At 44.1% G+C, this 144,179-nt stretch overlaps 3 protein-coding genes across 6 annotated transcripts; 1 reads left to right on the plus strand and 2 right to left on the minus strand.

Moving 5' to 3' along the window:
• Positions 1 to 13,690: 13,690 nt before the first annotated feature.
• Positions 13,691 to 18,472, minus strand: LOC138676733 (uncharacterized). Its single transcript, XM_069766287.1, has 2 exons — positions 18,112 to 18,472; positions 13,691 to 18,067 (listed from the first exon to the last, which is right to left on the minus strand). The coding sequence occupies exon 2, from the start codon at positions 18,010 to 18,012 to the stop codon at positions 15,988 to 15,990; it is 2,025 nt and encodes a 674-aa protein (XP_069622388.1). The 5' UTR covers positions 18,013 to 18,067; positions 18,112 to 18,472; the 3' UTR covers positions 13,691 to 15,987.
• Positions 18,473 to 20,889: 2,417 nt separating this feature from the next.
• On the minus strand, positions 20,890 to 39,736 carry LOC138676734 (uncharacterized). Of its 4 annotated transcripts, XM_069766288.1 has the most exons (9): positions 39,632 to 39,736; positions 32,476 to 32,593; positions 32,130 to 32,205; positions 27,215 to 27,356; positions 22,793 to 22,867; positions 22,579 to 22,665; positions 22,284 to 22,494; positions 22,041 to 22,197; positions 20,890 to 21,908 (listed from the first exon to the last, which is right to left on the minus strand). In XM_069766288.1, the coding sequence occupies exons 4-9, from the start codon at positions 27,308 to 27,310 to the stop codon at positions 21,005 to 21,007; spliced, it is 1,530 nt and encodes a 509-aa protein (XP_069622389.1). In that variant the 5' UTR covers positions 27,311 to 27,356; positions 32,130 to 32,205; positions 32,476 to 32,593; positions 39,632 to 39,736; the 3' UTR covers positions 20,890 to 21,004. The 4 variants fall into 4 exon arrangements, with proteins under 4 accessions (XP_069622389.1, XP_069622391.1, XP_069622392.1 ...); XM_069766290.1 differs by lacking the exon at positions 27,215 to 27,356; XM_069766291.1 differs by lacking the exon at positions 27,215 to 27,356 and having other exon boundaries at positions 32,476 to 32,557; positions 39,632 to 39,701.
• Positions 39,737 to 39,925: 189 nt separating this feature from the next.
• Positions 39,926 to 103,584, plus strand: LRRC28 (leucine rich repeat containing 28). The gene is made up of 10 exons (XM_069766292.1): positions 39,926 to 40,049; positions 59,939 to 60,160; positions 60,546 to 60,586; positions 86,164 to 86,201; positions 87,464 to 87,601; positions 91,623 to 91,829; positions 97,909 to 98,011; positions 100,968 to 101,143; positions 102,106 to 102,265; positions 103,320 to 103,584. Exons 2-10 carry the CDS (start codon positions 59,957 to 59,959, stop codon positions 103,390 to 103,392), a joined length of 1,140 nt encoding a protein of 379 aa, XP_069622393.1. The 5' UTR covers positions 39,926 to 40,049; positions 59,939 to 59,956; the 3' UTR covers positions 103,393 to 103,584.
• The last annotated feature ends 40,595 nt before the right edge of the window (positions 103,585 to 144,179 follow it).

Below are 144,179 nucleotides of genomic sequence, written 5' to 3' on the forward strand. Positions count from 1 at the left end.
TACACTGTCACTATATACAGATCTCCTGTATATAATGTCACCGGTGATCACTGTGTTACCTGTACACTGACACTATATACAGAGCTCCCGTGTATGTCACTGATGATCACTGTATTATCTGTACACTGACACTACATATACAGAGCTCCTGTGTATAATGGCATTGGTGATCACTATGAGGTGGTAATATGTGGTCTGGTCATGGTGTGGCGGTATTTGTCCCTCGTATGTGATATTAGTCACTATGTGGTGGTAATATTTGGTCCAGGCATAGTGTAGCGGTATTTGTACCATATATGTAGTATTATTCAGTCACCGTGTGGTGGTAATATGTGGTCTGGTCATGGTGTGATAGTATTTCTCCCTTGTAAGGTATTATTGGTCATTTTTAAAAAGTGCCACAAGAGTCTACCTTGTCGTTTTGGCAGTTTAAAAATTAATGTTGCCAAAACAAAAGATTCTGGCTATGTATGTGAAACAGTGTTCAATTTGAATTGCTAATGTGTAATTGGTGAGGAAGTGGAGCAGAAGTGGAGTTTTTCCCAAGAGTGGGTGGTGAGACTGTAGAAGGTTTGAGGGGTGAAGGCGGGGCTGGGGTGGAGCCTGGCCAGTTTCAAGGAGGCCTAAAATTTTTGCCAGTATGGGGTCCTTAAATTCATGAGGGCAGCCCTGGGTGCCTTGTTCAAACACTCTGCATGACCCGGTGAGTCTACTGAGCGATGACATCACTCAGAAGCAGACAAGAACGGTTCTGGACATCGGATAAAGCAGGGGTATGTGAGTGTATTAATAAACTCACACTACATTACATGCATATACACACATTTAACCACTTCAACCCGAAGCCTCTTTTCACCTTCCTGACAGGCCAAATTTTAGAATTCTAGCCAGTGTCACTTTATTTGGTAATAACTCTAGAACACCTCAAAGAATCGCAGTAATTCTGAGAATGTTTTTTCAAGACAATGTACTTTATGAAAGTGGTAGATTTAGGTCTTTTTTTGCTTTTATTTCTGAAAATATGGAAAATACAGTGGGAAAAAAAACTATTTAGTCAGCCACCAACTGTGCAAGTTCTCCCACTTAAAAAGATGAGAGAGGCTTGTAATTGACATAATATGTAGACCACATCTATGAGAGTCAAAATGAGAAAACAAATCCAGAAAATCACCTTGTCTGAATTGGCAAGATTTATTTTGCAAATTATGGTAGAAATAGTGTAGTTACTTACCGATAACGGTATTTCTCAGAGCCCATGACAGCACTACCAGAGAGGGAATCCGCCCTTCAGGGACAGGAAACCTACAGGATAAAAAGGGCGGTACCTTTCTCCTGCGTCAGTTTAGTTTACAGAGCATCAGAGGTCCTCCAGGTTAGTCACAAGAAATATACATTTTTAGCAAAATACTTATGAAGATTACACCGTGTCTAAATCAAACACACACTTCGTATAATAAAGTGCTCACCGCACGCGTGATTTTGGGGAATAAGCAGGTGCTGTCATGGGCTCTGAGAAATACCGTTATCGGTAAGTAACTACATTATTCTCAGTCGCCCATGACAGCACTACCAGAGAGAATTGCAGAGATAATTTCTTTAGGGAGGGACCACAGCCTGCAAGACCCTTCTTCCGAAGGTTAGGTCAGATGAAGAGGCTAGGTCTAAGCGGTAGTGCCTAAAGAAGGTTGAAGGTGTTGACCAGGTGGCCGCCTTACAGATTTTATCTATCGGTACCTCCGACCTTTCGGCCCAGGAGGTCGCCATAGCTCTTGTAGAATGCGCCTTGAGCCCCTCAGGCACTGCGTTTCCCGTGGACGAGTATGCTAAGGCTATCGCATCAGTTACCCATCGAGCTATAGTGCTTTTGGAGGCTTTGAGTCCTTTTCTAGGCCCCTGAAAACAGACAAAAAGAGACCCTTCCTTCCTACACTGTCGGGAGGATTCTAGGTAGTGTATTAAACATCTTCTCACATCTAATGTGTAGAATTTTTCCTCTTTTTGATTTTTCGGGTTTGGACAGAAGGAAGGATTATTTCCTGAGACCTATGGAAATTGGAAGCAACTTTGGGTAGATAAGCAGGGTCTGTTCTCAATATTACCCTATCCTCCATGATTTGCGTGAAGGGAGGATTCGCGGATAGAGCCTGGAGGTCACTAATTCTACGGGCAGAAGTTAGAGCTGTAAGAAGGGCTGTTTTAAAAGATAAGATTTTAAGTGGTATTGAATCTATCGGTTCAAACGGGGGTTCAGTCAGAGCTGATAACACTAAATTTAAGTCCCAGGATGGAGGACTTGATTTTTATGGGCCTGGAACGTACAGCGGCTTTAATGAATCTTGATACCCATGGGTTAGTGGCAATATTATCATTGTATAACGCCACTAAGGCCGCCATCTGTACTTTTAAGGTGCTCACCGAAAGGTCCATATCTAAGCCTTTCTGTAGAAACTCTAATATTTTCACCAAATATTATGATGGAATATAGGCTGAACTGGATGGACAAATGTCTTTTTTCGGCTTTACTAACTATGTTACTATGTTACCACAGGGACCCCATCTTGTAGTTTTACCCCTGAGGTGGACAGAAACTTTTTCCAGGTTTTACCATAGATTTTAGTTGTTAGTTTTTCTACTTTTTAGTAGTGTAGACACTAAATTATCTGAGAACCCCTTTGACCTTAGCAGTGACCTCTCAAGTTCCACGCTGTCAAGTGGAGATTTGCTGACTGAGGGTGAAGCACCGGTCCCTGGTATAAGAGATCCGGAAGGTCCGGGAGAACCCAAGGGTCTGTAACCGATAGGATTCTCAGCCAGGAAAACCAGGCCCTTTTGGGCCAGAAGGGGGCTATTAGAATGATCCTCGCCCCGTCCTGTCTGATCTTCCGTAGGACTGCCGGGATAAGTATATGAGGGGGAAAGGCATATGCAAGACCCTGAGTCCAGGGAATCGTGAACGCATCTAGTGCTCGAGGGTTCCCCCTGGGGTTTAGGGAGCAAAATTCCTTTACTTTCCTGTTTTCTATGCTGGCAAAGAGGTCTATTACCGGAACCCCCCAGATTTTGGTAATCTGATCGAGGATGCTTTGGTTGAGAGCCCACTCCCCCTGTTTTAGTTGTGTACGGCTTAAGAAGTCTGCTTTTTGGTTCTCTATCCCCTTTATATGTAGCGCCGAGAGGGATAGGAAGTTATTTTCGGCTAAGGTGAAGATTTGGGAAGTGGTCTTCATTAGGGCTCGGGATCTGGTCCCCCCCTGGTGGTTCAGATAAGCTACCACCACCTGATTGTCCGAAAAAACCCGGACATGATGCCCCCGCAGGCTGGGAAGAAAAAATGACAGAGCATGGCTCACTGCAGAAAGTTCTTTTTGATTCGAGGATACCTCGTATTCTCGGTCTGTCCAGACCCCCTGAGTAAAACCGTTGTCCAGGTGAGCTCCCCACCCCGTGGGACTGGCATCCGTAGTAACTATTCGATGTATATCTATCACCCACGGAACCCCCTTTGCTAGGTTGTTGGAATCTAACCACCAGGCTAGGGAACGAATAGTGTTTGAACTTAGAGTCAAGCGACCCTCTAGGTGTCCCCTTAGTGTAACCCGACTCCTCAGGATATCCCACTTGAGGTCTCTCGTGTGGATTTGCGCCCACTGTATTGCTGGGAGACAAGCAGAAAGGGACCCCAGTAATGACATTGCCCCCCTCAGGGTCATATGAGGATTTGAGCGAGCTCTGGACACAATAGTTGATATTTTTTGTTTCTTCTGGTCTGGAAGACGACATTCCTGTAAAACAGAGTCCAAAGTCAGGCCCAAAAACTCTTGAACCCTGGTCGGTTCCAGTTTTGATTTTTGGAGATTTATGAGCCAACCTAATTCCGTTAGAGTCTCTATTACTCTGTTGCATTGTTGGCGACAGTTTTGGGCTGAGTTGCTGACAATTAGGAAGTCGTCGAGATATGGTATTATAAGAATGTCTTTTTCCCTTATGTGGGCCATCATTTCCGCTACCAATTTGGTGAATATACGGGGCGCTATGGAAATGCCAAAAGGGAGGGCCTTGTACTTGTATTCCTTTATTTTCCCCTCCATGACTACTGCTAGTCTGAGGATTTTTTGTGAGTTTTGGTGGATGGGGATGTGATAGTACGCGTCGCTGAGATCCAACACTACCATGAAACAGTTCGGAAACAGGTTTATTATTGTTGATTTTATTGACTCCATTTTGAAAGTCTGATTCTTTACATATCTGTTTAATTTCCGTAGATTTATTATTGTGCGGAATGAACCGTCCGGCTTTGGGACCAGAAATAGTGGGGAAAAGAAACCTTCCCCTCTTTCCAGTAGGGGAACTTCTTGAATCACGTCTTTGACTGAGTTTTGAGATTTCTTGTTCCAGGGCTTGTTGTTGCCGAGGTGAGGGTCTTAGTGGAGTGACCACATAGTTTTGGGGAGGAAGGGCGGTAAAGTTTATCTGAAGTCCCATCTTTATTAGGTTTAAAATCCAAGTACTGGATGAGATTTTTTCCCAGGCCGGAAGGAATTGAGACAGTCTCCCTCCCACTCTGGGGGAGGTGTCACTTAGGGATCTTTTTATTTCTTGGGGAATTGCCAAAGAGGAAGCCCCTATCTCTATTTCTCCCATCGTCCCATCTGTTCTGTTCTCTTGGGGGACGCCTCCGGAAAAACTTCCTATTCCGAAAGGGCCGCTTAACAAATGGTGTGTTCTGGTTAGGGAACCCCTTCTTCTTATCTACAGCTTTTTGTAAAATGTCATCTAGGGTCTCCCCAAACAAAAATTTCCTCTCACATGGTATTGAACAGAGTTTTTGTTTTGTCTGTAGGTCGCCCGGCCAATTTTTAAGCCATAGCGTCCTACGAGCTGCATTAGATAAGGCAGCTGATTTTGAAGTGAGCTTGATAGAGTCGGCTGATGAGTCAGCCAAAAACTCTGCCGCTCCCCTAATCCTGGGAATTGATTCAATTACTTTTTGTCTGGATACCCCATCTCTTAATTGTTTCTCTAAATCATCTATCCAAATCATTAAAGAACTGGAGGTACATGCGGCTGCTATTGCGGGTCTTAAACATCCCCCCGCCGACTCCCAGGCCCCTTTAAGGAAGGTATCGGCCCTTTTATCGAGGGGATCTTTCAGCGTTCCCATGTCCTCAAAGGGCAATGCAAACTTCCTTGACGCTTTAGCTACTGCAACGTCAAGTTTAGGGGCCTTGTCCCATGACGTAGAAGCCTCCTCCGTGAAAGGATATTTCCTTTTTAGGGAGGGCACAGATGAATTTTTTCTTTCTGGTTTCTCCCACTCCTTTTTGATTAAGGCCTGCACGTTCTCGTTAAGTGGAAAGACTACGTTTTTTCTGGCCCAGACCTCCAAATATAATGTCCTGTACTGTTTTATCAGGACGTGGCTCTAGGACTCCCATTGTAGATCTTACAGCTTTCACAAGGGCATCTACTTCGTCTAAGGGGAAGCAGTGGCGGCCTCCACTCTCAGAATCCGAGGAAGAGGAACCCCGTTTGTCTGACACACCCTCATCAGAACTAGAAGAATCGGAGTGAGAATAGGGCATAGGTGTTTTATCCTTAACCCCCTCCCCTTTAAGGGACTTGAACGCTGTTTCTACCTCTGATCTTATTACTGATCGTAATTCAGAGGCAAAACTAGGGGTTTCTTCACAAAGGACTTGTCCTATACAGGAACCGCATAATTTCTTATCCCAGTTGTGACAGGGGTTCTCCACATAAGGGGCAGTTCCTATGTTTAGTTTTCTCCGTTTTTTTCCTTGCCTAAAAATAAACGGAAAAGGGGACCCCAATTATTCGGTGAACTTTCACGAAGATCACTCACCCATCTTGCGCAGCTACAGGTACCGGTTCTAGAGGAGGTATGGGATCTTGTATGAGACCCGAAGTAGATGGTGTCAGCTGGCTAGAGGCTTTACTCTGCGGCGTGGAATGGCTCCTGGAGCGTGTACTTCTGGTGCCTGCAGAGGTCCTTCTCTTTGGTTAATTTGGCTTGCGTTGGTAATGGTGCTGCTGTTGCGGCTGTAATGGCTGCACCGGCTGGAGCTGCTGGTCGCTGTCCGCCATGTTGGGACTGCATGCAGCAAAGGGCGCTCCCGCAGCTGTGCCTTTTTAAATTATCGCGCCGATTCACCCCCTCCTCCAGGCTGCGACCCAGGGAAGTGCTGGTCCCCCTGCTCCAAGTGCGCATGCGCGCTCTGCTCGGGACCCGGAAGTAGCCGTATCTATATCCGCTGCGGCGGCCATCTTGGTGCTCTCACACACACCAGGCCGCCGCCGCTCCGGGCAGGAAGCGCCTCCACATGGCGCACGTCGGGTCCCAACGGCCCCTACCCCACTCCGGGGAGGCAGCCACGCTTCCCTCCGCGCGCTCTGCAGCCCCATCGGACCCAGCAGTGACGGCGTCGGACACCGCACCAGCGGTGACAGGGGCCTCCCCGCCGTCATATCTCCACTGGCCGGCTCCGGATTCAAGGTACCGATCCTGAGGGTTCCCTGTCAGGGACAGGAAACAAAACTGACGCAGGAGAGAGGTACCGCCCTTTTTATCCTGTAGGTTTCCTGTCCCTGAAGGGCGGATTCCCTCTCTGGTAGTGCTGTCATGGGCGACTGAGAAATAAGTATTTGGTCACCTAAAAACATGCAAAATTTCTGGCACTCACAGACCTGTAACTTCTTCTTTAAGAGACTCCTCTGTCCTCCTCCTCTCATTACCTGTAGTAATAGCACCTGTATGAACTTATCAGTATAAAAGACACCTGTCCACAACGTCAAACAGTCACATTCCAAACTCCACTATGGTGAAGACCAAAGAGCTGTTGAAGGATACCAGAAGCAAAATTGTAGTCCTGCAACAGGCTAGGAAGACTGAATCTGCAATAGGCAAGCAGCTTGGTGTGATGAAATCAACTGTGGGAGCAATACTAAATTTTCCCATAAATAGTAAATTTTCCCACAAAAATGTTACTTTAGCCCGAAATTTTTCATTTTCACAAGCATCACAGGAGAAAACAAAGACCAAAATTCATTGTGCCATTTCTCCTGAGTATGCCTATATCCGAAATGTGGGGGGAAAACTCCAATTTGGGCACATGGCAGGGCTCAGAATGGAAAGAGTGCCATTTGACTTTTGAAGTGCAAAATTGGCAGCAACAAACAGCAGATGCCATGTCGCATTTGCAGAGCACCTGATGTGCCTAAACAGTGGAACCCCCCACAAGTGACCACATTTTGGAAACTATACCCCTCAAGGAATTTACCTAGAAATTTGGTGACAGAATTTCCTAATGTTGAGCTATGAAAATGAAAAAATTTATTTTTTCCCACAAAAATTTTGCTTTACCTTACAATTTTTAATTTTCACAAAATTAGCAGGAGAAAAATGACCCCAAAAATTGCTGTGCAATTTCTCCTGAGTACGCCAATATGTGGAGGCTCTGAAGGGAACAAGCATGATTTGACTTTTGAAATGAAAAATTGGCTGCAATAGATGCCATGTTGCATTTGCAAAGCTCCTGATGTGCCTAACCCCCACAAGTGACCCAAATTGGAAACTACACTTCAAGGAATCTGTCTAGAGCTGTGGTGAGCAAACCCATAGGTGCTTCACAGAATTTGATAACGCCGAGTCATGAAAATTTGCTTTAGCCATACATTTTTCTGTTTGCAGATTTTTGTAAACATTTTTAAGTTTTTTTTTCCTCAATAAAAATTTACTGTTAGCATGATTTTTTTTGCCTTTGCTCCAGTCCACCATTTATTTGTATGATATATCATGAACAGAAACCACAACGCAAGTGTGAATAGAACTATGCAAATAATTACAAGGCATATCCAATCGTAACACAGCCAGCGATGCGGACACTCACATGTTTAGACAGCACATATACATGTAGGATATATGTACTTACTGCAGCTTATGTAGCGTGGTATTTGAAGAGAACCAGAACACGGAAACAATCCTTATACTATAAATAATATAGTACCAGCTACAGTATATTATAAAAGACGAAATACGCACATTAACAGTCTGTTTATAGCAACCAGCATAAAACCATCAAAGCAAGGAACAAAGTATGCAATCCCTATAAATAGTGCAGGAGTTCTGGTATATAGGACAGTGGTGCCCTCTACTGAAAATTTTTGGTACAATCAAGATACAGGAAAGATGTATATCTTTGTACCATGTTAGCCAGTAGATAGAAAAATATTTAGTTTTGAAAGTCCTCAGTGGTTGATGCCTCTTAATGGCTAACTATCTAAAAAGTTGGTATCAAATTGCAAGCTTTTGAGACTACTCAGGTCTCTTCACCAGACATAGACTAAAGGCCCCTTCACATTAAGCGACGCTGCAGCGATACCGACAACGATCCGGATCGCTGCAGCGTCGCTGTTTGGTCGCTGGAGAGCTGTCACACAGACCGCTCTCCAGCGACCAACGATGCCGGTAACCAGGGTAAACATCGGGTAACTAAGCACAGGGCCGCGCTTAGTAACCCGATGTTTACCCTGGTTACCATGCTAAAAGTAAAAAAAAAACAAACACTACATACTTACCTACCGCTGTCTGTCCTCCAGCGCTGCGCTCTGCTTCTCTGCTCTCCTCCTGTACTGTCTGGAAGCCGGAAAGCAGAGCGGTGACGTCACCGCTCTGCTTTCCGGCTCACAGCCAGTACAGGAGGAGAGCAGAGCACAGCGCCGGGGACAGACAGCGGTAGGTAAGTATGTAGTGTTTGTTTTTTTTTACTTTTAGCATGGTAACCAGGGTAAACATCGGGTTACTAAGCGCGGCCCTGCGCTTAGTTACCCGATGTTTACCCTGGTTACCAGTGAAGACATCGCTGGATCGGTGTCACACACGCCGATCCAGCGATGTCTCCAGGGAGTCCAGCGACGAAATAAAGTTCTGGACTTTATTCAGCGACCAACGATCTCCCAGCAGGGGCCTGATCGTTGGTCGCTGTCACACATAACGATTTCATTAACGATATCGTTGCTACGTCACAAATAGCAACGATATCGTTAACAATATCGTTATGTGTGAAGGTACCTTTAAACAAAATCTGAAGAAACACATTTATACACAACAGGCCACATAAATAATGCAATAGATAAGACAAGTGACATGATGCAGAACTATCATTATGGGAGAGAGATACAGTGGTGGCCGTAAATATTGGAACAGTTTATAGATAAGGAGTGTGAAAGTTTTATTGTCCTCTGATTGGGGTCTGGTTCTGTGTGTGATGATTCCACAAGATCTGAGTAGCAAATTCCTTAACTGATGTAGAAAGACATAAATCAATGCGACACCTTCATTCCTGCACTGAGTGTGTCAAAGGTTGCCATGTGTTTATCAGTCTCTCTGAGATTTGAAGTTACCTTTTAATACAAGTAATTTCACGTCCAAGGTGCGGTGATCAGGGATACAAAAGTGTTTGGCCACAGGTAGATCCATTCTTTTTTCTCTTATTGTGCGATGAGAATTCATCCTTGTTCTAAGCTTTTGCCCTATTTCCCCTACATACAGACCCCCAGTTGGACGCTTAGTACAAATAATTAAGTGCACCGCATTAGATGTGATGCAGCTGAAAGTACCTGGGATCTTTTAGTCCTGATGTGAGTTGGGCATCTTTATCTTGTCCGTAGTCATTATAAATGGACAGGTTTTACATTTTTTCTGGTTGCAGGGAAAGGTTCCTGTCACTGATGGGGAGGACAGGGAGCTTCTGACAATGATGCTTCTTAGAGTTGGAGACTGCCTAAAGCACAGAAGTGGGGGGTCTGGAAATGTGGATTGTAAATCGGGCATCTTTTTGTAGCAAAGGTTGTAATTTCCGTGCAACTCATCTTAGTACCTCCAGATTTGGATTGTAGGTGACTACTAGAGGCACCCGGTTATTTTCTTCTTTAGCTTTGTAATGTAGGAGATGATTCCTTGATATTCTAGTTGCTCTTGTAATTTGGTTTTGAATTGTTCTTGGATGGTAGCCCTGATTCAAAAAGGTCTTTCTGAGGCGACCAAGGTGTTCATCTCTATAAAATGGGGTTGGAACATATACGACTGTATCTGATGCCTTGGCTGTGAACAATAGAGTTTATGTGTTTTGGATGGAAACTGTCCCATTTAAGGAAAGTTGGATGGTCGATTGGCTTCTGATACAGGGATGTCTCTATTTCATTATTATGTAGCTTAATGATGGAGTCCAAAAAGTTAATTTCAGTACAGGAGTAGTTGAGGGTTATGTTGATGGTGGGATGAAATTGATTAAACTGATTCATGGAACATCTTTAGCTGTGTCTCAGACTCCGTCCAGATGATTAAAATATCATCAATGTAACGGTAGAAGGCCAGAGGCCTCATGGGACATGAGGACAAAAAGTCACGTTCAAGCTTGGCCATGAAAAGATTTGCGCACTGTGAAACATTTGGTATAATCAAAAAATCTAGATTCTGCAACCTTGAAGCTGGTCTGTAACACTATTTATTACCAATTTCTTATTGTATATATTGAATAGAGCTAATATGCTCTGGAACATTGTACACAGAATGGAATCTTGTCATTCCCAGTCATCTCTGTTGTAGCCTGTGCTATGGTTATTGCCATGCAGTACATAGCGCTGACTACTTTGACAGCACCGACTACATGGATGATTCTGTGAGTGATTGGGAGAAGGTGCTGTGCTCAGATGAGACAAAAATTGAGGTATTTGGCATTAACTCAACTCACCGTGTTTGGAGGAAGAGACATGCTGCCTGTGACCCAAAGAACACCTTCCCCACTGTCGAGCATGGAGGTGCAAACATTATGTTTTGGGGTTGTTTCTCTGCTAAGGACACAGGACTACTTCACCACATCAATGAGAGAATGAATGTGCCATGTACTGTAAAATCTAGTGACAACCTCCTTCCCTTCACCAGGACAATAAAAATGGTTTGTGGCTGGGTCTTCCAGCAAGACAATAACCAAAAACATACAGCCAAGGCAACAAAAAAGAGTGGCTCAAAAAGAAGCACATTTAGGTCATGGGGTGGCCTAGCCAGTCTCCAGACCGTAATCCCATAGAAAATTTATGGAGGGAGTTGAAGCTCTGAGTTGACAAGTGACAGCCTTAAAATCTTAATGATTTAGAGATGATCTGCAAAGAGGAGTGGACCAAAATTCCTCCTGACATGTGCGCAAACCTCATCAACTACAAAAAACGTCTGACTGCTGTGCTTGCCAACAAGGGTTTTGCCACCAAGTATTAAGTCTTGTTTGCCAGAGGGATTAAATACTTATTTCTCACAACAAAATGCAAATAAATTTATATAATTTATACAATGTGATTTTCTGGATTTTAATTTTCATGTTCTATCTATCAATGTTAACCCCTTAAGCCCCAAGGGTGGTTTGCACGTTAATGACCGGGCCAATTTTTACAATTCTGACCTCTGTCCCTTTATGAGGTTATAACTCTGGAACGCTTCAACGGATCTTGGTGATTCTGACATTGTTTTCTCGAGACATATTGTGCTTCATGATAGTGGTAAAATTTATTCGATAAGACTTGCGTTTATTTGTGAAAATAAATGGAAATTGGCGCAGATTTTGAAAATTTTGCAATTTTTCAACTTTGAATTTTTATGCCCTTAAGTCACAGAGATGTCACACAAAATAATTAATAAGTAACATTTCCCACGTCTACTTTACATCAGCACAATTTTGGAACCAAAATTTTTTTTTGTTAGGGAGTTAAGGGTTAAAAGTTGACCAGCAATTTCTGATTTTTACAACACCAATATTTTTTTAGGGACCACATCACATTTGAATTCATTTTGAGGGGTCTATATGATAGAAAATAACCAAGTGTGACACCATTCTAAAAACTGCACCCCTCAAGGTGCTCAAAACCACATTCAAGAAGTTTATTAACCCTTCAGGTGTTTTACAGGAATTTTTGGAATGTTTAAAAAAAAAAAATGAACATTTAACTTTTTTTCACAAAAAATTTACTTCAGCTCCAATTTGTTTCATTTTACCAAGAGTAACAGGAGAAAATGGACCCCAAAAATTGTTGTACAATTTGTTCTGAGCACGCTGATACCCCATATGTGGGGGTAAACCACTGTTTGGGTGCATAGCAGAGCTCGGAAGGAGCACCTTTTGACTTTTTCAATGCAAAATTGACTGGAATTGAGAAGGGACGCAATGTTGCGTTTGGAGAGCCCCTGATGTGCCTAAACATTGAAACCCCCCACAAGTGACACCATTTTGGTAAGTAGACCCCCTAAGGAATTTATCTAGATGTGTGGTGATGAGCACTTTGACCCACCAAGTGCTTCACAGAAGTTTATAATGCAGAGCTGACAAAATAAAAAAAATCAGATTTTTTCACAAATATGATCTTTTCGCCCCCAATTTTTTATTTTGCCAACGATAAGAGAAGAAATTGGACCCCAAAAGTTGTGCCATTTGTTCTGAGTACGCCGATACCCCATATGTGAGGGTAAACCACTGTTTGGGCGCATGGCAGAGCTCGGAAGGGAAGGAGTGCCATTTGACTTTTCAATGCAAAATTGACTGGAATTGAGATGGGACACCATGTTGCATTTGGAAAGCCCCTGATGTGCCTAAACATTGAAACCCCCCACAAGTGACACAATTTTGGAAAGTAGACCCCCTAAGGAACTTATCTAGATGTGTTTTGACAGCTTTGAACCCCCAAGTGTTTCACTACAGTTTATAACGCAGAGCCGTGAAAATGAAAAAAATTTTCACAAAATTATTTTTTAGCCCCCAGTTTTGTATTTTCCCAAGGGTAACAGGAGAAATTCGACCCCAAAAGTTGTTATCCAGTTTGTCCTGAGTACGCTGATACCCCATATGTGTGGGGGAAACCCCCGTTTGGGCGCATGGCAGAGCTCGGAAGCGAAGGAGCGCCATTTGGAATGCAGCCTTAGATGGATTGGTCTGCAGGCATCACGTTGCATTTGCAGAGCCCCTGATGTACCTAAACAGAAATCCCCCACAAGTGACCCCATATTGGAAACTAGACCCCCCAAGGAACTTATCTAGATGTGTTTCACTACAGATTATAATGCAGTTGTGAAAATAAAAATTATTTTTTTTTCCCACAAAAGTTTTTTTTAGCTTCCCAAATTTTTATTTTCCCAAGGGTAACAAGAGAAATTGGACCCCAATAGTTGTTGTCCAACTTGTCCTGAGTATGCTGATATCCAATATGTTGGGGTAACCCCCTATTTTGGCGCACGGGAGAGCTCGGAAGGGAAGGAGCACTGTTTTACTTTTTCAGCGTAGAATTGGCTGGAATTGAGATCGGACACCATGTCGCGTTTGGAGAGCCACGATGTGCCTAAACAGTGGAAACCCCCAATTCTAACTGAAACCCTATCCCAAACACACCCCTAACCCTAATCCCAACCATAACTCTAACCACACCCCTAACCCTAATCCCAACCGTAAATGTAATCCAAACCCTAACTTTAGCCCTAACCCTAACTTTAGCCCCAACCATAACCCTAACTTTAGCCCCAACCCTAACTGTAGCCCTAACCTTAACCTTAGCCCCAGTCCTAACTTTAGCCCCAACCCTAACTGTAGCCTTAACACTAGCCCCAACCCTAACCCCCAACCCTAACCCTAGCCCTAACCCTAATGGGAAAATGGAAATAAATACATTTTTTTATGTTTCCCTAACTAATGGGGTGATGAAGGGGGGTTTGATTTATTTTTATAGCGGGGGTTTTTTAGCGGATTTTTATGATTGGCAGCCGTCACACACTAAAAGACGCTTTTTATTGCAAAAAATATTTTTTGCGTTACCACATTTTGAGACCTATAATTTTTCCATATTTTGCTTCACATAGATGAGTGAGGTCTTGTTTTTTGCGGGACGAGTTGACGTTTTTATTGGTACCATTTTTGGGCATGTGACTTATCGCTTTTTATTCTGATTTTTGTGAGGCAGAATGACTAAAAACCAGCTATTCATGAATTTCTTTTGGGAGGGGGGGGGGGGGGGGCGTTTATACCGTTCCACGTTTGGTAAAATGGAAAAAGCAGTCTTATTCTTCGGGTCAGTACGATTACAGCAATACCTCATTTATATCATTTTTTTTATGTTTTGGCGCTTTTATACGATAAAAACTATTTCATAGAAAAAATAATTATTTTTGCATCGCTTTATTCTGAGGACTATAACTTTTTTATTTTTTTGCTAATGATGCTGTATGGCGGCTCTTTTTGCGGGACAAGATGACGTTTTCAGCGGTACCATGGTTATTTATATCCGTCTTTTTGATAGCGTGTTATTCCACTATTTGTTCAGCGGTATGATAATAAAGCGTTGTTTTTTGCCTTGCTTTTTTTTTTACGGTGTTCACTGAAGGGGTTAACTAGTGGGCCAGTTTTATAGGTCGGGTCGTTACGGACGCGGCGATACTAAATATATGTACTTTTATTGTTTTTTGTTTATTATTTAGATAAAGAAATGTATTTATGGGAACAATATTTTTTTTTCTCTTTATTTAGGATTTTTTTTTTTTTTTTTTTTTACACACATTTAATTTTTTTTTTTTTTACTTTGTCCCAGGGGGGACATCACTGTATAGTGACAGATCGCTGATCTGACACTTTGCAGAACACTGTGTCAGATCAGAGATCTGACGTGCACTGCTCCTGGCTTACCAGCGCCTGCTATGAGCAGGCACTTGGTAAGCCACCTCCCTGCAGGACCCGGAAGTAGCCCCGCGGCCATTTTGGATCCGGGGCCTGCAGGGAGGAGATGCTCGGTACAAGGTGAGCACATCGCCTTGTACCGATTGTCTCAGGGAAGCCCGCAGGGAGCCCCTCCCTACGTGATGCTTCCCTGTACCACCGGAACACTGCGATCAAGTTTGATCGCAGTGTTCCGGGGGTTAATGTGTCGGGAGGGGTCCGTGACCGCTCCTGGCACATAGTGCCGGATGTCAACTGCAATAGCCGACACCCGGCCGCGCTCCCCCCGTGAGCGTGGCCGATCGCATATGACGTACTATCCCGTCACTGGGAATTAAGTCCCAGGTCACCTTGACGGGATAGTACGTCATATGGGATTAAGGGGTTAACTATCGGTTAACTAGAGCCAGACGTGTGGTGGAGTGTGCATTCGGTATTTTAACGGCTAAATGGCGAGTGCTGCTAACCGCAATAAAACTGCAAACTGTGAATGAGGTGGTCAAGGCCTGTATGGTGCTGCATAACTTCGTCATTTCCAAGGAACCGGTTGCCATGGAGGAAGAGGACTTGTAAACCACCTTGTGGGACTATCAAAGTGTGTCTGTTCGTACCGCAGTTGCGGTTTCCAGAGTGAGGGACAAATTTGCCGATTATTTCATGTCGCCTGAAGGCAGAGTTCCATGGCAAGATGATATTGTTTGAGATGTGTATTTGATGTTATGTATGTTTATGTACAGAAACATTATTGCCAAAGTCACTCTACTGGTTTTCTTGACAACAAGTTTTACTTTCCCAAATGTTTGGCATGTTTAGTAATAAAAAAAAATAGGTATTAAGCTTACCGTTAATTATGTTTCCAGGAGTCCATCCTGACAGCACTCTGGAGGACGTCCTTCCTCCCTTACTGGGACAGGAAACACACGAGAGTTTAAAAGGTCCGGTCCCACCCCCAAACCTCAGTGTTGTAACAAGAACCGCCTCAAGGAAATGCAGAAAAGACATTTTAATGGTCAATTGAACATATTACATTAAATATCAGATACATATTACATCATATGCTAGGAACACACTACAACTCTGCCAGAGTTATATTATGCCAATCCATATTACCAGGGGGGGAACTACCCGTGCTGTCAGGATGGACTCCTGGAAACATAATTAACGGTAAGCTTAATACCTATTTTCCAGGACGTCATCCTGACAGCACTCCGGAGAGTACCAAAGCACCTCCTCAGGGTGGGATTACCGATTGGAGAACCTTTCTCCCGAAAGCAGTATGATAACCAGACAAAACATCGAGTTTATAATGTTTACAAAAGGTATTAGCACTGGCCCATGTTGCCGCCCTACAGATCTGTTCTAGAGAGGCACCAGCCCTCTCTGCCCAAGATGTAGCTATCCCTCGAGTAGAGTGTGCACGTAGACCCCCCGGAGGAGGAATCCCCTCTGAACGGTAGGCCTCAGAGATCACCGAAGTGATCCAACGAGCGATAGAAGCCTTAGAAGCCTTTTTGCCCTTATTCCTCCCACCAAACAAAATAAACAAATTTGGATCAATACGCCAAGAGTTGGTGGCTGCCAGATAGTCAAGGACAGCCTGTCTGACATCTAGAGAATGCAAAGTTCTCTCCTTAGCATTAGCCGGATTATTGCAGAAGGATGGTAACACGATTTCCTGGTTCCTAATTTTAAGAGTTGCTACTTTTGGAATAAACGAGGGATCAAGTTTGAGGATTAAGCTTTCATCTCTAATCTGAAGGTACGGATCCCTAGTACTCAGAGCCTGAATCTCCCCCACTCTCTTAGCTGTGGTAATAGCTACTAAGAACGCTGTCTTTCGTGTTAGAACCGAAATGGGCATATTATCAGCTGAGGCGTAAATATCTTTACAGAGAAACCTGAGGACCAAATTAAGGTCCCAGGAAGGCGACAGTTGCCTAATGGTGGTGCGTAACCTCTGGGTGGCTCTGATAAACCTGACTATCCAAGGGTGAGATGCTAGGGGATAGTCAAAAAAGGAGCTAAGTGCGGAGATCTGCACTTTCAGGGTGCTTGGTTTGAGACCTTTGTCAAACCCAGCCTGCAGGAAATCTAGAATTCTAGGTAAGTCGGGAGTGCCTGCCGCAATCTCAGACCTGCCACCCTCCAGACAGAATCGTCTCCAGATCTTCAAATAAATTGCCGACGTGACAGGCTTCCTACTGGCCTTGATTGTGGCAATTACTTGACTTGATAGCCCTCTGGCCTTCAAGATCATCCCTTCAGGATCCAGGCCGAGAGATGGAGCTTCTCTGGATTTGGGTGATACACCGGACCCTGGTGGATTACATCTGTCCTGAGAGGCAGCTCTACTGGGTTCTCGACTGCTAGGTCTACCAGACGGGAGAACCAACTTCTTTTCGGCCAGTATGGCACAACCAGAATAACTCGAGCCCGGTCTTCCTTGATCTTCTTGAGAACGGCAGGGATTAATGCCAGAGGAGGGAAGGCATAAGAGAGAGGTTCTGTCCAATCCTGGCTCAGACCGTCTATCCCTTCCGGAAGGTCCCGCGGGTTCAGAGAGAAGAATTTTGAGACCTTCGAATTTCTCCTGTTTGCAAAAAGGTCTATACTGGGAGTTCCCCAGAGAAGACACAAATCCCGGAAGATATCCTGGTTGAGTTCCCACTCTGTTGGAAACACTCTTCTCCTGCTCAGGAAGTCTGCAATGATGTTCTGGGAGCCTTCTAGGTGAACCGCGGAGATGGAAAGGACCAATCTTTCTGCCCAGCGAAATATTCTCCCTGCCAGTTCCTGAAGTCGATAGTGCCTTGGACCTCCTTGATGCTTCAGAAAGGAAACCGTAGTCACATTGTCGGATAGAATCCTGACATGTCGATTCTCCAGAATCTGATGGTTCCTTTTCAAGGCCTCCCAAACAGCATACAGTTCTTTGAAGTTGGAGGAGCTGTGAACGACGTCTGAAGGCCATCTGCCCTGTAGAATCCTGCCTTTGAGCACCCCAGCCGCTGGCGTCTGTTGTGATTACCACATAGGGATCGGTGGACCATAGTACCCCGTTTCTTAACTTCTCTGGGTTTGTCCACCAAAGGAGAGACCTTCGTACCTGATACGTCAGCTTTAAAATATTGTCCAGAGAAGACTGACGCCGGTCCCATTTGGAGAGGATTAATCTCTGCAGAGGTCTTGAATGGAACTGGGCCCATCTTACACATGGTATGCATGCCGTCATTAGGCCTAGCATTCTCATGGCCATCCTTACTGAGACTGTGTTCTAGTAAGAGTCTGACCTGGATCCGTATTGCCTCCAGCTTGGACTCTGGTAGAAGCAATATTCTGTTTACCGAATCCAAACACACTCCCAGGAAGATCTTCTTGTGTTCCGGAGTTAAGTCGGATTTTTGCCAATTTATGACCCAACCCAACTGTTCCATCACAGATAAGGTTCGGTTCCTGTGATCTACTAGAATCTCCGGAGTACTTGCCACCAGGAGGAAGTCGTCGAGATAAGGAATTATTCTGATTCCTTGGTTCCTTAGAAAAGCGACAATCTCCGACACCAACTTTGTAAAAATCCGCGGAGCCGATGCAAGGCCGAACGGAAGGCTCTGAAACTGGAAGTGACAGGTCCCAGATGGCAGCACTACCGCAAACCTCAGACGCCTCTGAGAAAGAGGGTGAATGGGAACCTGATAATAGGCACTTTTCAGGTCGAAAGTGCACATTACATCGTTCTGATCTATGAGGAGGATTGCCGACCGAACTGACTCCATACGGAACCTCTTGTACCTGACCCAATGGTTCAGGGGTTTCAGGTTTACTATTGTGCGAGAGTCGCCGGAGGGTTTCGTTATTGAAAATAGGGAAGAGTAGTGACCCTGGCCTACTTCTAATGGTGGTACTGGAATTATGACTTGAGAGGAAAGCATCCCCATTAAGTCTATCATCATGGGCGAGTCCCGAGGAACCATCGTAGGAACAATGTATCTGTCTGGTGGAGGGGAATAAAGCTCGATCCTGTAGCCCTCTGCCACAGTCCGAAGAACCCACTGATTCTTGGTGATTTGGGCCCAGCTGTCTGAAAAGTGACGAAGCCTCCCCCCTATAAGGGTGGCGTCATTGAGACTTAGATTTCGAGGAGGGGCTGAAGAAAACATTTCTGTTTCTATTACCCTGGGTACGTGAGCCCCTGTTGAATCCCGTTAGATCTACCGCCTCTGAAGTCTGACTGTCTCCTGAAGGGGAACCCTCTCCGAAAGGACTGCGACCTCTTAGGCTTGTCCTCCGGAAACCCTTTTTTCTTGTCAGAGGCTGACTCTAGAATAGTATCTAGAGATGGACCGAATACCCTTGTACCTGAAAAGGGGATTGAGCATAGCTTGGTCTTAGAGGCATTATCTCCAGACCATGATCTTAACCAGACCGCCCTCCTAGCCGCATTAGATAATGAACTATTTCTGGCCGAAAATCTGACGGATTCAGCCGTCATGTCAGACAGAAAAGCCGTGGCAGATCTCATAATAGGGAGAGATTTTAGGATCTCGGGGTCTTATTAGAGAGATGCTCGTCTAATTGACCCAACCAAAGGTACATAGACCGGGCTACTGAGGTAGCTGCAATGTTGGTCTTAATTAGCGCCGCAGAGGATTCCCAGGTCCTTTTTAACAGTACGTCGGCTTTCCGATCCATGGGATCGCGTAAGTTTGATGAGTCCTCGAAAGGAATAGCAGTCCTTTTGGCAACCTTTGCCACAGGAACGTCCACTTTGGGGATCTCGTCCCAAAGTTTTACTTCCTCTGAGTCAAACGGCAGACGAGCCTTAAAGTCCTTGGACAATACCAGCCGACGTTCTGCCTCCTTCCACTCTTCGAGTACCATGGCTTTGATATGCTCGCTAACTGGGAAGACTGTCTGCCGACACGACATAAGTCCCCCAAACATCAGGTCCTGCCTGGATTGCGGTTTAGAAGTTTCTTCTATTTGCATTGTGCTCCGCACCGCTTGCACCAGATCATTCGTATCCTCAGCCTGGAAGAGGTACTTCCTCTGGTGGTCCTGGCTTCCCGAAGGAAGCTCCCCTTCCTCTTCAGAGACAAAGTCTTCAGAATCAGACCTATCTTCAGAGGAAAATTCTGGTTCTTTAAAGTCCCGTTCCTTTCTGGCCCTCTTGCGGACAGGAATAGGGCTAGATCTTTCCATCATACTAGACAGAGAGGACTGGACTTCCTCTCGTATAAGGGACCTCATTTCCGATAGCAGTGAGGGCTGCTCATCTCTCATAACCTTGGATGTGCAATCTGCACATAAGGTTTTCCCGTGCGAGTCTGGCAGCTTTACGCTACATATGGGGCATCTACTGGACTTCCCAGAGGCCTTGCCGGATTTCTTAACTGGACCAGGCGGGACAGCGGGGGTACCCTTATCCTTAAACGATATAAGATAGGGAATAGGTAAGGAGCACCTGTCTGTGCGAGCCGGTGGGGAAGTTTGCGCTATGCGCACTTACCCCCTCCTCAGGTGGCATGCTTCTTTCCATGCTTGCAGAGGTCCTCAGAGCTCCCAACAGAAGCGCTACAGCCGCCGACTGAACCGCGCTGGAATGCACACCTCCCCCGTACATCAGCGTTACCGGAAGTGACGGTAACGGGTGCCGCGAAACCGGAAGTGACGCGGCCCCTGGGAACTTCCGGTCAAAGACGCCGATCCGGGCACCGCCGGCCTCCAGGAACCGCGTCCGCAGCCGAGAGCCTCCCTCTGGGAGGAGCGGCTGCCTCCAGGAGCCCTGTCCACTCCTGGCCTTTGGAGCAGAGGGACCCCCCACTGGAGGGTATCTGCCCTGAGCCTCTTGACAGGGGGAAGGGTATTGGACGAGCCGCACGATCCCCCTGAGCTCCGGTAAGTTGCTCTCATGCGTCCCTTGCAGGGACAGGAAAAACACTGAGGTTTGGGGGTGGGACCGGACCTTTTAAACTCTCGTGTGTTTCCTGTCCCAGTAAGGGAGGAAGGACGTCCTCCAGAGTGCTGTCAGGATGACGTCCTGGAAAAACAAGTTATACCTTTACCACTTGTGTTGTTTTTGTAGCCTTTTTTTTTTACCATAGTTAAATGAAGACACTTGACAATTAAATTGTTTTTAACCAAAATCAAATTTTTATTACCAAATTTTTTACTAACAAATTTTTATTAAACACTTTTTTTAACAAATTTTTATTAAACTATTACATTTATCCAACTGAAATGTTATTGATTTACAAATCTGTAATGTGTGGGGTGGATATACCAACGGAGGGGCTGGAAGGTTGGACCACGTCGATAGTGGGGGAATGCCTATTGGGTTGGGGTTGATCTGTAGTGGAAGAGGGGGAAAAACCATGAGGCTGAGCAGTGAGGACAGGGGGTGGTGTTGGGGTAGGTGGAAAACTATATGGGTAAGGAAACAGGGGGGAGGACATTTGAAATTGGGACTGGGTTGGGATTTGGGACTGGGATGTGACTTGGGACTGGGTTGGGATTTGAGACGGATTTTGGAAATGGAAAGGGTTGGTAGGAGAGACAGTGGCTGTGTGGGGAGGTGTGGGAGTTGGTGTGGCTTGGGCGATGGCTTCTGCTAGAGCAGCATGGCAGCTTTGCATTAACCGCATCTGCTGGTCAAGAGTTAGCTTTTCCATGCTCACGAGCATTGACTGGAAAAAAAGAGTTGGCAACTGCATTGCATCTGAATGCAGCCTATCCACACAACTGTCGAGTTCAATGATGCTTTTATTCACCATGTTAAACCCAGCAGTCGTTTGCTCAGCAAAAAGCTTGATAGAGCTCTGTAAGGATGCATTGAGATGCAAAAACTCGGGAGCATAACTCCTTTCCTGACCCCTCTGTTGCTGCCGCCCAGAACCTAATGGTGTTCTAGAGGTGGCAGGATCAGAGGGGTGGGGTAAAGGGAATGCTAACTCGTCACCAGCAGCTTCATGTAACAAAGGCTGCAATGATGCTCCAGCGCTTGTGGATGGGGCCGAGGAACAGGAAATAAGGGAAGGGTCAGACGAAGGGTCAGAGGGGTGGGGTCTACTGACGTGGCCCACGGTGGCGGACTCCTGTGGGATCGCTCCAGAGGGGTCCAAGGTAGCAGCAGGCTCCCGAGTGCTACAGATGGTGCTGTGAAAGAAAAGAAAAAACAACAATTAATATATTGATAGGAAAAAGCCCTGCCTGAAAAAAAAAAAAAAAAAAAAAAAAGGTTAGACAGGAAAACATGGTGAATTAGTAAATGGGCTGTGGAATATTTACCTTCTGCTCAACATCGTCGATCGGAGGAACGACAGGGCCCTGCCATATTGATATTTGCTCCTGCGTCGTCTTGAGCCACTCGGGGCCTTCATCTCCTTGTTAAACTCCCTCTTGAAGCGATCTCTGAGTGACCGCCACCGCTTCATTACCCTTTCACCTGTAAAGAGAAGAAGGAGAAAAAAAAAGGGTTAAGTACAACACATCCCGTCCTGCTACCGAAATTACTAAAATGTGATTACTTACGTGCTCGAGTCTGCTGCCTTGGTTCAAGGTCCTCCCAGTTGTCCACAACGTTCTCGCATATTTGCTCCCAGAGCCGACGGGTAACAAATTGATCTGCATGGCTGTGGTCAGCCATGTTCCACAGTGGCTCCCGCTCACGGACCTCCTCGATGAGGCGGTCCACATCTAATCCGCCGTCCTCACCATCTGAGTCGGGAGCACGCTGTGAAGACTGTGAAAAAAAAAGAAAAAAAAAAAAACATTAGTACACAAATACAAAACTACCAAGAAAAAAAAATATCAAAAAGGTACTTACTGGTGGCTGACCGCTGCGACGATCACGACGCCGACTCTGGGAGCTGCTGGGAGGGCCTTCACGGCGTTGGCCAGAATGTGCAGCAGACTAAAAAAAGGAAAATGAATTATGTTTGATGTAGGCATATGTTGTATGTGTACTGTGATGTATGATGATCTGTTTTGTATGTGTTGGGTGCACTGTGATGTCTGAAGCAAGTTTCTGCACAACTTACACTCTGTGCGCCCACTCCTGGCATTTCTCCACCCACCCAGTCTCCTTCTGAGAGGCCCTCGGCTGCTTCAGCTTCCTGTGAAAACATAATTAATGCATATAGTGTTTAACCAAAATTTTAACAAGAATAAAGAGACAAAAATTAACCCCTTAATCCCATATGACGTACTATCCCGTCGAGGTGACCTGGGACTTAATTCCCAGTGAAGGGATAGTACGTCATATGTGATCGGCTGCGCTCACGGGGGGAGCGCGGCCGAGTGTCAGCTGACTATCGCAGCTAACATCCGGCACTATGTGCCAGGAGCGGTCACGGACCGCCTCTGGCACATTGACCCCCGGCACACTGCGAGTGTTCCGGCGGCATAGGGAAGCATCGCGCAGGGAGGGGGCTCCCTGCGTGCTTCCCTGAGACCCTCGGAGCAACGCGATGTGATTGTAAAAAAAATTAAAGTACACATATTTAGTATTGCCGCGTCCGTAACGACCCCACCTATAAAACTGTCCCACTAGTTAACCCCTTCAGTGAACGCGGTAAAAAAAAAAAAAAAAAAAAAACACAAGGCAAAAAAACCACGCTTTATTATCATACCGCCGAACAAAAAGTGGAACAACAAGCGATCAAAAAGACGGATATAAATAACCATGGTACCGCTGAAAACGTCATCTTGTCCCGCAAAAAACAAGCCACCATACAGCATCATCAGCGAAAAAATTAAAAAAGTTATAGTCCTCAGAATAAAGCGATGCAAAAATAATTATTTTTTCTATAAAATAGTTTTTATTGTATAAGAGCCAAAACATTAACCCCTTTACCCCCAAGGGTGGTTTGCACGTCAATGACCAGGCCAATTTTTACAATTCTGACCACTGTCCCTTTAGGAGGTTATAACTCCGAAACGCTTCAACGGATCCTGGTGATTCTGACATTGTTTTCTCGTGACATATTGTACTTCATGATAGTGGTAAAATTTCTTTGATAGTACCTGCGTTTATTTGTGAAAAAAACGGAAATTTGGCGAAAATTTTGAAAATTTCGCAATTTTCAAACTTTGAATTTTTATGCAATTAAATCACAGAGATATGTCACACAAAATACTTAATAAGTAACATTTCCCACATGTCTCCTTTACATCAGCATAATTTTGGAACCAATTTTTTTTTTTGTTAGGGAGTTATAAGGGTTAAAAGTTGACCAGCAATTTCTCATTTTTACAACACCATTTTTTTTTAGGGACCACGTCTCATTTGAAGTCATTTTGAGGGGTCTATATGATAGAAAATGCCCAAGTGTGACACCATTCTAAAAACTGCACCCCTCAAGGGGCTCAAAACCACATTCAAGAAGTTTATTAACCCTTCAGGTGTTTAATAGGAATTTTTGGAATGTTTAAATAAAAATGAACATTTAACTTTTTTTACACAAAAAATTTACTTCAGCTCCAATTTGTTTTATTTTACCAAGGGTAACAGGAGAAATTGGACCCAAAAAGTTGTTGTCCAATTTGTCCTGAGTACGCTGATACCCCATATGTGGCAGTAAACCACTGTTTGGGCGCATGGGAGAGCTCGGAAGGGAAGGAGCGCTATTTGACTTTTCAATGCAAAATTGACAGGAATTGAGATGGGACGCCATGTTGCGTTTGGAGAGCCACTGATGTGCCTAAACATTGAAACCCCCCACAAGTGACACCATTTTGGAAAGTAGACCCCCTAAGGAACTTAAGGGCTTCACAGAAGTTTATAATGCAGAGCCATAAAAATAAAACAAAATTTTTCTCCCACAAAAATTATTTTTTAGCCCCCAGTTTTGTATTTTCCCAAGGGTAACAGGAGAAATTGGTCCACAAAAGTTGTTGTCCAATTTGTCCTGAGTACGCTGATACCCCATATGTTGGGGTAAACCCCTGTTTGGGCACACAGGAGAGCTCGGAAGGGAAGGAGCACTGTTTTACTTTTTCAACGCAGAATTGGCTGGAATTGAGATCGGACGCCATGTCGTGTTTGGAGAGCCCCTGATGTGCCGAAACAGTGGAAACCCCCCCAATTATAACTGAAACCCTAATCTAAACACACCCCTAACCCTAATTCCAACGGTAACCCTAACCACACCTCTAACCCTAATCCCAACCCTATTCCCAACTGTAAATGTAATCTAAACCCTAACCCTAACTTTAGCCCCAACCCTAACTGTAGCCCCAACCCTAACCCTAGCCCTAACGGGAAAATGGAAATAAATACATTTTTTTTTTATTTTTCCCTAACTAAGGGGGTGATGAAGGGGGGTTTGATTTACTTTTATAGCGAGTTTTTTAGCGGATTTTTATGATTGGCAGCCGTCACACACTGAAAGACCCTTTTTATTGCAAAAAATATTTTTTGCAATACCACATTTTGAGAGCTATAATTTTTCCATATTTTGGTCCACAGAGTCATGTGAGGTCTTGTTTTTTGCGGGACGAGTTGACGTTTTTATTGAAAACATTTTTGGGCACGTGACATTTTTTGATCGCTTTTTATTCCGATTTTTGTGAGGAAGAATGACCAAAAGCCAGCTATTCATGAATTTCTATTGGGGGGAGGCGTTTATACTGTTCCGCGTTTGGTAAAATTGATAAATCAGTTTTATTCTTCGGGTCAGTACGATTACAGCGATACCTCATTTATATCATTTTTTTATGGTTTGGCGCTTTTATACGATAAAAACTATTTTACAGAAAAAATAATTATTTTTGCATCGCTTTATTCTCAGGACTATAACTTTTTTATTTTTTTGCTGATGATGCTGTATGGCGGCTTTTTTTTTGCGGGACAATATGACGCTTTCAGCGGTACCATGGTTATTTATATCTGTCCTTTTGATCGCGTGTTATTCCACTTTTTGTTCGGCGGTATGATAATAAAGCGTTGTTTTTTGCCTCGTTTTTTTTTTTTTTTCTTACGGTGTTTACTGAAGGGGTTAACTAGTGGGACAGTTTTATAGGTCGGGTCGTTACGGACGCGGCGATACTAAATATGTGTACTTTTATTGGTTTTTTTTTTTTTTATTTAGATGAAGAAATGTATTTATGGGAATAATATTTTTTTTTTCATTATTTTGGAATATTTTTTTTTTTTTTTTTTTACACATTTGGAAAAATTTTTTTTAACTTTTTTACTTTGTCCCAGGGGGGGACATCACAGATCAGTGATCTGACAGTTTGCACAGCACTCTGTCAGATCACTGATCTGACATGCAGCGCTGCAGGCTTCACAGTGCCTGCTCTGAGCAGGCTCTGTGAAGCCACCTCCCTCCCTGCAGGACCCGGATCCGCGGCCATCTTGGATCCGGGGCTGGAGGGAGCAGGGAGGGAGGTGAGACCCTCGCAGCAACGCGATCACATCGCGTTGCTCCGGGGGTCTCAGGGAAGCCCGCAGGGAGCCCCCTCCCTGCGCGGTGCTTCCCTGCACCGCCGGCACATCGCGATCATATTTGATCGCGGTGTGCCAGGGGTTAATGTGCCGGGGGCGGTCCGTGACCGCTCCTGGCACATAGTGCCGGATGTCAGCTGCGATAAGCAGCTGACACCCGGCCGCGCTCCCCCCGTGAGCGCGGCCGATCGGCTATGACGTACTATCCCGTCCAGGGTCAGATAAGCCCAGGGCACCTCGACGGGATAGTACGTCTAAGGTCACAGAGGGGTTAAAAAATGATATAAATGAGGTATCGCTATAATTGCACTGGCCCGAACAATAAAACTGCTTTATCAATTTTACCAAATGTGGAATGGTATAAAAGGTAACTCACACACCCTCAAGATGAATTAGGCCAAATAGCCACAAGACACCCATATGAACCGATGGAGACAGAAAATCCCATTCATAGGTCAAAAGGGTATAATACCTGTAATAGAACACAAGCCAACCTATATACTGGCAAGCCGAAGTATCCAGGGGACTGGGTGGACCATAGCCCCACGCGTATCGCCTCCCAAATGAGGCTTCGTCAGGGGAAGTATGTGCCCAGCCAATAGACGAGTGTTTATATAGGATCCTCAATTATGCTTTAGAACTCTTACCGGTGTGTATATGCGTCTGGCCATGAGAGCTGCAGCGCCACCTCTAAAACCGGAAGCGGAAATGACCGAATTGAGAGGCTCGAGAGCCCGGCATATAGAGTGACCGCAGGAGGGTGCATACAAAACGCGCATGCGCAGTAATGTCCAGAGAAGCGCAGTTGCAGCAAGAGCTGCGATCACCCCCAAGCCATAGACAGCGCACCCAAGCGAACACAAAGCCCGGCGCACCAAGCGCCTACATATAAGCGCCCGCATATAAGCAGAGAGGCACACACAAAGCACACCTGCGTAATGCAACGCCGTGATAGCAAAGGGGCGCAGTCAGAAAAAGAACTGCAGTCTCCCCCCAACCGAGAACAGCGTACCTGGAGGGCTACAAAGCCCAGCGTGCCCAGCACCGCATATAGGCAGAAGGGTGCATCTGGGACAATCCCACGATGAAAAAAAAATTCCCATAACATCTTTTTGACGTATTCGTTATCTTCCTCCTCAGTCACCTTCTTGGATCTGGAGGTGGTAATGGAAAATGATACCATTATTACGAAATTGTATCGTAAACCGACAGCAACAAATGGTCTCCTGGATTTCAGAAGTTTCCATCCCCAGCACACGAGACACGGAGTCCCTATCGGACAGTTTCTAAGAACAAGAAGGAATTGCACACGTGATGAAGATTTTAAGTCAGAGGCCCTGGCGTTAACTTCCCGTTTTAAAGAGAGAAACTACCCTCAGAGGTGTATATCATTGGCCTTCCAGAGGGCGAGGAGTGAGACACAGGAGTCTTTATTGAACTCGACACGTAAGGTACGGGACAATGTTTCCAAGTTCATAACCAATTATAACACGCACTGGTCACAATTGGGAGGCATTTTACGTAGACATTGGGGCATTCTTACCACGGATTTGAACACCTCTAATATTGTTGGCGAACGGCCTCTCTTGGTAGCCAGGAGGGCACCCAATTTGAGGGACCTCCTGGTCAAAAGTCATTACATACGACAGACTACCCGGCTTAATCGTGGGGTGAGGCTTAGGGGGTCTTTTCCCTGTGGGGACTGTAACATCTGTCCTCACATGGGTCCAACTAGGGAATTTTTTCAAAATCCCGTCGATGGTGTGACATATAAACTTGGGGGGGTATATCAACTGCAGGACCAGATATGTCATTTATGCCCTTATCTGTCCTTGCAAGATGGTCTATGTGGGCCAGACCTCTCAGGAATTACGACGGAGGGTCCAAAAACACTTTTCTACTATCAACCTGGCAAGAAGTGACAGTGATAAAGGGAGGACCCTGACCCCGGTGGCGGCCCACTTCCTAACACACCACTCTGGGAGTACCATGAATACACGGGTGGTTGGACTAGAAAAGATCTTTATGTCGGAGAGGGGGGGCTCCCCCAGAAAACGCTTACTTCAAGTAGAGTCACGGTGGATTTTTAATTTGGGATCTGTTGCTCCTACAGGTTTGAATGAGGAGCTGCTATTCACCGGATTCCTTGGCTAATCTACGTACATGTGGACTATTGGATTATGTCCTTTCCTTCCTCTTGCCCCTCTGTGGAGTCGGAGAAAAGATGCTACTTAGGATGAGCATGAAGCATACATCATGGACGGTTCTTCATCTGGGTATCATTCCCATTTTTGGATTCAAGGCTACTGTGGGATTAACAATAGTGGCTTCATCCCCAATACTGACTTTGTGTTTCCTCCTTGGATATTGTGCCATCTATTACATAGTATATGCTTGTTTGGCTCATGGGGGCAGTATTGGTGATTTAGGTTGGCTCATGGGGACAGGCATGTATTAAATGTATATGGGTGTGTGTGGGGTGGTCCGTGGTATGGTTTTTGGATATGTGGGATAGTATTTTAGGCAGGTCTTTTGAAGTATAAATAGCCTCATAAAGGATGGGCTGGTCCCATATTATTATTCTCCTTCGGGGCCTGAGAGAACTATTTTGGACTGGTGTCTATTCAAGATATATTATATACAATAAATATTTAATTATTATGTTAGTTGTTTATAATTATTATTGGTTTAGTGTGGTGACTTATGTGGCTGTGTGATTCTCCCCTTCCCCATCCACCTTCCTACCTTTTCCCTTCCCTTCCTCCCCCTTCTTAGGTGTTATGGGATATGTGTGGTTTTGTTATGGGTACATGTTGTATATATGGGTTGTTTTGGGTATGTGTGGTTGTCATGTGTTGTGTTGTGTTGTGTGTATGGGTATGTGTGAGACCCCTCACATGGATGGGTTATACATGTGCATGATTGCATATGTGGTCTCTTGAGTCTATATATGTGTGGATTGGTATCCATGTGTGAGTGAGATATATTATGCCCCCTGGTTTGCAGGTTTGATCGTTCTTGTGGCATCTATATATCTGTGGGGGATTGCAGCGTTACACACTCTCTTCTTTTCTCCTCTACATGGGCCCTTTGTCCTTTTCATTCATTTTTGTACCTGTCTGCGCTGGCTCGGGAATATTTCCCGGGCATGCGAAGGGAGGGACTCCTGTTATTTGGTATACATCATATGGGGGTAGCACTGTTTGATACTAGTCGCGGACGCGCGCTAGTTTATCTATATGGTTTCTGTACCATGGTGCTTGGGGTTTTTTTGGCATGCACACGTTAACATTTTACTTATGTGGTCATGTGTGGTTTTTTTCATCGTGGGATTGTCCCAGATGCACCCTTCTGCCTATATGCGGCGCTGGGCACGCTGTGCTTTGTAGCCCTCCAGGTACGCTGTTCTCGATTGGGGGGAGACTGCAGTTCTTTTTCTGACTGCGCCCCTTTGCCATCACGGCGTTGCATTACGCAGGTGTGCTTTGTGTGCGCCTCTCTGCTTATATGCGGGCGCTTATATGTAGGCGCTTGGTGCGCCGGGCTTTGTGTTCGCTTGGGTGCGCTGTCTGTGGCTTGGGGGTGATCGCAGCTCTTGCTGCAACTGCGCTTCTCTGGACATTACTGCGCATGCGCATTTTGTATGCACCCTCCTGCGGTCACTCTATATGCCAGGCTCTCGAGCCTCTCAATTCGGTAATTTCCGCTTCCAGTTTTGGAGGTGGCGCTGCAGCTCTCATGGCCAGACGCATATACACACCGGTAAGAGTTCTAAAGCATAATTGAGGATCCTATATAAACACTCGTCTATTGGCTGGGCACATACTTCCCCTGACGAAGCCTCATTTGGGAGGCGATACGCGTGGGGCTATGGTCCACCCAGTCCCCTGGATACTTCGGCTTGCCAGTATATAGGTTGGCTTGTGTTCTATTACAGGTATTATACCCTTTTGACCTATGAATGGGATTTTCTGTCTCCATCGGTTCATATGGGTGTCTTGTGGCTATTTGGCCTAATTCATCTTGAGGGTGTGTGAGTTACCTTTTGGTTACCAATAAAAACGTCAACTCGTCCCGCAAGATGACAAGACCTCACATGACTCTGTGGACCAAAATATGGAAAAATTATAGCTCTCAAAATGTGGAGACGCAAAAACTGTTTTTTGCAATAAAAAGCGTCTTTTAGTCTGTGACGGCTGTCAATCATAAAAATCCACTAAAAAACCCGCTATAAAAGTAAATCAAATTCCCCTTCATCACCCCCTTAGTTAGGGAAAAATAATAAAATTTAAAAAAAATGTATTTATTTCCATTTTCCCATTAGGGTTAGGGCTAGGGTTAGGATTAGGGTTAAGGCTAGAGGTAGGGTTAGGGCTAGGGTTTCAGTTAGAATTGGGATTTCCACTGTTTAGGCACATCAGGGGCTCTCCAAACACGACGTGGCGTCCGATCTCAATTCCAGCCAATTCTGTGTTGAAAAAGTAAAACAGTGCTCCTTCCCTTCTGAGCTCTCCCGTGCGCCCAAACAGGGGTTTACCCCAACATATGGGGTATCAGCGTACGCAGGACAAATTGGACAACAACTTTTGGGGTTCAATTTCTCATGTTACCCTTAGGAAAATAAAAATTTGGGGGGCTAAAAAAAACATTTTTGTGGGAAAAAATGATTTTTATTTTCACGGCTCTGCGTTATAAACTGTAGTGAAACACTTGGGGGTTCTAAGTTCTCACAACACATCTAGATAAGGTCCTTGGGGGGTCTAGTTTCTAATATGGGGTCACTTGTGGGGGGGTTTCTACTGTTTAGGTACAATAGGGGCTCTGCAAACGCAATGTGACACCTGCAGACCATTCCATCTAAGTCTGCATTTCAAATGGCGCTCCTTCCCTTCCGAGCTCTGCCATGCGCCCAAACGGTGGTTCCCCCCCACATATGGGGTATCAGCGTACTCAAGACAAATTGGGCAACAACTTTGGGGTCCAATTTTTCCTGTTAACCTTGGGAAAATACAAAACTGGGGGCTAAAAAATAATTTTTGTGGGAAATTTTTTATTTTTATTTTAACGGCTCTGCCTTGTAAACTGTAGTGAAACACTTGGGGGTTCAAAGCTCTCACAACACATCTAGATAAGTTCCTTAGGGGGTCTACTTTCCAAAATGGTGTCACTTGTGGGGGGTTTCAATGTTTAGGCACATCAGTGGCTCCCCAAACGCAACATGGCGTCCCATCTCAATTCCAGTCAATTTTGCATTGAAAAGTCAAATGGCGCTCCTTCGCTTCCGAGCTCTGCCATGCGCCCAAACAGTGGTTTACCCCCACATATGGGGTATCGGCGAACTAAGGAAAATTGTACAACAACTTTTGGGGTCCATTTTCTCCTGTTACCCTTGGTAAAATAAATCAAATTGGAGCTGAAGTAAATTTTGTGTGAAAAAAGTTAAATGTTCATTTTTATTTAAACATTCAAAACATTCCTGTGAAACACCTGAAGGGTTAATAATCTTCTTGAATGTGGTTTTGAGCACCTTGAGGTGTGCAGTTTTTTGAATGGTGTCACACTTGGCTATTTTCTATCATATAGACCCCTCAAAATTACTTCAAATGAGATGTGGTCCCTAATAATATGACATATCTCTGTGATTTAAGGGCATAAAAATTCAAAGTTGGAAAATTGCGAAATTTTCAAAATTTTCGCCAAATTTCCATTTATTTTCACAAATAAACGCAAGTCTTATCGAATAAATTTTACCACTATCATGAAGTACAATATGTAATGAGAAAACAATGTCAGAATCACCGGGATCCGTTGAAGTGTTCCAGAATTATAACCTCATAAAGGGACAGAGGTCAGAATTGTACAAAATTGGCCCGGTCATTAACGTGCAAACCACCGTTGGGGCTTAAGGGGTTACATTTTTAAATTACCTCAATACGCAGATGCTGTGAAGGAGGGCTCTCAGAAGAACACATGGTTTCTTGGGCTATGTGGTCCCTGGTGGATCTGTAAGTATAAAGATACTTGTAAGCTACTATCCAAATTATATTCAAAGCTTTGTGGTCTTTAAGGGTTCTTTTTCACTTACGAGACATACGTCCGAGTATCGCATGTTAAAAGCAAGTTCTGGCGCCGGCACTCCGGAGCAGAGCGTGCAGCTCCATGTGTTGCTATGCAACTGCACGCTCCACTCTGGAGTGCCGGTGCCAGAACTTGCTTTTAACATGCGAGACTCGGCCGTATTTCTCGCAAGTGAAAAAGAGCCCTAATACTTACATCAGGAAACCGGCTTGCTGTGCTGGCTCTGTGGTCCCTGCTGGCTCTGTGGTCCCTGGTGGCTCCGTGGTCCCTGGTGGCTCCGTGGTCCCTGGTGGCTCCGTGGTCCCTGGTGGCTCTGTAAGTATAAAGACAATTTATACTTAGACCCACAAACCCCCCAAATAGCTAATGTAATAGATTTAAAAACCACCCTGCTCAAATGTTATATCTCAGCAATGTCCAAGCAGGCCAAAAAACAACGTTTAGAGAAACCACCAAAAAAATATACCCAAGGCACACTAGTCTGAGCTGGATATCATAGCTTAATAATATGCGCAAGCTGTAAAACCATTTCCCCCCCACCCACAAAATTTTTTTTTTTAACAAAATACCCTCATTTAAAGTTGAAATGCATAAACACCAGTTGAAAATGTATTGACCCCATATATGATTTGAAAAGATCCCTTTAAAAATTACGTGAAAAAATACATCTTAAAATTTTCCAACACCTTTTATTTTAAAGGGAAGGTGCCATAAAAAAAAATAAAAAATTCCAGCAATTGAAAAATGTAAAGAATTAATGTTTACATTTTCTTAAAAAAAAATATTATCATTTGTTTATAATTTATTAAAATATGAAAAATAAGTTTGGCATTTCCACGTTTAAACACTAAGGGGAGCAGCTACTGAAATTTGACAAAAACCTAGTGTACAACTATCTCACATTACTGCACTGCAGTAATTATGGGCGGAGTCTGCTGACGTGTGTGATGTCTCCTCTCCTCCCCTTCTGGGTGTTTGCTAAGGGATAAGAGAGGATGATATTCAGGAACACAGTGAGCAGCCATTTTGTTGGTGATTGCAAAGTTATACTGACAAGTGAACAGTCACAGAGGATGGCAGGCAGCAAGGATTCTGGGAGACATATGGTGGAGGGAGCAGGGTGACCGCAGCACAGAGCATTTCAGGAGAGCGGTGTGCTGGTCTATGGGGGGCACCCTGTTTGGTGCGCGGAGCAGCCAGGGATTATACATAGAGCGCTGTCTTTTATACACATGGATGGACCGTCTGCTCCACAGAAATCCAGGAAACATTTCTGCTGATTGATGGCCTGGTCTGATCCAGACATTGCATGCAGACCCCATTCCCCTTCTGTCCTGGCGATGTGTGAAAGCGAGGTGACAGGCGCAGTACGGGGTGACACTGGGAAGCAGGCTGGAGGGAAATGTAGCCACATAGCAACGATAAAAATGAGACCCCTCTCATCAGCTGCCTCACCAGCCCTCCCATGACTCCACCTAACTGGAGGTCATGCTGCCCCCTCTATTACCATAGACGCGTGTGAAGGTGCTCAGCCAGAACCACCCTAGAATGGGTCCCCTTTCTGAAGATAATACTGCCATATAGCTCACACATAATACTGTCAAATAGTTCACACATAATACTGTTATATAGTTCTCACATAATACCACCACATAGATCTCCCATAATACCGCCATATAGATCACATATACCACCATAGATCACACATAATGCCGCCATAGTGCTCACATACCACCATATGCTTCTCACATAATACCGTCATATAGATCACCCATAATGCCGCCATATAGATCTCACATAATACCGCCATATAGGTTACACATAATACTGTCAAATAGATTACACATAATGCCGCCATAGTGCTCTCACATAATACTGCCATATAGATCACCCAAAATGGCGCCATATAGATCTCACATAATACCACCATATACTTTTCACACATGCTGCCATATGGATCACACATACCGCCACATAGATCACACATAATACTGCCATATACTAATCACATAATACCGTCATATAGATCACACACAGTACCACCATGTAGATCACACATAAAACCACCATATAATTATCACCTAGTACTGCCACATAGATCGAATATAATCCCACAATATAGCATTTCAAAAAAGAAGAAAAAGAAATAGACCAAAAATCGGGGATCACCAGAGGCACGGATCAAGTAAAAAGAGCAAATTTTATTCAAAAGTGCATAGACGGACACAGAAAACCACATAGAGCACACATTAAAAACATTTAAAACATTGGTCATCCATCAGGTTCAAGAGGCTCTGGTAACTGTGTGTATACCTCTTCAGCATGGGAGTCTCTGCAGCTTTGGCACATTGAGTCTCGTACTTACTCTGCTAATAGATATACTAGTCTTTGAACCTGATTGTGCCCTCAGCTGGGCTGGCTATCTACATCTCTATATGTATCTTTATTTATTTCTATGGCAATTGGGGTTCATGTCTAGATGACTCATTTTTTCATGTGTTTGCACCATGGATATTGTCTTCATTATAACATGGTGCATCTAGGCAATGTGGATCTCCTTACAAGTCATTGTGACACATGCTGAATGTGCTAGCTATATGACTATATGTGTACTTACCATTTAGCTCTCTTTAATCTTTTCTTTGTATGATAAAATAAGGTGCTGTTCACATAGACATCACACTCAGTAATAGTAAGGATTTTCTTTATATTTGTCATCTATTGATACTGGGGAGTTGGCTCATACAGGGGGATGGCTCCATTTTGGGCCTAAGTGTACCATGTATAGGTCACATGGATGACCAATGTTTTAAATGTTTTTAATGTATGCTCTATGTGGTTTTCTGTGTCCGTCTATGCACTTTTGAATAAAATTTGCTCTTTTTACTTGATCCGTGCCTCCGGTGATCCCCGATTTTTTGTCTATTTCTTTTTCTTCTTTTTTGAAATGGTTCATATCATATAGACCTGGTTGGATCCCTTGGTATCTGTGGTGCCCCCTCTCTTTCTTATCAATCCCACAATATAATTCTCATATACCACCGTCATATAGTTTTTACATCATTCCACAATACTGATCAAACAGAATACTGCCATATAGATCACATATAATGCTGTCATATAGATTACACAATACTTGGCGGCATAATATGTGATCTATATGGCAGTATTATGATATACAGTATATCTAATATGTAAAAGTGTGTGTGTGTGTGTGTGTGTGTGTGTGTGTGTGTGTGTGTGTGTGTGTGTGTGTGTGTGTGTGTCTCCCCGAGAGCGTCATAGGCTATGTTGTGAGGCGGAATTTTAACCCCACGCGTTCCAATTCACCAAACAATTTTGCCCCCATCTACATAATGGGGAAAAAGTAAAAGGAAAAGTGTTGGAGGCGAATTGACAGCTGCCAGATGTGAACAAGGGGGGCTTAAAGAATGAGAGCGATGGCGCCAAAGAGTATTTACCGTACAGTTGCTAAGGTGGTGCCCTGACATGGGATACTCACCACACACAGGGATATGAACACACACACAAAATGCGCCATACACTGCCACGTGCTTCAACACATATCACCCTCAGCACACATTTCACCACACATATACCAACCTCACCACATAAAAGTCGAAACACAAAAGTCGCCGCGCAAAACTCGCCACATGCAAAACTAGGCTCACGCAAAACTCGCCACACATGTAAAATTCACCTCATGGAAAACTCGCCACACGCAAAACTTGCACATGCGGAAAAATTGCCACATGCACAAGAGTTGCAACACATGCAAAAGTTGCCTCACACAAAACGTGCACATACTCAAAACGTACCACAAATGTACCATATAGGAAATACGGCAGCTGTCAGTCACATGACCTGTCTATTATCTGTATGCGTGAGCTAATATATATACTGCCAGGGGGGAGGGCTTCCTGCTGGCTGGGGATTTATCAGGCTGCCAATTTAGCTTACAAATATTGAGGTAAAAATACTAACCAAAAACGTGTGAACGAGGTCTAATAAGGGAGATGACAAACATGTATATACTGAGGGGAAAATGAGAGGTGTGAGGTGAAAATGAAAAGGTGTGAGTGCAAAATAAGAGGAGTGAGGGAAAATAGTGGAGTGATCCAAAAATGACAGATGCGAGGTCGAAATGACAAGTGTTAGGTGGAATGAGAGGAGTGAGGGGGGAATGAGAGGAGTGGGAAAATGAGAGGTGTGAGGGAGAAAATGACACATGTGAGGAGGAAAATGAGAGGCGTGATGGGAAAATGAGAGAAGTGAGGTGCTATAACTAACCACAGATATTTACTATGCCCAGGCAACGCCGGGCTCTTCAGCTAGTATATAATATATATAGCGGCATAATGTGTGGTCTTTATGGGAGTTTTATGTGATAAATATATGGCGGCATTATACGTGATCCATATGGCATTGTGCTGGTCTAGGGTGGTCACAGATGTATGGTGGAAGGAGCAGGGTGACAGGAGCGCAGAGTATTTCAGGAGAGCAGTGGTCTATGAGGAGGGGGGGGAGGAATGTGTGCTCACACTCACAACTGTATACTTAGCCTTTACTAGCTATTAAAATGGGGGACACCCCCCCAAAAAAACTTGGGGGCCCCCTATAATTAATAACCAGCAAATGCTATGCAGACAGCTGCGGGCTGACATTTAGGCTGCGTGCACACGTTGCTGATTTTTCGTGTTTTTTTCGCGATAAAAACGCTATAAAACCGCAAAAAAAAACAGCATACAATATGCATCCCATCATTTTGAATGAATTCTGCATGTTTTGAGCACATGATGCGTTTTTTTCCGCAAAAAAAAATGCATCACGGTAAAAAATGCAGCATGTTCATTAATTTTGCGGGTTTTTTTTTTTGCAGATTTCCCACTATAAAATGCATTGGGAAATGTCTGGGAAAAAATGCATCAAAAACGCGGCAAAAATGTGCAAAAAACGCATGCAGATTTCTTGCAGAAAATTTCAGGATTTTCTCAGGAATTTTCTGCAAGAAATCCTTAACGTGTGCACATAGCCTAATAGCCTAGGAAGGGGCCATGGATATTGTCCCCCCAGGCTAAAAACATCAGCTCTCAGCCGCCTATCAGATGTGCCTTTTCTTGCACTTTGCCTGGCAATCTCCACTTGCCCTGTAGCGGTAGCAAGTGGGGTTCATATTTGGGGGTTGATGTCACCTTTATATTGTTCGGTGACATCAAGCCCACGGCTTAGTAATGGAGAGGCGTCTATAAGGCACCTATTACAAATCCTATCCTGTGTGATACTTACTGCTGAGCCGTGTATTTAAGGCCTCTTTCACATTTGCATCGTGTTAGATCCATCACAATGCGTCGTTTTGGGGAAAAAAAACGCATCCTGCAAATGTGCCCGCAGGATGCGTTTTTTGCCCATAGACTTGTATTGCCGACGGATCGCGATGTATGGCCATACGTCGCGCGTCCGTCGTGCACTGGATGTGTCGTGTTTTGGCAGACCGTCGTCACAAAAAAATGCTCAATGTAACATTTTTTCGTATGTTGCATCTGCCATTTCCTACCGCGCATGCGCGGCCGGAACTCCGCCCCTTCCTCCCCGGGACTTAGAATGGGCAGCGGATGCGTTGAAAAACTGCATCCGCTGCCCACGTTGTGCCGAATTTTCACAACGTCCGTCGGTACGTCTCGTCGACGCTTTGCGACGGACCCGTACTGACGGAAGTGTGAAAGAAGCCTAAGAAGGCCTCTTTCACACTTCCGTCGTGCACTCCCTGTCACAATGCGTCGTTTTATGAAAAAAAACGCATCCTGCAAATTTGCCCGCAGGATGCTTTTTTTCCCCATAGACTTGCATTAGCGACGCATGGCCACACGTTTCGTCCGTCGTGCACTGGATCTGTCGTAATTTGGCGCCACGTCGTCTGGAAAAAGCGTACAATAAAACGTTTTTTGTCTGCGCTGGAAAAACGTGCGACGACGCATCCTGCGGCATACGTCGTTGGCTAGAATGGAAGCCTATGGACTCATGATCCGTCGTGGCACGTCGTATGATGGAATCCAGCGCTGGAATACGTCTTTTTACACTGAGCATGCTCCAAATCAGTATTTAGTAGCCAATTGGCCAGACAGCCCCAAATCTATAATAAACCTGGCCTGTGGCTTCATTCCTCAATGTGCCAGCAAGACTCCTGCCTGACATCCAGCCAGAGGCCTGCCTGCCAGCGTCCAGCCAGCCAGCATCCTGCCAGAGGCCTACCAGCCAGCATCCAGCCAGAGGCCAGCCAGCCAGCATCCAGCCAGCCAGCAGCCAGAGGCCTGCCAGACAGCGTCCAGCCAGCCAGCATCCAGCCAGAGGCCAGCCAGCCAGCGTCCAGCCAGCCAGCATCCAGCCAGAGGCCTGCCAGCCAGCAAGCGTCCAGCCAGCCAGCATCCAGCCAGAGGCCTGCCAGCCAGCAAGCGTCCAGCCAGCCAGCATCCAGCCAGAGGCCTGCCAGCAAGCGTCCAGCCAGCCAGCATCCAGCCAGAGGCCTGCCAGCAAGCGTCCAGCCAGCCAGCATCCAGCCAGAGGCCTGCCAGCAAGCGTCCAGCCAGCCAGCGGCTTTCATAGTTTATTTATTCCCTTTTATTTTTGCCACTGGAGGCAAAGATACGCCGCCTCTGAGCACCTATACCCGGGATGGTGCACGGGGACCCGAGACTCAGCACAGCCTCCCGGCCACAGCTGACGAAACAAAGTGCCCGTGCTCCTATGGTGGCGGCCCCGTGCTCGCCCCCTGCGGCCCGCACCACACGCCACTCTCGCACTCATCACTACACGGCTACTCGCCTTTTTATTGCGCTTGAAGTCCTGGCAAATCTATTAGCACCAGCCATGAAACCCTCATCCTGAATCCTGATTGGCCTTGGGGGCAGGGCCACCAGCTGATTGGTTGGAACATAAACTGGGCAGGCTTTCCGTGGACCAATGATGTGTAAGGTAACAAAGCAAACAGTTCTATCTAAGCACTGATTGGCTGCAGGTCACAGCGGCTATTCCGATTCGCTATTCCTTATTGGTGGCGGGTCTGAGCTGAGGTTTTTATATGGCCTCATATAATTGGTTGTTTTTTTTTATTGACAGCGTCGATAACCCATCATTAATTACTATAATAATTAGAAAAGTAAAGCATAGCAGCTGCCTGGATGCTCTTCCAAGACGACATGGTCACGATTTGCCTGCACCACGTGACTTGTGTGAGAGCGCAGACCGCAGAGTCGACACTGACAGGCAGCTGCCATGGACCATGAGCTGGAGTAGTCCGTGCCGACCACGTCATATACTACAGTTTGTAACAAAACCGTGCGCTCTCCCTGCTTACCTCACACCTGAATGCACCGCGTCAGGCAGAGCATCCGCTCCCGAGTTACCCGGTTACCACGTGACTTGGTAGGACCGTGCTACAAACTGCTTTACTTTCCTAATTATTATTATAATTAATGATGGGTTATCGACGCTGTCAATCACAAAACAACCAATTATATGAGTCGATATAAAACCTCGCTCAGACCCGCCACCAATAAGGAATAGCGAATCGGAATAGCCGCTGTGACCCGCAGCCAATCAGTGCTTAGATAGAACGGTTTGCTTTGTTACCTTAAACATCATTGGTCCACGGAAAGCCTGCCCAGTTTATGTTCCAACCAATCAGCTGGTGGCCCTGCCCCCAAGGCCAATCAGGATGAGGGTTTCATGGCTGGTGGTAATAGATTTGCCAGGACTTCAAGCGCAATAAAAAGGCGAGTAGCTGTGTTAGTGATGAGTGCGAGAGTGGCGTGTGGTGTGGGCCGCAGGGGGCGAGCACGGGCGCTTTGTTTCGGCAGCTGTGGCCGGGAGGCTGTGCTGGGTCTCGGGTCTCCGTGCACCATCCCGGGTATAGGTGCTCAGAAGCGGCGTATCTGTCACTGAGCTTAGTGCATCGGTCCTGGGTGCACGGAGAGGCGGGGGTGCGAAGATGGAAGGGGCGAAAACCTTGCAGGATCCATAAACGGCATGAAAGCCCCAGATCCAGCAATAGGCGCGGATTCATCACAGTGGGTGGGAGCTGCTGCACAGGACCCGGTCCACTGCCCACATCAGTAATGGTGGACGGGACCCCTGAGGGCCAGCTCTCACCTGATGGCATCAGCCTGTGGGGCGGCTAATCAGCAGCTGAGCCAGGGATGCCATCATAGAGTGGCCTCAGGGGTCCCGTCCAGGGGTCAAGCCTGGGGCACGTTCACACATTGCAGTAGACCTAACATGTGTTGCTATGAATTGCTGCAGTTTTGCTATTATTGCTTGAAGTCCCCCCCCCCCCCAAGTTTTAAAATTCTGACCCACATGTAAAAACTGACCGGTCAATTGTAGGATTGCCTCAGTGTGATTGGATGAGGGAGAGTGCCTGCAGGGTTATCACACAGCAGCTTCCTCCATGCTGTGATCTGGCCCAAACATAGACATTAGTTTTCTCTGGAGGAGCCCGCGTGATGTGTGCTGTGTCTGGCCCGTGTTGCTGAGTGTCTGGCCCGTGTTGCTGAGTGTCTGGCCCGTGTTGCTGAGTGTCTGGCCCGTGTTGCTGAGTGTCTGGCCCGTGTTGCCGAGTGTCTGCTGCGCACTTCATTACTAGTGATTGGGAATATAGAGGGATATGGTGCAGCGATCTGTATGTGGAGCCGCTGCCATTGTTCGGACCTTTGTGTTGCAGATGTGCCACAGGTTTCTTCCTATGCCACATCTGTAGCATGGCTTCACTGCGTGGCCCCCAGAATCTGACCGCACACTCAATCAGCATTTACCATTAAATGGGATGTCCACACACAACAAAATACCCTTTTCTTTTATTGCAGGAGCCATTCTTGTAAATCATCATTTTTGTTTAAAAATAAAAAATAGGCACGCTCCCTTGGAGGACTAACCACGTTCCTGTATTATGCCGAATTCACACAGCATTCTTTTTTTAGTGTGCTAGAGCCATTTTTGGTCCGTGTCAGTTTTTAGAATCTTTGTCTTTGAATTTATTTTTCTTCATGCAAAATTAAAACAAAAAGCATCAACTACTCAGTGGAAAAAAGGACAGCACTTGGGTGACACGCAGATTAGATCAGCAAATCACAGTAAATCAGGCCGACAGATGTGTATACTAGTTGAAATGACAGGGGTGGTCAGGCGAAAATAACATCCTCCTTGTAGGTAATAACTGATCTGTGGAGGTCTGACCGGAGGGACCTGCAGTGATCACAATGGGTACGTGACAGCATGTGCAGTGCCGGCCATTCTGCTGATCAGTGCGGGAGCCCGGAGGCAGCCAGTCACCAGTCAATATTTTATCACCTATCCTATTGGTTTTACTGGACAACCCCTTTCACCCCTTAATGACCGCCAATATGTCTTTTTACTGACCTGAGAAATAAGAGACTAGCCTCCCCATACAGGAGACAATCCAGCAGCTGTCGGCTGTACACTGTAGCTGACAACTTGCTGCATCAGTGTTGACGCCGTCCATATCTGTTTAGCCCCTTAGATGCTGCTGTCAAATGCGATTACATCATATAAATGGTTAACAGATTGTGGGGCTTCCTATTTAACTACATCGGCACCCTGAGATCATGATTGTGAGGTCCTGATATTTGCCATTGCAGTTCACGCCCAAATATCGGTCTTAGGCTACTTTCACACTAGCGTCGGAATCTCCCCGTCGCAATGCGTCGGGCAGAGATTCCGACGCTAGCGTTTAACGCACTGCACAACGGAGGCAGCGGATGCATTTCTCCGGCGCATCCGCTGCCCCATTGTGAGGTGCGGGGAGGTGGGGGCGGAGTTCCGGCCGCGCATAAGCTGTCGGAAAAAGCGGTCCGTCAGGAGCAAAAAACGTTACATGTAGCGTTTTTTTGCTCACGACGGTCCGCCAAAGCACGACGCATCCATCGCACGACGGATGCAACGTGTGGCAATCCGTCACAATGCGTCGTCAATACAAGTCTATGGGGAAAAAACGCATCCTGCAAGCACTTTTGCAGGATGCGTTTTTTCTGCAAAACGACGCATTGTGACGGATTGCAGTTAACGCTAGTGTGAAAGTAGCCTTAGAGTCTTCCGGCTATAGCGGTCTGTTCAGAAGTTAGCGACATTTAGGTAGTAAAAAAAAAATTAATTTCCATCATGCCAGTTTACATTAATTCCTGAAAATCACCTGAAGGGTTAATAAACTACCTGACAGCAGTTTTCAATATGTGGCCTGGTGCTGTTTTTGAAATGACACCGTTTTGGGGGATTTACAATATATAGGACCCTCAAAGTCACTGCAAACCTGGATAGGTCCCTAAAAAAATAAATTTTGTAAATTTCCTTGAAAAAATAAAAAATTACTGCTACATTTTTAAGTATCCTAAAATGCTAACAAAATAAAATAACATTTTACAAATGGTGCTAATGTAAAACAGACATGTGGGAAATGTTATTTAATAATGTTTTTCTATGGTATGACCATCTGGATTAAAGGGACAATCATCAAAGTTTAAAAATTGTTGTTTTTTTTTAAATTTTGTCAAATGTTTGATATTTTTCTAAATAAACACAAAACATATCGACCTAAATTTACCATTATCATAAATTATAATGTGCCACGAAAAAAACATTCTCAGAATCACTGGGATTTGTTGAAGAATTCCAGAGTTATTACCACATAAAGTGACACTGGTCAGATTTAAAAAATTTGGCTCTGTCACTAAGGGGTTAATGTGTCCATGCTTCCTCTGTCAAAACAAACAAAAAAAAACAGATTGCTCCCTAAACTGTAGAGTTTCCCTATACATGGTGTAATGTTTCATTTGTCCTGCAGAGGCACTACAGGATAACTGAGCAATTACTGCTCCTCATTGATGGTCCCCAGCTTAAAGGGAATCTGTCACCCCAAAAATGGCCTATAAACTGCGGCCACCGGCATCAGGGGCTTAATCGACAGCATTCTGTAATGCATTCTGTAATGCTGTAGATAAGCCCCTGATGTAACCTGAAAGATAAGAAAAACAGGGTAGATACTCACCCAGGGGCGGTCCCGCTGCGGTCTGTTCCGATGGGTGTCGCGGTCCGGGTCTGGCGCCTCCCATCTTCATACGATAACGTCCTCTTCTTGTCTTCTTGCCACGGCTCCAGCGCAGGCGTACTTTATCTGCCCTGTTGAGAGCAGAGCAAAGTACTGCAGTGCGCAGGCGCCGGGAAAGGTCAGGGAGGCCCAGCGCCTGCGCACTGCAGTACTCAATAGGACAGACAAAGTCCGCCTGCACAGGAGCCATGACAAGAAGAGGACGTGATTGTATGAAGATAGGAGGCGCTGGACCGTGACCCCCATCGGACGGCAGCGGGACCGCCCCTGGGTGAGTATAATCTAGCCTCTTTTTCTTATCTTTCAGGTTACATCGGGGCTTATCTACAGCATTACAGAATGCATTACAGAATGCTGTAGATAATTCCCTGATGCCGGTGGCTGCAGTTTATAGGCCATTTTTGGGGTGACAGACTCCCTTTAATGGCTGGATTCCTTGCACCACTCCTTATACTTCTGTGCTTTCTTGGGGTGACTCTCCACCAAATCACCAAAAAATCCAGTCTACATAGCCATGACCCTGAAATTCTTCCTCTATTAAATCCTTTATTTTCTTATATATGCGGCAGAAAAGCTTGCAATGTTTTGTCCAGAAAACAGCCATAGGGCTCCTTTCCATTTGCAAGATAAATGCCCGTGTCTCGCATGTGAAAACCAAGCTGTGGCGCTGGCACTTGGGAGCGGAGCGTGTGGCCGCACAGCAATACATGGAGCCGCACACTCCGCTCCCAATTGCCGGCGCCAGAGCTTGGATTTTACATGCGAGACACGGACGTTTATCTCGCAAGTGGAATGGAGCCCTTAATCAAGCACAAACATGCCCTATCGAGTTACTTATGCTGCTGGACCAGTAGTCCACTCTTCCCATGATCCCTCCATCATTGGCAAAGAGACCACGTGCAATTAAAAACCCCATTGTTAAATTCACTAATTGAGATAATTCAAAGAAGATTTCTAGAAGGATAGGCCATCAGTGTGTGATCATAGACAACAATAGGAGGAAGAAAAGGAGTACCAAATCAATAAAGTAAAAAAGTACAAATTTTATTAAAGTATTAATATATAATAAGAAGTAAAGATGACGGCAAAGCAAGACAAACACCAAAAGATTGGGGTCACGTGCAATGACTATAGCAAATAACAGTGCAGCCCATAGGTAAACATAATATAGCATTAGGAATGCACTATAGAAGATTCACACTGGCAGGCATAGCCCAAAAATAGGTATGAGCCCTATAATCAAAAATATATATATATATATATTAAACCCCAAAGTGGGATATCACACATATATAATGGCAAGGCTTACCAGCTGACGTATGCACGGACCCCAAACGGATGGTGAAAACCCCCGACGCGCGTTTCGCGTACACACAGGTCGCTTTCCCCTTGAGCAGGGGTGGGCAATTAATGTTGCCAAGGGGCCACATGAGAGACCGTGACTGTTGTAGTGGGCCAAACATATTGTAGGCTGAAATTAATTCTGCTCAGTATTAATATCAATACATTAATTATTATATTATTGATAATTATATTAATTGTATCACTTAATATTGAGCAGAATTAAGTACGCTGGCATCCCCTTTATATTGAATGAACCCCAATACAGACCCTTATATATATGAGCGCCCCACAGCCCTTTATATACTGTAAGAGTCCCACACAGCCTCCCCATATACACCGTGAGCCCCACACAGCCTCATGTCCGGGGTGAGGCCCCCATGTCCAGCGTGAGGCCCCCATATCCTCCCCATATCTAGCGTGAGGCCCCCATATCCTCCCCATATCTAGCGTGAGGCCCCCATAGCCTCCCCATATCTAGCGTGAGGCCCCCATATCCTCCCCATATCTAGCGTGAGGCCCCCATATCCTCCCCATATCTAGCGTGAGGCCCCCATATCCTCCCCATATCTAGCGTGAGGCCCCCATAGCCTCCCCATATCTAGCGTGAGACCCCCATATCCTCCCCATATCTAGTGTGAGACCCCCATAGCTTCCCCATATCTAGCGTGAGGCCCCCATATCCTCCCCATATCTAGTGTGAGACCCCCATAGCCTCCCCATATCTAGCGTGAGACCCCCATATCCTCCCCATATCTAGCGTGAGACCCCCATATCCTCCCCATATCTAGCGTGAGGCCCCCATATCCTCCCCATATCTAGCGTGAGGCCCCCATAGCCTCCCCATGTCCAGCCAAACATCCCATACAGATGAAAAGAAAGAACACCACATACTCACCTCGGTCCCGTTCTGCCGGCGCTCTGATTCTGTTCCTGTCCTAGGGGAACTCCACTAATGAAGTCAGTGGAGAAGGAGACAGTGGGCAGGCTTGGGATTGCAGGCCGGACTGGGAAAGCCAGAGGGCTGGATATGGCCCGCGGGCCGCACTTTGCCCAGGTCTGGATTGGAGTGTTATAGGTGCTAGATGTATATAATTCTGGTATTTATAGTGTAAATTATCCAGGTTTTCTGTACTACACCAGTGTCCATTTGTTGTGCCCTGATTTACCAGTTCAGTTTGTCTGCCTCTGTACACATTGGAGAACGCCATGATGGCGGCTCAGGCACATTCACGTGACTGCATTATAACATTATTGCCGTGTTCATGGGTCAGGACTTCATATTTCCTAGAACCTGGCTGATGTTTGCTCCATGTACATATGTTTGTACAGGCGTCTACGTAGGTAACATGTCCAGGGTAAACCACGTGCACACTCACCGCAGGCACAGGGACATACACGTAAGCCAGGCTCAGACATTGTTGATACTGCGAGGATTTAGACACAGATTCCTGAAAATCCACAGAGGATTTGCCTAGTGCGAATCCTGACTGTGCAAACAAAGCCTAAATGATGGAAGACTCCTGCTCCTAACTAATGCACGCTTTTATTTTACTGCACTGAGAGGAGGTATCAAGTCCTGGAAATGAATTCATGTGTAATGTACAAAACATATTGTGATCTTCAATACAAAGCAGTTCTCCACTATCATCTCAATAACTCAAGAAATGAGACTTCTGTGTTTTATGGTCCGTTTTCTGGCCGGGGCTTACTCCGGGTCAGAAGATCTGTGGCTGGTCCGGGAATTGTGGTCCAAATGCAGACTATGAAACATGGAAGTCCGATTTCAGCCTTAGGCTCCTCTTGTGTCTACCGCAATGGCAAAGTACTTTATTTCTCCTAAATGATATTCTGAGCCAGGAAATTCACCCCAAAGTGCTGTCCCCTCCTTAATGTCAAGGGTAAGCCTTTTCACACCGCAGACACAGAACAGAAAGGGAGCAGGGCTTTACATCTGCTGTTCTGCCTGCAAAATTACATACAGAAATTGCAGGGCGGTGGGCTTTTAGGTCAAGGCAAGCCAGCTATTGGCATGAGCCATGCATGCAGGGAAGTTATGGAGAGGACATTCCAGCACCTATAAAGCTGGCAGGATGCAGCTGTAAAGAATGGATGGCAGGTTACAGAGCATGAGATATGGGGTATTTCATGGCCATATTAGGCTGCAGTGCAGCTAAAGCAGTTTTGACCTGATGTGGGGCTGAGGCCAGCAAGTCTTGTGCTTTTACAAATTTTGTGTGGAAGGATAGCAATGTCTTAAATGGGTTCCCCCAAACTAGAAACTTGTCCACAGGATAGGTGATAAGATGCTGACCTCCGGGGTCCCATCAATCCTAAGTACAGCACTCGGCAATGTCTAGCAGTCCCGTGAGCATTTATTGGAGTGGTGGTGCGCATGTACAGCCATCGCTCGGTCCCAAGTGGGTATTTCAGAGCTTGAGGATAGGTGAGAACTTGCTAAGTGGGAACAAACCCTTTATAAAATGTATAATTATTGAACATCTGAGCCAAAGATAACAACTTCTACAACATGGGTCAGTATTAGGGTAAGTTCACACAGGGCGGTTTTCCTGCTTTTTTTTTTTTGCAGCAAAGCCTGATCATTTTGGCAGGAAAAAAGATGCGTCAAAAACGCCGGTTTAGGAGCGTTTTGGTGCGTTTTTTGTTGCGTATTTGGTGCGTTTTTTTAGTGCGTTTTTTTTTCTTTGTCCATGCTAATGTCCTTGAATTTTCAGCAGCAAATAATGATACCTGCGTTTTTGCTGCTTTTTTCAACACCCATTCAAGTCAATGGCTAAAAAACGCTGACAGAAGTGACATACTCGATGTCCAAAAAACCCAGCAAAGCACAAAATACTGATCACACAAAATACCAATGTGTGTGCACGAGATTTCTGAAATCTCATAGGCTTTGCTGGTACTGTAAAAAGCAGCTGAAAATTAGCATAACAATCGCAGCAATAACGCCCTGTGTGAACTTACCCTAAATAGTCAAGGCCAAAAGTGTTGGGACCCTTCAAATTATTCCAGAAAATGAAGTATTTCTCCCAGAAAAATTATTCCAATTTCACATTTTGTTATACACATGTTTATTTCCTTTGTGTGTATTTGAACAACATAAAAAAATGAGAAAAAAAGTTGTACGTAATTTCACACAAAACCTCAAAAGTAGGTCACACAAAATTGTTGGTGTTCTCAACTTAAAAGGAAGGTGTCACTAGTTTTCTTGTAGTTTGATTTTTTGTGAAATTAAGCTTAAAATAGTAATTAAAATGTATTAGTTCAATGTTTGCACGGTTTGCAAACATTTCTATATGAAAAATATATATTTTCTTACAAATATATATATTTACCACTGGGGGGAGCATTTTCCGTTTTAGACCTCAACAGCTATAGTGAGACTTACCAGCTTTACTGTTAGGGCTCTTTTCCACTTGAGAGAAAAAAAACGGTCCAATTTACGGAGCGAAAAAACAGAGGTAAATCATGCGAGTGTCATGCAATTTTTTTTATCGCAATATCCGTATGACATCCGTATTGCTGTCTGATTTTTACACACCGGTGTCCTTTGAAAAGGCGGCAAATCAGTGCTGTGTACAGTAACATCACACTGACAGATTAGAATAGAAAAGATAGAATAGATATATACACATAGAATGAAAGATTAGAAAAGAAAAGATAGAATAGGTATATATACATATATATATATATACTAGCTATTGAACCCGTTCTACGCCCGGGTGGCGAGCATTTATATTGTGCTGCTCCATCCTGCGTCCCCATCCTGTCATGTGCTGCACCCATCCTGCGTCCCCATCCTGTCATGTGCTGCACCCATCCTGCGTCCCCATCCTGTCATGTGCTGCACCCATCCTGCATCCCCATCCTGTCATGTGCTGCACCCATCCTGCGTCCCCATCCTGTCATGTGCTGCACCCATCCTGCGTCCCCATCCTGGTATGTGCTGCACCCATCCTGCGTCCCCATCCTGTCATGTGCTGCACCCATCCTGCGTCCCCATCCTGTCATGTGCTGCACCCATCCTGCGTCCCCATCCTGTCATGTGCTGCACCCATCCTGCGTCCCCATCCTGTCATGTGCTGCACCCATCCTGCGTCCCCATCCTGTCATGTGCTGCACCCATCCTGCGTCCCCATCCTGTCATGTGCTGCACCCATCCTGCGTCCCCATCCTGTCATGTGCTGCACCCATCCTGCGTCCCCATCCTGTCATGTGCTGCACCCATCCTGCGTCCCCATCCTGGTATGTGCTGCACCCATCCTGCGTCCCCATCCTGTCATGTGCTGCACCCATCCTGCGTCCCCATCCTGGTATGTGCTGCACCCATCCTGCGTCCCCATCCTGTCATGTGCTGCACCCATCCTGCGTCCCCATCCTGCGTCCCCATCCTGCGTCCCCATCCTGTCATGTGCTGCACCCATCCTGCGTCCCCATCCTGCGTCCCTATCCTGTCATGTGCTGCACCCATCCGGGGGCCTGAGCAGGCGGGGACACCGGTGCGATGTGGGGGTCAGGTGCTGGTATCGCCGCCAGCTCAGGCCCCCCAGCACTTACTATATTCACCTGTCCTGCGTTCCACCGCTGGGCGCCGCCATCTTCCTGGTCTCCTGGCTGTGACTGTTCAGTCAGAGGGCGGCGCCGGCGCGCATTAAGCGCGTCATCGCGCCCTCTGAACTGAAGGTCACAGGCCGAAGACTGGGAAGATGGCGGCGCTCAGCGGTGGAACGCAGGACAGGTGAATATAGCCGATACTCACCCTCCTGGCGGTCCCTGCTTCTCTGTTGGAGATCGCGGTGTGCGTTCAGTGTGAACGCATACCGCAATCTCCCGGGAGCGTCACTCTGTGAGGCCCAGACTGCGCCGGCGCAGTCTATAAAGGCTTTGGACAGAGTGACGCTCCCAGCGTTATATTATAGATATATATGTCACTATGAATATGGCAGCAGAACACTCCCACTACTGTGAATTGTTCAGCCCACAGAGGAGTGCCCAGTTTATAGCAGTGACTGCTCCATTACAATAGATAGGTCAGCAGCAGTCTGTTATCTCCTATGACCATGGGGTGCCGTATTATGACATTGTTAGTGTCATGCTGCTGCTGTAAAAGCAAGATGTCAGCCCCCAGTACCTTCTGTAAATTCCTATAAAACACAAAATATGTTTCAAATGCAATCAATTCTTGGTTATAACAGCATGTTATGCTACATTACATTCATTTATTAATGATCTATAAACGTGGTACCTTCCCTTTAATATTTAGTTGTACACCCTTTGGAATAAATAACTACCATCAATCTCTTCCTATAACCATCAACAAGCTTCTTACTCTTCTCAATTGGAAGTTTGCACTACTCTTCTTTTGCAAACTGTTCCAGGTCTCTCATATTTGAATGCTTTTTCCCTAACAGCAATTTTAAGATCTCTCCTCCAGGTTTTCAATAGGATTTAGATCCAGACTCATTGCTGGCCATTTGAGAACTCTCCAGTGTTTCCATACATTTCTGGGTGCTTCTTGAAGTTTGTTTAGGGTCATTGTCCTGTTGGAAGACCCATGACCAAAGACGCAAACCCAGCTTTCTGACACGGGATACTAAATTTCCACCCAAAATCTGTTGGTAAACTTCCACCATATTTGACTGTAGGTAGTGTGTTCTTTTCTTTGTAGGACTCGTTCCGTTTTCAGTAAACAGTAAAATTCTGTGCTTTATCAAAATGCTCTATCTTGGTCTCTTCTGTCCACAAGACCCTTTCCCATAAGGATCATGGCTTACTTGTGTACATTTTGGCAAACTGCAGTCTCGCTTTTTTATGTCTCTGTGCAAGCAGTGGGGTCCTCCTGGGTCTCCTGCCATAGCGTTTCATTCAAATGTCGACAGTTTGCAAGACTCCGACACTGGTGCACCCTGAGCCTGCAGGACAGCTTGAATTTCTTTGAAACTTGATTGGGGATGCTTATATACCATCCTGACTATCCTGCGTTGCAACTTTTTATAATTTTTTCTCTGTCCTCCAGGGCGATTAGCTATAGTGCCATGGGTTGTAAGCATCTTGAATATATTGCACTGTGGACAAAGGAACATCAAGATCTCTGTAGATGGACTTGTAATCTTGAGATTGTTGATATTTTTCATCAATTTTGGTTCTCTGCTCTTCTTTCTGTTCTCCATGCTTAGTATGACAGACACATAATGTAACGATTGAGTGAACTTCTCTCCATTTTATCTGGTCTCAGTATGATTTTCATATTGCCCACACCTGTTATTTGCCACAGGTGAGTTTGATCCAGCATCACATGTTTGAAGCAAAGTTGTTTACTCACAAGTTTGGAAAGGTGCCAGTAATTTTGTTCTGCCCACTTTTGGGTTTTGTGTGAAATTATTATGTCCAATTTGCTTTTTTTTCCCTGTTTTTTTTTTGTGTTTGAAGCTGCATATACGGTACTTATTCTAGCGCTTTCACTAAAGTGCTGGCATTAGAAACTGCATATACTTGTTCTAGCGATCCCACTTACATGCTGGCATTAGAAACTGCATATACTTGTTCTAGCGCTCCCACTAAAGTGCTGGCGTTAGAAACTGCATATACTTGTTCTAGCGCTCCCACTAAAGTGCTGGTGTTAGAAGCTGCTTACACTTGTTCTAGTGCTCCCACTAAAGTGCTGGTGTTAGAAGCTGCTTATACTTGTTCTAGCGCTCCCACTAAAGTGCTGGTGTTAGAAACTGCATATACTTGATCTAGCCCTCTCACTAAAGTGCTGGCATTAGAAACTGCATATACTTGTTCTAGCGCTCCCACTAAAGTGCTGGTGTTAGAAGCTGCTTATACTTGTTCTAGCGTTCCCACTAAAGTGCTGGCATTAGAAACTGCATATACAGTTGTGGCCAAAAGTATTGACACACCTGCAATTCTGTCAGATAATACTCAGTTTCTTCCTGAAAATGATTGCAAACACAAATTCTTTGTTATTATTATCTTCATTTAATTTGTCTTAAATGAAAAAACACAAGAATTGTCCTAAAGCCAAATTGGATATAATTCTACACCAAACATAAAAAAGGGGGTGGACAAAAGTATTGGCACTGTTCGAAAAATCATGTGATGCTTCTCTAATTTGTGTAATTAACAGCACCTGTAACTTACCTGTGGCACCTAACAGGTGTTGGCAATAACTAAATCACACTTGCAGCCAGTTGACATGGATTAAAGCTGACTCAACCTCTGTCCTATGTCCTTGTGTGTACCACATTGAGCATGGAGAAAAGAAAGAAGACCAAAGAACTGTCTGAGGACTTGACAAACCAAATTGTGAGGAAGCATGAGCAATCTCAAGGCTACAAGTCCATCTCCAAAGACCTGAATGTTCCTGTGTCTACCGTGCGCAGTGTCATCAAGAAGTTTAAAGCCCATGGCACTGTGGCTAACCTCCCTAGATGTGGACGGAAAAGAAAAATTGACAAGAGATTTCAATGCAAGATTGTGCGGATGTTGGATAAAGAACCTCGACTAACATCCAAACAAGTTCAAGCTGCCCTGCAGTCCGAGGGTACAACAGTGTCAACCCGTACTATCCATCGGCATCTGAATGGAAAGGGACTGTATGGTAGGAGACCCAGGAAGACCCCACTTCTTACCCCGAGACATAAAAAAGCCAGGCTGGAGTTTGCCAAAACTTACCTGAAAAAGCCTAAAACGTTTTGGAAGAATGTTCTCTGGTCAGATGAGACAAAAGTAGAGCTTTTTGGGCAAAGGCATCAACATAGAGTTTACAGGAGAAAAAAAGAGGCATTCAAAGAAAAGAACACGGTCCCTACAGTCAAACATGGCGGAGGTTCCCTGATGTTTTGGGGTTGCTTTGCTGCCTCTGGCACTGGACTGCTTGACTGTGTGCATGGCATTATGAAGTCTGAAGACTACCAACAAATTTTGCAGCATAATGTAGGGCCCAGTGTGAGAAAGCTGGGTCTCCCTCAGCGGTCATGGGTCTTCCAGCAGGACAATGACCCAAAACACACTTCAAAATGCGCTAGAAAATGGTTTGCGAGAAAGCACTGGAGACTTCTAAGGTGGCCAGCAATGAGTCCAGACCTGAATCCCATAGAACACCTGTGGAGAGATCTAAAAATGGCAGTTTGGAGAAGGCACCCTTCAAATATCAGGGACCTGGAGCAGTTTGCCAAAGAAGAATGGTCTAAAATTCTAGCAGAGCATTGTAAGAAACTCATTGATGGTTACCGGAAGTGGTTGGTCGCAGTTATTTTGGCTAAAGGTTGTGCAACGAAGTATTAGGCTGAGGGTGTCAATACTTTTGTCTGGCCCATTTTTGGAGTTTTGTGTGAAATGATCAATGTTTTGCTTTTTGCTTCATTCTCTTTTGTGTTTTTTCATTTAAGGCAAATTAAATGAAGATATAATACCAAATAATTTGTGATTGCAATCATTTTCAGGAAGAAACTGAGTATTATCTGACAGAATTGCAGGGGTGTCAATACTTTTGGCCACAACTGTACTTGTTCTAGTGCTCCCACTAAAGTGCTGGCATTAGAAGCTGCTTATACTTGTTCTAGCGCTCCCACTAAAGACTAAAGTCACCTGTTGTGCGGAATGAGTTAAATAGACTGAGAAGATAAATGAAATGCGCTAAAAACACCTAAAAGTCTAAATGCATGCAGATGGCTGGATGCCTACCTGGTGTGTTGTGTAGTTTTATGATGCATGCACCAGTAGTTCCCGTGCTGGGTGGTGATACCGTCAATGAAGGTGTGTGCTGTTTGTTCCTTTAATTCTCGCTGCACCTGATACGTCATGTTGGCAGTGTTCCGGATGGTCACACTCGCCCTGACACTTCTTTAGAATGGATAAAAAAAACCTGCCGCCCTGTGTTTTTGTGACATCGCTCAACTTCGGGCACTCTTCTGGTCCAAGTGTTAATTCGTGCTAGAAAGCAAATCATTCTGTTTCACTATTGATACCCGCTGGTCTCAGTGTATTTAATGTACATATCCATTTGCTTTCTGCTCTTGACAGTTGGTGTATATAATTTCCTCCCCGACAATGTTTTTTTTTTTTTACAAAGAGCTTCCCTACAATTGTCCATTGTGTGCCGTCTTGTAATGATATGATAATGGGTGCCCTGTGAATTGTCTTTAAGTGTTATACATATGTTCTTTAATCCTCATTCATAATTTACGTTTTGTTCTGCCAAGAGGAAAACTCCAAGAGGAAAACTGTCTGCAGATTTTTGCTACCCCATCTGAGACCAGCATAATATAGGAAAGAGACCCTGATTTCAGCGATGTCACTTAGTGTACTGGGTGCAGCGGTTCTGATACAATCAGAGTTCTTTGATGTAACATGAAACAAAGCTCAGAAAGCTGCCCCCTCCCACACCAGGGTCTGAAAGTACATCATCTACAGACAGTGAGCTGCCTATCACAGAGGAGGTGCGGTCGTGCATGGCTAGCTATTACAGCAATGATAATGTCCTAGTGATAAAACCTTCATTGTAAGTACACAGCTTGATAAGTGACACATAGTTGAATTTGGAGTTGTAACCCTGACCTCATGCTGCCCTGGGACCCCAGGGTATTAGCATCTGAATGTAAGCAGTGACAAACCCAAATAGCACAGCTCCGTTCTCTATGTAGTGGCCGTTCTTGGGTGCACTAATGCTGGGTCATCAATCATAGGAGTGGTCCTAGGGCAATGAGCTGAGTGCTGAGGCCGCATTCTCTTACTTTTCTTCCAATCATTCTGTTCATTAGGGCTCATTCAGACAGCAGTTTTATGTACGAGTTGTACCTGTTTTTCACGGAGAGAACTCGTACCTGTTATAGTCTGTGGGGTTGTGCACATGTCCATATGTCTTCGGGGATCGAGTGGTCCATACAAAATGACAGAGGCAAGCCCAATTTTCATCAGACTCTAAGATTGAACTCAATACAAGTCTATGGGCCAGAGAAAAAATCAGATAGCAATAGGGTGCCATCTTGTGCTGGTCATTGTTCATGGACTGTTCGGTTGAATTTTCAGAAATCTTTTTTTACATTTGAGAAATAAATGATGAAACATTGATGGTAAAAATGACTGACCAAACTGCTGAAAATCAAATGTAGACACTGATGAGACTCAGTCCCATTTACATCTCTTACAACTAGATACCCCAAATACGGACTTCACCAGGAGGTCCATGTCACTGTTCGGGTCCGGCTCCCCGAAAGCCGTATGTTGTCATGTGCATGGTAGGGCTACAAATACTGCCTCTGATCGGTGGTAAGATCATTACTGCCGGTCAGAGAGCCGCGGTTCCCACACTAGCTAGTGTGAGCGCTCTGCTGTGATTGGAGGCAAAAAGTTCACGGGTAAGGAGGCTTATCTGGTGCGCAAGACTCAGTAAAGGGGCAGTCGTGACTTGTAGGATCACTGCTTCCAACAGGTGGCGATATAGAGTTCAAGACCTCTTCCTCTCCCGGGGGAGCATTGCACGGTGGCAAATAAGCCTCCTCACCTTGGCATGCCAGAGCCGACATGTCACTCTCCACAAGGAGAAACATTACCCCTTAGACCTAGGATACGGCCAACACACAAAAGCAAGTGCTGGCTAAAGCACGCACCCCTCAGTCTTCTTAGATTAAATAGAAATTATATGACCCTCATACCATCCCAAGGCCTTTAATGTCTCTATGCGTTTCTCGCCCCTTTAACAGACAACTCTTCGCCTCAGATAATGGGTCCGCAGACTATTTCCTAAGAGACCTCAAATTAAAATATGCCCCAAACCTAGTTGTTCTGTGTACTCTATTAACTGAATCCATAGAGGCAGAAAAATGACCCACAAAGCATAAAAAAAAGCTAAAAAGTTGTTTTTGTATTTTTTTTTACATGGATTAGTCAAGCAGAAAACTCCTCCTATAAGACCCCTCTGTGTGAACATACCCTTATAGCTAGCTTATAGGATCACATGAATATTGTAGATGGGATCCGCACACATCAGCGGGTAATTTTGTGAAAGGCGTTTCGGCAGTTCCAAGCGTCTTTCTGTGGCAGTGTCAGGCGTGTTCTGTAACATTACTTGGAGGCAGGAGATTGATGGTCACTTCATGACAGATCACTTTATGACAGATCACGTCATGTCAGATCACGTCATGTCAGATCACGTCATGTCAGATCACTTCATGACAGATCACGTCATGTCAGATCCCATCGCGCTGTGGCATTGATGTGCACTGACTCACAGTCACAATATTGTAACCCGCACCTGTTTCCTCAGCTATGATCCGGTTTCGACATCTGATAGCCGCCTCTGACTTGTTGGCTGGTGATCTGTAAACTGCTACGAGTGAAGCTTTTTGGGGCAAACAATCATCAGGGATGATGTCCCGATGTTATTCCCTTTACCTATTGTTGCTTTATCCTGGTTACATATAAAAGAGGAGTAATTCTGAAGTAATTTTTCGCGTTTCCATGTAGGAGGTGATCTCTATTTCGAGGGATTTTGACTCCTTCACAATAAACCAACATGACCTGATATAGAAGTTCATCTGCCGGTACCAGTACTGATCCTCAAATATAACCCCCAATTTTTTGTCAATTTTGTGGTACTCTGTGGTTAAAATGGTGGATCAACTTTTCTGACGTGGTTGAGATTTGTCTAAAAAAGTACCGTAATTGCTGGAAAATCTAAAAAAAAACACCATAATTATTTAAAGGGATTGTGTAACCTTGAGCAGTGTTCTGCTTGTCAGTAGGTGGTACGTTCCTGAAGATTGACAGACCAGCCCTACGACATGGTCGCTCTCCGATGCTGTTAGCAAAGACAGCTTTGGCGCCTTAACATCAGAGGAACGCAGAGTCATGGAAGGTGGTCAGATCCCACAATCCTGCCAACTTCTGGGATGCACTTGCATCCTGTATAGTGCCCGCTCTTTGCTTAGGAAACTGGCCACCTACGATGGAGAGGTGGTCGGTAACTTAGGCCACGAGCAGTACGCTATTACATTACAAATCATTTCATTCTTGGGAACAGGATTTTTAATGATTGGTAAATAACTAAGTTGCTTGATTTTACAGACAACTTCTCTTGTGACAATCATCTGATTACTGTGTCGCTTGAGCTCCATGTACCTGTCAATGGGATTTACTGTGGAACCAAATAAAGAGATTTTTACTGTATTTTTAAGACTGTTAGATACTCCTGAGTATAGAACATTTCTCAGGTTTAGACAACATTAAAATAGGTATAACAAATGTTTTATTCTACATTGTGTGCAGAATTATTAGGCAATTTGTATGTTTGATTATTAATTTTATTACTGAACAACTACTGCACTATTGGTCAATCCAAAAGGTTAATAAACCTGAAGCCTGAATATTAAAAAGTAAAAGTGAGGTTTTGTCTTTCATAAGAGAATATCTTTGGGTACAGAATTATTGGGTAACTATTAGTGTGCAGAATTATTAAGCAACTAAATGAAAAATGTAAATGTTCCCACCTCAGTTATTTATTTTCAGCTGTTAAAGTGAGAATAAGTTCCCCTAATTTTTATTAACCAGCTGAGGGAAAGCAGACCGCTGAGAGCTGTTCTTAATAGCCTGGGAAGGGGGTCATAAACATGGAGTTTCCCAGGCTATTAATATCAGCTTACAATATGATCCAAAAATATGACGTGGCGTCCCCCTATTATTAATATCCAGCAAAGGCTAGGCAGATAGCTGCGGGCTGAAATTAATAGCCTAGGAAGGGGCCATGGATATTAGCCCTCTTCCATACTAAGAACATCAGCCGCCCCAGAAATGGTGCATCCATTAGATGCACCAGTTCTGACGCTTGGTCTTCACTCTTCTCACTTGCCCTGTTGCAGTGGCACGTGGGGTAATAGTGTTGGAGTTGATGTCTGACATGAAGCCCAGGAGTTAGTAAAGGAGAGGCATCTATAAGACACCCCCATTACTAACCCCATAGTCAAATGTAATAAAGACAGAGAAAATTCTCACAATGTGAGTAGTGACGTCAGTAAGGTGACCTGGGTTCATCGGCTATGAACTCAGGTGACCTTACTCACGTCAGCGATAGACACTGCATGAGTGTTTCCATGTTGCTATCTCAGTGTGTTCTGGCTGGCTTTCTGAGCTGTTGAATCATTCCACCGCTCAAAAAAACATCCATCTGGAGTTCTTCGTGAGACAGCATCACATAGGGATTATCTGCGGACAGGTGAGGAATACTTTTGTTTTTATTTTGATATTAATAAATGGGTAAAGATGGTCGGGAAGTTTTTACTTCAAATAAAGGACTTTACTCTGTTTGTCTTTATTACATTTGACTGTGGAGTCAGTAATGGGGGTGTCCTATAGACACCCCTCCATTACTAACTTGTGGGCTTGATGTCGGATAACATCAACCCTAATACTATTACCCCACTTGCCACCCCACCAGGGAAAGTGGGAAGAGCAAAGACTAAGTGCCAGAATTGGCGTATCTAATGAATGTGCCATTTCTGGGGCGGCTTAGGGCTTTTGTTCTTAGTCTAGGAAGGGGCCATTATCCATGTCCCCTTCCTATGCTATTAATATCAGCCCACAGCTGTCTGACTAAGCCTTTGCTGGTTATTAATAACTAGACTGTGGCCCGATTCTAACGCATCGGGTATTCTAGAATATGCATGTCCCGTAGTATATGGACAATGATGATTCCAGAATTCGCGGCAGACTGTGCCCGTCGCTGATTGGTCGAGGCAACCTTTATGACATCATCGTCGCCATGGCAACCATTATGACATCTACGTCGATACTGTGCCCGTCGCTGAATCAGAAACGTGGGATGTCTAAGTCCTTTATGACATCATCGTCGCTGTGCCCGTTGCTGATTGGTCGAGGCCTGGCGGCCTCGACCAATCAGAGAGCCGGGATTTCCAGGACAGACAGAAAGACAGACAGACAGACGGAAAAACCCTTAGACAATTATATATATAGATAGGGGGTAACCCACATCATTTTTTTTGGGGGGGGCACCCTTTGTTAAGAACCAGTAAAGGCTAAGTAGGCAACTTTGGGCTGATATGAATAGCCTGGGAAGCTCCATGTTTATTACTCCCTTCCCAGGCTATTAAGACCAGCTCACAACTGTCTGCTTTCCCTCAGCTGGTTAATAAAAATTAGGGGGACTCCACTCCAGTTTTTCATTATATTTATTTAAAAATTAAATAAATAAAAGTACAGAAAACAACACATTTAAAGCACTGATTATCTATTTCTGCATATAAAATAGTTTTACTACTAAGAAAACTAGCTTGAAATGACAGAGAATTACTGTATGTGAAAGCTGATATTAGAAACATATTGCATATGGATATGGATGTCATATGAATGCTCCTTGAAAAAAAATCGCACTCCACTCGCATGACACTTGTCCGACTTTTCAGGAACAACATTGGAGCGATTTTATTTACACTGATGATGAGTGTGAGCCCTTAGAAGAACTATACTACATTTCTAATTAGAGTTGTCCCCTGGAAATTGTCTTGGTGTCTTCTTGATATTTTTTGTCAGCATTTTTAAATAAAAAAAATATTATTAAGAATAGATTTTTTTCATTATTTAATGGATTTTAAAAAACGTCTGGAAAACACCAGTGAAACGCAGCTTATTAAAAAGGCATTCCTATGATTGCCAGAAAACGTAGCAGCAGACATGAGTTTGCCCTTACTTTATAGGGAGTTACCCCATGACTATGGCTACATGATGGCATTTGGTTTACCTAAGTACAGTGTGACAAAACGAGATCTCCGACAACCTTAAAGGGGTTGTACCAGGTTAACACTTATCACTGATCAGCAACTGGGACCCCAATAATCCCATGCGTGTAGTTCTGCAGTTCACCCTTTGAATGGACTGAATCTGGCCACTACTGCATTAATTGTGGTGAGATTGCAGGAAATAGAGTACAACCAGTTCCATAGCAGGGTGCAATGGTGTGCATGCTGGAGCCAGGGGGCGCTATAGAGCTATAGTGGCCAACCCCTTTAATGTTCTGATTTGATGGTCAGAAGTCATCTTCAGTCTTGTTTCCTAGCATCGAACATTGTAGATGTTGTGATTCCCCAATTTTACAGCTGCGTTACAAGTGGATTAAGGGAGCAGCCCGCCATGTTTTTATGCCACGTCTTGACTGAATTTCTTGCCTTCTAGATGATCTGAGATGTTGACATGCACTTTGTCCAGTTGGATGGACCCCAGCCAAACATGGCTTCAGAACTCTGCCAGACCATATCTGTGGCCAAGCTGGAAAGACACAAGAATCTCTTCTTAAATTACCGCAACCTAAACCACTTTCCTCTAGAATTGCTGAAAGATGAAGGACTTCAGTATCTGGAGAGACTTTACATGAAGCGCAACTCTCTGACCACACTGGTGAGTAGAGGAACATGAATCGTGCGGGGTCATTCAGGGCAGCCAGTTTCCAGATGCCACCCACGTACTAACAGGCGGCATACATAAATCAGAAGATGGCATAGCCTAATATGTCACGGTACCCACCGCCATGTCAGGAAGGCTGCAAAGACCGACACATTCTGGAGTTCTGTACAAGTGACACAGAATCAATGGATGCACTAGTTCCCCCCATACTCCTCTGATAGCGGCTCAATAGTATATTAACATGCCTGTGCTGCTCGCCTCCGAATACACTGGAGCCTTAATAAATACGAGGACATTGAATTGGGCGTAACAAAAAAGGACAGCTTTCATCTTGGTATATACAGATGTATAATGTGTTTTTGTTGTTTCTATTTTGCAGCCGGAAAATCTTGCCCAGAAGCTCCCAAATCTTGTTGAACTGTAAGTAGGTCTCCTCTCACATTAGCTGTTTTATTCCATTGTATCCACTAGAGGGCGGTAAAGTCCTTCTTGTGTCAATCTCATTGATTTACTTACTAAAAAACATGAAGGCTACAGTTACCAGATTCTCCAGATATAAACTGTATCCACCACCTTTCAGATGTCTCGAAAAGTATCCCTGCCACCTCTTCATAAGACTCCAGCTGCCTCACATACTTTAGAATATAGAAAGGCATATTCTTCTCAGCGCCTCCTTTGTCCCTGGTGTCTCCAGACTGTGCTCGGTGCCTCCTTTATTCACCATCCCCAGTCTTGATTGATGTGTCTGACTTCTGCGTTACCCACGGAGTACGTTCATCTCTCTTTCCTGCATAGTAGGGAACAGGAGTTGCACGGGCGCATCATGCTGTGTGGATGGCGTCAAAGCAAGAGCAGCGAAGACTGTGGGGACAGAGGAGTCGCCTAGCACTCTGATCAGTATATGGACCGGAACAATCGTATAAGGCATGGCGGGCAGCCAGCCTCTTATAAAGGAGTGCCAGACTACACAGCACAAATGTGACTATTTATATAGGGAAAACATGGTGACAGGTTCCCCTTAAAGATATGGTTGGAGGCAGTCTTGGCATTTTTGTCATTGCTCTCTATGATGGATGAAAGCATTACAAAAGCAGCAATTCTGATGTGTATCTAGATCTACACGGTGACATTGTGCCACACGACATTGACATTGCGGCGTTGTCCTTATCATTGCACATAATGACTTCCTTTGGTGTCGCCGTGCGACCAACCTTAATTGTGATAGATGGTTGCAATTGTTTCCTAATTTGTTCTGTTTTCTGAGAATGCTCCTGAGGTCGCACATAACTCGCGGGGCAGAGACTTTAATCCCTCCCAACTATTGCCCAAGTGTTTGCTGTATATTTGGTGCACCTGTATGGAGCGGGCTCAGGAGTCCACATGGGGAATGCTGGCTGTGTTATACAGCCAGTACCTGCCTCTAATATTAGTGAATGGAGCTGTTCAACCACAGAAATGCCACTTTCGAGCTCGGTAGGACATGTGTTTGGGCGGCCATCTTCACAATGATCTCCCCTCCCCCACAGCCTCCTGTGACCCTGGTAATCCGAACATTGTATATATCAAAAATGAAAACTTCCCTAAGTTGTGAATTTGTTTACTCTGTAAAATATGGAAAAAAAAAACCTATACAAGTTTGGTGTTGCTGTAATGGCACCGCCCTGGAGACTCATGTTATCAGCTCATTTTTACCCTGAACTCTGTAAAAACAAAACCCTAAAAATTGTTTTTTCCCCCACTATTTCACCCGATTTAGGATAATTTTACCCGGTCTTCATTACATTTTATGGTAACATCATTTGTGTGATTTACACATGCAACTCGGCCTGCAAAAAGCAAGCGCTTTTGCTGCTGTGTCAATAGAAAACTAAAAAAAAAAAGTTATGGCTCTCAGAAAAAAGGTTCTGTAGAAGGACGTAAATCTGGGGATTTATTATGATGGAATATAGGCTGAACTGGATGGACAAATGTCTTTTTTCAGCCTTACTAACTATGTTACTATGTTACCCCGCCACTTCACGGCAATCTCATAATGGGGCAGTCCTACGCTACGTTTTTTATGTACGCTATATGCATAGATTTCCCTCCTCTGTTTGGGAATGCCAACAAACTGGGTGGAATAAACAATATAAATAATCAACATATCAGCACACATCATTGTTCAGTGGCCATGCCTTACTGTTTTGCAAAGATAAAAGAAGATAAACTGTAGGAGATAATATATTAGAGGTGAATATTCGTCCTACAAGAAGAGTCAATACTTCAGTCAACAGTTTATGATTCTGGGCTACTCAATTTACGTCTAGCATAATTAACAATAAATGCTGTGTTGTCACAGCTCCTCGACCCCCAAAAGAAATCCAGGGATTTCTGCACTCCCAAATCCAAGTGCCCCTTCTGAGCACCAGTGTGCCTAACCCACATTTAGCAAAATTGATTATTACTAGTGATGAGTGAGTATACTCATTACTCGGGTTTCCCAGAGCACGCTCAGGTGGTCTCCGAGTATTTTGTAGTGATCGGAGATTTAGTATTCGTTGCCTCAACTGCATAATTTGCAGCTGCTAGAGAGGCTGAATACATGTGAGGAATGCCTGTTTGTTAGGCAATCCCCTCATGTATTCAGCCTGTCTAGGAGCCGCAAATCATGCAGCTGCGGCCACGAAAACTAAGTCTCCGATCACTACAAAATACTCGGAGACCACCTGAGCGTGCTCTGGGAAACCCGAGCAACGAGTATACTCGCTCATCACTAATAATTACGGCTCTCCTGTGGATGGTGCCCAAGTAGGATCCTATCCCATGCATCTTGTAGAAAACTTGGCACTCAGGTAAATGTTGTAAGCAGATAATTATATTGTGTGCAGGAAATCCAAAAATAAAGAAGACGTTTCGGTCCTACAATGACCTTTATCAGTTAGACAGATTGCAGTGTGCACAGGGTTTCAGGCAGAAACAAGCACTCAGGATCAACAACCACATTTAGCATCCGCATGTTTGGCATTACTGTAGCAAGGAGAACCCGCCTAATTTACGGGTGCGTGTCTTCAGAATCAAGAGCTGGGCACAATATACTGGTAACTACAATGTTCTGGGCACTACAATGGCAGTTTGCAATTTTTACTCGGCAACATCCACTGCTGCTTGTTTCTGGGAAACAGCCATGGAGTCAAAATCATCACTACACTTGTAGATAAATTCCCAAAGGGGTTTAATTTCCAAAATGGGGTCACATGAGGGGGGATTCTGCTCTTCTAACACTTAGGGGCTCTGTATATAGAGTCCGCAAACTATTCAAGGAAAATCTGCCCTCCACAATACATTTTTAAGCCCATTTTCTTCTGCTATCCTTATGAAAATGAAAAAAATTGGGGCTAAAACAACATTTTTGTGAAAAAAAAAATGTTTTTCATTTTCGCAGATCACCATGACACCATGTCACGTTTGGAGAGCCCTTGATGAGCCTAAACAGTGGAAACCCCCACAAGTGACACCATTTTGGGAACTAGACCCATAAAGGAACATATCTAGATGTGTATTGAGCACATTGAACCCCAGAGTGTTTCACAGAAGTTTATCACGTTGAGCTGTGAAAAAAAAAATCACATTTTTTTACACAAAATATTTTTTAGCTTTAAATTTTGCATTTTCATAAGGGTAACAGAGATTGCGAAAGAAGGAATATAAACCAGCTCACCCGCGATGCAAGAACCAAACCTCGGGAGCACGGACCCGCTGTGTCCAGGCGTACAAAGTCCAAAGAAAAAGAAAGGAATGTCCAGCTTCACCGAGTCCGTAAAAAAAGAGTTTTCTTTATTCACAAACTTTAAACATGGAGGATACAGACTTCAGCACAACCATATGGGTAAGAATCTCAACGCGTTTCTGGAGACTAAGTCATGATTAGGGAGCTTAGTCTCCAGAAACGCGTTGAGATTCTTACCCATATGGTTGTGCTGAAGTCTGTGTCCTCCATGTTTAAAGTTTGTGAATAACAGAGATTGCGCCATACAATTTTTTTGTGCAATTCTTATGAGCATGCGGATACCCAGTATTTGGGGGAAAACCACTGTTTGAGCACACAGCAGGGCTCGGAAGGGAAGGAGCGCCATTTGATTTTTTGAATGCAAAATTTGCTGGAATAATTAGCAGATGCCATGTCGCATTTGGAGACCCACTGATGTGCCTAAACAGTGGAAACCCCCACAAGTGACACCATTTTGGAAATTAGACCCCTCGGGGAACTTATCTAGATGTGTATTGAGCACCTTGAACTCCAAGGTGCTTCACAGACGTTTATAATGTTGAGCCGTGAAAATAAAAAAAATCTAATTTTTCCCACACAAATGTTTTTTTAGCCACAAATTTTGCATTAACAGGAGAAATTGAACCCCAACATTTGTTGTGCAATTTCTCCTGCATTTACCGATACCCCATATGTGGTCAAAAACTACTTTTGAGGCACAGTGCAAAGCTCAGAAGGGAAGTAGCGCCATATTGCAGTGCATATTTTGCTGCACTAGTTTTAGCCCTTGAGGTGCCAGAACAGCAGAACACCCCATAAGTGACCCCATTTTACAAACTAAACCTTTCAATGAATTCATCTAGGAGTGCAGTGATTATATTGACACCACAGGTGTGTCACAGAATTTTATACCATAGTAAAGAAAAAATAATATACATTTTTACCACCAAGATTGTGTGTTAGCTCCAAATTTTACATTTTTGTACTGGGAAATGGGTAAAATTGGCACAAAAATGTGTCTGCTAATTGTAGAAATACCCTATCTATGGTTGTAGAGTACTGCTTAGCCACATAGCAAGAGTCGGGAGGGGTGGAACGCTATTTACCTCCTAGAAAGCCCATTTTTCGTAGCTCATGCTTCTGGAGACACGCACCTGTAAATTAGGCAGGCTCTCATCACTACAGAAATGCCAAACATGTGGACGCTAAATGTGGTTTAGGCACACTGGGGCTCAGAAGGGAGGGGGCATTTGGATTTTTTTTTTTTAGCTCAGGCTTTACTGAATTTCTTTTGATGGGTGAGGAGCCATTTCACTTTTCCAGAGCCTTTGTACTACCAGTAACGTGGAAGCCCCCTATATTTCACTTGACCGATGACAGATCTGAGTGGGGACTTGCTTTTTTTTGTGGATTGAGTTGAAGCTTTTATTGGGAACATTTTACATAACTTTTGTGATCACATTTATCTTGTGCTCTACTCTGAGCACTTACTTCTGGGTTTCCATCTAAATCTCTGAGTGACGTGACAGATGAAACCCCTGATCGATCCATTCACTATAATGAGGCAGCAGAGTTACTCTGGGCTCCATGTGACCTCTGTTCAGTGTTGTCCTTCATTTCAGAAGTGCACAAAGCTTTAGTCAGCCGGGCTTTTATGTTTGCCTAAAAAGACGGACACTGCCGGGTACCAAATATGTGTACTTTTTTTGTTTGTTTTTTTTATACATAAATCAATGTTTTTATTGTAATATTTTTTCTTTTTTTCACGTTTTTACACTTTGTATTAACTTTTTTTTTTAACGTTTTTACATTGTCCCAGGATGGGACTTCACTGTACAGTGACCGATCGCTGATCTGATACTCTGCAATACTTTTGCACTCCTGGGCATCAGAACAGTGTCTGACCGGCAGGGAAGTAGGCGTCAGCTCCTTCTCTTCGCAGGCACTCAAAAGCCACCTTCCCTGAAGGACCCCACGGCCATCTTACGGCCGTGGGTCACCATGGACACTACCAGCACAATGCGATTGCATCACATGCTGATGGGAGCAGACAGGGCGCTCACTCCCTGTGCGATGCTCCTCTATGTCACTATTACTATTGACATCAGCAGAGCAACCTATATATGACCTCAGAAGATCCTATAACCATGCCACCTTGTGAAGACCATAAAGCCCATATCTCTGGATCGGTGTAATGCATTAAGAAAGGAAACAAAAAGAAATGGAATACTCAGAGGAGCAGTGAGAATAAAAAAACTAAACACTTGTGACCTGGTGTCAGCTCTTTAAACCATGTTAACTCTTTAAGGAGCATTGGTGTAAATATAGAACAAGGCCAGCTGTTTACATTTGTGACGCCCAAGAGACCGGGATACCCAGCACCGGACCAATGGGGTCTGTCTCTTGAGGGGGATGTCACGTGTGGCTTGACCCGGTGCTGTGGCCTCAGGCAATGCACAGTGTAAGGGGTATCGTGAAGGGACAGGCACTTACTTGATCAGCAGCAGGTTCTCCTACGGCGATGATCCCGATCCTGGATAGATGGCTATAGTCCAAATGAAAGACTGAGGCACTGAAACGTTTAACCAGTTTACTTTAACATAAAAGGATTTACAACCAGTCCTGTCACCGGAGTCTGTATGGGAACTCTGAGTTACTTTGACCCTGCCAGGGTCTTCGCCTCTTATTGTGCGCAATTTCTGTGTGGCCCTGCTGCTGTATGTGAACTGGCTGCCGGCCCAATCTGTCCCTTCCGGGTCCTGGTTCGACGGGCAACCCGAGTCCTTTTATCGGCTTACCCCCTCCGGGAGTACCGCTGAACTCTGTGTCTGTTGCTGCGTCCGGCCCTAGTGAAGCTGATATCACCTCACGTTTTTCCGGTTGCTGTATTATATATAATGAATACAGCCACGGATCCGGTATCCGTCTTTGCGCCTGTTCTGGGTAGTGATTAATGCTACCCGGTTCTCACAATGTCCTTTTTCTCTGTCCCTTTTCTCCTCAGGCCGGTGATTTGGGCCTGGAAACCGTCATAGGGCTGTTAGATATTCAACTGTATGACCTCTCACTTTCAGCTCCTTAGCCCAACTGCCATTTCTTCTCTCAGACCAGAATGGATTAAGGGGAGTCTCTGGAGTTCCCCCTTCTGGCCGGAGGTGGTAGTGCAGTTTTGCTATTTTAGTATTTGTGTCTAGTGTCAGTAACTATTTTTGTGGCAAATACCCCTAGGGGTGCCACACATTGGAAATCAGATTTGGGTGATGGGAGAAATCATTTAGCTCTTGTCTGAGTAATATTAGTATTTCTTATACCACCGCATATTTTCTCGCCACCAGTCTTACTACATGTCCAGAATTATTTGGTTGCCCTAACCTTTCGCGCCTAAGGGTCAGCATTAATGGTTAGCGTCAGATTAATGTCGTGGTCAGAGTGGACAGGCAGGAGCACCAGAAACGTTCAATCGGTGAGGGTGCCAGGTGTTATTGATCTGATATTGTTGACCTATCCTGAAGATAGGCCATCTATATAAAAGTAGTGGACACACCCTATAAATCTTTGATTAGGTACAAAAAAATTGGGTAAAACATTGATACATCTGGCACATGCATTTATGGCATCGTAATATCGTAAAGTGTACGAACATTTGGGTGCAAGCGCAACGATTGATGTTCCCCCACACAGCACACAATGTTTTTGGTCTGCAGAACACATTGTCAAATTGTTGTTCTTCAAATTCGGTGATGGACAAAATCATATAGCTTTTGTTTTCAGACTTGAAGGAGGCACATGGGAGACTAAATGATGAAATATTGGTCTCTATTTGACCTCCTTTGTACCAATCTTCACTATTGTGTCTGGACAACATGCAAAAAAAAATCATACCCAAGCCAGGACTTTATATATAGGTGACAAGTTTACTTTGGGCCATTTCTCAAAAGTTTGATATTGTCGTGCCCTCCAATACTTACCTGTCCGGCCGGCGCGCTCCCGACGTGGTTCCTTGCTGTATTCGGTATCACGGCGGTTTGCGCATGCGACGTAGCGCCTCTTCCGCCGCCAGGGGTTCTGGGAGGTTGTCACCTGGTGGCTCCACCCCAATATGGCGGCGCCCACTGGGTATTTCTGTTTGGCGTTCACCCAGGTAAGACCCCTGTGTATCTTCATCGTAGCGGCGCCTGCTTTTCCCAGGTTTTCCTCTACGTCCTGAGGTCCCGTGCCTCTGCTACTTTCCCTCGCTAGTCCTGTGCCATTTCCTTTTTCCCTAGCCTGGTTATCTTGTCCCTACCACTCCCTTGCCTCTTCCTTGCACTGTCCTTTTTGTCTTCCCTGTGACTGTGTACCCCATTAGCATACCTGCCGTTTACTATTTTTCTCCCTTCCCAGCTTTCAGCCACCCTCAGTTCCCGATTCCTCCTTGTTTCCCGTTACCGCCTATCTTCATTTTTTGGCCCAGTCGTCCCTTTAGCTCTGACAGTTAAGGGTCCATCCCCCTTGGGCCTGCTCCTAACACTCCCTGTTTAGGGGGTGGATCCATCTGGTTCTCTCGTCCTCAGGGGCTCTGGAGCCACGACCCTGAGGGTCCACTTTCGGGTTTCTTCCCTTAGTTTCCCATTCGTGACAGTACACACAGGCCATGGATCCCGCTGGAGCCTCGGCTGCCCAGAAGGAACTAGTCTTTTTGCGGGAGAATCAGTTCCGTATGATGTCCTTTATGTAGTCCATGGACTCTCGTCTCTCCGCTCTTCAAACCTCAGATCCAGGGAATACTTCCCAGCTGGCCGGCCTGCAACAAGAACTGGCTCAGCAGCGTGACACCCGAGCACATATCCTAAGTTATATGGCATCTGTTGACACTCGGTTACTCTCCTTACAGTCTGCCGCGTCAGCTCCCGTCCCAACCTCAGCTCCTCACCCTCCTCACCGTTTAGCTAAGCCACCACGCTATAATGGAGATCCCAAATTATGCCGGGGTTTCTTAAATCAATGTTGTCTCCATTTTGAGCTTTTGCCCCTGCAATACCCTACTGATCGGGCCAAATTAGCCTTCATAATTTCCCACTTAGAGGGAGATGCGTTGGCATGGGTAAACCCTCTTTGGGAGCGTGACGACCCTATGATCTCGCAACTATCTAATTTTTTGGAGACTTTTCGTCGAGCGTTCGACGAGCCAGGTCGCCTGGCCTCTGCCATAGAATCATTATTTAATCTTCACCAAGGGTCTTTAACTGTAGGTCAGTACCCTTTTCAGTTCCGTACCTTGTCTTCCGATTTAGGTTGGAATAATGAAGCTCTGCTGGGAGCTTTTTGGCGAGGTCTATCCAGGTGTATAAAGGATGAGTTAGCGGGTCGCGATACCCCAACTGTTTTGGAAGATCTGATTTCTTTGGCTACCCGTATTGACCTTCGCTTTCAGGAGCGTGCCCGAGAGAAGGTATTCCCTTCCTCCACCGTCTTCACACAGTCCACCCAGTCCACGTCTCAGGATGACCTCCTCTGTATCAGCGCCGGAGCCGATGCAAGTCGATCAGCTCAGAATATCCGAACAACGTCGCCAGGAGAGAAGCACTCAAGGTCTTTGGTTCTACTGTGGGAGTGCCTCCCATCTTCTTCGTGCCTGTCCGGAGCGGCCGTAAAACTCCTTTGCCTAGGTCAGGTAAGAGAGGCCTCCCTAGGTGAATGTGATACCTTTCTACCCCTCACTCTATCTGTCTTGTTGCATGTTTCTGGTAAACGCTTTTTCTTACTAGCCTATGTTGATTCGGGCGCCGCGGGGAATTTTATTAGATTAGAGGAGGTTGTTAAATTTTCTGTCCCTGTTAGGACCTTAGAAAAACCCCTCTTCCTCGCTTCCGTGAATGGCAAGCCCCTGCAAGAAACTATAACTCAGGTTACGCAGGTGGTTGAGCTTCAGGTAGGGGCCCTGCATAAGGAAAAGATTGCGTTTTGTGTTTTAGCCAGTATTTCCCATCCACTTCTTCTCGGTCTTCCTTGGTTGCGGACCCACGAGCCTACCTTAGATTGGCATAATGGTAATATTCTGCATTGTCAGGATTCCTGTCGGGCTCGGTATCTGCTGCCGGTACGTCCTCTTGCTGTTCCATGATCCACCTCTATTTCTTCTGGATTGCCCTCAGTTTACAGTTCTTTTTCAGATGTCTTCGACAAGAAGGAGGCGGAGAATCTTCCTCCGCATCGACCCCTACGACTGCCCAATTGATCTTGTTCCTGGTACTGCGCCACCTAGAGGAAGAATCTATCCTTTCTCTCCCGCAGAGACTCAAGCCATGTCAGAGTATGTTCAAGAGAATCTCACCAAAGGCTTCATTCGGAAATCTTCTTCTCCTGCCGGGGCAGGTTTCTTTTTCGTTGAGAAAAAGGATGGCTCTCTTCGCCCTTGCATTGATTATAGAGAAGAATAAATACCCGTTGCCACTTATCCCAGAGCTCTTTGATCGCCTGAGGGGAGCACGAATATTTACCAAACTTGATCTTCAAGGAGTATATAACTTGGTTCGTATCCGCGCAGGGGACGAGTGGAAGACCGCATACAACACCCGTGACGGTCACTATGAATATTTGGTCATGCCTTTTGGTTTCTGTAATGCTCCTGCAGTGTTCCAAGAATTTGTGAACGATGTGTTCCGAGATTGCCTCTATTCTAGTGTCGTAGTCTACCTGGACGACATCCTCGTCTTCTCTCCTGATCTATCCACTCATCGGCGTGACATTCGTGTGGTTCTACAACGACTAAGGGAGAATCATCTCTTTGCTAAGATTGAGAAGTGTGTCTTTGAGCAGTCTTCAGTAACCTTCCTCGGTTTGATAGTCTTGAAGTCTGGCCTGAGGATGGATCCAGCAAAGGTGTCTGCCGTACTCAACTGACCACGTCCCCTTGGAGTGAAGGCCATTCAAGGTTTTCTTGGCTTTGCCAATTATTATAGGCAATTTATTCCTCATTTCTCCTCCTTGACCTGAGCAATCTCTGCTCTTACCCGCAAAAGGTGTCGATCCCAATCACTGGCCCTCGGAGGCAGAGGTCGCCTTTCAAACCCTGAAACAAGAATTTGCTGCAGCCCCGGTGCTCCATCGTCCGGACGCCAATGAACCATTTATTATCGAGGTTAATGCATCTTCTGTTGGAGCTGGGGCAGACTTTTTACAAAGATCTATCTCTGGTCGTATTGTCACCTGTGGCTTCTTCTCTAGGTCCTGCTCCCCTTCAGAACACAATTATTCCATAGGTGACAAGGAACTGTTAGCCATTAAGCTGACTTTGGAGGAGTGGCATTATCTTCTCGAAGGGGCCGTTCATCCCTTCATCATTTTTACAGATCACAAAAATTTGGCTTGCGTTCAGTCCGCCCAAAGGCTTAACCCTCGGCAAGCCAGAAGGTCCTTGTTCTTTGGACGTTTTGACTTTCAGCTCCACTTTCGTCCAGGTGATAAGAACATCAGAGCTGATGCCCTCTGTAGGTCCTTCCAGCCTTTGGATGAAGTGGAGAATCCGGCGCATATTATTGATCCGGCTAGGATCATTTCCATGGCTCCTTTGAACGTAATCACTCCTCCTCCTGGAAAAACCTTCGTGGCAGATTGTGACAAGGTGAGAGTCTTGCGTTGGGGTCATTCCTCCAAGTTTGCCCGCCACGCAGGAGGCAAGAAGACACTCTCTCTTATTTCTCGCCATTATTGGTGGCCGTCTCTTCGCCAAGATGTCCTTGATTTCATCGCTTCCTGCTCTTCTTGCGCCAGAAACAAAATTCCTCGGCAACTACCTTCTGGACTCCTGCATCCACTTCCTGTGCCTACAGTTCCTTGGAGCCATATTGCTATGGACTTTATCACTGATTTGCCTCGCTCCTTGAATTGCTCCATTATCTTGGTAGTAGTGGATAGATTTTCCAAGATGGCTCACTTAATTTCCCTGCCAGGACTGCCTTCTGCCCCTGAGTTGGCGAAGATCTTCATACACCATGTCTTCCGACTTCACGGCTTCCCACAGCATATCGTGTCTGACCGAGGAGTCCAGTTCACCTCCCGTTTTTGGAGGGCTCTTTGCGGTTTAATGAAAGTGACTCTGGATTTCTACTCTTCCTATCATCCTCAATCCAATGGTCAGGTTGAGCGTGTTAATCAAGTTCTCACATCTTATCTTCGGCATTTCTCCAATGCTCTCCAGAATGATTGGGTTTCTCTTCTCCCATGAGCAAAGTTCGCATACAACAATCACACTAGTGAGTCCTCCGCTAAATCTCCTTTTTTTGTGTTCTTTGGGCAACACCTCGGTATTCCTCTTCCCATTTCCCCCATCTCAGACTTGCCGGCGGCGGACTCTTTGTCCTTGGAATTCTATATTGTTTGGCAAGAGACTAAAGAGGCTCTTAAAAGGGCTAGTAGCAGAATGAAAAGATACCCTGACAAGAGACGCCTAGATGCTCCTCCATATCAACCGGGAGAAAAAGTCTGGCTCTCTTCCCGCTACATTAGACTTAAGATTCCCTCTCAGAGGCTTGGTCCACGTTACATTGGTCCTTTTGAGATTTCCAGTCATATTAATGATGTGGCCTCCAAGTTAAATCTGCCTGCTTCGTTGCGAATCCCCAATGCTTTTCATGTGTCGCTCCTTGAAGGGAACCTGTCACCCCCAAAATCGAAGGTGAGCTAAGCCCACCAGCATCAGGGGCTTATCTACAGCATTCTGCAATGCTGTAGATAAGCCCCCGATGTAACCTGAAAGATGAGAAAAAGAGGTTAGATTATACTCACCCAGGGGCGGTCCCGGTCCGGTCCGATGGGTGTCGCGGTCCGGTCCGGCGCCTCCCATCTTCATCAGATGACGTCTTCTTGTCTTCACGCTCCGGCGCAGGCGTACTTTGTCTACCCTGTTGAGGGCAGAGCAAAGTACTGCAGTGCGCAGGCGCTTGGCCTCTCTGACCTTTCCCGACACCTGCGCACTGCAGTACTTTGCTCTGCCCTCAACAGGGCAGACAAAGTACGCCTGCGCTGGAGCCGCAGCGTGAAGACAAGAAGAGGACGTCATCCTATGAAGATAGGAGGCCCCGAATCGCGACGCCCACCGCAGCGGGACCGCCCCTGTGTGAGTATAATCTATCCTCTTTCTCATCTTTTAGGATACATTGGGGGCTTATTTACAGCATTACAGAATGCTGTAGATAAGCCGCTGATGCCCGTGGGCTTAGCTCACCTTCGATTTTGGGGGTGACAGGTTCCCTTTAAACCCGCAGTCTTTAATCACTTTCATTCTTCTCAGTCTCATTCTCCTCTATCCACAATTTCTGATGGTATATTTGAGGTTGAGGATATTCTAGCCAAAAAGACAGTTAGGGGGAGGACTTTATTTTTAATTGATTGGAAGGGATTCGGTCCTGAGGAGAGGTCGTGGGAACCCCGGGAGAACATCAATGCTCCTCTTATATTGATGAGGTTCCACTCCAGCCTTAAAAAGAGGGGGAGTAAGAGAGGGGGTACTGTCGCGCCCTCCGATACTTACCTGTCCGGCCGGAGCGCTCCTGACGTGGTTCCTCGCTGCATTCTGCCCGGCTTCGCGCATGCGCCGTAGCGCCTCTTCCGCCGCCGCGCCTCTTCCGCCGCCAGGGGTTCTGGGAGGTCGTGACCCGGTGGCTCTGCCCCAATATGGCGGTGCCCACCGAGTATTTCTGTTCGGTGTTTACTCAGGTAAGACGCCTGTGTATCTTCGTCGTAGTGACGCCTGCTTATCCCAGGTTTTCCTCTACATCCTTCGGTCCTGTGCCTCTGCTACTTTCCCTCGCTAGCCCTGTGCCATTTCCTTTTTCCCTAGCCTGGTTATCTTGTCCCTTCCACTCCCTTGCCCTGTCCTTTTTGTCTTCCCTGTGACTCTGTATACCATTAGCATACCTGCTGTTTACTATTTGTTTCTTCCTTCCCAGTTTCCAGCCACCCTCAGTTCCCGATTCCTCCTTGTTTCCCGTTACCGCCTATCTTCATTTTTTGGCCCATTCGCCCCTTTGGCTCTGGCAGTTGTGGTTCCATCCCCGTTAGGCCTGCTCCTAACACTCCCTGTATAGGGGTGAATACATCTGGTTCGCTCGTCCTCAGGGGCTCTGGAACCATGACCCAGGGGGTCCACTTCCGGGTTTCTTCCCTTAGTTTCCCATTCGTGACAGATATCATCATCTACGTCGTTTGCACGTGCAATTTTTGCTTCTTTTAACACAGCCCAAAATTGTGCCCTATTCACTTTGTGCATAAAGGTTGATTACTTTCCATATAAAATCCCTTTACTACACATTATGATTGCTAGTCATGGCTATAACCTCAGAACACTTGTAAGCATCACCATTTAGAGATGGCCATTCTCATATTTACTTTAAATCAACACATAAACCAAATTACTTTGTGGATTACCTTGTGCTTGGAAGCAAAAGTACAAAGTCTAAAGTAAAAAAGCTACAGATCTTATTTTTTCTTTCCAAACAAAACACTTAGAGCACACCTAGTGTTTTAGACTATATCTAAAAAAAACCTTGCATTTAGACTTGCGTAAAATGATTTGCAGGGCCCTGGCCCAGTCGACCCTCATCAGTAGTCCGTGCCAATGTTGGGCTCACTAGGTGAGGTGGATCCTCAAAGCTCAAGGTCCGGGTGTGCATATGGGCCACAGGCGTGGGTGCAGCATACAGTTAAGGCACGTGTGAAACAAGTAGATGTGCGGAAGCTGCAGACAGACTGGAGTCCCGGAACAGGTAACAGCAGGGGTCCTGGAAGACCAATAACAGCAGAGGTCCTGGAAGCCACAAGCAGACAAAAGACGTCCTGTAAGCCGCAATTGGACATGTAGAAGATGTCCTGGAAGATTGGGGACAGGTAGCAGAGATCCTGGGAGCTGCACATGGACACTTAGCAGAGGTCCTGGAAGAGCAGGAACAGGTGGGAGAGGTCCTGGAAGCTATAAGTGGACAGGAGACATCCTGGAAGATTGGGAATAGGTAGTAGAGGTCCCGGAAGCTGCTGGCGGACTGGAGACATCCTGAAAGCCGCAGGCGGATACGTACCAGAGGTCCTGGAGGATCGGGAATATGTAACAGACAGCTCTTCTGCGCAACTAGAAAGTCTTAATACCAAAACACAGGTGTGTGTCTCGGTAGGCCCTGGCAGATAATCATTTGAGATCACGCTGGGCCATCTGCAAAGCCCGATATGGAGCACAACTGAATACAGCAAACCAGGTGTAGGGAGCAAAGCCCGAATGAAGGTCAGGTATGTAACAGCCAGACTTACTAATCAGAAGAGGAGACAGGGATGCTGGCAGGTGAAAGGTTCCCCTGGTTCTGGTCCCGCAGCCACAGACAACTGATATGGTTGCTGGATCAGAGTGTTGCAACTCTTTCTGCCCAACACTGCACTCTAAATCTGGACAAGATATACCAAGAGCGGTTACGTTTAGTAAAGAGTTACAAGTGCAGTTCTTACAAGACAAGGAGAATTGAGGGAGGGAGATCGTCCTTCAGACTGGTGGCATAAATGGCAGTCAGCTTTGTCTAAACCGGAGACGATTGAAGGGCAGGCAAGATCGAGTATATTAACATGGCAGTGTCGCCAGCGGGAAGCTAGCCAGATCCCAGACGCTAGTTTTTCAATGTGCCCTTCATAATGGTGAAGGACTTCCCGGGTATCTTGGTGGGCACAGTCTGTACACAGGACAAAGTCTGAACACCCTCTCCAAAATTAAGCAGAGTAGAAAAGTCATTGTGACATGCCTCTGGCACAAATGCGAAAACCGCTGTGAAATCAATTTCTTTTTTACCTGTGTCATTTCCTATCTGTCTTCATATAATTAATGACCTGAAGTTTCTTTAGCAGTCACAAAATCCTTGTAATAGACACAACGGGTCATGTAATGGAAATACCGCAACAATCAAGCATGTGGCACAATAAATGAAGAATATTACATTGTCTGCTAACTCGTATATTATCATCTCTAGGCTACATGTTCTGTGCAGAATAAATAGTCCCCAAATGAAGGCCAATAGATGATAAATATTAATTGGATATATCTCAGTTGTCTTCAAGGGGTTGTCGGTGATCAGTTATGTCCCATACGTGACTAATTTTAAGATAGATTATTTTTTCAGGACACTTGAGGTACACCAAGTTCTGTGTACATGTTGAAATGTTTTCACAAACCTTACCCACAGGCACGGGCCATGCTTCCATTATTGTACCAAAGACCTGTCAGCCGAGAACTATTGCTGTAATTTGGTCAAAAACTCTGCTGTTTTGTTTTTATATAATTGTATTACAAAATTCACAGCTCTAACCCCTATAAATATTTTGAGTGCTTACCTTCACAAAAGAAAGCGATCATGTTGCATGTGCATACCCATTTGCAGTATGTTCAGTATATTTTATTTAACACTGCTGAAACTTTGCATAAATCGATAGTACAAACAAATATAAGAAACGTTGTACTATATCTTATTAGTGAGATCTTCTTGTCTCCTCCCCCAGCCTAATAAACATATCATCCACGCTGAAAAACAATTCAACTCCGTCTTTCGCAAAAGAACATTTACTTTCAGCACAGGGAGATGTTGGATTACCACTCCTTTTGTACCCACTAAGGATAAAGAGTGAGAAGATAAGCATAGGGAGACACAGAAAGATCATGTTGAGCTTTTTAACAAGTTTTATTTTTATTTTGCCCTAGATCTGGATTCACAGCTGCACAGCTTAGTAGTGCTGTATAATTTTATCCATGCTTCTGCTGCTTTTGTCTGTGTGCTATCTAAGGAATCAAGAGCAAGAATCCCTCTCTTTGTGCTGTGCTACTTTTCGAAGATATTTTAGCAGCTAAGCTCTTTTTTTTTTTTTTTTATTTAAATAGATTTTTATTAACAACATACAAAAGAAGAACATCATATTACCATTTACATTGCAATATGTTGCATACACATTTTCTTTATTTTAATAAACCCCAACATGTCCCCAACAACCCCCCCCCCATAAGACAGCTCATCCCCAATCTATACTCCCCTGAGACCATCCCTGTCTCAAGTAATTTACCCCTAACCGAGTCTTAAGATTCCCGACTTTAATTATTGCTCAATCCATCTCAAGCCATGGAGACCACATTTTGTTAAACGTTTCTATTTTCCCCCTTTTTTGTACACCCCTTTTTCCAATTTTAGACCATGTTGTACATATTGGAGAAATTCCCTCCTCACAGGTGGTTCTGCCTTTATCCAATTTTGTGCTATCACTTTCCTAGCCATATATAGTAATCTAGCGATTGCAATCTTCCAGGAATTGTCTACTCCAATTTCCTCCACATATCCCAACAAGCATATTATTGGATCTCTAGGAACTCTGCACTTATACGCACCTTCTACCCGGCTCAAAACCAACACCCAGTAAGCAGCCAGCCTAGGACACGTCCACATCATGTGATATATTCCTGCATTCTCACTCGCACACCTCGGACACTCAGAGTTAGCACGTAACCCCGCTTTGTGTAGCACTTCCGGAGATTTATATACTCTGTGCAAAATGTATAGCTGCGAGAGCCTGTATGGTTCACTCAAAGATAACCGCGGAACCCACTCCATCACCGATTCTCAGGTTTCATTCTCTATCGGCCCCACATCTCTCTCCCATTTAGCTTTTGCCTTTATAGGGAAATCTAGCAGATACGTGTGCATAAGGTCCCTATATAGGGTGGAAATAACTCCCCTTGTAGTCCCGTCTCCACACACATACTCCAATACTATATCCTCTTGAATCGTAATGTCAGCTTTCTTATTTTGGGCTCTAAAGGCATGTCTCATCTGCGCATACTGATATTCCCCTGTGGATCTCAGACCAAACTCTACCTGCAATTGGGAGAAGGGTTTTAATGCTCGTTGTTGGATTATCTGGTGTACAAAGCAGATTCCTTTAGTCTGCCACTCCATCAGACCACCCAGAGCCTCAAATTCCTTTAAATTATTGTTAGACCATATCGGTGTAAATTTAGTCAGCCCTGTATCCCCCCGAATCTGCTTCAATCTGCTCCATAATTTACGAATCAGGAGCAGGGTTGGATATAATTTCCCTGAAGCTCGCAAGGAGCCATCTTCCAAGCATTGAACCACCGGTCGTTGGCCTGTCACCCCTTCCATCAGATGTTGTACTGCACTGGATGACGCCTCTCGCGCCCAGCCCTTCAAATGTTGACTTTGGGCTGCAAGAAAGTATATTTCAGGGTTGGGCAAAGCCAAACCACCATCTTCCTTGGGTCGCTGAAGCGTCTCCAGGCTAATACGTGGATAGTGTCTCCCCCATACCAAACTTCTAAAGAGGGCATTAATCTGCCGGAACCTCCCCCGAGGGATCCAAATCGGCGCATTATGTAGAACATATAGAATTTTAGGCATCAGGACCATTTTAATAAGGTTAACCCTACCGACCACCGAAAGATGTAGCTTATTCCAGGCATCGACCTTTGCCCTGAGTACTCCCATAACAGGAGTCAAATTCCTCTGTAGGAATTCCCCAATTGGCATCGAAATCCATATTCCAAGGTATTTAAATTGAGATACCACCTTAAGCCTCTCATCCCCAACAGTCTCGCTCACATTCTCTCCTACTTCATCCACCCTAAAGAGAACCGATTTACCCCAATTAATTGTTAGTCCCGATACGGTACCAAATCTTTCAACAATTTCAATGGCCCCTCGCAGTGAATCATCCGGATCAGCCAGGAACAGCAAAACGTCATCCGCGTATAGCGCTATCTTTTCCTCAACTTCCCCATATCTAAACCCAGGGACCCTATCAGATTGCCGAATTTTTGCAGCAAGAGGTTTTACAGCCAATGCAAACAGGAGAGGTGAAAGCGGGCATCCCTGCCTAGTGCCTCTAGCCAGCTCTATAGGTTGAGACAGTTCCCCGTTCACTCTAATTCTGGCCGTCGGTAAAGAATACAACAGCTGTATCCAGGCCACAAACTGCGAGCCAAACCCCATACATTCCAACACCTGCCAAAGATATCCCCACTCAACACTATCAAACGCCTTATGGGCATCTAACGACAGAATCACTCTTTGACCACAGTTGTCAGACTCCACCTGTAAATTTACATATAACCTCCGCAAGTTAATCGCCGTTGACCTATCAGGCATAAAGCCAGACTGGTCCGAATGCACCAGACCCGTAATGACACTAGAAAGACGGAGAGCTAACACCTTAGCCAGTAGCTTTACATCAATAGTTAGTAGGGAAATTGGGCGGTATGACTCCGGTTTCCCCAAATCCTTGTCCTCCTTTGGAATAACCACTATTATGGCCTCTCTCATAGAGGCTGGCAAGCGCCCTTGGGACCTAGCTTCCTCCAGTACCATTTTTAATCTAGGAATCAACACTTCTGCCAGACCTTTATAGACCTCAGCGGGTAGCCCATCAAATCCAGGCGCCTTCCCATTAGCCATGGACATCAATGCCCGACTCAGTTCCTCCTCGGTGATAGGGGCCTCAAGGCTCTCCCTATCTGCGTCACTCAGTCTCGGCAAATCCAGACCCTCCAAGAAAGTCAGTGTATCCTCGACCGATTCACCCAACCGGGAGGAATATAAGTCTGCATAAAAGTCCGCAAAAGCCCTCAAAATCTCAGGTGTTTCCGTTACTCTACTTCCACTAACAGGTTCCAATGAGTGTATATATGAAGAACCTCTCTGAGCAGCAGCCACCACCAACAACAAATGCCCCACCGTTTCCCCCTCCTGATAAAACAGCACTCTTTGAAACTCCCGCTTCCTCTCAGCTTTGTCCAACAGAATTTTTTCCAAATGATTTTGTGCATTTTTCATCCTTTTCCCTGCTTCGGGAGTACCCAGTGTAGCCATTCCATCCTCTGCCTTCTTCAACTCCTCAACTGCCGCCTTTTCTGCCTCCCTCGTCCTCCGCTTACACCTACTAATGTCCCTAAACAGAAGTCCTAGCAGCTAAGCTCTTACCACGAGCTTAGAGTCAATTGCAAATCACGAACTAGAGTCTGAAGACGGAAAAACTTCTGAAAATGCAAAATACAAGTCATATAATGACCAGAAAAAGTGTTATTCTTTACATACAATAGCTTATTCAGAAAACTTTGTTGAAAGTATATTCCCCCTTTAAGATTCATGTGAACAGTAATTAATTGCTGTATGCACATAGGGAAGTCGATCAATAAATTGGATCATCATCTAAGCATAGAAAGAGCAGGGATTTCAAATATAGTTATACACTGCAGATCAAAAATTCTGTTTCGAGGGGAATGATTCCTTTAAGTTATAAAGATTCTATTTCCTGCAGCTTTGTCCAATTTAATGCCATTGCAAAGAAATCTACATTCTCTTAACATATAAATGACCTGGTAAGATCTACAGGCCCGACATAGATCTGCATGAGAATTTGCCTCTTGGGCTTATTGTAAATTAAACGGGGAGTTACCAGTGTGAGACATGTAATGACTGACAGTCTGCTCTCCTGATGTACATGTCTCACACTGGTAATGCCACATGCTATTTATAAAAACCTCTGGAGGCAGGCTCTCATACAGATCAGTGTCCGGCCCATAGATCTTAACAGTTAATTTACTTATTGAGAAAAATGTGGATTTTTCTAGAATAAGACCTCAGATTGCAGATATCAAGGTATCATTTTATTCAGCTTCATATGACCTAAATGCTCATATTGGTGGCTTAGGAGGGTTGATCCTACCGACAGATTCTACTTATTTTTCAATTAAAAAATTAGCATTCGATTTTGTTACTGAAACTGATAACTATTGCTGTTGACAAGCGTAACATACAGAAAAAATTAAGAATGTTTGTTATTATTATTATAGCGCCATTTATTCCATGGTGCTTTACATGTGAGGAGGGGTATACATAATAAAAACAGGTACAATAATCTTGAACAATACAAGTCAGAACTGGTACAGGAGGAGAGAGGACCCTGCCCGCGAGGGCTCACAATCTACAAGGGATGGGTGAGGATACAGTAGACGATGATAGAGCTGGTCGTGCAGTGGTTTGGTCGATCGGTGATTACTGCAGGTTGTAGGCTTGCCGGAAGAGGTGGATCTTCAGGTTCTTTTTGAAGGTTTCAATGGTAGGTGAGAGTCTGATGTGTTGTGGTAGAGGGTCAGGGTTCCAGAGTAGGTTGATGCGCGAGAGAAATCTTGTATGCGATTTTGGGAAGAGGAGATAAGAGGGGAGTAGAGAAGGAGGTCCTGTGAGGATCGGAGGTTGCGTGTAGGTAAGTACCGGGAGACAAGGTCACAGATGTATGGAGGAGACAGGTTGTGGATGGCTTTGTATGTCATGGTTAGGCTTTTGTACTGGAGTCTCTGGGTAATGGGGAGCCAGTGAAGGGATTGACAGAGAGGAGAGGCCGGGAATAGCGGGGGGACAGGTGGATTAGTCGGGCAGCTGAGTTTAGAATAGATTGGAGGAGTGCGAGAGTGTTCGAGGGGAGGTCACAGAGCAGGAGATTACAGTAGTCGAGGCGGGAGATAATGAGGGCATGGACTAGGGTTTTTGCAGATTCTTGGTTTAGGAATGTACGGATCCGTGAAATATTTTTGAGTTGAAGGCGGCAGGAAGTGGAAAGGGCTTGGATATGCGGTTTGAAGGAGAGATCAGTGTCAATGATTACCCCGAGACAGCGAGCTTGTGGGACTAGGGAGGGTGGGCAGCCGTTTACTGTAATGGATAGGTTCGTTGGGGGGGTAGCGTGAGATAGGGGAAAGACAATGAATTCTGTTTTGTCCATGTTAAGTTTTAGAAATCTAGCGGAGAAGAAGGATGAAATAGCAGATAGACATTGAGGGATTCTGGTTAGTAGGGTGGTGATATCTGGTCCAGAGATGTAAAATGTGTGTCATCAGCATAGAGATGATACTGAAAACCGTGAGATTCTATGAGCTGTCCCAGGCCAAAAGTGTAAATGGAGAAGAGCAGGGGCCCTAGAACTGAACCTTGCGGGACTCCGACAGATAGGGGGCGAGGTGAGGAGGTGGTGTGTGAATGGGAGACGCTGAATGTTCGGTCAGTTAGGTATGACGAGATCCAGAATAGGGCCAAGTCTGTGATGCCAAGGGATGAGAGGGTCTGTAGTAATAGGGAATGGTCCACTGTGTCAAAGGCAGATGACAGGTCCAGGAGGAGGATAGAGTAGTGTCGCTTGCTCTTGGCGGTTAATAGGTCATTGGTGACCTTAGTTAGGGCAGTTTCAGTGGAGTGGTGTGACCGGAAGCCTGATTGTAAGCGGTCGAAAAGGGAGCAGGAAGATAGATGGGAGGACAGTTCAAGATGGACGTGTTGTTCCAGTAGTTTTGAGGCATAGGGGAGAAGTGATATAGGGCGATAGCTAGATACAGAGGATGGGTCAAGAGAGGGCCTTTTGAGGATAGGTGTGATGGAGGCATGTTTAAAGCTTGAGGGGGAAACACCAGTTGTTAGTGATAGGTTGAAGAGATGGGTTAGAGTTGGGATGAAGACTGTGGCGAGGTTTGGGATGAAGTGGGATGGGATCGGGTCAAGTGCACAGGTGGTGAGATGCGATCTTGAGAGTAGAGTGGAGAGTCGATCTTCTGTAATGATGGAGAAGTTGGTTTTGGAGGTGGAGGGCTGGGTAGTTGGGAGGAAGAGCTCTGGGGGTTGTCGACTAAAACTGTCTCTGATGTTATTTACTGTATCTACTCCTCCTGTTGTCAGTGTTTATAATTGACCGAGTCTAATAACCAATGTATATCACCATTAGGATATCCTTGGGTGTCTGTCATAGAGATTAATTGATGCAGGTTTCTTTCTCTGATACACTTGGCAACTAGATGTAAAACTAAAATGATACCTGGCTCTCACCTTTGACTTTCTTCACTCGTAAGGCTGCCGTCACACTAGCAGTATTTGGTCAGTATTTTACAGTGGGTGATAAATGCAGAAGTGGTGCATATGTTTCTATTATACTTTTCCTCTAATTGTTCCACTCCTGGTTTTGGCTTACAATTGCTGATGTAAAATACTGACCAAATACTGCTAGTGTGACAGCAGCCTAAGGAGTATTAGCTAGATAAAATAGTGGCCACCCAAATGGAAACCAAACAGACACCAATATAATTAGTCATAGGATGAATCCCTTTTCAGTTTTCTATTCCTAAAACTGAACTTCTATTGCTAGTCTGAACCTCGCCTTATTTGTCAAACAGTCCTCAAAGTTATGACAAACTAGATGGTGGCCCGATTCGAACGCATCGGGTATTCTAGAATATGCATGTTCACGTAGTATATTGCACAGCCCACGTAGTATATTGCCCAGCCACGTAGTATATTGCACAGCCCACGTAGTATATTACCTAGCCACGTAGTATATTACCCAGCGACGTAGTATATTGCCCAGCCACGTAGTATATTGCCCAGCCACATAGTATATTGCCCAGCCATGTAGTATATTGCCCAGCGATGTAGTATATTGCACAGTCACGTAGTATATTGCCCAGTGACGTAGTATATTGGCCAGCCACGCAGTATATTGCCCAGTGACGTAGTATATTGCCTAGCCACGTAGTATATTGCACAGCCCACGTAGTATATTGCACAGCCCACGTAGTATATTGCCCAGCCACGTAGTATATTGCACAGCCCACGTAGTATATTGTCCAGCCACGTAGTATATTGCCCAGCCACGTAGTATATTGCCCAGTCACGTACTATATTGCCCAGTCACGTACTATATTGCCCAGTCACGTAGTATATTGCCCAGTCACGTAGTATATTGCCCAGTCACGTAGTATATTGCCCAGTCACGTAGTATATTGCCCAGTCACGTAGTATATTGCCCAGTCACATAGTATATTGCCCAGTCACGTAGTATATTGCCCAGTCACGTAGTATATTGCCCAGTCATGTCGTATATTGCCCAGTGACATAGTATATTGCCCAGCCACGTAGTATATTGCCCAGCCACGTAGTATACAGCACAGAGCCACGTAGTATACAGCACAGACACGTAGTATACTGCCCAGCCACGTAGTATATTGCCCAGTCACGTAGTATATTGCCCAGTGACATAGTATATTGCCCAGCCACGTAGTATATTGCCCAGCCACGTACTATATTGCACAGTGACGTAGTATACAGCACAAACACGTAGTATACTGCCCAGTCATGTAGTATATTGACCAGTCACGTAGTATATTGCTCAGCCACGTATGTAGCAGGTTAAAAAAGACTTAAAATAAAAAATAAACATATGCTCACCTTGCGAAGAGCCCCTTGTAGTCCTGGCGCCTGTGTGCGGTGCACGCGGCAGCTTTTGGTCCCAGGGTTGGTATGAGCGCAGGACCTGTGATGACGTCGCGGTCACATTACCGTGATGTCACGGCAGGTCCTTCTCGCATAGCATCCTTGCCACCGGAACCTGCCGCTTGCACTGCCGAGGACAGGGCGACGTCGGAGGGCGAGAATAAGGTTTTTTTTTATTATTATTATTATTATTTGTAACATTAGATCTTTTTACTATTGATGTTGCATACGCAGCATCAATAGTAAAAAGTTAGTCACACAGGGTTAATAGCTGCGTTAATGGAGTGCGTTACACCGCGGTCCATTAACGCTGGCATTAACCTGTGTGAGGGTGTGAGCGCTGACTGGAGGGGAGTATGGAGCGGGCACTGACTGCGGGGAGGAAGGAGCGGCCATATTACCGGCGGACTGTGCCCGTCGCTGATTGGTCGTGGCAATTGTCGTGGGCGTTTTGCCACGACCAATCGGCGACTTGGATTTCCATGACAGACAGAGGCCGCGACCAATGAATATCCGTGACAGACAGAAAGACAGAAGGACAGAAAGACGGAAGTGACCCTTAGACAATTATATAGTAGATGTTGGCACACGTTTAGTAATACATGTTTATGTGGTTATGCTGAAATTTTATCACAATTTTGATGAACATGTGGCTTAATCTGATGCAAATTTTATGTAATTTTGTTGAAATTGGCAAGTGAAGAAGGTCATAGGGGAAAGTCAGATATTATTTTAGGTTATAATTAGTGATGAGCAAGTGTACTCGTTGCTCGGGTGGTCTTCAAGTATTTGTGACTGCTCGGAGATTTAGTTTTCCTTGCCTCAGCTGCATGATTTACGGCTGCTAGACAGCTTGATTACATGTGGGGATTCCCTAGCGACCAGGCAACCCCCACATGTACTCAGGCTGGCTAGCAGCTGTAAATCATGCAGCTGTGGCAAGGAAAACTAAATCTCCGAGCAGTCACAAATACTCGGAGACCACCCGAGCAACGAGTATATTCGCTTATCGGTAGTTATAATCTAGCTATATGAAGTGGGGTTGACTTACTAAACTACCTGCACCAGAAATTTGTTAATTTTTTCCAATTCATGCTTTACAACACATTTATAATTCGTTTTAGACATGCTCTTTTGATTTGTGCTCCAAGGAACGTACTAAAATTGTGTTTAAATTGCTCCAAACATGCCAAAATTTTGACAACATAGTGATTACATTTTGGTAAAATTGAGCTACAACTGCATTCAAATTGTGCCAAAATTGCTATAAAGAATATCCATTATTTTTTTCACTAAACTTTGTCATATCTTTGTGGAAAAGCACAAAGACCATTCATGCTCGATTAGAAGTTGTTCCATTACAGTAACAGTATAAATCCTTCAAAAGAACATGAGTCCATTCTATGACTAAGTACAGTATAGGAGGGCCCTTATGGTCGCCATTCGGACTAGCTAAGGCATATAGCACTCCTTCTGACTAGTGAAGAAAGTCAGAGGTGACAGTCTGGTATCTTTAGTGTTTTAAATCCAGGAGTCGCACATCTGTGGTCAGAGTCATGTAATCAGAGTGAGACATTTCGCTTAAACTTCCATTTATCTGGGGACTTCTCAGTAACTGCAAACACACATCAGGGAACGGTGTCTGGCAGAATATTAGTGCTTCTTCTATGGCAGAATATTAGTGCTTCTTCTAAAGCTGCGTTCACACAACACATTTTTGTTTTCTTCTGGAATTGGTGGCTGTAATGAGTTCAACATGTGCCATCATATATTTCTGCCTGCCTTCTTCTCTGTAGTATAACATTGTCTCTTCTTCTTTGCCCTTGATGCTTCTAGTGTATTAACATGTCTGGAAATGTATGTCCTAGATGAAGTCCTTCAGGGTAACAGCTGTTCATGCATTTTTTTTTTCTTCTTTATTTTCGAAGGTATCTCCACTCAAATAACATTGTGTTTGTCCCAGAAGGTAAGTGTTGTTACATGATAATTTGGTCAAGTGTCCCTCTCCTTGGATAGTATGCTTACACGTATATTCCAAAAATCATCTATATATGATCACCTTCTAGCAAAGTGAAATAAGTGTGAAGGTGAAAATCTGCAATAGAAAAGTAACAGAACACAAAGATGGCACCGCAACTCTGCGCGCGTTACGATAGACAGACATGGAATGACTTCAATCTTGTTTACGTAATTACTTACTGTAGTTATACAGTAAGGTTCAGTTCAGTTTTTTCGCTCATATTTTGATCAAATTGTATAAGCTCACCTGCCAATAAGAAGGCTACCTCATTAAATGGTACTGTCATTGTTTCTGTATGATAGTAGACTCACCTCTCTCAAAAAATGAGCTTTTCAGATAGATAGGAAACATTTTTTTACACTAAGATAAATAAAAATAGGATCTGTAATAAGTAGCTGAGTTCATGCTATGTATTCTAGGACCAGACCTAGCTCCGATCCCAGCACTTTAAACACTCAGATGTAGCTGTCAACAGTGATGGCGACATGTGAGGAGTTCGACAGAGGAAAATCACTCTGTCAGCCCATCTGCACCCCCGCAGCACGTTCGTGGGGTGCCTATTGTTGCTATGGCAGAAAGGAGGCCATTATTATGCCTCCGTGTTTGCCATAAACTTCAGCCTATCAGATACTGACCTGGCTGCGCCACAAGATGATACCAACAAAAATTACTGTTTGTCAATCAAAAAATAAGCCACCATACAGCTCCACTGATGGAAAATTGTGAAACTTATGACTGTCGAATATGGAGGTGCAAAAACAAGTATTTTTTTTTTTTCAAAACTGGTATTTTATTGTCTAAAATAATAACACTATATAAATTTGGCATTTCCATATTTGTCCTGACCACTTTACTTTTAAAGTACAGCAAATGGGGTGAAATGCAAAAAAACTGACAGAATTGTAGGTTTGTTTATATTCCTTCCCATAAAGAGTTAACAAGGTAAGGCAAGGGGTTAATGAATGCTGTAAAAAAACAAAAAAAGATAGTGGAATTGCGCCTTTTTTTCACCATTGCACCCCAGTTTTAGATTTCGTTTTCCTGTTCTTGACGCTTTGGTAAAATAATTGGCGGCATTCAAAGCTACAACTCGTGTAGACAGTAAAGAACTTATGGCTCTTGGATGAAAAGTACAAGAAATGGAAGAGCAAAAATGACAAGTTGTGTGTTGGGGAAGGGGTTCAAGGCATTTCTCTTGTTGTCCGCAGCCATCGGCTCCCTGGTGAAGCTGCAGTCCCTGGACCTCAGTGATAATGCTCTTGAAATCTTGTGCCCCGACATTGGAAGGCTTAAATCACTGCGCCATTTACGGCTAACGAACAACCGCCTGAAATACCTTCCTCCAGGTAAGGAATGACCTACATGCACATCTGCCCACTGAGCCGGCTTCTGCCGGTGTTGGAGACCACCAGATGTTGCCCGTCAGAGCCATGTGTCTTTCTTGTAAAGTAGAAGTGGTAGTGAAAGGAAATGCTGTGTGATTAATACTGCAACTGTCCAGGTACAGCCTGGCTTCCTGAACGTTCTTTTAACCCTGACATGTTGTTCATTGCGGCAGGAGGGGAACAGCAGAGCGATACCGTCATGTCTTTGTACTATCATTTACATAGTATTTTTCTGCACATTTTGGTTTTTGGCCACATGATAGGTACATTTTGCATGAAATAACTACGGTAAATATTATCAGCATTTTGTAAAATGAAACCGATTACCAGGAATGTAACCGTCAGATTGTGAAGCTTTTGCTGTGAATATCTGCCTTGGAACCTCTTTAAACCCATTTATGTAAAGGAATTGAACGGTGAGAAGTTCTGTAATACGTTTATAGTACTCAGATGGCTTTTCAAGTTGGAGACGGAGCGGCCATATCAAGGTCATTTGTGCAGCTCCTTTCCTTTTTGGCATTCACCGGCTGCAGAGCTGGTATTGGGGACAGCAGAACGAGGCCTCCCTTTGCCATCACCCGTACTTGGGTAAGACATGGCTAAGGAGAAGGACCCTGGCCTCTGCAGGATATGTCTGACAGCAGGCATGTTTGACCTAAAGATTGGGCATGTTGGAAAAATGTCCTCCATCCTATAAACCTGATGTTCAGAGGCAGGCCGGTAACAGTTTTATTACATGATTTTGCCACACAATTATAGGGGCTGTACCTCCATTAAATCTTACCTTACACTGCACGGACAGAACAATTTTTCAGCTAGAAAGTGTAGATCCTGTTGTTACATACTTGTTATGGCGCCCCCTGCTGCTCTTGTTATCAGAATGTCCAGTAAGGCTACGTTCACATTTGCGTTGTTGGGCGCAGCATCGTCGACGGATACCGACGCATGCGTCATGCGCCCCTATCTTCAACATGGGGGGCACATGGACATGCGCCGGTATGCATTGTAATGCGTTTTATGACGCATGCGTCATTTTGACGCACAAGACAGGGCGCAGACGACGCTACTTGTAGCGTATTCCTGGCGCCGAATTTCCTGATCTTTACTATCTTATGACACCGCATGCGTCACAAAACGCTGCGTTGTGGGTTGCGTCGCCGACGCTGCGCCCAACACAAATGTGAACGTAGCCTTGGGCTACGTTCACATTTGCGTTGTTGGGCGTTGCATCGGCGACGCAACGCACAGCGCATGCAAATTCATTGTTTAGTGATGCATGCGTCCATTTTTAGCATGATTTTTGGCGCAAAAGAAATGCAACATGCAGCGTCCTCTGCGCCCTGACGCATGCGCCAAAAAAGACGCATGCGTTACAAAACGCAACACAACGCATGTCCATGCACCCCCATGTTAAATATAGGAGCGCATGACGCATGCATCGCCGCGGCTGCGCCCGACGCAACGCAAATGTGAACGTAGCCTTACTGTGCCCAGGAGCCGCTTCTAGTGAATCGTCAGTTCTTGTTGACCGAGCTACAAAGTATCAGGAATCCTATATAAGGCCATGTTCACATCTTACATTTTTTTCTGCAGGCAAAACCTGCTCTTTTTAGTAAAGCTGCTGCTTACAAAAAGGAGGCTTTGCTGAGTTTTCATTGCTGCAGCTTTGTTGTCTCTTGTGCATATTGATAATGTTTAGTGGCCAGAACAAGCAGGATTTAATTTCCTTAGGTTTTTGCACTTGTCCATTGTTTCCTTTGGGTGAATAAACACTGCAAAAGTGCTGAAAGAAGTGACATGCTGCAGTTTTCCAAATCGGTCAGAAAAAAACCCCAATGTGTGTGCGTGAGATTTCTGAAATCTTATAGGCTTTGCTGGTACGGTAAGACACAGCTGAAAATTTCCTTTAAAAAAAACCTCAGCAAAAACGCAACGTGTGAACATAGCCCAAATGTATCCAGACAGTGTGTGGACACAATAAAATGTTACATTGTGTACAAGCTCAATAGGGAGGGCTTTTCACCACTCAGGCCCCTTTCACACATCAGGTTTTTGCCGTCAGGCACAATCTGGTGAATTTTGAAAAAAAACAGATCTGGCAAAAGTTGCTGCTGGATCCGTTTTTTCCTCATATACTTATATTATCGCAGGATTGCGACGGATGGCCTCACGTTTCATCCTTTTTTTTTGCCGGATCCGTCAAAAATTAGTTTTCCGGCAGCCGGAGAAAACGTACAGAGGAACGTTTTTTCTGTCGCACAGCGACGGTACCGGATAAAAACGGATGAAACGTGGGGTAAAATTATTGAATCTGGCGACTGATTCCGTTTTTTTAAAGAAATCATGCATTTTCCTCTCTCTCTCCTCCCCGGAACAGGAAGTCCAAACTTTAATCCCCGGGTAAAAAAAAAGAAAGACGCATCAGTTTTTCACAATTTGCACCGGATCTGTTTTTTTCTTCAAAATTTGCTGGATTGTGCCTGACGGCAAAAAAACTAATGTGTGAAGGGGGCCTAATTCTGCTTGCTCGGCTGTGTGCGTATGAGTAGAGATGAGCAACTTTGATTGGGTCAGGGCTTATACGGCAAGTTATAGAGCTTACCGAATATACGGGAACCCGGATACATGGAGCGCACCGGCTGATCAGCTGTCCGGCTCCGCAGCTGCTTGTGTCACAGCTGTGTGACAGTCACAACACATCCACCATGGAGAGCCTGATTGTTGGGCTGTCCATGCATGTATTGTGACTCTATAGCTTGCCGAATACGGAGGGAGCAATAAGTGGGGTCTCAGAACCCATAGTAGTACTGATGTATAGGACGTATAACATATAAAAATGTTCATGCTAGTTACACTTTAATGCATTAAATGCTAATTCTCACTATATTAAATGGTTAAATTCACAAAGTGCTTGTAAAATCAATCCGCTTTGCATTCTTCTTGTTACTAAATATCTACTCCGTTCCCAAGAACAAAGTGATTTCTAATTTTGTGCTCTGCTCGCTGCCGATGGTCTATCAGCAATGGCCGGTCTCCTAGGCAATGGGAGCAGCGCTTACAAGATGTAGACTTTTCAATCACTTCGCTGAAGCTGACGGTAAAGTTCAAGCCTGTTTTTTAACAATACCAGTGCTCCAGACTTTCAGTCAGTGAGGAGCGTACCGCCCCTAGGCTAGCAGGAATTTGGGAAGCTGCGGAGCAGTGCGCTCTTAAAGAAAGATGGTAAAGTAAACTCAGTGGATGTCAGGAGGGAATCAAGAGTATGAGGGGACACGAGTATGTAACAACAGTATCTAGACAAGAAGCATAGGATTGGATTATGTCAACAGGTTTTTCCTATGTAATCTGTCAGCACCATGATGTAGGGACAGAGACCCTGATTCCAGTGATGTATCATTTAGTTTACTGGGTGCAGCAGTTGTGATAGTCATAGTTTTCTCTGCTGCAGATTTAGCAGAGCTCAGTTGTTGATCTGTGTATAACCCGCCGACATTGTATAGTGATACAGAGCTGCTCATCAGTGCGGGGAAGGGGCTGGGCTGGTTGGGCTACCCTGCAATTGCCAAGTTCTCCTGTAGTGATAATCTCCTGATAAACTCTTTATTGTATTGAAACAGCAAAACACATCCCCAGTAAGTGACACATCACTGGAATCGGGGTATCTGCTCCTACGTTAAGCTGTTCTCAGATTACATAGCAAAAACCTACTGACAGATTCCTTTTAATAATAGTAATAATTCCAGTTATAAAACTGTCCTGTTTTTTTCATGATCTTGTAAATTAATAAATTAATATTTAATCATAGGGCAGTCCTGACAAGGCTGCAGCGAGCCCCAAATGGATTTTCAGGATTTGAGAACAGGAACATTACATGCAAAACCTAAAGTAGTGTACATCAGTGATGTGAATTCAGGCTGAATCCTCTTCTGTGTGAATGGCCTTCTTCAGGCTGTGTGGTTAAGGCTTGTGCTCACGTTTCTAGAAATTGGAAAGCTGAAAGAACTGCAGACATTAGACCTCTCCACCAATCACTTGGCCAGTTTACCAGAGAAGCTGCACCTCTGCCAGTCGTTGCGTTATCTGACCGTGGATCGGAACTTCCTGTGCAGCGTTCCTCGCCAACTGTGCCAGCTGGCTAGTCTGAACGAGCTCTCCATGGCTGGGAACCGCCTGGCATCTCTGCCTTTGGGTAAGTGCGATGGAGAAAGGCAGATGACAATGTCTTTTTCTGAATTGTTAATGTTCAGGAACTGTTATATGTAAAATATATCCTGACAAAATAAAAATCACACGGCCCCTTAAGATTGTGTTAACGAGAGACAGACTTACAAGAAAACTAAGACTAGATAGAATCATTACCGGGCATCATCCTGTCTTCTTTGAAGTAATGACACAAGATGAGATCTAGAAGAACCCAGTGACTGAAATCCTAAACTGAAAGAGATTTGACCAAAAACCATATACTGGTATTCTATAGTATGGTGACATCTATGTACAGTTGTGCTCAAAAGTTTACATATCCCGGCAGAATTTTTGCTTTCTTGGCCTTTTTTCAAAGAATATGAATGACACCACCAAAACTTTTTTTCCACTCATGGATAGTGCTTGGGTGAAGCCATTTATTGTCAAACTACTGTGTTTTCCCTTTTTAAATCATAATGACAACCCAAAACATCCAAATGACCCTGATCAAAAGTTCACATACCCCATTCTTAATCCCGTGTATTGCCCCCTCTAACATCAATGACAGCTTGAAGTCTTTTGTGTTAGTTGTGGATGAGGTTCTTTATTTTCTCAGATGGTAAAGCTGCGCAATCTTCTTGGCAAAAAGCCTCAAGGTCCTGTAAATTCTGGGGCTGTCTAGCATGAACTGTGTGCTTGAGATCTCCCCAGAGTGGCTCAATGATATTGAGGTCAGGAGACTGAGATGGCCACTCCAGAACCTTCACTTTGTTCTGCTGTAGCCAATGACAGGTCGACTTGGCCTTGTGTTTTGGATCATTGTCATGTTGGAAAATCCAAATACGTCCCATGCGCAGCTTCCAGTGCAAATTTGCCTCCAGTATTTGCTGATAACGTGCTGCATTAATCTTTCCTTCAACTTTGACCAAGTTTCCTGTGCCTTTGTAGCTCACACATCCCCAAAACATCAGCGACCCACCTCCGTGCTTTACAGTAGGAATGGTGTTCCTTTCATCATAGGCCATGTTGACCTCTCTCCAAATGCAACGTTTATGGTTGTGGTTAAAAAGTTAGATTTTGGTCTCATCACTCCAAATTACCTTGTTCCAGAAGTTTTGAGGCTTGTCTCCGTGCTGTTTTGCGTATTGTAGGTGAGATACTTTTTGGCATTTACGCAGTGACTCGGTGACTCAACGAAGCAGCCCGTTTTTCTTCAAGTGCCTCCTTATTGTGCATCTTGAAACAGCCACACTGCTAGTTTTCAGAAAGTCCTGTATTTCAGCTGATGTTAATTGTGGGTTTTTCTTTGCATCCCGAACAATTTTCCTGGCAGTTCTGGATGACATTTTTGTAGAGCTACCTGACCGTGGTTTTGTTTTTACAGAGCCCCTGATTTTCAATTTGTTAATCACACTTTGAACATTGCTGACTGGCATTATCAATTCCTTGGATATCTTTTTGTATCCCTTTCCTGTTTTATACAGTTCAACTACCTTTTCCCGTAGATCCGTTGACTATTCTTTTGCTTTCCCCATGACTCACAATCCAGAAACGTCAGTGGCTACATGAAAGATACAAGAGTCTGTCTGGATCCCAGAAACTCATTCAGCTTTTATGCACACACACACACACACACACACACACACACACACACACACACACACACACACACACACACACAAACACACTGATTACAAGTAAACAGGTCACAGGTGAGGATGTTACCTTCAGTAGCCATTCAAACACATTTGTGTCAACTTCTGTGCATGTTATCAGGCCAAAATCACCAGGGTATGTGAACTTTTGATCAGGGTTATTTGGATGTGTTGGATTGTCATTATAATTTAAAAAGAGAAACACAGTAGTTTGACAATAAAAATGGCTTCACCCAACCACTAACCATGAGTGGAGAAAACGTTTTGGTGTTATCATTCATATTTTCTGAAAAAAGGCAAAGAAAGCAAAAATTCTACCAGGGTATGTAAACTTTTGAGCACAACTGTATATAGGTAGCCAGAGACCCTCAATATATGAACGCAGATTATAATTTCTTAACGGAGATTTCCTCATCAAAGATCAGTTGCAGCCAGACTTCATGTCCATGGTACATGAAGTTGTACTATGCTATACTTTGGGACATCTTACATATTTCTTACTAAAGGTCCCCAGATTCAAGAAGTGCCAAACCCACCGAATTCAGAGAGACTGGCCAACGTACTGAGGTTTATGGGGGCCTTAGATTATTACTATTGTTTTTTTTTTTTGTTTTGTTTTTTAATAAAGATCGTGATTTAAAATTGCCAAATTAAAAAAAAATACATGTAACTCAAAAACCTAATATAAACAATAGGTCTTTTACTGATGATGGCTTCCCTTTATATCCATCTGTCAGTAGTATGCTTCTAAATGTCCACATTATGTGACACATCTTCATTTAGATGTCTATAAACAGCCATTAAAAAAAGTGTTTATGTGCCCATAAGCTGCACAACTCTTAAGGTACCGTTACACTAAACGATTTACCAACGATCACGACCAGCGATACGACCTGATCGTCGTGATCGTTGGTAAGTCGTTGTGTGGTCGCTGGAGAGCTGACACACAGACAGCTCTCTCCAGCGACCAACGATGCCGAAGTCCCCGGGTAAACATCGGGTTACTAAGCGCAGGGCCGCGCTTAGTAACCCGATGTTTACCCTGGTTACCATTGTAAATGTAAAAAAAAAAACACTACATACTTACATTCCGGTGTCTGTCGCGTCCCCCGCCATAACGCGACAGACACCGGAATGTGAGTATGTGTTTTGGTTTTTTTTACATTTACAATGGTAACCAGAGTAAACATCGGGTTACTAATCACGGCCCTGCGCTTAGTAACCCGATGTTTACCCTGGTTACAAGTGAACACATCGCTGGATCGGCGTCACACACGCTGATTCAGCGATGTCAGCGGGTGATCCAGCGATGAAATAAAGTTCTGGCCTTCTAGCTCCGACCAGCGATGTCACAGCAGGATCTTGATCGCTGCTGCGTGTCAAACACAACGATATCGCTAGCCAGGACGCTGCAACGTCACGGATCGCTATCGTTATCGTTCAAAAGGTGTTCAGTGTGAAGGTACCTTTACAGGAGTGTCACATCTCACTCCCTGACTGCAGTACACAATATTCAGCCTCAACCTATTGTGAAAGGTGTGGCCACTTCCGCACAGTTCTAGTTCTAGGGATTATCCGGTCTAAAATGAAAAGTGTGCATTCTCTCTGTGTGACTGCAGACGTGTGAATCCTCCCAGCGCACGCACTGTGGGCCGCAAGGATTCGCCTTTGTCTTCCCCAGGAACTTGCAAAAAAAACGCTGTATTTTTCTGTAGGGTGACTGCACCAAGGTATGCAGTAGCAATCTGCTCTGATTATTGTGTTTTTGTTGTGATTTTTTATTATGCATTTTTATTATGCAGCCCTCTGCTGGATGTTCATAGATCGTGGGAACTTACCTAGAAAGCTCCCAGGCTTTCTAGGAAAGTTCCCACGATCTATGAACAGCCAGCAGAGGGCGCCTCACCGCAAATGAAGCTAAATATAGATCATTGATCTATATTTAGCCTCATTCCCCGGGGTTTTGCAGCAAGGAGCAGCCTGCATTAGCGGAACTCCTTGCTGCAAAATGTTTTAACCCCTTCAGAAGGATTTACATCGTTGGACGTTACAGATCTGCGGAGGGTAAGTATATTGTTGGTTTATTATGTTTTTTTACTTACAGAACGAGGGTCTTCAGTGACTGGATTGGGCGTAGAATAAAATACTCCCAACAACCATTGTTTTTATTTCATTAAAATAATTTTAAATAATGTGTTTGTCTTTTATTTAACCCTTTACTACAATTGGATTAATAATGGATAGGTGTCATAATTGACGCCTCTCCATTATTAATTAGGCTTAATGTCACCTTACAATAGCAAGGTGGCATTAACCCTTCATTACCCCATATCCCACCTCTACACGGGAATGGGAAGAGAGTGGCCAAGTGCCAGAATTTTTCTGGGGTGGCTGGGGGCAGATGTTTTTAGCCAGGGGGGGGGGGGGCAATAACCATGGACCCTCTCCAGGCTATTAATATCTGCCCTCAGTCACTGGCTTTACTACTCTGGCGGAGAAAATTGTGCGGGAGCCCACGCCAATTTTTTCCGCCATTTTAACCCTTTATTTTAAGAGCTAGAACGGCCAAATTTTGCAGATACACACTACTGACATTAGTAGTGTGGAATCTGCAAAAAAAATGGAGAGAAGACATGGTTTACTGTATGTAAACCATGTCTCAAATCATGTCGGGTTTTAGGAAGGAGAAAGAAAAAGCCGGTAATTGAATTACCGGCTTTCAAGCTGTATAGCGCTGGAATAAATATTAATATATATACATATGTGTCTACTGACATATATATATATATATATATATATATATATATATATAGACAGTATATATTTTTTTTTTTTCCTTTTTGGGACACATGGATCACTTCTATAGAGGTATGTTGGTTTTGCAAGCCTGCGAGAAAACCACGCAGTACGGATGCCATACGGATTACATACGGAGGATGCCATGCGCAAAAAACGCTGACACACCCTGCCTACGGAGGAGCTACGGACCACTATTTTCGGGACTTTTCAGCGTATTACGGCCGTAATATACGGACCGTATTTTCATACGCTGAGTGTGAAGCCGGCGTTATTCTGCATAAGAACATCGCCTCATGCATTTATTATTTACACAGTCATGTTTTTTTTTTTTTCATGTTTTTTGTAGAGAAGGTTTTGGGAAAATGCCTGGAAATATACTATGTGCAGAGCATGCTGTGTGTATAAATCATATTAAATAAACATATTTTTCGAGCACACTGATGACACTCAGTTAGCACCTGAGCATGCTCAGATAACACCTTAGAGCATGCTCGCCCATCACTACTTAGTACGTGACGTGATCCCCATCCCCTGAAATGCAGGGGTTAACACCGAGTGATTTTTATCGCTACCTCCTCCCTGTCTATTGTAGCACCTCCGTGTGCACTTGGCGGGTGCGGCCCCTGTACAAGCAGCGTCTGGTTTTGCCCCTTGTGCACAGTGAGCAGAAGTTCCCATATTTGGACTTTGTGTGAGTTTGGCTATCGCCTCCAGTCCATAGCTCAATGTAAATCACAAGCATTACTCGCCAGACAATAGCGCAGCAGCTGCCAACATCTGAGCTGCGGTGATAAAAAAAATAATGTGCTGGTCTACGGCCAAGGGGCCAGCGGAGTGACGATATACTGCGCTGCGGGAGCCGGTGAGGAGCATGTATGGGGTTAATACTCCTGGTGTCATCAGTGACAGGCTCTGCACTGTGCCCACACCAGCTAACAGGGTGAACTCTCTGCCCTCCAGCCTGAAGGTGGCGGATGCCTAGAGCAGATGCCCTCCAGGGAATGTTGTATATTAGAATGACATTAATGTTTCTGCTTGGCTGAGATTCAGTGAACTCCACCAACTACAGGAAGGTTAAAAATTCACCTCTCTTCAACCTTTAATAATTAGGGCAGGTCACAACCTCTATTAATACCCCACTATATTTAAGACAAACAATTTCTGTTTTTAGGTATTCAAGGATTACAAGGAGTAATCATAGTTTTTTTTTTTCCCCATGAATCGATTGTACACATGAAACTAGGAAAATTTGTAACATATTGTATTAAATATATCAGCTTCTTTCTCCTCCAGGACTGACCATTTATTCTCAAAATTATCAATTAATGGGTAAAATCTGTTTTCAAATGAATATAGACTTTCCCATGAGATAGGAGATGACAGTTGGTGCTTATAAAGTTCTATGGAGAGCTGCAGCTGTCGTTTCAGGGGAACGTGTAGCAGAATGTTTGTTTGCATTTTAGCCCCTTCTCCCATCTCCATATCATTTTATAAGCACCAACTGTCATCTCCTATCTCTTCATTAAACACAGATTTAGTCTTGGAATGTCCATGCATTGAATTTTGCAAGAAAAAAATACTTTGTGCGCAATCATTTGCTTTGTTTCATATTTTCTTGTTTTTTTTATCCAGATTTGGGAAGATCCCGGGAGCTGCAGTATGTTTATGTGGACAACAACATTCAACTAAAAGGTCTCCCCTCCTATCTCTATAATAAAGTGATTGGCTGCAGCGGGTGAGTCCACCACTTTTTAGTATTGAGTTTTAATGAAGTTAAAATTCAGTTGAAGGGAATCTGTCAGTAGGATCCACCCTCCTAAGCCGTCTATATGGGCATGTAGGTCATAGGAAGCTGAATAATATGATACCGTATTTTCCGGCATATAAGACGACTTTTTAACCCCTGAAAATCTTCTCAAAAGTCAGGGGTCGTCTTATACGCCAGGTACGGCGTGTGCAGGGAGTGGTCCCGGATGGTTCCCAGGGTCTGGAGGAGAGGAGACTCTCCTTTAGGCCCTGGGATCCATATTCATGTAAAAAAAAAGAATAAAAATAAAAAATAGGGATATGCTTACCTTCCGACGGCCCCCGACTCTCAGCAGTGTACACGGCGGCTTCCGTTCCCAAGGATGCATTGCGCGAAGGAACGGAGATGATTTAGCGGTCATGTGACTGCGACGTCATCTCCGGTCCTTCGAGCAATGCATCCCTGGGAACGGAAGCCGCCGCGTACACTGCTGAGAGTCGGGGGCCGTCGGAAGGTAAGTATGTCCCAATTTTTTATTTTTATTCTTTTTTTTACATGAGTATGGATCCCAGGGCCTGAAGGAGAGTCTCCTCCAGACCCTGGGAACCATCCAGACCACACACGCCGTATAAGACAACACCCGGCATATAACATGACCCCCGACTTATACGGCGAGTATATCCCAAACTGTATATTTTATATGGAAAAGTTGGGGGTCGCCTTATACGCAGGAAAATACGGTACCTTGATATCTGAGATCCAATGCCTTATTCCAGAAAAACCCACGTTTATCTTTAAATGTAAATGAGCTGTTAAGATGTATGGGCCGGACACTTGTCTGCATGAGAATCTGCTTCCAGAGATTATTGTAAATTAAACGGAGCCTTACCAGTGTGAGACATGTAATGACTGACAGTCTGTTCTCCTAATCTATATGTATCAAACTGGTAATGTCCCCATTCATTTACAATAAGCTCTGGAGGGAGACTCTCAGGGAGATCTATGCTTGGCCCATCGTTCTTAACAGCTTATTTACATATTAAGAAAAATGTGCATTACTTTGTAATAAGACATCAGCTCTCAGATATCACTGTATCATTTAATTCACCTTTCTATAACATACATGCCCATATACACCGCTTGGTAGGGTTGATCCTACTGACAAATAACCTTTTTAAATGGAATCTGTCACCACATGTGACCTATCTAAACTATTAATATGGGAATACAGGCTATAGACTGCTGAAAACAGTCCTACCTGTATGTTTCATATCAGATGTGTTGTTGGTGAGAAATCAGATGAAGATGATTTCTTTTATCACTTTATATAAATGAGCTATTACAGGCAACGGGGAGGAAGGTGCGTGGAGATAACTCTGCCTCCAGAGCTTATTTTTATATGAAGAGGAGCACAGATGTCCAATTTTGCAGCAATACACACTAGAGGGATTTAAAGGGAACCTGTCAGCAGGATTGTGCACAGTAACCTAAAAACAATGTTAGGTCGGCACAGTTATACTGATTAAAATGATACCTGGTGATGAAATCCGTCTTGTGGTTGTTGTTTAATCTTTATTTTCAGTTTTGAGTTAATGATATGCCAGTGCTTCGGGGTGGCCTGTGGGGATCTTTTTGTGATGCTCTGCTTACATATGCATCTGTATGGCTTCTGACAGGTCACCGATCCCTCACTGAGGGATCGGTGACCTGCCCCCTAGTTTCCATAATGATTACCTGTACATACTGAAGAAAAATGTGGCTGGCGGCACCATCTAGCCGGAGAAGGAAAAAAAATTCCTCCTCCAAGATGGCGCCGCCTGCGCAGTAGCAGCTCTTGGAAATGGCCGAAAGGCTGCACCATCTTGGAGGAGGAAATTTCTTTTTTTCTTCTCTGGCAAGATGGCACCGCCTGCTCAATAGCAGCTATCGGATCTCTATACACACCGATAGCTGCTACTGCACAGGGTGGGCGCCATTTTCAAATTGATTTTTTTTGTCACTTGCTCAATAATAGTTATTAACTGGGCACTAAACATGCGATTATGCTGCAGCGCAGGTGCCACGGCCAGCACCTGCCTGCAGAAGGGTTTTTTCTTCAGTATATACAGGTATTCTTCATGAAAACTAGGGGGCAGGTCAGTGAGGGAGCAGTGACCTGTCAGCACTCTGCATTGTGAGAGCAGAGCACCACATGAAGACCCCCACAGGCCGCCCCGGAGCACGAGCAGATCATTAACTAAAAACTGAAAATGAAGATTAAACAAAAACCACAAGACGGATTTCATCACCCCAGGTATCATTGTAATCAGTATAATGGTGCCGACCCGACACTCTCTGTAGGTTACTGTGCACAATCCTGCTGACAGATTCCCTTTAACGCTGCCCTAAGTAAGCAAATGGAATATTCATGCTGGCGCATTTTCCAGGCACCTCTGTCACTGCTCACACATTCTGTACACATTAAAGGGAAACTGTAAACCCTAAATGCCTGCAGTAGTGGTCTCTAGTGCTGCTAGTGATTTGCTAGCTGTGAATTAGCTGACAGGTTACCTTTAATTTTAGAGATGTTGACCATATCTTGGATTGCGCAGCATATCTCGTACATTCATGAAAGGAATAAAAGGTTCATCAGACGAACTAGATGAATAAAGCAATGCATTGTTATATTAAGCTGCACTGTATAAAATCCGTAGCAGTCTCTATTCCTCCCTGTGATGTATCTCCTCCAGTCTAATACGTGGCACGAAGCCCCTCTGGACACAGGCCAGGCTGTGATCACTATTTTCCACTGTTAAGTGATTGGAAATGTCTCCTGCTAAGCGCTTGGTTGGATGTTTTTTTTCTAGGGCTAGCTGTTCTAGACATGTAGATGCCTTTGTCAGAGAATTCCAGGAAAGCAAGACACCTTGTGATGTTAACAGTTTCCTTCCTTCCATCCTCACAGCTGCGGCTCGCTTGTTCCCATATCTGACACAAAGCTGCTTTCTTTCTCCTCTGGGCCACTGAGCGTCCTCCTCCCGGCCGAGGTGAAGACTATTGGTTTATCCACTGACTCAGTATTGCCCCTGCAGGAACTGGCACTGCGCTCCCTCCATGCTGCTTTATGCGCATTCATACCAGGTGAGCTTTTTTGCATCCTAGATAAACAGAAACCTTTTCACATTTTATAACCTGAATTGTCTGCCTATAAAAATAAAAAACATTTGACTAAAAAATGAACGTTACACTGCGTACTTTTAGGGGCACATTCTCTGCTTCTCACCTTTAGGCCCCAGCCCCTCTCTATGGCATTGGGGTTTGGTTTGTAGGTGTGAAACACTGGGAATGGTGAGGGATAGGATAGGATCTTGGCTTCTCACAAAGTGCCCTGTAGCGACTGTCCTTTGGCCAAGTTCTATTGACCCAGATGTTCTAACTTTAAGTTATGACCTTTCTCAAACATCAGACTGCAGGAGCTGATTACAGTGCAGGAAAACAGCTCAGTGAGTGGCGGTATATCCGCTGCGGTGAGAAGCGTTGCGAGGCACCAGTTTATTTTTGCCATGGTATGTAAGGGGTAGGACCCTACTCAAGCACCTTGCCCTGGGACTGGAGTGCCATCCATGTTCACTTTTCTGTTACTTTTTTGTTTGACCTCTGCTTTGGCTTTCTACGTTGTTAGGGTAGAACGGTGGCTCAGTGGTTAGCACTGTTGCCCTGCAGCGCTGGAGTCCTGGGTTCAAATCCCACTAAGGACAACATCTGCAAGGAGCTTGTATGTTCTCGTGTTTGTGTGGGTTTTCTCCGATGTCCTTCCACACTCCCAAGACATACTGATAGGGAATTAATGGCGCTATAAAAGTGAGTAAATAAAGTAATGCTATTTTTCAGTGAAGCATGGTAGACACTCCTACAACTTCTCATAAATCTGTATTTTATAATAAGAAGTGTAAAGGATCGCTATAAACATTGTATAGGTGCAGACATGCCTTCTGTTTTGGTTTTCTTTGCTTCTTGTGTCATGTACTCAAGCCCCCCCAAAAAAATCAAGTGCATTCCATAAAGAATAACATAAATTGACCTCTTTGTTTCTGTTTCATTAGATATAAGCTGCCTTTCCTACATCTCATTACCCAGGAGTCTGTTGGAGCTACTGCGGAGTCCTCTAGGGCACTGCCACCGCTGCAGCCAGTCCATGTTTACTATTGTTTATCCAAAGCTCTTCCCCCTGAGAGAGACCCCTATGGCTGGACTACATCAAGGGTAATGCAAAAGATCACAAAAATGGCCTCCGATATTGGGTCTCATGGTTGAGGTGCAGTTATTTGAGCGCTAGCTTTTATTCGGCATTTTTAGAAGCAGTTGACTGTACAAGGTGGGCCATTTAAATGGATACACCTAAATAAAATGGGAATGGTTGGTGATATCAACTTCCTGTTTGTGGCACATTAGTATTTGGAAGGGGGAAAACGTTCCAAGATGGGTGGTGACCATGGCGGCCATTTTGAAGTTGGCCATTTTGGATCCAACTTTATTTTTTTCAATGGGAAGAGGGTCATGTGACACATCAAACCTATTGAGAATTTCACAAGAAAAACAACAGTGTGCTTGGTTTTAACGTAACTTTATTCTTTCATGAGTTATTTCCAAGTTTATGACCACTTATAAAATGTGTTAGTGCTGCCCATTGTGTTGGATTGTCAATGCAACCCTCTTCTCCCACTCTTGACACACTGATAGCAACACCGCAGAAGAAATACTAGCACAGGCTTCCAGTATCCGTTGTTTCAGATGCTGCACATTTCGTATCTTCACAGCATAGGCAATTGCCTTCATATGACCCGAAAGATAAAATTCTAATGGGGTCAGATCGGGACACCTTGGTGGCCATTCAACTGGCCCACGATGACTAATCCACTTTCCAGGAAACTGTTCATGTAGGAATGCTCGGACCTGACACCCATAATGGGGTGGTGCAAACTGTTCCCCAGCCTCCAGGCTTCCTGCTGGTCAGGGGGGCGTTGCTCTCCTGCATGATTGACAGTTCAGACCAGCAGAATCATCTTGTTGCTGGTCCAAACTGTCCGTTCTTCAGGCAGAGGCGCATCAGAGAAGTGCAGATGCACTGAAGCTGACCGGTATGGTGCTAACAAGGGGCATATAACCACTGAGGATTTTTAATTACATGTAAATTGCAAAGTTGCTTCTTTTTACAAGCATTTAACAATTTTAAGCATTAAAGAACATGAGAATAACCCTTATGTATGAAGTAGGATAATGACCAGACTCCTGACTCATCCCCATTCTTTTCTTGCAGGAGAACAGCTGTCAGTTTTGTGGCATACTGCTGCTCTGTCCAATGTCTCCAGACATTCGATCTACTAAGTTGATATTTATCTTCCCTGGCAATATTGGACTATCCTATCTTGCCCCATCGTCTTAAGTAACAACCAGCAGTGATATTTCCGAAACCTGTAAATCGGTGTGAGTGAACCCGGGGACTGACAATGGCCACGTTAATTACGCCATTACACTTGCTGTCCTTTACTGAAGGTTCTTCAATAAAGACTCTCTTCTCCTTGTGTGTTTTTGGATGAATCATACATACCACAGGGAGGCGGATCTGCCATCCAAAATACATATGAGGGATACGACTTAATAAACAGGCTCACGCTGGCCTTTACCATTATTCAGTACTAACGCCATAAATATTACAGATGAATCTGACGAGGATTTGTGTAATATGAAACGACACGACATATCTAACGCAGACAGGTGGAGTAGCCTTTGTTGAACACATCCGCAGTAACCCGTTTTCCGTGGTATGCAGTGGATCGGAGGTCTTTTTCTATACATTTCAGATACCCCTTTCAGTAGTATATGAACACAAGGTGCAAGAAAGTCTTCACTGAATTACCGAACATGAAAGCCAGCGAGTGATGCGTCAGCCCTGGTACTGGATGATCGGTGAAGATAGTAGTGATGGCATTGCCGGACGGCTTCCCAGTACAAGGGCGGCCTTTCAATCCTCCATATCCTGACAGTAACAATGGTGCTTCATTAAGATAAAATATTTCAGAATCTTGTCTTTTAACTAGTTCACTGCCGCAGACGAGAACAAAACCATTATAAGTGATGATGATACTGAGAGTGAAATGATTGATGCACGTCATCACTCCATGCCTTTTACCTGGGATCCGAAGGGTCGCAGATGTTTTCTTCTGGATCACATTTGCCGACAGCAAATCTCTCAATGCCGTGTGTTAAAAAAAAAACACCATGGCTGCTGACCAGATATCTTATTAGAGGCACTGGAATAGATCATCATTTCTAATGACCTCATCCAAGAAACGTCTCAACAAAATATGGACTGAAATAAAGCTGCTGTCTATGTGAATCTCCAGCTTGTTCTGTGGCTTGTTCTTCGACATACGGTAACTACATAAAGGGGTAAAGAGGCTGAACGCCGTTTTATAATGCCCCCAAGGCGGTATGAGATTTACATTGTAGGATGGTCTGACATGAATATCTGCCATAGCGTTCAAGAACATTCACACTGCTGCTTCAAAATGAACAGTCATCCATCCCTTGCATCCCATGAGTTACATTATTCAGCTGACGTCTATTGTATATCGAAAACATTATTCTGGAGCCCAAAACTCTCTGGAAAATTATTATTAGTAAATTCCAACCTAAAATAAGAGAAACAAACAACAACTAGCCAGGTATGTAAGACAGATAAAGCAAGTCCTTATAAATAGAGACAGAGAAGCTGTAAGCTGGACATCGCTTTCTACATAGAGCAGGGGTGCAGAAACTTCTTTTTTTTTTTTTTTTTGTCTGAGGGCCATATTCTCCTTTTAAACCAACCCCAAGGACCACAATAAAACTTAAGAGGTATTAAGACCTTAAAGAGGTGGTCCACTACATTCTTTAATTCCCTCACCGGTTTTACCCTTGTATATAAGTATTTTTGTAAATAACTCTTGCTGTCCTCTCTGCCTGTGAGCGGCGCTATCGATGACCACGTGTCATGTCAAGTACCAGAATGCCTTGCTTCACCCAGTTGACAGGGCTGTGGGCGGAGCCCAGTATCCACCTCGCGCTTTCCCTCTCCTCTGTTTTCATTAGCCGCACGTGTGCTCTGAGTACTGGACTGTGACGTGCGGCGAAACTCCACCCACGGCCTAGTCACTCAGGAGCTGTGTGCGCCACTGGATCACGCCCAGGTGAAGCAAGGCATTCTGGTACAGGATATCTGTGGCGGCTGCAGCCGGGGTCACGTGATGCCGAGTGAGCGGTCAGCAATAGCACCGCTGACAGGCAGAGAGGACAAAAAGAGGTATGTACAAAAATATTTCTGTACAAGGGTTAAATCTGCGAGGGAATTATAGAATGTAGTGGACAACCCCGATAAGGCGGCAAATGTATTTTGTATAATTTGAATTTTTTTGTTGCAGTTTTTAAAAGTCCATGCAAAAACACTTGTTTTTGCCATGATGTTCAAAACTATGGTAAGCCCACAATATTTTTGGCATACATTTTCAGAAAATCAAAATTTCACAAAATAGTTTGCCACTATTTCAAAAAGCCATGAAAAAGAAATTCAATGTGGTCAAAATGCATCTGCATGATGTGAACGCAGCTTTATGGTTTACCAAATCTATATGCCATGAATGTCAGGTTCAACTTCCAGACGCCAGGCTATCTGGAGAATTGGGGTAACTTTTTCCCCAATGGGCACATAACTAACAGCCCAGCATTTCACAATTCCCAAACTACTATGGAGAGAGTGCACACATGCACGGCCACCTCTCTAATTAATATACTCATTTCTGGACTTTAGTGAACATAAAGGAAAAAAAGTATAATTTCAGCTCATCCGTCTATAGAGACACAATCCGCGGTCTAATGAGCCAGGTAGTGCACGGAATGGGAGAAAAGAATGTACAGTTGAATGCCAGAGAATGTAGCAAAGAAATGTCCAGCACTCATCCCAAGGTTCAATGACAAATTCCTTTTTATTAGATAGACCTAAAATCCAACAGTACAACATATAAAAAATAAATGTTTATAGACTATTAATCATAACGGATTCATAGGATTAAGATTCCAAGAACTTGGGTTTGAAACGCGTTAGTCTATACTCGTAGATTTTATGTACATCAACTTTTTACAGAACATTACAGAAGTTCTCAACCGGGGCCAATGGACTCCATTCTCCTGCAATACATGGGAACCACAATGTGGCATTAGGACCTGTCAAAGTCTTCTCCTGAGCTATGTGCCACTCCTTTCCTTACAGGGGAGCAACCACACACAGAGGAGCATTTCCAGATTAATGAGGGTCACATGATGTCCAGAGAAGCAGCTCATCCTGGCACAGGTAGAGAGTAGAGTTGAGCAAATTTTTCAGTTCCCATTCCAATCGGCTGCGAATATTGTTTTTGCAAAATTCGCTGAACGTCATTGGAGTCAAAGGGAGTAGAAATGAACGAATATGTTCAGACCCAATCATCAAACATAAATTTGTCACAAATAGTGTACCAATATGGCACGAATATGGCAAATTCAGATTCGGCGACAGATTCCGAATATATTTGCTCAACTCTAGTAGAGAGCAGCAAAGAACCTGTAACACTGTTATACCAATTACCCAGAGTTGTAATTTGTAACATTGTCTAATTACTGCAATGACTGAATTATAATCCATACATAAGGCTGGTTTTCCAGGATGTGTGTGGCATATGTACGGTTTATGCTGAAATAACCATTAAGCAAATGCAGTTGAAAAAACGTCAAATCATAGATCAAGAGATGTCTTTGAGGAAACTTTGGGATAGTAGAACCACTGTGACTTACACACCGTAAGAACCATGAATGGACGCTCTATTTTTATTCTGTACGGAGTCTGCAGACGGTACGGTTAGTGCTGACTGTGTGCTCCACATAACCGCATAATGATATATTGGTCACTATTTTTAGGAACATTCAAACTGCATATACAGTACCTTTCAGTAAGGAGCGGAATCTCTGGCAACATTTGCATCTGGCTAGAAGCCCCTATTGATGAAAGCAATAGAAAAGGTGCTGTATTTGTATTCAATCATTGTAATCATATGGTACACAATTTATGGTTAATTTTTTCTTACTAAATATTGCTCTGTCCAGTGATCAATACCCTTCCTGACGCAAGTATTGTAGGTACAGCGTAAGCCTACAGACTAAAGCTACACCGTGATTTTAATTACAATCCTAGGATGCATCCCCTTGTGGGCCACAGATGGCATCTTGTTTGGCCCCTCGCAATTTGTGGAGAAAAGTTTCTTGGCTCATTAGTGGTAAGCGTGTGGTAAGAGGCACATTGCTTTATATCCGAATATAAGTGTCATTGTGTCTATGGATTCCAGATTCTTAATCCACCAGAACAAAATACTGTAACGCCAAAGTCCACCACCTGGATACAGACGTATTCTTACAAGTATCAGCTACTCAAAACCTAAAACTTTATAAATCATACTGCTCCTGTTAATCAGCCCTGGCACCTTGATCAATAGCTACCGACATACTGTAGAATGATGCCCACAATCGCCTCCTCACATGGTATGATGGTACCCACACAGTGTGATGCTCCACAGACCCCCAAAATGGTATAATGGCCCCAACACAGGTACTGACTGACAAAAAGAAATACCTCCAACAATACGCTGCTCCAGTCTGTGTTAAGTGCAGATCGAGGCTTCACATATGTTGTCCTAAGACTCAGACACACAGGCTGAATGGTGGGGCAGTGAGCTGACAGCTCCATGTTCCACCATAATATTTAACGACAGGAACTGCCAAAAGGCAAGATGTCTTCAGCGTGCAGTTTTCCCAGGTCTGCTCTACAGGATACAATTTACTAACAGTGCCTTGAAAAAGTATTTCTAGTTGATCTGTTGGTGAAAAATAACATAGCATGCTGCAATTTCACTTTGAAATCGGATGCCACTCACCCATTCAAGTCTGTGGGTGCTTGGAAAACATCGGAGTCCACTCGGATGACATCCAAGTGCAGTCCGATATCCATGAACTCACAGTATGGAGAAGATGGAGAAATTTTGTTCTCCATCTTCTCACCGTGTGCTCTGATCATGTCATAGGAGAGAATCGGATCACACTTTTATCAAGAGTGTCATTAGTATAATCGGCCTATTCTCTTGGATGAAAGAATCTACAGCCGTCTGACTGCAGCCTAACTAAGCCAAACAGGGTAGTGGAACTCAAAAATGCAGGTGAGAACGGAGCCTAAGAGGGTATTCAAATTGTGGTTATGATACTTTCATTTTTAGAGAGAAAATTATTGGAAAAACTGGTGGTTTTGCTGAAAATGCCCCCCAAAAACCCCACCTGATATGACTGGAGTGTGTGTACGGCTGTTACGCAGTATAATGCAATAATTAGAGCTGTACATGGATCCATATTCCTATCACGTGTGATCCAAGCTCATTGCTTTCTCGAGTTGCGCTCCTCCGTGCCTAGATAGCTATTGGTGCAACTCTACAATGAGATGTCTCACTTTGGAATTAATTTTTTAGTGACTTAAACACATGTTCATACAGTATACCTTTCCTTTTATCCTGTCCCGTGTCTTGGTTGAATTTGAGGGACATTTGTCTTTTTTTCAACCGTACAAACTGTGTGACGTGGACACCATCAGCATCCAACATGTTTCACCACTAAGTGCAGCGTCACAAGTTACAGCATACACAATACGTCAGAAGTTGTGATTGGGTGCATCATATATTTCATGCATTTCTAGAGTACAGTCCAAACTATGTTACCTTTACACATTTCTTTATGAAAAGCCAATAAGAGACACAGCTCCGTAATTCTAGTTCTCATGTCTCGGACTCCCACAGATTACTCAATCACAAAGATCTATGATGTATTTTTTTCTTCATTTTTCACATGATAGATCATTTTTGTATTACCGGTTCTCACATAATGCCAGTAATACAGGTGCATCTCACAAAATTAGAATATGATCAAAAAATTAATTTATTTCAGTTCTTTAATACAAAAAGTGAAATTCATATATTGTATTGAGTCATTACAAACAGACATCTATTTCAAGTGTGTATTTCTGGTAATGATGATTATGGCTCACAGCCAATGAAAACCCAAAAGTCATTATCTCAGTAAATTAGAATAATTAATAAAAAAAAAACACCTGCAAAGGCTTCCTAAGCATTTAATAAGGTCCCTTAGGTCGGTTTCACATGTCAGTGGCTCCGGTACGTGTGGTGACCGTTTCCTCACGTACCAGAGACACTGACTCACGTAGACTCATTAAAATAAATGTGTCTCTGCACATGTCAGCGTGTTTTCACGGACCCTGTGTCCGTTTGCAAAACACGGAGACATGTCAGTGTGCGTGGGAGCGCACGGATCACACGAACCCATTAAAGACAATGGGTCTGTGTAAACACGTACCGCACACGGATGCTGTCCGTGTGCGTTTTTCCTGTCATAGGGTAAAAATTGTTGCAATACACGGACAGCACACGGACCCTAAAAACGTACTCACGGACATCACACGGATACCACACAGATAGCCTACGTGAGCACACGGACACGGATAACTTCGGTACCGTTTTCTCAGGTACCGGAATTATCTGGACGTGTGAGACTGGCCTTAATCTGTTTCAGTAGGCTCCACAATCATGGGGAGGACTGCTGATTTGACAGATGTTGACACACTCCACAAGGAGGGTAAGCCACAAAAGGTCATTGCTAAAGAAGCTGGCTGTTCACAGAGTGCTGAATCCAAGAATATTAATGGAAAATTGAGTGGAAGGAAAAGTGGTAGAAAAAGTTGCACAAGCAACCGGGATAACCGCAGCCTTAAAAGGATTGTTAATAAAAGGCCATTCAAAAATCTGGGGGAGATTCACAAGGAGTGGACTGCTGCTGGAGTCATTGCTTCAAGAGCTACCTCATACAGACGTATCCAGGACATGGAGAACAAGTGTCACATTCCTTGTGTCAAGCCACTCATGACCAATAGACAACGCCAGAAGCGTCTTACCTGGACTAAGGAGGAAATGAACTGGACTGTTGTCAGTGGTTCAAGGTGTTGTTTTCAGATGAAAGTACATTTTGCATTTCATTTGAAAATCAAGGTCCCTGAGTCTGGAGGAAGAGTGGAGAGGTCACAATCCAAGCTGCTTGAGGTCTAGTGTGAAGTTTCCACACTCAGTGATGGTTTGGGGAGCCATGTCATCTGCTGGTTTAGGTCCACTGTGTTTTATCAAGACCAAATTCAGCGCAGCCATCTACCAGCAAATTTTAGAGCATTTCATGCTCCTCTCTGTCGACAAGCTTTTTGGAGATGGAAATTTCATTCTCCAGCAGGACTTGGCACCTGTCCACACTGCCAAAAGTACCAACACCTGGTTTAAAAATAACTATCACTGTGCTTGATTGGCAGCAAACTTGCCTGACCTTAACCCCATAGAGAATCTATGGAGTATTGTCAAGAGGAAGATGAGAGACACCAGATCCAACACTGCAGACGAGCTGGAGGCTGCTATCAAAGCAACCTGGACTTTCCTAACAGCTCAGCAGTGCCACAGGCTGATAGCCTCCATGCCACGCCGCATTGATGCAGGAACTGATGCCAAACTAGCCTCGACCAAGTATTGAGTGCATTTACTGAACATACATTTCAGTAGGCCAACATTTTGGATTTTAAAATTATTTTTCAAGCTGGTGTTATAAAGTATTCTAATTTACCGAGATAATGACTTTTGGGTTTTCATTGGTTGTAAACCATAATAATCATCAACATTAACAGAAATAAACATTTGAAATAGATCACTCTGTCTGTAATGACTCTATATATTCTGAGTTTCACTTTTTGGATTGAAGAACTGAAATAAATTACCTTATATACTCGAGTATAAGCTGAGATTTTCAGCCCATTTTTTGGGTCGGCGGGTAAGGGGGAGCGACGACTGTCACATACTCTCTGGCCCCTGGCGCGGTCCCTGCATATCCCATGGTCTCCGGTGCTCGCAGCTCTTCCTCTGTTCAGCGGTCACGTGGTACCGCTCATTAAAGTAATGAATATGGACTCCATTCCCATAGGGGTGGAGCCGCATATTCATTCCTGTAATGAGTGGTACCAGTGACCACTGAACAGAGGAAGAAGAAGAAGCTGCTGGCTCCTGGAGACCATCTGTCCGGGAAGCTGCCAGGGACCACGCCTGGAGCAGGTTAGTATTTCATATTCACCTTTCCTTGTTCCACCGCCGCTCCGTCTTCCGTGTCTTCTGCACTGACTGTTCAGGTCAGAGGGCGCGATGACGTATTAGTGTGCGTGCCGCCCTCTGCCTGAACAGTCACTGCTGTGCCGGGAGACGACGCTGAGGAGCAGCGGGCAGCAGTGAGAGGTGAGTATGTAAAAAAAATTTTATTTATTGCCGCAGCAGCAGCACTACATGTGGCACATTTTTATATGGAGCATCTTATGGGGCCATAATGAACTGCATGGAGCACTATGTGTGGCACATTTGTATATGGAGCATCTTATGGGGCCATAAGGAACTGCATGGAGCATTATATGGGGCACATTTTTAAATGGAGCATCTTATGGGGCCATAATGAACTGTATGCAGCATTACATGTGGCATATATTGATATGGAGCATCTTATGGGGCCATAATGAACTGTATGGATCATTACATGTGGCGCATTTTTATATGGAGCATCTTATGGGGCCATAATGAACTGTATGCAGCATTACATGTGGCATATATTTATATGGAGCATCTTATGGGGCCATAATGAACTGTATGGAGCATTATATGTGGCACATTTTAACACTTAACCTACTAATGTCTCAATCAATTTTACTTTTATTGGTATCTTTTTATTTTTGAAATGTACCGGTAGCTGCTGCATTTCCTACCCTAGGCTTATACTCGAGTCAATACGTTTTCCCAGTTTTTTGTGGCAAAATTAGAGGGGTCGGCTTATACTCAAGTATATACGGTAACTTTTTGATGATATTCTAATTTTGTTAGAAGCACCTGTATCTACCTCCACAAGGTAAAATTATAATTTACTCTGTCTTTTAAAACGATGTATTAAGCCAAAAACGTGCCATAAAGGGAAATGACCCTTTTTATTATGTGACATGTCCATGAGATGAAAGTACACTTGCAAATTTCCATTAACTGTTGCTGAAAATTATTAGTTCACACATTTGTATGCAGCAACATGAAATCATTTGGAGGCCTGTGGAGCTCCTCCACCTACAATTAAATATTTCTTCCTGCCTTACATAAAAATTACAAAATCTGAAGGTCATTGATGCATAAAGATTCAAGGGCAGTATTAATCAAGGAAAAAAAAAATAAGTATTGATTTCCTCCTGCTGAGTGCAGAATATTTGCAAATGACAGAAAACTAGCTCAGAAATGTCATTAGAGTGAACAGGAACTATGCATTGTGCTTATGTGTTATTTTCAGTCTTGGTTTACTTACAGTATGTGTCCAGCCAGACGTAATTAATGACAAAGTTGTGCACTTTGCGCATGCAGCATTTTTCTATCCAGCACAGGGAGTCAAATGATGGTGCGGGACGCAGAAATGTTCACATAGAAGAATATAGGATCCGTTTTGTCATCACTTTTCATCCGGTGTTTTTTGCTACTTTGAAATGAATCATGGCAGTTGGGCCAGATAACAAGGGGATTTTCAGTCGACCCGAAACATACTATAAAAGTAATCCAAAATGTAAAAAATTATAGGAAAAAATAGATTTAAATGTTATAACATTGTGTACATTATCTAGAACGTGTGTTTAGCCTGCATTGACAGACACAGTGCTCCCAAATATACTGATTGCAATATTGTCTCCAAATGCAGTGAATGACACAGTGACCCCATATAGTGACAACTAAAGTTACCCCCAATACAGTGAGGGCCCCACTGCTCCCTGTTACTACATGGTAATCATTGTCCCCCCGGTAGTGATAGCTTCAGCTTCCCTAATACAGGTATGGCCACATTTCCACAGATATAGTAATAGCCACAGTACTGTCAGACATGGTGACAGCCAGTACAATGACACAACACTGTCTTCAAAATATATTGTAAGCCACGATTCCCAGTGGTATAGTGTGGGGGGATAAAGTGAGGAACAAAATTTAGGGATTGGGTTAGGGCTAACTAAAGGGATTGGGTTAGGGCTAACAAAAGGGCTAGGGATTGGGTTAGGACTAACAAAAGGGATTGGGTTAGGGTTAGGGCTAACGTTAGGGCTAGGGTAATAACATTGTTACATAAAAATGTAAAATAAAAGCGAAAAAAATCTAGCAGCAATAAGTTTTTATTTGCAAAAAGAAGAAAAAAACTAGTAGTCCAGAGTACAAACTAGATTAACATCAATATTCTCAAATTCCAACACATGGATTTTGGAGATTAAGGGTGTAATCAGGCTCACACACAGACAGAAGAGGGCCTATGTCCATTTTTAGAACAGAAAAAAAAAAGTGCATCATTTATAACTTTTATTTGTCTATTCTAACTGACAAATGATGGAACCCAGATGGTTTCAGTTCAACTATTCCATTTTTCATTGGTCTGCCCCTAAAAATTAAACGGACAGACAGAATTCCCAAGGTTAGGTGTGAACATAGCCTTACTCTGGTCACACAAGCGACAGAAACTATATTTTGAGTGTCTGTTGCAAATTGTGTGAGATATGATGGGATGAATTGAATTTTGTACACAGCTTATGTACTTGGTGCAATGTGCAAACTGAGTTTCCTTGAGGCACTAAAAAACAAGTTATTCAAGTGGAAAATGGTCACACGTGTATAAAAAATAATTAAGCGTTTCATCCAGAAAAGTGGAACGATTTTTTTCTCACTTGTCATCGGTATGCAAACAGTTTTTTTTGGACAGCAGCTATTAATCGTTTACAAGAAGTTTCCTATGTTACAGAATTGCAATGTATCCGTAAAAATCGTACGCGATACTGTCTTCATGTAGGACATCTGATTTTTTTTTTTCATGCACGCATATACTTAAATGGGAGAGTTTCATTCGATTTACGGAAACAACTGGTGCATTTTGTTGTTTTTTTTCACATGAAGATCTGATCAGTGAAAAAAAAAATCGCTCATCTGTACTGCCCCATTGAATGACATTGGTCCAAGTGCTGCTTGTTTTTTACATAGATTTCACTCTGACCGAAAATACGGTTGTGTGAACAAGCTCTTTGGGGAGTTTCTAGAGTACTTTTCTTATTTTTCTCTGAAGTTGTTTGAAGAATATCTGAGGCGTTTTGAAAGATTTTCCCGAAGCACTTTTTTTTCGTACTGACCAAAGAAGTAACATGCACTTCTTTTTCCCTATTAGGTATTTTTGAAACCCTGACGTGGAAAACAAAACCTTATAAATTCTGTACATATGAACATACTATAAGTAATAAAAAATGCCTTAAAAAATTATCTCTCATTATTCTGGCATTTGGCAAATATGAATAATTAGGCCGGGGTCACACTTGCGAGTGCAATGCGAGAAACTCGCACGAGTCTCTCACATCAATACCCGGCACTGCCACCGGCACTCGGGACCAGAGCGTGTGGATGCATGTATTTCTATGCAGCTGAACGATCCGGTTCCGAGTGCCGGCGACAGTGCCGGTATTGATGCGCGAGTTTCTCGCATTGCACTTGCAACTGTGACCCCGGCCTTATGGTAATCCTAATTGACCTACAACTGGAAAGGATTATTCTAATTTCATGTCGGATATTGAGAAAAACATGCATATGTGTCTTTTTATATAGTGTATGGAAATTTCTGGTTTCAACTGTAAATGCGCTAAAATAGATGTGGATGGGTTAACTAAATTTTGGACCTGATTAAACTGATGTGTCTTATAGAGGCAAAACAATTATACCTAGAATATTAAAATTTATTGCTAGTCTATAATAATATTGCATGTATACAATACTAGTGGGACCCAACAGCAGGATACAACACTGCAGCACCTAATTAGCGTTAGTGCTTAACAGTGTTGGCTCAATGGTTTAGATTTACAGTGGGGCAAAAAAGTATTTAGTCAGTCCGCAATAGTGCAAGTTCCACCACTTCAAAAGATGAGAGGCGTCTGTAATTTACATCATAGGTAGACCTCAACTATGGGAGACAAACTGAGAAAAAAAAATCCAGAAAATCACATTGTCTGTTTTTTTAACATTTTATTTGCATATTATGGTGGAAAATAAGTATTTGGTCAGAAACAAAATTTCATCTCAATACTTTGTAATATATCCTTTGTTGGCAATGACAGAGATCAAACGTTTTCTGTAAGTCTTCACAAGGTTGCCACACACTGTTGTTGGTATGTTGGCCCATTCCTCCATACAGATCTCCTCTAGAGCAGTGATGTTTTTGGCTTTTCGCTTGGCAACATGGACTTTCAACTCCCTCCAAAGGTTTTCTATAGGGTTGAGATCTGGAGACTGGCTAGGCCACTCCAGGACCTTGAAATACTTCTTACGAAGCCACTCCTTCGTTGCCCTGGCGGTGTGCTTTGGATCATTGTCATGTTGAAAGACCCAGCCACGTTTCATCTTCAATGCCCTTGCTAATGGAAGGAGGTTTGCACTCAAAATCTCACGATACATGGCCCCATTCATTCTTTCGTGTACCCGGATCAGTCGTCCTGGCCCCTTTGCAGAGAAACAGCCCCAAAGCATGATGTTTCCACCACCATGCTTTACAGTAGGTATGGTGTTTGATGGATGCAACTCAGTATTCTTTTTCCTCCAAACACGACAAGTTGTGTTTCTACCAAACAGTTCCAGTTTGGTTTCATCAGACCATAGGACATTCTCCCAAAACTCCTCTGGATCATCCAAATGCTCTCTAGCAAACTTCAGATGGGCCCGGACATGTACTGGCTTAAGCAGTGGGACACGTCTGGCACTGCAGGATCTGAGTCCATGGTGGCATAGTGTGTTACTTATGGTAGGCCTTGTTACATTGGTCCCAGCTCTCTGCAGTTCATTCACTAGGTCCCCCCGCGTGGTTCTGGGATTTTTGCTCACCGTTCTTGTGATCATTCTGACCCCACGGGGTGGGATTTTGCGTGGAGCCCCAGATCGAGGGAGATTATCAGTGGTCTTGTATGTCTTCCATTTTCTAATTATTGCTCCCACTGTTGATTTCTTCACTCCAAGCTGGTTGGCTATTGCAGATTCAGTCTTCCCAGCCTGGTGCAGGGCTACAATTTTGTTTCTGGTGTCCTTTGACAGCTCTTTGGTCTTCACCATAGTGGAGTTTGGAGTCAGACTGTTTGAGGGTTTGCACAGGTGTCTTTTTATACTGATAACAAGTTTAAACAGGTGCCATTGCTACAAGGTAATGAGTGGAGGAAAGAGGAGACTCTTAAAGAAGAAGTTACAGGTCTGTGAGAGCCAGAAATCTTGATTGTTTGTTTCTGACCAAATACTTATTTTCCACCATAATATGCAAATAAATTGTTAAAAAAACAGACAATGTGATTTTCTGGATTTTTTTTTCTCAGTTTGTCTCCCATAGTTGAGGTCTACCTATGATGTAAATTAGAGACGCCTCTCATCTTTTTAAGTGGTGGAACTTGCACTATTGCTGACTGACTAAATACTTTTTTGCCCCACTGTATATAGTAAGGCTACTTTCACACTAGCGTCGTTCGTCGCACGTCACAATGCGTCGTTTTGAAGAAAAAATGCATCCTGCAAAGTTGCCTGCAGGATGCGTTTTTTCTCCATAGACTTTCATTTGTGACGGATTGCCACACGTTGTATCCGTCGTGCGATGGATGCGACGTGTTTTTGCAGTCCGCGGCCGGAACTCCGTCCCCTCCTCCCCGGACCTTACAATGGGGCAGCGGATGCGTTGTAAAACTGCATCCGCTGCCCCCGTTGTGATTTTACTTCACAGCATGCGTTGGTATGCATGACATTAGGTGACATTAACCCTTCATTACCCCATATCCCACTGCTACAGGAGAGTGGGAAGAGAGAGGCTAAGTGCCAGAATAGGCGCATCTTACAGATGTGCCTTTTCTGGGGTGGCTGGGGGCAGATATTTTTAGCTAGGGGGGGTCCTATATCCATGGTCTCTCTCTAGGCTATTAATATCTGTCCTCAGTCACTGGCTTTCCCACTCTGGCGGAGAAAATTGCTCGGGAGCCCACGCCAATTTTTTTCCGGGATTCAACCCTTTAATTTAATAGCTAGAGACCCCAAATTTGACACAAAGACACTTCTTACATTACTAAAGAGGAATATGTAATAAAAGAAGGGATATGAGATGGTTTACTGTATGTAAACCATGTCACATATCCTGTCGGGTTTGTGAAGGAGATAGGAAAAGCCTGCAATTGAATTACCGGCTTTTCTGCTATCTAACTCTGAATTAAATATATATATGTCTCCCTGACATGTATATATACTAGCTATTGAACCCGTTCTACGCCCGGGTGGCGAGCATTTACAGTATATTGGTATATGGTCTCCTCCCTGTCATGTGCTGCTCCATCCTGCGTCCCCATCCTGTCATGTGCTGCTCCATCCTGCGTCCCCATCCTGTCATGTGCTGCACCCATCCTGCGCCCCCATTCTGTCATGTGCTGCTCCCATCCTGCGTCCTCATTCTGACATGTGCTGCACCCATCCTGCGCCTCTATTCTGACATGTGCTGCACCCATCCTGCGCCTCCATTCTGACATGTGCTGCACCCATCCTGCGCCCCCATTCTGTCATGTGCTGCTCCCATCCTGCGCCCCCGTTCTGTCATGTGCTGCTGCCATCCTGCACCCCCGTTCTGTCATGTGCTGCCCTATTCTGCCATGTGCTGCTCCCATCCTGCACCCCTGTTCTGTCATGTGCTGCTCCCATCCTGCACCCCCGTTCTGTCATGTGCTGCACCCATCCTGTGCCACCGTTCTGTAATTTGCTGCTCCCATCCATATGCCCCGTACACTGCTCCATAACAGTTTATGGCCCCCATAAGATGCTCCATAGTATATGCCCCGTACACTGCTCCATAAAGCTTTATGGCCCCCATAAGATGCTCCATAGTAGTAAATGCCCCGTACACTGCTCCATAAAGGTTTATGGCCCCCATAAGATGCTCCATAGTAGTAAATGCCCCGTACACTGCTCCATAAAGGTTGATAGCCCCCATAAGATGCTCCATAGTAGTAAATGCCCCGTACACTGCTCCATAAAGGTTGATGGCCCCCATAAGATGCTCCATTGTATTATATGCCCCGTATGCTGCTGCGATATATAAAAAAAAATAACATACTCACCTATCGTCGCTGGGCGCCGAGTGCTGGGGGACCTGAGCAGGCGGGGACACCGGCGCGCTGTGGGGGTCAGGTGCTGGTGTATGAGGGGGATATAGGGTAATCTCAGTGTATAAGGGGATATAAGGTAATATCAATGTATGGGGGATATAGGGTAATATCGGTGTATGAGGGGGATATAGGGTAATGTCGAGGTCTTTGTTACATTAGCTGCTCTCTATCCAGCATTGCCTCCGGGCTCAGTAATGTCTGCAGTGATCTATGGGGGGAGGAGGACATTCAGCCACCGTCTCTTCTCTACCTAATGGCGGCTGTCGGGCAGATACTTCCCAGCTGTGACCGGAGACCTCCCACCACCAAGCTCCTGGAGCTGTGGACGGTCTCCGTGTATTAATAACGCTGCACTCACCCACAGCGGAGGGTCGGGCTCAGGGCTGCTGTCAGCTGTTTCCGGGAGCTGCTGCTTCCTTCCGCCCGGTGCTGCTCTGTGCTGAGTGTGGGCCACGGTGGCTGCTCCTGATCCAGCGCTGCGTGCCGCTTCTTCCGGGTCCTCTGGCTGTGACTGTTCAGTCAGAGGGCGGCGCGCATTAAGCGCGTCATCGCGCCCTCTGAACTGTGAACGTCACAGGCAGAGGACCCGGAACACGGAGCCGCACGCAACGCTGGAACGGGACAGGTGAATATAATACTTACCCTCCTGGCGCGTCCCTGCCTCTCCGTTGGAGATCGCGGTGTGCGTTCAGTGCTTGCGCATACCGCGATCTCCTGGGAGCGTCACTCTGTGGGGTCCAGACTGCGCTTGCGCGGTCTATAAAGGCTTCGGACAGAGTGATGCTCCCAGCGTTATATTATAGATATATACAGTACAGACCAAAAGTTTGGACACACCTTCTCACTTAAAGATTTTTCTGTATTTTCGTGACTATGAAAATTGTAAATTCACACTGAAGGCATCAAAACTATGAATTAACACATGTGGAATTATATACTTAACAAAAAAAGTGTGAAACATCTGAAAATATGTCTTATATTCTAGGTTCTTCAAAGCAGCCACCTTTTGCTTTGATGACTGCTTTGCACACTCTTGGCATTCTCTTGATGAGCTTCAAGAAGTAGTCCTGAGAAATGGTTTTCACTTCACAGGTGTGCCCTGTCAGGTTTAATAAGTGTTATTTCTTGCCTTATAAATGGGGTTGCAACCATCAGTTGTGTTGAGCAGAAGTCTAGAAGATATACAGCTGATAGTCCTACTGAATAGACTGTTAGCTGCTTTTGCCATAATACAAATTCTAAGTAAAGAAAAATGAGTGGCCATCATTACTTTAAGAAATGAAGGTCAGTCAGTCCGAAAAATTGGGCAAACTTTGAAAGTGTCCCTAAGTGCAGTTGCAAAAAACATCAAGTGCTACAAAGAAACTGGCTCACATGAGGACCGCCCCAGGAAAGGAAGGCCAAGAGTCACCTCTGCTTCTGAGGATAAGTTTATCCGAGTCACCAGCCTCAGAAATCACAGGTTATCAGCAGCTCAGATTAGAGACCAGGTCAATGCCACACAGAGTTCTATCAGCAGACACATCTTTACAACAACTGTTAAGAGGAGACTTTGTGCAGCAGGCCTTCATGGTAAAATAGCTGCTAGGAAACCACTGCTAAGGATAGTCAACAAGCAGAAGAGACTTGTTTGGGCTAAAGAACACAAAGAATGAACATTAGACCAGTGGAAATCTGTGCTTTGGTTTGATGAGTCCAAATTTGAGATCTTTGGTTCCAACCACTGTGTCTTTTTTCGATGCAGAAAAGGTGAACGGATGGACTCTACATGCCTGGTTCCCACCGTGAAGCATGGAGGAGGAGGTGTGGGGGTGTTTTGCTGGTGACACTGTTGGGGATTTATTCCAAATTGAAGGCACACTGAACCAGCATGGCTACCACAGCATCTTGCAGCGGCATGCTATTGCATCCAGTTTGCGTTTAGTTGAACCAACATTTTTTTTTCAACAGGACAATGACCCCAAACACACCTCCAGGCTGTGTAAGGGCTATTTGACCAAGGAGCAGAGTGATTGGGTGCTGCGCCAGATGACCTGGTCTCCTCAGTCACCAGACCTGAACCCAATCGAGATGGTTTGAGGTGAGCTGGACCGCAGAGTGAAAGCAAAAGGGCCAACAAGTGCTAAGCATCTCTGGGAACTCCTTCAAGATTGTTGGAAGACCATTTCTGGTGACTACCTCTTGAAGCTCATCAAAAGAATGCCAAGAGTGTGCAAAGCAGTCATGAAAGCAAAAGGTGCCTACTTTGAAGAACCTAGAATATAAGACATATTTTCAGTTGTTTCACACTTTTTTGTTAAGTATATAATTCCACATGTGTTAATTCATAGTTTTGATGCCTTCAGTGTGAATTTACAATTTTCATAGTCATGAAAATACATAAAAATCTTTAAATGAGAAGGTGTCTCCAAACTTTTGGTCTGTACTGTATATATATATATATATATATATATATATATATATATATATATATATATATATAGACTGTATATATGTTTTTAAGAATATTTGAGCCGATGGATCCATTATATGTCCATTTTGCAAGCCTGCGAGACAAAATCACCGTACGGATGCCATACAGATGACACACGGATAAATTTGTGCGTAAAAATCGCATCCTCGCATTGAATATGGAAGTGTTTTGGGACAATTACTGCGTATTACGGCCGTAAAAAATGGACCCTATTTACTTACGCCTAGTGTGACGCCAGCCTAAAGGTGAGTATAAATGGAGTTGTGTTAAAAAATTGTTTTTGCCCCCCTCTTGATTTCCTATTCTTTTGCATGTTTGTCACACTTAAATGTTTCAGATCAGCAAACAAATTTAAATATTTGACAAAGTGAACACAAGTAAACACAAAATGCAGTTTCTAAATAAAGGTCTTTATTATTAAGGGGAAAAGAAATCCAAACCTACAGCGCCCTGTGTTAAAAAGTGATTGCCCCTCCCTTAACATGTAAATTAGCTGTGGTTTATCACATCTTTGGGAGGCAGAGTTCAAATTCCCTAGCCACAGGCCTGACTACTGCCACACCTGTTCTCAATTAAGAAATCACTTAAATAGAACCTGCCTGACAAAGTGAAGTAGACAAAAGGCTCCTAAAAAGCTAGACATCATGCCGCGATCAAAAGAAATTCTGGAACAAATGAGAATCAAAGTAATTGAAATCTGTCAGTCTGGAAAAGGTTATAAAGCCATTTCTAAAGATTCAGGACTCCAGCGAACCACAGTGAAAGCCATTATTCACAAATGGCAAAAACATGCTGCTGGTGCATGGCCGCTGTGGCGGTGGTCGCCGCACGGCTCCGCTCTGTTAGGGCGGTAGGACCCACTACGAGGTTTGCCGTGAAGTGGCAGTGGGCTTCATACAGTCTGATCAGAATGTTAAACTGAAAACCTCATGTTCAGTATACAAATTTTTGCCTAGCGGCTTTAGATCAACGTATGATTTTGGGATGTGCGGTTCATGCTCTTTTTTTTTTTTTTCGTACGGAACCATGAATTATGCTGTCTACCAAAAAATCCTGAAAGAGAATGTCTGGCCATCTGTTTATGAACTCAAGTTCAAGCGTACTTGGGGTATGCAGCAGGACAATGCGCTAAAACACACCAGCAAGTCCACCTCCTGAATGGCTTATTATAAACAATATTAAGACTTTGGAGTGGCCTTGTAAAAGTCCTGACCTTAATCCAATTGAGATGCTGTGGCATGGCCGTAACCCCTTAACGACCAGAGGTATTTTTGTTTTGCGATTGCCTTGCGCAGGCGTGTACTACAGAGGACATAGAATGAACTTCAATCCAATATTGCGGCCAGCATGCAGCCAGCGGGTAAGGAAAGGGTGAATCAAACACCCGAAAACTCCGCCCATATGACCGAAAACCGTTCCCGCCGAATTCAGGTGACAGGTTCCCTTTAATTGACAGCTAGATTTAACTATCTGACATGGATGTGGAGAGATTTCCACAGGTGCTCCCTGTTCTTGTTAATTGCTCTGCTACAGTGCCTTGGGAAAGTATTCAGCTCCCTGGAACTTTTCAACCTTTTCCCACATATGATGCTTCAAAAGATAAAGATACCAAATGTAAATTTTTGGTGAAGAATCAACAAAAAGTGGAACACAATTGTGAAGCTTAATGAAATTTATTGGTTATTTAAAATTTTTGTGGAATTTCAATAACTGAAAAGTGGGACGTGCAATATTATTCGGCCCCTTTAACTTAATACTTTGTTGCGCCACCTTTTGCTGCGATTACAGCTGCAAGTCGCATGGGGTATGTCGCTATCAGTTTTGTACATCGAGAGACTGAAATTCTTGCCCATTCTTCCTTGGCAAACAGCTCGAGCTCAGTGAGGTTTGATGGAGATCGTTTGTGATCAGCAGTTTTCAGCTCTTTCCACAGATTCTCGATTGGATTGAGGTCTGGACTTTGACATGGCCATTCTAACACCTGGATACGTTTATTTGTGAACCATTCCACTGTAGATTTTGCTATATGTCTTGTTGGAACATATCATTGTCTTGTTGGAAGACAAATCTCCGTCCCAGTCTCAGGTATTTTGCAGACTCCAACAGGTTTTCTTCAAGAATAATCCTGTATTTGTCTCCATCCATCTTCCCATCAATTTTAACCATCTTCCCTGTCCCTGCTAAAAAAAAGCAAGCCCAAACCATGAAGATCGTATGACATTGTTGCCAAAAAGTTCAATTTTGGTTTTATCTGACCAGAGCACCTTCTTCCACATGTTTGATGTGTCTTCCAGGTGGCTTGTTGCAAACTTTAAACAATACTTTTTATGGATATCTTTGAGAAATGGCTTTCTTCTTGCCACTCTTCCATAAAGGCCAGATTTGTGCAGTGTACGACTGATTGTTGTCCTATGGACAGACTGTCCCACCTCAGCTGTAGATCTCTGCAGTTCATCCAGAGTGATCATCGGCCTCTTGGCTGCATCTCTGATCAGTCTTCTCCTTGTTTGAAATGAAAGTTTAGAGGGATGGCCGGGTCTTGGTAGATTTGCAGTGGTATGATACTCCTTCCATTTCAATATGATCACTTGCACAGTGCTCCTTGGGATGTTTAAAGTTTTGGAAATCATTTTGTATCCAAATCCGGCTTTCCACTTCTCCACAACAGTATCATGGACCTGCCTGTTGTGTTCCTTGGTCTTCATGATGCTCTCTGTGCTTCAAACAGAACCCTTAGACTATCACAGAGCAGGTGCATTTATACGGAGACTTGATTACACACAGGTGGATTGTATTTATCATCATTAGGCATTTAGGACAACATTGGATCATTCAGAGATCCGCAATGAACTTCTGGAGTGAGTTTGCTGCACTGAAAGTAAAAGGGCCGAATAATATAGCATGCCCCACTTTTCAGTTTTTGAATTTCCACAAAAATGTAAAATATCCGATAAATTTCGTTCAACTTCACAGTTGTGTTCCACTTGTTGTTGATTCTTCACCAAAAAGTTACATTTGGTATCTTTATGTTTGAAGCATGATATGTGGGAAAAGGATGAAAAGTTCCAGGGAGTCGAATACTTTTGCAATGCACTGTCTGGTCCAGATCACTGGCAGTCAAAAGCATGTTCTAAGCTTGTGCTCTCTGGTGTGTTCCCCTGTACCCTGTGCTGTAAGTTCTGATCTTCTGCTGATGACCTTTGGACCGTGTTCAGACTACCCGTTGTTATTGCCCTTTTGCTTATCCATTATTTCTCTGGTATTCTGACCCTGGCATGTGACCTGACTTACGACTTCATATTTTTCCCTTGATTTATTATGTGCACTTTTTGTATTGACCCCAGAACGTCTGACTTTGCTGATTCACGGCATCGCCGTGCGTTGTGACTAGCGTCACAGCCATGTTGCACACTGTCTCTTTACATTGTGGTGGTTGGTGGTGAGTAATGATGTGTGATACACATACATCTTTCCTTATTATCTAGTGATCTGTCCATGTAACCCTAGTTATGTGGCAAATACAAGTGCCGCCTATGTAAGCTCTTTGTAGTGTAATACTATTTTCTGATTAAGAAGCTTATGGGATTAACAGGCGTCAGGACTCTAACATCCTTCAAGAAGTGGGCTGCCCTGTGACCCTACACTTGTCCCATACCTTCCCATTACTGATTAATGTGTGGGGTCAGAGACCTTTTGACCCCAGTTTGATCCTGGTATACTTACACGTAGCAACTTAATACAGTCATTAAAAATACTCTAATGCCAAAAATCAACTATAAAGAGCCACTGCTTGCTTGATGGACTCATCACTGACTTCATGTAATTGTGTTATAGTAATAGAGCGCCAAAGAATTCTGAAGCATTATGGAATTTACTACCTAAAAATAACCATAATGGCGAGCACATTGAAAGAGTAAATCTGTTCAGCAATTGTTCTAGTGACAGTCGACCGGTCCAGTACCAGCCTTCCCCATATGTACATGCAGAATCACATGCCCTATAATATGCTCCATACAGTGCACAGCATATTTAAGCTTAGAGGTTCCCTTTAAAAGATCTCAAGAAAATGTAAGCGATGCCCATGTACTACGTGCATGTTTGTGGTTTTCTAGCAAACCCTCACACGTCTGACAATTTATTTTGCATGTGTCTGGTAGTTTTGTGACCTACTGTTTTGCAGGTCCTTCTATCCGATAGTTTGGTGCCATAATCTTATTCTAGTACCATTGCTTTAGGCTGATCATGTGGACTTTACTGTTCTTATCTCTGTTATTTAACAGCCGTTCCATGACAGCCGTTCCATCATCCAAGATTACTCCCATTTTGTGTGTGTGACAATGTCAGACAGGGCCGGGACGATTGGTAGGCACCCACCTAGGGTCCTGCCTCCATGAGAGTGATGCACTTTGGGGGCACAAAAAAAAGATACCGTATTTTGCCGACTATAAGACAGTTTGGCCGTGGCTGTGAGGGGGAAGCGGCAGAGGAGGAGCAGGGTCACAGGAGGCTGGAGCCAGAGTATTCGGGTAACATTGTGCCCGCTATTAAGGAAAATTAATATTCACTGCTCCCCACGCCCATATTATCACCCACCTCTCTGCACTGAAGGCAGTGCCAAGAGGTGGGCGGAACTAAGGGAGTGGAGAGCAGTGAACATTCATTTTCCTTAATAACGAGCACCCATGTGAGCTGCAGCATCTGGCATCTTGCAGCAGCTGGGTGATCACGTGTGTCCTAAGTAAAATGAATATTCACTGCTCCCCACTTCCATAGTTCCTGGCATGTGGAGCAGTGAATATTCAGGCAGCTGACGTCAGCGTATGGGGGCCCATGGCAGTGATGTCACGCGCTGCTTATGTAAAAAGGCGGTACGGGGTGGTAGTCATGGCCGAGTTTACTAAGACACAGTCAGTGAGCACCCCAGCCCCTTGCATATGAAAAGACAGTTCAAGTCCCAGGGCTATAGTACAGTTGATTACCTCTGACACACGGCTGTCCTCCATACTGGGACGGTGTCCTCTGGATGCACCACACGTTACACTTCGGCTCCAACAGTGGCAAACTTTTTTAATTACGATGAAGTAAAGAAGATAATGATTCCTGAGCTGTCCCTATTTAAAGATGCTGCTCCATCGGCAACAGCAGCAGCAGAAGCATCAGCTCCCAATCGGCTCCTGGAAGCTAACAGTCTCTTGGAAGGCATCTCCTCAGTCCTAATGCCCGTTCCAGCTGCCAAGCAGTCCTTTGGCAGCACTTCCACCCTCCGGGGGTATATTATGCTCCCATCAGAGGAGTACGTCTTGCCACGGGCAAGCCTGCCCGGGCTCTGCTGCAGTGCTGCAGAAGCAGGAAATTGCTGCTTCTTCTAGGATGCTAACCCAGCCACTTTTAGTTAACTTGTTCTAACCCTAAACTAATTATGTACAGGTTGTAGAATACAGTACAATATCAGACATACAGACACATTAATAAAACAGTAGTTCATGACAGTAATACGTTAATACATAGCCAAACTATTAGGACACCGCATTGGGGACACATGCCCGGCATAAAGGAGAGCGGGAGCAACTGAGGATCCCAGCTACCTCCTTATACCTACACACTGAAGTCAGGGCTGGCATGAGAACAGGACGCCTCTACTCGGGGAAGTGGAAGGAAGGTAAATAGAATCTTCTTTTTTTTATGTGTGCAGCGTGATGGAGGCCATTTTTTTTGCTATCATATGCTGGTGCAGTAGTGTGCGAGTATTTGACGCTAATAAGCTCAACAAACTTAGCAAGAAGGCAAGAGCGGCTGTTGGCCTCCATCTGGACTCTTTTGAGGAGGTATTGGAGGATAGAATTCAGAAGAAGTGTAGGGCTATAATGATCAATAATACACAACCACTATACGAGCTGTTCTTAAAACAGAAGAGCCCAATCAGCAGCTGCCTAATCCTACTAAGGTGTAAGAAGGAGAAATTCAAGAAATCGTTTGTACCTACTGCTATGGGGATGTATAATAATTTCCTAAGGGTGGTAGACAGCAATGACTGATTGCTGGTGTACTAATGTCATTTAAGAGTGACTTATATACCTGAACCACCCACATTTATTTGTTATGTAATGTTGGTATACTTGTGCAAGATTTGTGTTCTAATATTTTATGTTCCGCTGTTTGTATTGCTGCTGTAATACCGTAATTTCCCCCGGGATCAATAAAGTGTATCGTATCGTATACAGTGCCTTGCGAAAGTATTCGGCTCCCTGGAACGTTTCAACATTTTCCCACATATCATGCTTCGAACATAAAGGTACCAAATGTAAATTTTTGGTGAAGAATCAACAACAAGTGGAACACAATTGTGAATTTGAACGAAATTTATTGGTTATTTTTAAAATTTTGGTGGAAATTCAAAAACTAAAAAGTGGGGCGTGCAATATTATTTGACCCCTTTACTTTCTGTGCAGCAAACTCACTCCAGAAGTTCATTGTGGATCTCTGAATGATCCAATGTTGTCCTAAATGCCTAATGATGACAAATATAATCCACCTGTGTGTAATCAAGTCTCCGTATAAATGCACCTGCTCTGTGATAGTCTCAGGGTTCTGTTTGAAGCACAGAGAGCATCATGAATACCAAGGAACACAATGGGCAGGTCCGGGATACTGTTGTGGAGAAGTTTAAAGCCAGATTTTGATAAAAAATTATTTCCAAAACTTTAAACATCCCAAGGAGCACTGTACAAGCGATCATATTGAAATGGAAGGAGTATCATACCACTGCAAATCAACCAAGACCCGGCCGTTCGTCTAAACTTTTATCTCAAACAAGGAGAAGACTGATCAAAGATGCAGCCAAGAGGCCCATGATCACTCTGGATGAACTGCAGAGATCTTCAGCTGAGGTGGGACAGTCTGTCCATAGGACAACAATCAGTCGTACACTGCACAAATCTGGCCATTATGGAAGAGTGGCAAGGAGAAAGCCATTTCTCAAAGATATCCATAAAAACGGTTGTTTAAAGTTTGCAACATGCTATCTGGGAGACACACCAAACGTGGGAGAAGGTGCTCTGGTCAGATGAAACCAAAATCGAACTTTTTGGCAACAATGCCAAACGATATGTTTGGTGTAAAGGCAACACAGCTCATCACCCTGAACACACCATCCCCATTGTCAAACATGGTGGTGGCAGCATCATGGTTTGGGCCTGCTTTTCTTCAGCAGGGACAGGGAAGATGGTTAAAATTGATGGGAAGATGGATGAAGCCAAATACAGGACCATTCTTGAAGTAAACCTGTTGGAGTCTGCAAAAGACCTGAGAGTGGGACAGAGATTTGTCTTCCAACAAGACAATGATCCCAAACATAAAGCAAAATCTACAATGGAATGGTTCACAAATAAACATATTCAGGTATTAGAATGGCCAAGTCAAAGTCCAGACCTCAATCCAATCGAGAATCTGTGGAAAGAGCTGAAAACTGCTGTTCACAAACGATCTCCATCAAACCTCACTGAGCTCGAGCTGTTTGCCAAGGAAGAATGGACAAGAATTTCAGTCTCTCGATGTACAAAACTGATAGAGACATATCCCAAGCGACTTGCAGTTGTAATTGCAGCAAAAGGTGGCGCAGCAAAGTATTACGTTAAAGGGGCCGAACATTATTGCACGCCCCACTTTTCAGTTTTTGAATTTCCAGAAATAATTAAAATAACCAATAAATTTAGTTCAACTTCACAATTGTGTTCCACTTGTTGTTGATTCTTTACCAAAAATTTACATTTGGTATCTTTATGTTTTAAGCATGATATGTGGGAAAAGGTTGAAAAGTTCCAGGGAGCCAAATACTTTCGCACAGGCACTGTATACTAGGATGGGGGCCATCTATACCAGAATATAGGGCTGTATATACCACGATGGTGAGCCATATATATACACAAATGGTGAGCCATGTATTCAAGGAAGGGGAGCATCTATACCAGAATATGGGGGCTATATATACCAGAATGGGGCCATCTATAGCAGGATGATGGGCCATATATACCAGGATGGGGGGCGATCTGTACCAGGATGGGAACATATATACCTGGAAGGGGCCCAGGATGGGGGACAGTAGAGAATTATGGGACATTACCTCTATAATAGTGTCAGCAGCAGATCTCCCACCCCATGGTGTAGGTCATGGTTCATAATGGCAGATAGTGTAGCGTTTATAGCTGATAATGGCAGACAGTGCGGTGGGTGTAGCTCATTAAGGCGGACAGTATGGAGGTCATATACTATAGGACGCTTATTTAGGTCGTAATATGGACAAATATTTTTTATGCAGAGAGCATTGTAATAACTGTTATTTTTAAAGGGCACTATGTGCGGATGTGCTGCAGAAGACAGGAGAAGAGAAAAGACTCAGAGAAGACGTCACTCATAAGGTACCTAGATGTAAATATTTACTGTTGATACTAACTGCTTTTCATAAGTACTGTGGTTCCCGTATGGTCCGCAGTCTGATAAAGGCTGATAACAACTCCCAACATCTCCTTACTATTGTTAAGGACATACTGGCAGTTGTAGGTTTATGAGATACAAATGTATAGGGTCTGACTTTGAAGGATTCAGCTCTTCATTTTTAATGACGCTATATCATAGACCTAATGTACTAGGGAAGTATTAGCTGGGTAGAAAGACAAATGAGCAATTGTAAGTACATAGTGCTGTATAATATGATGATTGTAATATATTAAAGGGTATATCCAGGACTTTCTAAAAAACAAAAAATGTGCTTAAGCACTAACAGGCACATTAGTTAATGGGCAGGAGTTTGAATGTCATTCTGTTTGACAGCAGAATTTCCACTGCCTAAATGTCCCGCCCCATTAACAGAGCAGAGTGGAATCCACCGCATTGTCAATGTGATGTCAGCAGAGGCAGCAGAATTGGTGGGGAAGAACAGCGCTGTGCACAACAGGCAGGTAAGTAGTAACTACCTGCCTGTTAGTGCTTAGGCACATTTTTTGTTTCTCATAAAGTCCCAAATATACTCTATAGGTCATGTTCACACTGTGTCAAGGCTGGTGATGAGGACAAGAATGGTGACCATTACTGTTGAATTAACTACTGTTATATGATTGTTTGTTTTATGTTGAGAAAATCAATAAACAGATTTAAAAAAAAAAAAAAAAAAGAATGGTGACCAGTGAGGCTGAAATTCCTGAACTGGGGGGTTCTGGTGGGAATTTGGGACTGCCCAAATGCAAGATTTAGCTTTGAGAAATGTACTGGAAAATGTGACTGTGATCTATGGTGTTGCCCAGTCAATAAGGAGTTGCTATATTGGGTCACTAAACAGAGAGAGGAATTATTAGAGCAGCTGATAGTCCCAGGACCCTATAGACGTAGGGTACTAGATCTGGCCCATGCTCATGTCTTGGCGGGGGCATCTAGGTGTAGATAAGACCCAAGAGCAAGTCTAACTTTGAAAACACACTCCCTGTTGAGCCTCACCATAAAGTGCATCACTTTTTTTTTACTTTTGCCAGTATTTTTTGATGAGAATGGGGGGTACTTTAGGGGTCCTGTTACTTTAGACTCTGACTCATTCCTTTATTTTGGGGCTGAGGGTTCATCTGTGGGAGGGGGTGGGGGCGCCTTCAGCTTCACCTGCCTAAGACGCCAAAATACCTTGTCCCGGTCTTGGTGTCAGGTTTATGTTAGTTAAAGGGATTTTCCTGGCAAAGTACAAAATTTTCATGAGAGTGAAAAATTTGGAACCTTAACAATATGGAAAATGCTGACAGTTAGGATCATGGTCTGACAGTTCCAGTGGTTGGTGCGTGACAGCTCAGTCTTGCGGCCACAAGCCCTCCACCATCTCTTTCTCTTCCACGCCTCTCAATACTTCATTCAGAGATTTAGAGTTTTCTCAATGAAGTATTGAACAAGGTTTTGTACTTCACCTGAAAAATCCATTTAATGTGTCAGAATATGTTCCTTACCATGAGCAAGGGTAACATTAGACCACCAGTAAATATGAAGGTGGTATAGGGTCCTTTTGTTATAAAATCTCTGCTTCTTCCAATGTTACACTTTTTTCATATTGTGGCTATTATTCTACATTCTTATTATATGTATTCCTCTGCTTCTCTAATTGTTGTACAGCATTCATAGCCGCATGACAAAAAAGCCATTATCATAGAGAATCAGGATTTAGGAAATGACTAATACTGACTTCTTTTATTATACGCGCCCAACTACACCCAAATCAAATATTATTTTAGCGATAGCTGCATATTTAAAGCTACTTGCAAATTAAAAAAAAAATTAGTTAAAAGAAACGAAGACTGAGAAGATATTAAAACTCAAAAGACCCTTGTAAGAAGGAAACCTTCCACGAGTATATGTTTCATAAAGATAATAATAATCTTTATTTTTATATAGCGCATATATATTCCACAGCGCTTTACAGTTTGCACACATTATCATCACTGTCCCCGATTGGGCTCACAATCTAGAATTCCTATCAGTATGTCTTTGGAATGTGGGAGGAAACCGGAGTGCCCGGAGGAAACCCACGCAAACACGGAGAGAACATACAAACTCTTTGCAGATGTTGTCCTGGGTGGGATTAGAACCCAGGACCCCAGCGCTGCAAGGCTGCAGTGCTAACCACTGCGCCACCGTGCTGCCCTGAAGATTGAAGATCTACACTAAAGATTGAAGTGCAGATATGTTACTAAGAAACTTGATGGGGTTTTCCCACCCTAGAAAGTGATGGCATGCCACCAAGGCCCATAATGTCATAGCATATCCTAACAACGAGTAATGACAATAGACGATGTGAATACCCTAATTGTATCATCAATCTGTAGAGAATGATCTGCCATAGAGTGCACTATTAAGTTTTATACAATAAGTTTTACTACATAAATGAAAGTTCTTCCTTCTATTTTACATTGCAAAACATGACAATCTGAATCTGAGACTGGTAAAACGGTGAGCAGCTGGTTAAAGACTAGAAAACAGAAGGTGGGGATTAATAGAGCAGAGCTAATGGGGGACCACAAGGGTAAGTATTGTGTTATTCTCATGATGCTAATGACTTTGTGGATGGCTTAAATAAGTCAATTGGTAATATTAAAGGGAACCTGCCAGTGTTATCAACTCCCTCTAAGCCGTCTATTTGGGCTAGTAGATGATAGGAAGCTGAAGAGTATGATACCTTGATACCTGCGATCCGATGTCTTATTCCAAAGAAATTTCTTATATGCAAATGATCTGTTCAGAACTAAGGACACCAATCTACATGAAAATCTGCCTCCAGAGCTTATTTTAAATGAAAGAGGGAGTTACCAGTGAGAGACATGTAAAGACTGACAGACTGCTTTCATAATCACGCACAGCCTGCAGTGAGATCAGAGCTATAACAGTACAGCAGAGCTAACACAGTATAGCAAAAATTAACTTTGTCTCATTATAAAAACATTTGAATTTATGCTCTGGATGTGCTTCAGCTTCCATCTCACAGGCAGTCAGTGTGGGAGAAGGGCAGTATAGCAGAAGTGACAGCACAGCATTTGGAATGAGACAAGGTTTAACTCTGCTGTACTATGTTGGTTATAATCAGGCACATCTCTGAAGTAGATCTGCCAGCACTATAAGAGGACAAGTGCTGCTGAAATTGTTTGTAATAAGAAAAACTTCACTTCTGCTGTACTGAGCTAGCTCTGCTGTACGGTGTTAGCTCTGATCTCACTGCAGAGCTGAATGTGATTATGAGATCAAAAACTGTCAGTCATTATGTCTCCCACTGGTAATGCCGCCTTTCATGCAATATAATCTCTGGAGGCAGATTCTCAGGGAGATCCATGTCCGGCCCATAGTCCTGCACAGCTCATTTACATGTGAAAAAAACTTAGATTTCTCTGCATAAACATCGGATTATAGATATCAAGCATCATTTATTCAACTTTTAAGGACCTACATGTACATATAGCTGGCTTAGGAGAGTTTATTCTGACTGATTGCTGTTAAGCTCTGCTGAATAAAAACACACGAGGGTATTATGTATCATCTCAGAGGGATTTAGGGAAACTAGCGGTACCCATATAGAGATTCACCATTAGCTAGATTACAATAATGAATTAAATATACATCAGGCCTGTATACGTTTTACATTTGTGGGGTTAGAACACAGTTTTTATTTAAATTTTGCAAAAAAATTTAAATTTATATTTTTTAATCTTTTCAATAAATAGCAATTTATGTGAAAATATAAAACCAATGCGTTCACAATGACTCAATAAAGTGATCAGTCCATGAGCTGACGCCATACAGAGGGGAACTAGTATCTTGATACAAACATGCAACCTTTTTTATTCCAACTTGTGGAACAGGAAGGTTCACTCAATACTTCGCACCTATGTGCCCCTTTTGATGGCATCTCTAAGTTAACCTATCCCCTTAATTTGTTGTAAACACTTCTCAGAGGGTCGAGCACTACAGGCGAATATGGTTCAGCGCCTCCACTAGTCACTAGTTAGAAAGATGCCATTTGCTAGTATAGCATCCCTTTGCGCTATGCGAATGATTCTTTAAAGCTCGCTTTTAGGGCCTAGGTCATACTTTTTTCATTTTTGTGCATCTGCAATGCAAAATGTGCTTCTTCAGATGTTATTGAGGGCCGTTCTCCAGAATACACAATGTTGGAGTGTTCTCTGTGGTAAGGAATGGGTGTGGAACACAAGAGACAGGAATTGGCAAGCTTCCTCAGAAGTATCAACACCTGCCTCATGGCGACACCTCCAGCTACATTATAGCCTCCCTCCAGTAGGAAAGCGTTTCAAAGTGATCAGAGCTGTGTGAGCTTCTTAATGCTGTACAGATGTGTGTACATGAATGCTTCATATTCACACATGACACCTTTATATATTGAGTGAAAACACAGCAAGAAAGGTTTTATATACAGTAGCTCTCTTCATTTTACAAGAATAAAAGAGTTACAAACCCTTAAAAGCTATGTTATTGTTCTCACAAAGAAATAGTGTTCAGTTGATTCCTAAATGTAAAGTTAAACAACTTTCTAAATAGTCTTCATTAAAAAAATTCTACAATTTTTCTGCTGCAGTGTTTGTAAGCCCTTTATCTAGCTGAGTTTTGCAGAAATGTTACAAATCTGTTCCAATGCCCTGCTCCTGACAGCTCTCGGCTCCATTCGCTCAGTGCTAGTTATAGCACCGAGAGGTTGTACACAGAGAGGGGAAAGTATCTACGGTCTCTGGGAGGGCAGAGAAAATAGGCTACAGATAAGCAAGAAAGCACATGGAGAGGGAAATATAATACTGGAGCTGTGCTGATACATGAAAGCAAGTGAAGACAGCGGCACCATGGTTACACATATTGCACAAAAGGAAACTACCACAAAAATCTGAAATTTGAGTCAATCTGGAAACTGCACATGAGGAGATCTGAAATGAAGTTTGCAGACTGACACTTTGTATAATTTTATGAATCTGAAAAACAATGGAAGCGAAAACAACCAAGGTAAAGTAATAATCTTTATTATGGGTAATTCAACATGATAAAATAAAGTAAAATATGGAAATATTTGACCCCATCTATCGAGACTGCGCAGAAGTTAATAGGGTAAAAGGCAGTCCTAATGAGGTATAAAAGATTGAAAACTACATGACAGTGTGATTCCCATAGTGGGGGATACACAGTGTATGTCAATGAGATGTATGCAAAAATGGAGGTCACATAGCCCAATAGTATAAAAATAAACAGAAAACCTGAACTACCTGGAAAGGGTGAGGAGCAGTACCCCAATGTTTGTTTCTCGTTAGCATCTTCCAGGGGTATGCCACAAACATAATTTCAAAAATATTCTTATATGACAAAGATACAACCTTTAGTTAGATAAAACTTTTTCTTTCACAATCATTAGCTACTTTGGCTTTTGTGGAAATGCAGCAATATGAAGGCCATCAGATGAGTGCTAATGATGCTTTGATGAGTTAATTTTTCATAGAGATGTTACTATGTCCAAGCCTAGGGCAAAGACAATCTGTAGGAGCCAGTGGTTGTTACCATGCCACATCTTTCCTCATTGACAATAGAAAGAAAAAAATCTAAACTTGAAAATTGGGGTACAACATCAAACCCATGAATGGAAATCTCTAAACCAACATCCTGCATGTCAAATCAATGGAGCTTTTCAACGAATTTCAGAGATTACCAATAACTGAAATTTCAGAGCAGGAGCTAAAGGGGTAATTTATTCTCAAAGTTACTGTTGGTCTAAACTGCCATCTATCTTTCCTCAGTCCCCCATACATAGGAACACTTGGCGCGGCTGAGCTCTGCCGCATTCTCAAACAAAAGGATTGAGCGATTGAACTACAAACTCCCAAACTAGTGACATTTGGGAGACCGCCATAAACAGTAAAGGGAATCTGTCAGCAGATTTTTGCTACCTGAGAGTAGGAAAAGAGACCCTGATTCCAACGATGCATCACTTAGTTTACTGGGTGCAGCAGTTGTGACACAATCAGAGTTTTTAGATGTAGCAGAGCTCAGACAACTAACCCCACCCATACCACAGCTTTTTGTGTTATTGTCTATTGACAGTGAGCTGCTTATCAGAATGGGAGGTGTGATCGGACCGGGACTCACTTGCACTGTGGTCTGAGCAATGATAATCTCCTGGTGATAAAACCTTCATTCTATGGACACAACAGCGAATAGCCTAATAAGTGACACATCCCTGAAATATGTGTCTGAGCTTCTACACTATGCTGTTCTCAGATTACTTTGCAAAGACTGCTGACAGATTGTCTTTAATAGCTCGGCCATTCCCACCGAAAGCGGTGGGTTCAGGTAACTTTTATCTAATTTGTATGGGGACCTTTAGAAGAAATGGATTAGTACTTTCAGTAGTCACAGCACAGCTACTCCGATATTCTTTATATAGGTGATCAGATTCTCGTGTATATGGATATAAAACGTCTTCTATACTTATACACCAGAAAACCTAATGAGTGGCTTTGTCTCCCACTCCACACTTCGGTAAAGCTGAACTCCCTGGTTAGGCGCCTCCATACATCTCCTTATTGAGTGGTTAATTCTAAAATGTGGGGGAAACAGACAGACAAAGGTAACTAAAGCACATGACAAGACCCTGCTTTTCTAAGCAAGCTAGACATGGTGCATTGCATTCACGGTGCCCAGTTTGCAGTTTTACCCACAGACCTCACTCCCTTCACAGTGATCTGAAACCCACAGAGGAAGTCCAAACCACAGCGTGTCCACTACAGCTTCCGGCAAAGTGAATACGCAACCAGCACTCACCCAGCTGCAGTGTGGCTGCGAAATATGGAAGTGGCTGAACACGACGAAACAGGAAACTGATCTGTAAACCCCCTTCTTACACCAGCTTTAGTATCTGAAAAAGAAAAAGTATCTGCAAAATACTGTATACGCAGGGCATAGACAGTGCCCACCAGCACCATGGAAGTGTAAGATACTGGGCCATTTTCTCCAGAAAACTCACAACCTAATTGTGTATTGGAAAAATGATGCTTTGTTTTCTTTTACTGTACATATATTGGGGTACACATTGGGCATTTTTTACTTTGCTTCATTTTTTGCCTGTTGTCAAAATGAATTGAAGCTTGAAGATGTGTTTTGCTCCTCACGTTCTGTTCTTATGAGTATTTGGTGAGTTTTTAATGATTAGCTAAATTAGGTTACTTGTATTTTTTTTTAATTGAGTTTTTAGTGTGGCTTTTTACATGCGTTTTTATCGCGGTTTGGCTGCAGTCACACTAGCAGTATTTGGTCAGTATTTTACATCACTATTTGAAAGCCAAAACCAGGAGTGGGTGATAAATACAGAAGTGGTGTATATGTTTCTATTAGGCCGGTTTCACACGTCAGTGGCTCCGGTACGTGAGGTGACAGTTTCCTCACGTACTGGATACACTGACTCACGTAGACACATTGAAATCAATGTGTCTCTGCACATGTCAGCGTGTTTTCACGGACCGTGTGTCCGTGTGCAAAATACAGAGACATGTCAGTGTTCGTGGGAGCGCACAGATTACACGGACCCATTAAAGTCAATGGGTCCGTGTAAAACACGTTCCGCACATGTGCCGTGCAGGAGACAGCGCTACAGTAAGCGCTGTCCCCCCAGCGTGGTGCTGAAGCCGCCATTCATATCTTCTTTCCAGCAGCGTTCGCTGGAGAGAAGATATGAAAAATCCATTTTTTTTTTATTTTTTGTGTTTAAAATAAAGATCCCTGTCCCCTCCCACCCCCTGTGCGCCCGCCCGCTGTTAATAAAATACTCACCCGGCTCCCTCGCAGCGTCCTCTCAGCGCCAGCTTCTCCTGTATGAGCGGTCACGTGGTGCCGCCGATTACAGTCATGAATATGCGGCCCCACCTCCCATAGGGGTGGAGCCGCATATTCATGACTGTAATGGCCAGCACCACGTGACCGCTCATACAGGAGAAGGTGCGGCGCAGAGAGGACGCTTTGAGGGAGCCGGGTGAGTATTTTAGTAACAGCGGCCGGGCGCACAGGGGGCGGGAGGGGGGTGGGGACAGGGATCTTTATTTTAAACACAAAAAAAAAAAAAAAAAGGATTTTTCATATCTTCTCTCTAGAGAACGCTGCTGGAGAGAAGATATGAATGGCGGCTTCAGCACCAGATGCAGGGGACAGCGCTTACTTGTAGCGCTGTCTCCTGCACGGTCCGTGTGGTACCCAGTTGGCACACGGCTGCCGCACGTGTGCCACACTGATGTTCACGGTAAGCACACGGACACACGGACATGGATAATTCCGGTACCGGAATTATCTGGACGTGTGAGACTGGCCTTAGACTTTTCCTCTATTTGTTCCACTCCTCGTTTTGGCTTAAAAATACTGATGTAAAATACTGATAGTGTGACGGCAGCCTTTTTGTCTCCCGTTGGTGTGTCATGTTACGAATAAAGCTGCATTGTTTTTGATACTTCCTGGTATTTGGCCTTGTCAAAAATTTAATGGTATGGTCATGTGAATGACATGTTTTCAGCATTTAGTGCAATTCTATGAGGAAAATCTGTACATAAAAAGCGTATCCCAAAGAGAAACTGGCATGTAATGGATGTCAGACAGTGGGCGGCGCGGTGGCGCAGTGGTTAGCACTGCAGCCTTGCAGCGCTGGGGTCCTGGGTTCTAATCCCACCCAGGACAACATCTGCAAAGAGTTTGTATGTTTTCTCCGTGTTTGCGTGGGTTTCCTCCGGGCACTCCGGTTTCCTCCCACATTCCAAAGACATACTGATAGGGAATTTAGATTGTGAGCCACATCGGGGGACAGTGATGATAATGTGTGAAAAACTGTAAAGCGCTGCGTAATATGTTAGCGCTATATAAAAATAAAGATTATTATTATTAAAAATAAAGATTATTACAACAAGTCTCTTTATGCAGTTTGAAAAACAAGAGCACAGTGGCCATGAGATTCATATAAATCCCATCCACTTTGCTAGAACCCTTAGGCCACGTTACCTCAGGATTTGTAAGCCAAAACCAGGAGTGGGTGATAAATACAGAAGTGGTGCATATGTTTCTATTATATGTTTTCTCCGATTATTCCACTTCTGGTTTTGACGTACAAATACTGATGTAAAATACTGACCAAATACTGAATGTGTGAACGTGACCTAAGACTCAACATTTTTTGTGCAGCAAAAAAAAATCAATCCAAAAGTTATCGTGGGAACATAACTTCAAGCTTCTAAAAATGAAAATTGGTATTTCATAGCCCCTAACAACCTGATCAGGCCCATGCTGTATGGAATATACTTTGCTACAACTCCGGTCCCTACTGTCTTCTTTCCTATACCAGGTATTGCAGTAGCCAGAATGCCCAATAATCCAGGTTCAAATGAGTATATGTAAAATTGTCCATTTTTCATCCAGAAAAAATAAACAATTTTTCATCTGGATTTTCATCTTTATGCAACACATTTGTCTTTTGAGTTAAAAAAAAAGCTGTATGGCATATGTTTTTACATGAACAATCTAGTAAATAATAAAAGGGTAAAGACAATTTCCTATGTTAATAATTGTAATACATCCATGAAAAACACAAGACATACAGATTGTAACCCTTATGTATGTGATCCAGTTTTTGAACAACCCATTCATCCATTACAGATCAAAGTAGCGCATGTTTCGATTTTTTTACTCACAGAAGTTAGTAAAAACATTTATGTGAACTACTACATTGACTTACATTGGTCATTATGCTATCCTTTTTGTATATGGCCAGCATATGAATGTTTAATATGCTCATCTGAACGAGCCATAATGCAAATACAAAGGTCACAGAGGAGCTCTAATTGGCCACGTTCACACGATCAGTATTTGGTCAGTATTTTACATCAGTATTTGTAGGTGAAAACCAGGAGTTTGTGAAAAATAGAAAAGTGAAGCATATGTTTCTATTATACTTTTCCTCTGATTATTCCACTCCTCATTTTGGCTTATTAATACTGATGTAAAATACTGACCAAATACTGAACGTGTGAATGTGGCCTTAATAAAGCCTGTTACTAGCATCTGTTTGCAAATTACCATCTTACTTTGATAATTGTTACTGGGATTCATTGCTTGTCATATAACCTAAATGTCTGATAGGTGAAAGTCCCAGAAGTGGAACTCTTAGGCCAGTTTCACATTTGCGTTTGTGTCCGCAGCGTTTCTACCGCAAATATCCGCATGCGTTGTGTATTCCTATATTTAACATTAGGTTCGCATGCGTTTGTGATTGTTTGCGTTTTGTCGCGTTTGACGACGCATGCGTCGTTTCGTCGTTTGCGGCTTAGTGCGGAAATGCAACATGTAGTAATTTTTAGAGGCGTCAATTTGCTGCACGCTCTACAAGCGCTATGGACTCTGGCATAGCTGCACACTCTACGCGCACTATGAACTCTGGCATGGCTGCACGCTCTACGAGCACTATGGACTCTGGCATGGCTGCACGCTCTACGAGCACTATGGACTCTGACACGGTGCAGCTGGACCCTGACAGGTCACCCACCACCACGCCACGCCATATGAGCCCACCAATACCTCCCAGAACCCGTCAAACTAAAAAACAAAACAAAAAAAAACAGAGAACTCTTAGCATTCCTCCCCCTTCACCTCCCAATGTGTCTGTAATGTTAGGTTCGTCTCACCCTTCCAGTGCGTCTCAAGCCTCTCATGTGTCAAGCCCCATCCCCAAACTACCAGACCCCACTAGTTTCATTGCCCCTTCTCCTGACACCTCTGCGTCGTCCACGGTTAGCCAGGCCTCACTGCTTCACACCCCCTGTTTACATCACTCAACCCCAAGCCGGCGCAGTTAAATACATTTTTTGGGTTGTTAAAAAAATAAATACAATTTGATTTGCCACAATTATGTTTGGTTTAATGTGTCTATCGCCGCCAGCAACACACACCGTGCGCCAAATAAGAAACTTCGCCACACACTTAATTTTTGGGCCACATCATATCTCCAGTAGTTATAAAGACTGCAGCTTAGTGTGGCTTTAGTATAAAGATATGAGGTGGGCCAAAAAATAATAGATGTATTATCATCATGCGCACAAAAAAACGCAAAAGCAGGAAAAAACGCATATAAACGCGTACAAACGCTGCAGTTTTTTTTACCGCATGCGGTAAAAAAAAACGCCGCATTTATATGCGTTTTTTCCACCCCTTGCGGATGCGTATTAAACGCTGCAGATTTAAACGAAAATGTGAAACTAGCCTAACCTATCAAAATTGGAGCGGACCTACCATTGGTGCAACCTTGGCAATCGCACGGGTGCTTAATCAGTAAGGGGACGCTGAATGTCCGGTCTGTTAGGTATGACGAGATCCAGGATAGGGCCAAGTCTGTGATGCCAAGGGATGAGAGGGTCTGTAGTAATAGAAAATGGTCCACTGTGTCAAAGCCAGCCGACAGGTCCAGGAGGAGGAGGACAGAGTAGTGTTGCTTGCTCTTGACGGTTAATAGGTCATTGTTGACCTTAGTTAGGGCACTTTCAGTGGAGTGGTGTGACCGGAAGCCAGATTGTAACCTGTCGAAGGGGGAGCAGGAAGATAGATGGGAGGACAGTTCAAGATGGACGAGTTGTTCCAGTAGTTTTGAGGCATAGGGGAGAAGTGATATAAGGTGATAGCTAGATACAGAGGATGGGTCAAGAGAGGGCTTTTTGAGGATAGGTGTGATTGAGGCATGTTTAAAGCTTGAGGGGAAAATACCAGTTGTTAGTGATTGGTTGAAGAGATGGGTTAGGGTTGGGATGAAGACTGTGGCGAGGTTTGGGATGAAGTGGGATGGGATCGGGTCAAGTGCACAGGTGGTGAGATGTGATCTTGAGAGTAGATCTTCTGTAATGGTGGAGAAGTTGGTTTTGGAGGTGGAGGGCTGGGCAGTTGGAAGGAAGGGCTCCGGGGGTTGTCATCTAAAACTGTCTCTGATGTTATTAATCTTATGCTTGAAAAATGAGGCAAAGTCTTCAGCTGGGATAAGTGGGGAGGGAGGAGGTGCTGGGGGATGGAGGAGAGAATTGAAGGTGTTTAAATACTGTTTAGGGTTGTGAGACATGATATGAGAGATGAGAAGTAGGTTGGTTTCGCTGTGGCGAGTGTGGTCTTGAAAGTAGTGAGGGACTGTTTTAAGGCGATGAAGTGCTCACTGGAGTGGGATCTTTTCCATCTCCGCTCAGCAGCCCTGGAAGCTCGCCTCAGTTCTTTGGTCAGGCTGGTGTGCCAGGGCTGTCTGTTGATTTTGCAAGCTTTGGTATGTGTGAGAAGGGCAAGAGATTCCAAAGCTACAGCTATTGTGGTGTTATATAGAGCGGCAGCATCATCCGCATTGTGTAGGGAACTTATGCCTGTGAGAGGGAGGAGGGATTCAGAGAGTGAGTGTAGATCAAGGTGTTTACGATTTCTGTGAGGGTGTGCAAGTTTGTGGGGTGGAGATTGTAGACAAGGAGTGGAGAGGGAAGAGGATGTTAGTAGATTGTGGTCAGAAAGAGGAAGAGGTGAGTTAGGGAGGTTAGATAGAGAGCAGAGGCGGGTAAAGATAAGGTCCAGCGTTTGACCATCTTTGTGAGTGGCTGCAGAAGACCATTGAGTGAGGCCGAAGGAGGAAGTGATAGATAGAAGTTTAGTGGTAGCTAAGAAGGAAGTGTCAATGGGGATAGTGGGGATGTCCGCAGAAAGGAAATTAAGTAGCCAGGTGATAAAGTAGTCAAAGAAGGTGGTAGCTGGCCCTGGGGGGCGGTAAATGACAGCCAGTTGGAGGGGGAGTAGATGTGCTCAGAGTGCACCTCAAAGGGAGGGAGAGTAACAGAGGGTGGCAGTGGGATTGGGGTGAAGGAGCAGTTATCTGACAGGAGAAAACCAACTCCTCCGGCATGCTTGCTGCTGGGGCGGGGTGTGTGAGAAAAGTGGAAGCCACCATACGAAAGTGCAGCAGGAGAGGCTGTGTCAGAGGGGGTGAGCCAGGTTTCGGTGATGGCAAGGAAGGAAAGTTTGGTAGTAACAAAAAGATCGTGGATGTAGGAAAGCTTGTTGCAGACAGAGTGAGTATTCCACAGAGCTCCTGTTGGTGAGACTGGGGAAGTGGGGGCTGGATGAATGGGTATATGGTTAGAGAGGTTACGGAAATTTGTGATGGAACGTAGATGGGAGGTAGAACTTACTGTGGGGATGTGGTGAGGAGGACCAGCATTAGGTCGGGATCACACATGCAAGAAATATGTCCGAGTCTCGCATGATAATCCCCGACCCTGCACCCGACACTCAGGAGCAGAGCATGTATTGCTATGCGGCAGCACGCTCCGCTCCGGAGTGCAGGCGGCAGGGCCGGGGATTACCATGCGAGACTCGGACGTATTTCTCGCATGTGTGATCTCGGCCTTAGGAGAGATATCACCAGCAGTGAGAAGGAGCAGAGAAAGTGTTAGCAGGTGGGAGCAGGAGAGGGCATGAGGTGGCTGTCTGTGTTTGGAGATAGAGGATTGTATGTTGAGGAACATTTCTGAGGAGGAGGTGAGATGGATGGGGAGGATTGAAGAAGAGATGACCAGTTCCTTACTAGGTGTAGGGATTAGGGGAGTTAGCAAAAAGTGAAGGATTATAGGGGTGAAAGTGAAAACAAACAGAAACATTGTTTACAGTGACTGTGTCCAGTTACTTTCAGTTCCCTTCTGGTTTAATTCTGGTTTTAATTCTACATTAATCTTCACACTTCTAGGACACACTTATAGGATACACACAGCAGACTATAGTCTTTGCAGACTTGAGCTCTGCAATATATGTACAACTAAGTGCATTCAGGTGTGAAGCAGAGGAGTGGTCTCTGTTTATCTTGGTCAGAGAATTGAGAGTGGACCAGATGCATATAATCACAATTGCCATAAAATATAATGAGAGAGCTACACACATGCTCGTATCGTCCACCAGATGTGAATGAACATTGTGGCTTTGGTTTGTGGATCTCCACAGTCTTATGCAAAATTGGAAAAATTCCCCACTAAAAACACTCTGCCGTTATATTTGGTCTTTAGTGTCATCATTTATTTCCAGTGTTCCTCTTTTTGACTACTACTCATTCTTATTATACCTTGATGGGAGTAACTAACACTGGGCTTGTCTTCATGTCAAATAACAGGTTTTTACATTTCTTTACATATTTTACATTACATTTTGCGCCTTCACTTTATTGTATGCAGTCTCTATAACAGGCAGATAAGGTATAGTAAAAATGCATACAACACAGCCATTTCTGAAACCAGACCTGTTTGAAAGAGCCTGAGACTTTTCTTTGGCTTTTTACTGGTAGTGGTTATAATGGTAGATTATGCACACTACCTACAGTATATATTGCTGTAGGGTTCGGGGGAGGCTGGGACCAGGGCTGTAGTTGTGGCCAACAGCAATCCCTGTATCGACCCCTGGCCCCCTCCCAGCACACGATCATGTTTCCTTCCCTGAGTACCTGGGTGCTGCTTCTCAGTGTCATCTGGGATCTCCCGGTACGAGAGCGTGTTCCCCACAGACGGTTCAGAAATTAAAGAGTCACAGTCCAGCTTCACTTTAACTTCAACTTCTTTACTTAACACAGCTTTATCCAGGGCACAGTCAATCATAACAATTGGCAACGCTTTCACTTGCCTCTCGCTAAGCCTGCCTTCGGGACGATGCGTACTATACGGTCCCTCAGTGTTCTCAATGTCCAATATTTCTGCCTTTCATGT

The sequence above is a fragment of the Ranitomeya imitator genome, chromosome 4 (genome assembly GCF_032444005.1).
Source record: "Ranitomeya imitator isolate aRanImi1 chromosome 4, aRanImi1.pri, whole genome shotgun sequence".
Lineage (NCBI taxonomy): Eukaryota > Metazoa > Chordata > Amphibia > Anura > Dendrobatidae > Ranitomeya > Ranitomeya imitator.

What these genes read in the sequence shown, in the direction of transcription:
- LOC138676733 (XM_069766287.1), bottom strand. Translation starts at nt 18,012, where the DNA reads ATGGCCATGAGAATGCTAGGCCTAATGACGGCATGCATACCATGTGTA.
- LOC138676734 (XM_069766288.1), bottom strand. Translation starts at nt 27,310, where the DNA reads ATGTTATGGGAATTTTTTTTTCATCGTGGGATTGTCCCAGATGCACCC. An exon ending in TGGGCTTTGTAGCCCTCCAG is followed by an intron (nt 22,868 to 27,214) that starts GTACGCTGTTCT and finishes ATGTTTTCACAG; the next exon opens with GAAGCTGAAGCAGCCGAGGG. An exon ending in TCGACGATGTTGAGCAGAAG is followed by an intron (nt 21,909 to 22,040) that starts GTAAATATTCCA and finishes TTTCTTTCACAG; the next exon opens with CACCATCTGTAGCACTCGGG.
- LRRC28 (XM_069766292.1), top strand. Translation starts at nt 59,957, where the DNA reads ATGCACTTTGTCCAGTTGGATGGACCCCAGCCAAACATGGCTTCAGAA. An exon ending in CTCCCAAATCTTGTTGAACT is followed by an intron (nt 60,587 to 86,163) that starts GTAAGTAGGTCT and finishes TTATTTTCGAAG; the next exon opens with GTATCTCCACTCAAATAACA. An exon ending in TTTATGCGCATTCATACCAG is followed by an intron (nt 101,144 to 102,105) that starts GTGAGCTTTTTT and finishes CTGTTTCATTAG; the next exon opens with ATATAAGCTGCCTTTCCTAC.